At 39.1% G+C, this 144,179-nt stretch overlaps 2 protein-coding genes across 9 annotated transcripts; both read right to left on the reverse strand.

The window, feature by feature from the left end:
- Positions 1-4,269: 4,269 nt before the first annotated feature.
- On the reverse strand, positions 4,270-12,885 carry c5ar1.L (complement C5a receptor 1 L homeolog). Of its 2 annotated transcripts, XM_018230205.2 has the most exons (3): positions 12,788-12,885; positions 7,050-7,116; positions 4,270-6,231 (listed from the first exon to the last, which is right to left on the reverse strand). In XM_018230205.2, exon 3 carries the CDS (start codon positions 6,200-6,202, stop codon positions 5,153-5,155), a length of 1,050 nt encoding a protein of 349 aa, XP_018085694.1. In that variant the 5' UTR covers positions 6,203-6,231; positions 7,050-7,116; positions 12,788-12,885; the 3' UTR covers positions 4,270-5,152. The 2 variants fall into 2 exon arrangements, with proteins under 2 accessions (XP_018085694.1, XP_041428857.1); XM_041572923.1 differs by lacking the exon at positions 7,050-7,116 and having other exon boundaries at positions 12,788-12,878.
- An 11,562-nt stretch (positions 12,886-24,447) lies between these two features.
- Positions 24,448-75,900, reverse strand: ccdc9.L (coiled-coil domain containing 9 L homeolog). Of its 7 annotated transcripts, none has more exons than XR_005963159.1 (15): positions 75,742-75,900; positions 73,920-73,965; positions 73,265-73,369; positions 69,006-69,149; positions 67,611-67,985; positions 67,445-67,528; positions 65,503-65,673; positions 63,106-63,287; positions 60,629-60,681; positions 59,422-59,542; positions 57,069-57,156; positions 55,384-55,828; positions 35,945-36,058; positions 33,856-33,944; positions 24,448-25,196 (listed from the first exon to the last, which is right to left on the reverse strand). XR_005963159.1 is itself a non-coding variant. In NM_001094719.1 (13 exon segments), coding segments are annotated over 12 exon segments (1,809 nt in total). In that variant the 5' UTR covers positions 73,923-73,965; positions 75,742-75,864; the 3' UTR covers positions 53,822-54,874.
- Positions 75,901-144,179: the final 68,279 nt, after the last annotated feature.

A 144,179-nucleotide genomic window follows, 5' to 3' on the forward strand; every position in this document is an offset into this window, starting at 1 on the left:
GCTAACGCTAGCGTCAATTTGCTAGCGTTACCACCTGCAGGGACATTACCACTTTACAGGCGTTACTTCACTAGCGAAAGAGACAGAAGCCAGTGGTCAATTGCACTCTATCACCAGATGAATTTTGGCTCTGGCGAATGGACGTTACTCTGCAAATTCACTAAAATGCGCATTTTACTGAACGTTACTTCTTTGGCCAGACTTGCCTTGGCCAGCTCAGACCAGCTAAAGGGCAATGGGGCGCATAGATCTTACTAAATCTTCAGTTACTTACATCATATTTTCTGAGTGGAAAAACTTCTAAGTTCAAAAAACGCTGGCGTCTTTTCCTTTTTTCAGGGTGATAGGCTGCAAAAGTCCTATAAATTTATTTTTGTGCAACCGGTTTCCCCCTTTTTCTAACATATGGAACATTATTTTACAGTGGGCTCATGTGTAGGGCAATATAACAACTCTTGACAAAATTGACATTAAATACATTACATTTACACTGATAAGTGCAAATGTAATGTATTTGATGCAACTTGTAACGTAAAGATGTCCATTCAACTTTAAATTTCCCGCCGTATGCAAATTAGCCTGAGCACAAGACCTTTAACGAATTTGCAATAGGCAGAATTGAATGCTAATGCATCTTCGCTTTGATTTGCCTTTCATTACTGACGCTAGCAAAAATTCACCAGTGTCTGTCTGCCAGGACAAAAATGTGCTTGCATAGAATCGAATATTTGATATGGTCATGGAGTATGATGTTATTAATATATATGTTTTTATGGAGTTTTTTATTGAATTACATGGATATACATATATATATATTATATATATATATCTATTATCTTTGATCACGATAGGTTATTTGATACATAACTTCATTTTTTTAACAAATATAGTGACACTCTTATCACCTTCTAAAGAACTTTTTTGAAATTACACTCACACAAATTGATAAATAGTATGTATATTATTTAATTTATACAAATTTACTTATATGATTATATGGCATAATCATGCATACTTATAAATACACGCATAATAATTCTTTACACACGATAAAAATTATCTTTATTATATGAATTTTAAATTACACTGAGGTATCACTTTGCCTTTATATCATTTTAATCACATGCACACACGTGGCTATTTAATCCTCTACACAAGTGCACACAATCACTCTGATGAAGTGCCCAGCTATGGGGTATGAAACGCGTTAGAATTGTACACCCTCCACTGTAACCCTATTTATGTGCGAATAAAAGCCGAAGTTTGATGATAATTGTGCCGGATTCCTGATGTTCTTGGTCAACGCCTGACAGCGATCTGTGGTTTTTGGTTTGGATGTAATAGCCGGTGGGGAGTGACCGGCTTATCGCGAGAGCTGCGATCAAGCAGGAAGGCATGTTGGTCCGGGTGAGCTCCGCCATTGACGCTCCGTGAGTAAAACTTTAGGACAAAATTTCGCCTGGCAAAGTGTTGTGATGGGTGTGAAGCGGCCCTCGAGTAAATCTGCCCCTAAGCATATTATGGGGGCCCGGCCACACCTATACTTTTGAACCATATAGCATCCATAAGGCGAAATGCTGCCAGCTATATGACGATGACAAAAGCCACATTTTTGGTGCATTCATTTGCTGCAATGCGTTGTGTCATACTTTTTCTCCTTTAGAAAACTGTTGGTGACAGAGCTGTTTCCAGTTGCTCACTGGCTTCTTTCAGTTTTACACATAGGGGCATTTACATAGTAGAGACCTAGAGAAAAAATCAGCTTGGATCCCTCTCCAATAAAAAATTGCAGGAGAATTAACTTAAATATTTATTACATCGCTTTTCTAGGTTGCATATTTAAAACCACATTTTGCTTATAAGGATGTCTGCACACCACAAACAGATTCTGACTGTGACTGGCCTTCCTATATATTTATCTTTTTTCCCTAATATTAACATTGGGATCTGCCATCATTTTTACCGGCCAGGTGGCAACCCTAGCTGTGACTGTTGCATTTTGTGTTATATACATAATGTATAATAAAATATGTATTCCATGTAGGGCAGCCTGATAGCTATAGTATTCTGTACAGGACTACTTATTCACTAGAGGAGTATGTTGATAGCATACTGTGAGTGTTGCTGAAGCAGTATTCTAAGCAAGTTTCTGCTTTTGTAATATTCTCTCAGGTCACCAAAGCTCTCAGAATGAAAGAAATGAAAGCCAGAGTAGCCAAGCTGTAATGCAGGGATGTTTTCTAGCTTTCTTCCTGTTGTTTCCAGTAGGGGACTCTGCACTCACAGAGAATTATAGGCCAACCCTTTATTTACTGGATATTGGATGGTGATCAGATAAACAGACACAGAGAAGGCAACTCAGAATACCAAAGTAACACGCGTCTTAATATGTATCCGGGGAGGGGGCGCAAAGAGGGCAGGGTTGTGACATTGCGGGGGCAAGTCGTGATGGGCAGGGCTGTGGCATCAATCATGGGGAATTCTGCCAGGTTTTCCTCATTTGGAAAACCAGGCAGGCGTTTTGACCCGGGCAGCCCTTCAAAAAAACCGGGCTGTCCAGGCCAAAACCGGACAGGTGGCAACCCTAGTCCCCAATGCAGCTGAACCCATTGCAATGTGGCTGTGTGACACACCGCACCTAAAATTTTGCTCTCCCACCAGTAATTCCCTTTTACCATTGTACTCCTTCATAACAAATTCCATGTACAAGTCTATAAAACCCCTGTGGTTTCTTTGTTCAGTGTGCTGGTTATGTCAAATAAACTTTGTCCACCAAGAGGTCTCTGGTAACCTAAATTCTCTGACACGGGGAATCCAAGATTTGGTTTGGGTTTCAGACTCATTTTTCTGCAGAATTTGGATTCGGCCAAGCCAAATCCGAACCCTAAGAAAAGTGGAAATTTGCAGTGTGCACTAGAGTTGCGCAACTATTTTGATGTGTGATCATGATTAATTGCACTTACGTCTATTTTCAGTTTGCTATGATTAACACAAGCCATACGTTAGTCTCTAACTGTGACATAATAAGTCATATGGGTGCATTTGTTAACACTGAGGATTTCAATACCTCACCATATAATTAAAAACATCTGTTTGGTAGCTTTATTTTATTTTTTGGAGGGGAGGCAATAAAATGGAATCTTATAGTAAAAAGGCAACATAACAATTTATTTTATTTTGCATGAAATGTATATAAACATTTAGTTAATTTCACAGAAGTGACATTATCCCACCCCATACAATCATTACATTTATTATTTTACAATGGAATTAGCTGATTCATGATGAAGAACCATTGGCCAGTCAGTGATAGAAGGACAATGCTTTACAGACCCTTTTGATCCCATGTTTAAAGGGGCTGTTCACCTTCCAGACACTTTTTTCAGTTCAGTTGTTTTCAGATTTTTCACAGCAAATAGGGATGCACCAAATCCACTATTTGGGATTTGGCAGAATCCTTCGTGAAAGATTTGGTTGAATACCAAACCAAATCAGAATCCTAATTTGCATATGCAAAAAAAGTGGGAAAAATGTTTTTACGTCCTTGTTTTGTCATGTGATTTCCCTTTTCGTCCCTAATTTACATATGCAAATTAGAATTCGGTTCAGCCAGGCACAAGGAAAAACGCTGGATTTGGTGCATCCCTTACAGCAAATAAATACTTTTTTCAATTGGTTTTAGTTGCCGGTGTTTTACTCTGCGGACTGTGGAGATCTCTAACTTCATCCTTTGATAAATATACCCCTATGTGTTTAGACGTCAGAAGCCGGAAGTACCCGAATATTTGGTGCAGGAGTTGGCCCAGACCTGCGGGTAAACCCGAGGTTCCCCCGGGTTTCGAGCCAGCCTGCACATCACTAGTTGATACATAACAAATGTATCAATCTAAAACTAGCTGCTAAGTTAGAAAGGCTTTGGAAGGTGAAAAATGAAACTTTACACTTCAATATTATAAAAAGTTACTATTATAAATTATTACAAATAGAAAGTAATTGAAAAAAAATATTTATTTCTGGTAATCAATATTAACCCAACTGAACTGAAAAAAAGTGTTTGAAGGTGAACAACCCCTTTAATGAGCCACTACCCAATGGGAACGCTGCTGGTAACTTTGTGCCCAGAATCAAAATTTCATGTGTGCCATTTCCCCATGAATGGTAGATGCTTTTTTTTGTGGATTTTGTCACCCCCATTATTCATTTATAAAAAAAAAAAAAAATCTAAGAACGTAAGAGTAAAAATAATAGTCACAAAAAATACAATTATCGGATTGTCACATTCATATTTATATATAATGGCTGAAATTACATTCATATACAACTTGTCGTGATTTAGGATAATATTTGGGATGAATACTTATTCTGCTACGTTCTTGAGATTTGTTGTTATCGAGGGAGATCGATGGGATCCAGGCCAAATTTTGGACCTCGAACTGAAAAGCCTGCAAGCCTCTGGCTTACAGGGTCTGAACCCCATTCACTGTCTAATATTTATTGTTGCGCAGAACATTAAGTAAATTACAGTACAGTTCAAGCCCACCTCAGCAAAATCCGTACATTACTCAGTCACATTGATATAGACTTTGTTTTCTCCTACATTTGAATAGTACAAGGTCTGTTCTCCCCTTACAACATATTAGATCAAGTTTGGGGCGTGTTTTATTGGGAATCATGAATATACAATAAGCAGTCTGCAGATCTAAGTGTACAATCAGTGATCCTCCCACTGTTATATAATTGAGCCTTATCTAGTCCACACTGGACAATGCCAAATATTATCTTGTGGGCTTCATCCAACCCTTGCTGTACAATATGGGTACTGAACTTCCTACACTGTGAGTATGTTCTCACCAACTCTGTACAATACATGGTTTGATTTCCCCAGTAATGTACAACACAGGGCCTGATTTCCTTCACATTGTCCAATAGTGTACCTGATCTCTTATAAATTGTTTGATATTGGGTCTGATCTTCACCATACTGTACAATGCAGAGTCTGGTCTCTTGGGCTATTCCCACAATAAATGGACTGCCTTTCTCACACTGTACAATACAAAGAATAATCCACCCATGGCACTGGTCTGATTTCCCAAACAATTAACAACAACAAAAATTGATCTCAAGGTGTGATTCATGAACTTGATTAATTACACTACACACATGCATCAGTGTTTTTTGTCTCTGAACTTGATTTCATCCTATTGGAATCAAATGACTGGCTTTCTTCCCCTGCCAGTACATTCTTCATTATTGATTTGATGGATTTCCTAAACTTGGATTTCAAGTCTTGCCCTGCTAATACATAAATGATAGGATTGATGCAACTGTTAATAATTGCAAAGCTAACCAAAATGGGGTCTACTTCCAATGTGTTTTCATAAATGTCTGTCTTACTTGCATGAGTGACTAGTATAAGACCAGCTATATGATATGGGAACCAACAGACAAAGAAGCCTGCAATCACTACAGTAACTACTTTCATTGTCTTAACAGATTTGTTATAGCGCGTGCTGACTTTTCTCACTAATACACCATAGCATACAGTGATAACAACAAAGGGAATAATGAAGCCCATTAAAAATCGGAAAATGGCAATAAATTGCTTGACCTTTACTGTATGCTCTTGAGAAAAATTGAAATGCATTACACAAGTTGTTCTAACATTATTAATGTCTGTATGTAAGCTCCTAAAGACAAAGGATGGGCTGGTTAAAATAAGAGCCAACAGCCACACAACTGCGCATGCCATATATGCCTTCATCAATGTTCTTCTGTTCTGACACCAAACTGGTTTTGCAACCAGTGCCCAACGGTCTATACTTATCACAGTCAGTAAAAGGACACTGGCGTACATATTTATCAATAGAATAGAAGGTATCAGTTTGCAGGTAGCGAGTCCCAATGGCCACTGACCCAGGACAATCTCCATTATTGTAAAGGGTACAGAGAGGCAGCACAGTAAATCAGCAATGGCCAGATTGAGAAACCATATTGTGTTGACAGACCTTTTCATGTCACATGTTGTTATCCACACCACCAAGGAATTGCCCGGCACGCCAAGAACCAACACTACACTTAGGATAAACAAAGCTGCACTTTGAAATGATGTTAAGGAAACAGATTTTCCGTTGTGGTGGTCTTCATTGTCCCATATATTATAATCATCTGGATATTCATAGGAGACATTTGAAGAATTAGCCATTATTAATTTTGTTGTGGTGTCTTTTGACCCTAAAATAAATGACAGTATATTTTTGTTAGCATAATTAAACAATTTAATGTCTTCCTTCCCTGTACCAAGTTGCATCAAAGTCTAAAAATGACTAAATTGCATTGCCATACCACAACCATACATCACAATGCATGGCAAATGATAAATTATTTAGAATGTATGCTACAGTATAGATCTGCATCAAGTACATATTAGTCATAATGCGGCGAAATTTGATGTGTCTTGTTTTAAAAGTGATAACAACTACAACCTCCAAGGTGGTTTTCTTATACTATCAATAATCCTGACAGGGCTTCATTGTAACTGTCCTGTAAGATGCCACCCTTTATCCTCTACTTAGGTGGTGTCCCTTCAGTTTGGGAAGCTCTACTCTAGACAACTTACCTATTCTTACCTGTTAAATATACCTATAAATATAATATTGCAGTTCATTCTTTGTCCTGGGACAGTAGTTAACACAAAAGCTGCTAAATGTGTCTGCTTGGTGACTAAATTGCATTGTAAAATATCAATAAGTAAATATGTATTAAAACCCTTATTTCTGTCTTTTGTGCCTCTAGACAGAAATAGCTATAGGTCTCTGTGCAATACTATGAAAAAGGTGTGCAACATTAAGAATGCGATATTTTACTGCAACCTTCAAGGTAAATTTAAACAGATTGTTATTGAAATTGCTGTCCCCCTTTGCTAAAACTAAGCGTATCGGAAAAGTTTCAGATTCCAGAGGCACAAACAGGTAAATATTAATTTTAAAAAAAGTTATGAAAATAGTCACCAAAAATGCAATAGGTTACTGGAGTAAACAGGATTAACTTACTTGTAGAGCTGGTGCTTGTCTGGAAATGCTGGTGATTCTGTCTAGGAACACATAGTCAATAAGAGACCTATGCAATAAAGCAGTGATCCCCAACCAGTAGCTCGTGAGCAACATGTTGCTCTCCAACTCCTTGGATGTTGCTCTCAGTGGCCTCAAAAGAGGTGCTTATTTTTGAATTCCTGGCTTGGAGGCAAGTTTTCGCTGCATAAAAACCAGGTGCACTGCCAAACAGAGCCTCAATGTAGTTTGAGAATCCACATAGGGGCTACTAAATGGACAATCACAGCCCTTATTTGGCACCCAAGGAACATTTTGCATGCTAGTGTTGCTCCCCAACTTCTTTTACTTCTAAATGTTGCTCACGGGTTCAAAAGGTTGGGGATCCCTGCAATAAAGGAAGTGAAGAATTTCCGCTTATTCTGCAATCTGTCCCTTAATGTTGTCCAACAAAAACTTGCATCATTTCAAGACACTACCTTCAAAATTAAACTGTTATTTTTATGCAAAAACATTAGGGGGCAGATTTATCAAGGGTCGAATTTCGAAGTAGAAAAAGCTTCGAAATTCGACCATCGAATTGGAATACTTCGACTTCGATATTCAAAGTTTTTTTTACATCGAATTCGGGTATCCTGTGGTCGAAGTAAAATCGTTTGATCGAAGGATTTCGCGATTGATTGAACGAGTTTACTCCGACTTCCAAAAACTTAGAAAAATGCTCTAGAAGGTCCCCATAGGCTAACATAGCACTTCGGCAGGTTTAATTTGGCGAAGTATTGAAATCGAAGGTTTTTTTTAAAGAGACAGTACTTCGATTATCGAATGGTCGAATATTTGAACTATTTTACTTCGAATCGAAGCATCCTATTCGATGGTCGAAGTATCCAAAAAATGACTTCGAATTTCAAATTTTTTAACTTCGAAAATTCCCTCAAATTCACTTAGACCCTTGATAAATCTGCCCCCAGGTGATGCTGAATAAAGTGGTAGTGTGATAAAAACAAGAAACTATAATACAGGAGTGGGACCCGTTATCCACAATGCTTGGGACTTGGGGTTTTCTGGATAAGGGATCTTTATATAATTTGGATCTCCATACCTGGTACTTAAAAATTATTTCAACATTAATTAAACCCAAAGGATGGTTTTGCCCCCTACAAGGATTCATTATATCTTAGTTTGGTTAAGTACAAGGTACTGTTTTATTATTACAAAGAGAAAGGGAATCATTTTTTTAAAATGTAAATCATTTGCTTAAAATAGTGTCTATGAGAGATGGCCTTCTAGTAATTCAGAGCTTACTGAATAACAGGTTTCTGGATAACAGATCCAATACCTATATTGGAAAACTATAGGCATTTTCTTGTAATAGGGAGCTGATCCAGGTACTATTGTGCTTGAATATATTTTTCTTCAATCAAAAAACAAAAGAGTCATAGATTGGCTGACAAATTAAGTAGCACTCCTTTGTATGACTTATGAGTTCAGATTTTACTAAAGTAAAGAACAATATTACTGTCACAGCATGAAATGCACAGGCAAATTCTGGATGTTAAAAAGTGTCCAACCATGGAGCAGAGTCCTGTTTAAGAATACATACAGTATGCTGAAATGGTAGTCAGACAGGCAAAGTAAAAGAACAAGTTTTGCCAAGGAATTAGAGCAGAGTAAGAGTTTAAGTAGCCAGAGTGGAGCCAAAATGGCAATAGCCTTGCCTGCTCAGCATCAAGATGCAAACGTGCAGTTCTAAGGCAGCTCTCACTTTGCAAACTGAGCACATAGCCAAACATTGAAAAGCAAAATAAGGCTTTAAATAGTTAGGGGCAGATTTGCTAAAGGGCGAATTGTCGCCAGCGACAGGCAACTCTGGCGAAACGGTCAGTAAAATCTGCACCCTTGTGAATTTGCAACCATTTCGCTAGTGAATTGGTGCCTGTGTCCCTTAGTAAATCGGTGATGTCCCAGTGGGCGATAACGCTAGCGAATTGTCACTTCGCCTTTTAGCAAGTCTGAGAGTAGAGACAAATGCCAAGTCACTTACTAAGCATAAGGACGATAAGAAGCAGTTATGTTTTGACATTAACCAATGTAGTGATGGTGTATGGGCACTGAAACTAGAGTGCATGTGCCAGTGGATGTAGACACACCAGTCCCCTTTACAGTTACACACAGTGTCACACAACAATTACAGCTCCACTATCATGCATCCCATTATGAATGTTGCAAACTTCACAGCTGATCTAAGTACCTCGCCCTGCTGTTTGCTGTATTTATGTATTTCTTTTCATTGCAGTTTTCTAACACAATGCCACTTCCCTTTTTTCCATCAAATTGCACAGCAAAGCATAAAAATTGCAAGGGTTACAAAATACAAAACTCTCTTTTGTTTTGTATAAAAACACCATTTATTTATTCATTTGTAAAAAAAAAAAAAAAAAAAAAAACCACCCTCGTATATGAGTAGTCTCATAAGTTTTAAGTTTACAAATAGACGTGTACTTTAGCAGCTGGATTCAGAGCTTATACCTCTAGAAACTGGTACAATACTGACAAACTCCAAGAAATGAGGGTTTTGCTGGCATCTCATTAGTACCTTTAAATAGCCCTAGGGGCAAATTTACTAAAGGGCGAACTGGCTAACGCTGGCGAAAGTTCGCCAGCGTGACGTAATTTCGCACTACGCCGATTTACTAATGGGCATTGGCTTAATTACGCTAGCGAAGGAGATAGACTCTGGCGCTATTTCGCACCCAGTGGCGATCCTAGAGGGGGGCGGGCCCTGGTGCATGACGCGCAGCTGGGCCCCGCCCCCCTCCGTACGGCCGCATTTGGCCACATTTGTATGTGGCTCACGGACTGTCGGGGGGCCCTGAGGGGGTGCAGGCCCTGGCCCGCTCGCACCCCTGGTAGTACCGCCACTGTTCGCACGCTAACGCCAGGAGACTTTTCGCTCTGGCGAATGAGCGTTACTACGCAAATTCACCAAGTTTTTGATTTTACTGACCGTTACCTCTATCGCCAGACTTGCCTTCGCTACCTCACACCTGGTGAAGTGCAATGGAGTAGATAGGAGTTTGTGAAAAAAAAAGTTTTTCCTAATCTCTTCCTAAATCCCAAAAAAACGCTGGCGTCTTTTCCTTTTTACAGGGTGATAGGCTGAAAAAGATCGAAATGTTTTTTGGGGTACCCTCCTTCCCTCTTACATTTGATAACATATGGCATCTAAACTATACTGTGGACACATGTGTAGGGCATTATAACAACTCTATATAATTTTATTAAGGTTCCCTGGGCTTGTGTAGTGTAATGTATTTGCTGCAGCATACACGTCCATTGTACTTTAACTGCACGCCTTATACAAATTAGCCAACGCTTGCGTAACTTTGAACTGCTGACCGTATTTTCGCTAGTGAAACTTCGCAAGCGTTCGGTACCCTGTGCACAACAATCAATATACTATTTTAGAATGTGGCTTTTTTCTATCAGAATTTTTTTTCTGAAATCAAATTTGTTCAATAAATAAAAAGCTTTACATTTAAAACCTGGGAAAATAACACAATCACAGAAACCACCTAAATTGTGTGTGTGTGTGTGTGTGTGTGGGAAACTGACAATATTTTGCTTTCATGCTATTTCCATGGACTTGGGAAACACCTGATACCTCTGGTACTGGCAGTATAGAGAACTGAGAACCCTTCTACTAACAGATAGTTTCCCTGGCACTGCTGGATAAGAGATTCACATACAATTTAAAGAAGACCTGTTTGTAGAATACCACTTTTTTAAATCTGGCTTTGCAATACACAAAATTAAATTTCCTCTTCCCAAAGAGACATAATATATTGAATATAACTTCTTTATTTCCCACATTTATCATTATTATATATGCTGGGGCGAAGAGTTAACTAAAACCTAAATCCCTCCCCCATACACCAATCTCATAGCCACACAGTTTCTGCTGCCACCGATACAAAGTTTCTAATTTAATTGGCTTTTGGCAGAGAGCCCAGAATAGATACTTAGATACAGTACTTTTGTAACAATATAAGATAAGCAGGTCTCTTGGGACTCACAGCTTAAAGGGCAATTCACCTTCACTAGCAAAACTGTAATAAGATACAAAAACCACAGAAATGTGTTCAAACTTTCATAACCTGCCAAATTTTGTAAAATGAATATGGGGGAATTAGGGGGTGTGGCCACAAAAATGGTAGTGGTCAAAATAATGTTGCCACACTCCGCGTGGCTAATCTTTTTGTTCCTTATACTATTTCCAAAATGTTGTGAGGTATGCCACCCTAATATAGCACATCATGGCAAGGGTAATATCTCTGAATTGAATTCACTAGAAGTCCTAGCTTTCAGCTTTTTAGCTAGTTTTCTGAAATCATTATTGAGGACTTCCCCCCCCCCACGCTTTTTATAACTCTGTCATTGGTACCGATGTGAACCACTGGGTCTTCACCAGTCCCTCACAATACTCTGTCCACTCACTTCACCATATTCCCAACCCTTGCACTTTGGCACATTGCACTTGAGCACCAAGCTATAATCGCTAAGGACTGCTGTGGGTGTGCGATCGCTCTATCTTGTTTCAGTACTACATTGCACTTGTGGTCATAAATGACCCCTTATATGTTTAAAACTACATGTATGTGGTATTGGCATACTCAGGAGATGCAGGCCTTCCTAATCAGTTGTGGTTCACCTTTAAGTTATCTTTTAGTATGTTATAGAATGGCTAATTCTAAGCAACCTTTTAATTGGCCTTCATTTTTTCTTTTTTATATTTTTTGAATTATTTGCCTATTTTTGTAATTATTTGCTGGTTTTGCTTCCAGTAAGCATTAATTATATCTTACTTAGAATCAAGTACAAGCTACAGTTTTATTATTACAAAGAAAAAATAAAATTGGATTATTTGGATAAAATTGAGTCTATGGGAGACAGCCTTTCCATAATTTGGATCTTTCTGGATAACTGGTTTCTGCAAACAGATCCCATACCTGTATATATACTTTAATTATTTATCTACAGGACAGGCTCACCTATATCACCTTATCATCCTGATCTTTTATATTGATCTCAGCAACCAATAAACTTCAATGGACATGCAGTTAATTATCCACTCCCATAGAAATCTTAGTATACTCCACTCTATATTCTGTTCAAAATCCTCCTTGAAATTGTTGAAATGTATCAGCATTTTTTTTTTGACAAACTGGATTTTTCTGACATAGGTGAAAGCAAATATTTTCCATCTCTCTTGTGTGCCCTTTGACAGCTACTATTTATATCATTAGTACTTTAAACACATGATTATTAGAATCAGCAAAGAAGCAGTAATGTTTTCTGTGCATCAGATGCAAACTATCCGTATGCCCTTTAGTAAAGTATTAGAAACTTATAGGCTTACAGTACATACTGTATCTAACCTCATAGTATTGCTATTAGTATCTCCTGTAAGCAATTCAAAATGCTAAAAAATGTCTAAAACATCATTAATTGCTGAAAAATGTCTGAATCTTCATTAACTGCAGTTAAAGGTATCATTAGTATTGCTATAGTCTATAAAGAGCTCTAGATTTACTTGAGTACAATCAGAGATAATCTATACATCTAATATAACCAATAGTAGCACGGTAGACAAGTTTACAGTCCCAAGTTATTGGCACAGTAGAGATTGGGATCTCCAAAGACATAGAATCCATCCAACCAAACTAGGAAAACAGACATACCTTTTCATCTCCAACTTGCATTACATAGTAATAAGCAAAATGTTATCATTGTGACTTTCCTGTATTTGATTCCATCTCTATAATCTATAACAGCTTTGTCTTTTTTAAAGGAGGAGCTAAAGTCAGATGATCCCTGCCATAAACGATTTAAAGATATACTGTAACTAGAATATGCCTTGGTCACTGCAGATGTTGTCACACTCTAAACTACTATTCCCTTTCAGATAAGGAGATAATAGGGCATCATTTATTATAAGGATAAGCATAGTACACTTAAGCTAAACTTGCTTTAGTTGTAAAACTTCACTGCTTTGAAAGAAAATAAATGTCATCCCCATGAAATAAAGTTTTCAGTATGGCATGGGCAAGATTAATTAAAGGGAGTCTACATTCACAAAACCTAATGTTTTTCAAATAATATAATAGGGCTTATTTATAATACAAGGCACGTGCCCTTATGGGTGCAAATCTGCACATGGGGCTTGCACCTTGTGTTTGTGTAGAGCAGCTGCAGCTAGACATATACTCTGCCAGACAGGTATTGCTTTCTATAGCAAATATATACAAACAAATATTGGATAGTTGCTTAAAATTATATTTTTTTATTATTCAAGAAATTTTTTTATTATAGCACTAAAAACAACTTTTCAAAATATTAATGTACACAAAAAATTACCTATGGGTTACGTTTATCGTTTTTCACTAATATGTCTGCTTTTGTAAGTATTTGTTACTTGAAGTTCCTAAACCTGACTTTTTTGCCAACCTGACTGTCCCTTCTCAGCCTGTCAGTTAGAGTTTCTAAAGCTAACGGACTACTGATGCACAAATATGGCAGCTCCCTCATACAGGAACATGGGGTATCAGATGTAGTGTAATGTAAAACCATCAGTAAATAATTTTATGGCAAAATTATAAATAGCATTCAAAGACAATGTTATGATAGATGTAAAAAAAAGGTTTTATTTCTTTAAGAATCTATTTCCACTGATCTAATAATTAATGTACTTTATGTTCCGTTTTACTTGAGTCACAAACCACATCCTTCTCCATAGGTTGTGTAAATTCTGAGTCAACTTTCTCTTGCATAACTTTTACTGTATATTATTCTGGTAGATAGATTTGTTTTGAAAGTCGCAGGACTGCTCTGCAAATATTACAGCTTCTTTACTTTAAATGGTTAAAAAAAACCTCTGTTTGAAACAGAAGCAGGCCATTTGTTTTGCATAGGGCCTATGATGCTCCCCCACAAAACATCTGATGTCTGCTATATTTCAGCCATAAGGTGCACTAAGAACCTCACCTCATATTGCACTGCAGGCATAAAAAATAGTAACCCACAACCAATGTTACCACAAACTGAATGTCACTTCTGTTTTTAAGGGCTGTGGCACACAAGGGGTTCAGACAGACAAGGTGTTCGCAGAATAAACTCCTCAGATTGAAATTCATGGGAGATGGTTTGCCAAGGGAAAGTGAGTGGAGGTAGGGAATGTCTAGGCTTGCATGAAGCAAATGATCTTCTATTGAAGGTTTTTTTTACTCCAATAGCTCTATACGGAATCCTGTCTTGCAATAAAACTTGAAAAATAAAAAAGCTTTCTCTCTCTAAGTATGGTGTTTTTATATCTCCAATTCTATAACATACTTAACTTAAAGGTAAACTACCTCTACAGTATCTAGCAGAATTAAGTCAATCGGCAGCCAACACCTTACTGAAGTTCAAATGGAACGAGTGGCTTTTTCATTTTAACTGAATTGGCATTTAAACCCTTAGGGTAGCAAGGGTTTAAATGCCAATTCAGTTGAAATGAAGAAGCCTCTCGGATGAGTGCTGAAAGGTTCAAGATGTAAAGTCACACATATGCAATCACAATGGTTCCATTGAACTTCAGTAAGGTGTTGGCTGCTGATTGACTTAATTCTGCTAGATACTGTAGAGGTAGTTTACCTTTATGTTAAATATGTTATAGAACTGGAGATCTAAAAAAAATCAATGTCCAGTTGCCTTTGATTTAATTCTACTAGATACTGTTTATCATGACCTGGATAAATGAGAATATTCTTGACATAAACTAACTACTACTTTTAAGATAGACATATGCAGAATGATCTGTCTGGCCAGGTTGCTAAACAATTAGGGTTGCCGTCCCAGCCCTTTAATACCATGCATATTGAATCCACATCCTACAAAGCTAATTAGCAATCAAATGAGATGCATGTTGCATTGGTTGTAGATAAATCAGTTCATCCTGCAGCATGCTTCCAAATGAATTGCTAATTCGCCATGCAGCATGTGAATTCAATATGTGGTTTGGACACTCATGGAAAAAGTCTATGAAATCCATGAATTAATGCAGAAAGGATTTCTCATCCTGCTGTTATTGTTATCTAAAAGAGTCCTAACGAGAGTGCTAGCCACACAGCACTGGGCAAGGATTGATGTAAATTAAGAAAAATCTCTCTAAAGACTGCGTTAATTTATTAATTTAGAGGGTTCATTTTTCAAGACTGCACAGATTTAGCTTCTTTCGTTGTTCTGAACTAAGCTAATTACTGATTAAAAAAGCTAATTACTGATTGATTGCAATGTGTTACTGTCCAGGTACAGATTTAGCCACTGTTGATAAATTGAGCCCCTGTGGATTATGTCAGTATAATATAAAGGCAAATATATATTTTTTTAAAAAAAAAAAAAAAAAAAGCAAATCTGTCATTATACAATTAATCAACAATCAGCGAAGTAATTGTTTATGGCTTGTCAGTCATTAGTATTGACCTGGATACAATGCTAATCCTCTCCTGACCTGATTTTCTATTACTGACCAAGGTTAGTAGGGAAGGATTAGAGATCTCATTGAATAGATCAAAATAGAGCAATAGAGCAAATACATGTAAAGGGGGTATTTGTGGTCTGTATATGTATAAGAAACAATAAAAATGGGTCAATGTGTGAAATTACAGCCGACCACAGTAAATTCCACCACTCTATTCAATTCAATTTGATTTCTAGAGGTGTGTTTATTAATAGGTGAAAGCTATAAATCCCTGTTTGATAAATTTGCTTCTAAAATCCCATAAATGATAGAGACAGAGAGTGGTGAAATTGTACTGTGATGAGCTCTAATTTCACACTTATAAATCTGCTCCTTAGAGTAAAGGAAGTTGGAGGCTTTTGGCTTGTCAACTAAGCCCATGTCTATAAGAGATAGTAATCCACTGGGGACAGATTTAAGACTTATTTCATGTTACCATTTAGAGTGAACAGGAATTTAAAAATTGTGGACTGGATCAGTATCCCCCAAATGGCATGGGGTCACGAGTATAGGTCCCCATACACTGAGAGATCCGCTCGTTTGGCAATGTCGACAAACGAGCGGATCTCCCTCCGATATGCCCACCTTGAGATGGTCAATATCGGGCTGATCCGATCGTGGGCCCTAGGGCCCAACGATCGGATCCTAACGATGCCTTAACGGGCGGTCGGATCGCGGGACCGCATCAACGAATAGATGCAGCCGCGATCCGACGGGATTTTCTGTCCCATTCGATTGAGATCTGCCCGACTTTCGGCCAGATCTCGATCGGTGAAGCCCGTCGGGGGGCCCCATACACGGGCCAATAAGCTGCCGACACGGTCTGTCGGCAGCTTTTATCGGCCTGTGTATGGCCACCTTATCTTGACTAGCTAAACCTTAAGCATGGTTTTCCAGCTTTACCCCTTTATATAAAAGAGACTTTAGACGTTGACTATAAGGCATGAGAGACACAGACTGAAGTTCTAAAGGTTCATGTTTATGGGTGCAAACAAAAAAACAATTCTCTGATTTTTTTTTGAGAATTTTAATTCCTTCAGTTCAATTGTGGTATTTATTGTATTGGCAGCCCATCTGCCATAATCAGAATTGTTCGGATGTTGTTCAGTTAAGGAGGAAAATCCTATCCTCTCTACTCTCCTTCCTCCCAGTGATCACTAGCTCACTCAAAGCTCAGCACAGATAACCGTGCCCACCACATGGGTGGATGAATAGAGCAAAAAAACATCATTTGTTGACCCCAGTGATATTTATAGGCAGCTTTATTTGCTCCAAGTCCCATTATGTGGGCCATTTGTTGAGCTTGTCCCCTTGTTCTGTAAATAAAGAATCCTTTTTATAATAAATTAAATACTATTCCATTGTAATTTATCTTTAATATTATACCAAAAGTAAATACAATACTAATGTTTGGTTTTACATGGGATTTTAAAGGGATGCAAAGTTTTAAAAGGATGCAATGGCAGCAATAACTGTTTTTGGTACAGCAATTAAAAAAAACAAATAAAATAAGTTAAAGAACACACAAATAAGTGGCAGACTGGAAGAAGATAATGTATTCTTATTCTATGTATAAATAAATATTATTGATATAAGTGAGGGATGTACAGACTGGCTAATATAAGGTACATATTCTCATATGAAATCACATTTTTCCCCTCTATTAACCTGCCTATCCAGTAAAGAAATATGTTATACTCTAGTAACCTGGTAAGCAAAGAGCATGATGCTGAGGGTGTATGAATTAGAGGAAAATATGGAGCACAGTTTAAATGAATACATTGCCCTTTTGATCTCTGCTACATCTGCCACCTCTGATATAAGCACAAACTGTGTTTTTCCAGAGCCACCAGTAAATAGATGCAGTGAATGGATGGATAAAAGTCATCAGTGTTATCCTCTACTCACATTTGTCAGAAGCAGAATGACTAATACAGAAAAACCTTTACACCATTTGACATTTGGCTCCAAAATGAAGCCAAGGTGCCCCTGCTTTCTAATCAGAATAGTATTAATACTATAGGCACATCTCGAGCCTCAAAAGAATTAATGTGCCCTAATATTTAGAGAGAACAAAAAGTTTGCATTCGTTTATTACAAGTAACCCAGGGTATTTATTAAGTCTAAGAAAGCTTTGCTATATGCACTAGACCATGTTTGCTGTCTTTAGATATAGTCATGACTGGTAAGATGTTATAGCTCCATCAATAATCACATTCAGGTATGAAGCCACTCCCCTCTTCTGATATCTCTCCAGGTTTATTTGTGTCCTCTGTGCCTTTCAGAAAGGTACATTTTTGGATTGGACCTTTGTCTTTCTTCTTCTCCCTAACTCTTATCTTTAAGTCCATATACTCTTGGGGGGCTGGCAGAACTTTCCCTCCAAGATGTGTTCTGTGAATGTCTTGAAGATGTTTTCCTTGTTGATGAACAAATAAAGTCTTGAATCCACGTTTGGATCTGCCACTGAGGTCCTTGCCTTCCATTTCTTCGTTGGAGACAGGTTTCTTGACTTGTATTTCTGTAGAGTTTTTGTTGCTTCCAGAGGGGAACGGACTGGGCACAACACCAATATAATCTCCAGTTCTATTCTTGGAAGAAGGGACCCATATTAGACCATAATACACAGCCAGAATGACAGCAGCCAGAGATACGCACAGAAAATATGCCACGACAGTTGCTAATCTCACCCACTGCTTGTTGTTCACCCCTGAAGCCTTTCCTTTCCTGTCCTCGGAACAATTGAGGTCCTGGGTCCGCATCCCAATGCCATCCATATCTCTTCGTGTCATGTTCAGCAAGCTGGGGATATGCTTCTTTTAATATTAGAAATGATCTAGATGCACACCACGGTCTGCTTCACAAATGGGCAGCATTATCCTTTTTTTGGCTGTTACAGCACTGCTTTGTATCATGATGGTAAATGGCAGAATATCACAGAGCCCACAAGACAGCAGATTGTTAAAGAATGACTGATGGTGTGGTACATTATGCTCATCCCACATGGCTCAATATTCCCAGGGAGAAGCTCATTTCTCTGCAGCATTATCCTCACAGACACAATACATTAGTGCTATAAGACACCCCCATTTACTGCTGTATTTGGTCTAGTCTGCATGCCCCCTAGAGCAGGATTTTATATACGTCAGGAGAGATGAGCTGTTTTCCACATCATATTGCTGTTAGCAGCAGATGTGCTGATTGAAAGACCAGAATTAATTTGGGAGCAAGTGCAGAGCACAGGATTTAATTTGATCATTTCTTTAAACACAGTACACATTTTGTTTATGTGTATACAGTGTAGATACAATAAAGAATATACAAACAAATATATTTGGCACTGATGCAAAATTGGATTTGCAGTCTATTTAAAGACAATTCAGTCACTTTGTAGACATGATCAATAATGTGACATTTCCACTAGGTCACATTGCTCATCAAAGGATGCAAACTTTAACCCATTATACACATCATTGTTACTGGGTCACTTTCTTCCTACATGATTTGAAATCTTTATCCCATTAAACACATCCAGTGCTCTTAACTGTATGTATATAACTATTGGTTAGGATAGGATTTCTTGTTGTTTGTTCATCGGGATTTGTGTTACTTGTATGTAAATACATTTTATAATATTAATCACTTAAACCCCATATTTGGAGTGTTAGTGTTAGTGACATACAATTTTGCAGAAACTACATAGCTAAATATTATTTAAGGCTAAAAATGTACAGGTTTACCCTCACTGGCGAGAATGTACCACAATTTGCTCGGTAAAATGAATTTATTGGCAGTCATTGTGCTTGTTGATCTCACATTTCTGCCTGACAAAAGCTCAAAATATATTAAAAATTAAGATGTGAGGCAAGCTTATTATCATTAATGGAGTTATGATTCCAACACAAAAAGTAATTTATATGCAATATCTGAACTGGTTTAAGGCCAATTCACTTAATTCTTGTAGTGGGAAAAGAATAATATCATTCAACTCCTCGGTTGTTTGGAGATATTCATTTTGCAGGGATGTGCTCTACTGGAGGTCCAAAACCATTTTTACCCATGAGCCACATTCAAATGAAAAACGAGTTGGGGAGCAACACAAGCATGAAAACAATACCCAGGGGTGCCAAATAAGGGCTGTAATTGGCTATTTGGTAGCCCCTATGTGGACTGGCAGCCTACAAGAGGTTTGGCAGTATACCTGGTTTTTATGCAACCAAAACTTGCCTCCAGACAAAGTTAAGCGATGTGGCAATGGCGGAGCTCGTCCCATACACGCCAGCTCCTGTTCGACCGCAGCTCTTGCGATGTGTCGGTCCCTTCCAACCGGCTGCTACAACAATCACTCTTTACCGCTACAGAGCACTGGTCAAAACGTTCTGGAGTCCGGTATGATAATACACAGGAGGTAATCTTTAAGCGCATGAATAAAGCCAAAAATTTATATTAATCATATCGGACTCCAAAACTTGCCTCCAAGACAGGAATTTGAGGCCACTGAGAGCAACATCCAAGGGGTTGGGGAGTACCATGTTGCTTGTGAGCCACTGGTCGGGGATAACTTTGCTCTACCATTGCCTCTGACAGACAGATGATTTGCGGATTATTATTTAGGGCATCTGTTTATATTTTATAACTCTAATTTACCTCTGTGTACAAAGCTTTGTAATATTAACATGTTGCAGCTGGTTGCCATATGTATAGTACAAGCTAGACAGCATCCCCTGCACTCAGGAATGGGAAAGTTGCTACCTCTTGCAAGGTAAAGTTCTGGATGAGGTACTATATCTCGCTGAACTCTTGTTTTAATCAGGTAAAGTGAAATTTAGTGAGTCTTCATGTGGGCTATCCAGAGTCCTGCTTGACCAGTACCTTCTCTGCACTGCCACTTCCTTAGCCAAGGAGAGATTGTGTAGCTGCATGCCAAAGTATGCTCACGCTGAGAGGAACTGCAAACTCAGAAGAGTGCCGAGATAACACTTCTATAGTTGAAAAACATCTGCAGTTTGGACTTTTACATATAAGAGAATATGAAGTGTTGAACAGATGCAGGTTTGTGTCTCATAAAAATAAAAAAAAAACTTTAAGTTCCTTCTATGGGTCATCTAAATTTCCCCTTGTTATGAAAGCTTAGAATTACTCATATAAAATAATAGTGTGCAGTTTGTAATGAATAATAAAAAGGGAATGTTGACAGTAAGGATGGAATTCACCTTAATATACATTATGTTAAAAAATAAATAAAGATTGGTCTGTTCCACTGCGTATGAAAGAACAGTTATACTGTATGAACGTTATGGTTGTTTATCATTTTAAGGTAATCATTCATATGGGCCACTTATTAGTAATAGGTAGTGTTGTGTTATTTTGATCTGTAATGGAGGGAGGGCGCAATAAAAAGAATAGGAACAGGGGCCATTTTATTTGGCAGAGGGAGAGTTAGGATCAGCTATTATTTAGAAAAAGGAATAGAAGCGGATATCAAGCTCTGTGGACAGTGGAGACAGAGACTACATTATCCTAATCCAAGAGACTGCCCACCAACATGTTGCCCCTATACTCCAGGGATTTGTTCTGTAAAAAGTTGTAAAATATTACATATACAAGTTGGGGGGAGGATGGTAAATACAGTGCTATACACAGGTGCACAATGCCTTGAAAAGAGCAGAATTGATTTTACTGACTCCCTCACAGCTTTAATCATGTTAAAGAAGTGTTCTCTAACAAATTGGTTGCATGGTTTCAAATGAAACAGAGGGGGTCATCTTTCAGTTTATATAACATTGGTAAACGTTAGTGAGGAAGTGAGGTTGTAGAATGCACTGCGGGGTGATATTCTGATGACTGATTCTGTTAATGCCTTTAAGCAGGGTCGGACTGGGGGGCTTGGGGCCCACCGGGGCTACTGGCCACGGCCCCCCTCTGGCCCCCCCTGCCGCTCCAGCGCCAGGCATGTCTGTATGTGCGTCAGTGCACACATCGCCACGTTGGTGCGCATGCGTGCAGCGATCCACTATAATCTGATTTTCTGGGTTGATCATCAAAATCTGCTATTTTGTGCTATTTTTGTGCCATGATGTGTTAATTTAACTTTTTTGGGAGTTAGCCCTCTGCCATATTATTATGGGCGAAACAAGAGTCGTTATTTTAGATTCGATGGGATGTGTGCACACACCCAACTCCTGTAAATCAGAGATCCTCAAAGATCCTGTAATTTATCTATATTAGTGCTAGGGATGATGCCTAGTTTGGATGAGAATTATAGAAGTTATATTTATCTTTTTGCTCCTTGTGCATTATCTCTGTTATAAAAATGCCCATGCTATAATTAATTTAAAGTGAAGTAATGATTTGCATTGTTGAAATACAAAAACTACAACAAACTGGCTGACTTACTATGACAGTTGGGGAAGCCTAACAGTGAGTGTACAGAGGGGCAGAAAGAAGTGTGTTGCTCCATGTCCTTTCCACCTACCAAGTAACATGACAAATGAAAATTTACAATAAGAGTATTAAAACATAGCAGCAATGAATTTAATAGCCGATATTTCTTAAAGCAAAACACATCACAATGCCAATGTAACGTTTTTGTATACAACTGAAAATTTATATAGTAAAAACATATTATAATCCAGCAAAATACTACAATTAAAAAGTGCAATATCACAATATACACTGTCCTCCTGCTTCTGGAGTACATTATACACATTTGTCTTGATCAGCTGAGCAGAGTTTTATTCTTTCTACGTTTTTTCCAATGAATAGGCAATGTTTTTCACCCTAACAGTCCTTTAAATGGTATATTTATATTCAAAGAGGCACTTTTATGAAAACAAAAACTGTTTTTGCTCGAAATCCATATCAGAGCATTGCTGCCCAACTGTTTCTAAATAACGGACATGCTATGGACAAATGATTCCCATAAACCACACACTTGTGGGTTAAACTATAATAAAATGAGAGTGTCATAGCTCCATCTGAACCAGCCTAGCTTTCATTGATAGTAACAATGAAATACTATTGAAAGATTGTTATTTTGGTTCAGCTATTTATATGCTGGTATATATGGGCCTGTCAATTTTTTCCAGTCTCATCTGAAAAACATGTAAATGAGTGAAATCTCTTTGCTATGTGACAACGCAGCAGCTTCATTTGTTTACACCGAGATAAGAAAATAGAATCTGAAAAATAAAACGTCCTTGGAACTTTTGAAATACATAGTTTTTCTGAAATCTGGTTTACTTCACAACCATAAATCTACATAAACATATTCAATACTGTATTTCTTATAAAACAAGATGGATAAAAAAAACAATGATTATTAATTAAAATCAACACTGATCACACCTGTCTTAAAGGGGACCTTTCACCCAGACATAAAAAACTGTATAATAAAAGTCCTTTTCAAATTTAAAATGAAATCCAAATTCTTTTTTATTAAAACATTGTTGTAAACACATTTAAATATCTCAGCTATCAAATATTGCATGACTAGATGTCACTGCACATTCCCCTGCTCTCTTCACTATATAATTGTGTAACCAGGGCATGGGGATGGACATTAGGTCCCCCATTCTGGTGCACAAACAAGATTTTGAGATGAGGCAAGACTTGCCTTAAAGGGATTCTGTCACTGCAAACTATTCACTCTACCATAAAATGTAATTCCTGAACCAGCAAGTGTACTTTTTTTTAGTTGTAATATTGGTGTATAAGAGCCATTTCAGGTCATTTTGCCTGGCCATGTGCTTTCAGAAAGAGCCAGAACTTTAGGATGGAACTGCTTTCTGGCAGGCTGTTGTTTCTCCTACTCAATGTAACTGAATGTGTCGCAGTGGGACTTGGCTTTTACTATTGAGTGCTGTTCTTAGATCTACCAGGCAGCTGTTATATTGTGTTAGGGAGCTGTTATCTGGTTACCTTCCCATTTTTCTGTTGTTAGGCTGCTGGGGGGGGGGGAAAGGGAGGGGTGATATCACTCCCAACTTGCAGTAGAGCAGTAAAGAGTGACTGAAGTTTATCAGAGCATACTTCACATGACTTGGGACAGCAGGGAAACTGACAATATGTATAGCCCCATGTTAAATGTTAAAATGAAGTTAAAAATAAATTTTTGAGAAATGGATTTCAGTGCAGAATTCTGCTGGAGCAGTAATATGCATTTTGAAAAAAACATTTTCCCATGACAGTATCCCTTTAATAACAGTGTCCACAAAATGGCTCCTGCCTGCTTGCTATAATTATGAATTCCCAGACCGAAGAAAACTAGATTCAAATAATTGATATATTTCCATTTTGCTTGACTAACGTGATAAAATAGGATTTGGAATCATTTTTTTGGGTGACAAGTCCCCTTAAATACAAATAGTTAGAATGCCAGGAAGGAAGCAGAATTAAATATATTCTCTTATGAAACTAAAAAAGTGGCCATATCCTATAAAAAAAAATACATGGTAACATTTTCAACCTTAATTAACGTGCTACACAGAGTTTTCAGTAATAAATAAAATATTTGGTTGAAAAGAACTCCTCATATCAGCACAGGTTTATTTCCTCACTTATCAAAATGTTTGTATAAAAAAATTCAAGTCCTATGTATGTAAAATATGAGGATAATCTGTATAGTATCCCTGGGATCTGTTTTCTCTTTGACAGTTACCATCGGCCTGGGTAAGGACCTAGTCTGATTGAATTCAATGTCTGTTTCTTAAAGCTGACCAAACAATGCAGTTGCCATTGCAATACTGTACTTATCCAAATTACATTTCTAGGAAAGACTAAATTACCAGCCATGCTTTAGGCTCCCATTTAGTGTCAGAAAATACCTATGATGTAGTGCAAAACTGTCTTATCTTAAATTATTCTGTATGAGGGTGGTCTGACTAAAAAAAAAACAAAAAAAACAGAAAATGGCTGTTTGCCAATGCATATACAGAAATGTGTTTTTTTTTTACTTTTGTGGACAAAAAACCTATGGATTATAGGCAAGTACAGCTTCAGAGCTATGTTCATGTGAGTTTCCAAATATAGCCACTGATCCCACAGCATTTGAACTTTTTGAATAACCTCACCTGAATATGAGATATAAATTATAGATTTAAATTATAGATATAAGATGATCTTGCTAATAGCATGATACACTTTCTCAGCACTGGGGCTTCATTTTTCCCACTGTGTACACAAAACTAGATGTGGAGACCTACTGTACCTCTCTACAGTTCCAGAATACATGCTGTAGCCCACAGAAACAGGTGAAAGCAAGGAGATTTCCCAGAGTGTTTATTAAGCCTTTTCCAAATAAACACTTGAGGAGATCGCTTTGTTTTTATCTATTCCAGCATGCCTCCTCCCCTATTTCAGGATCTACAAAGATCCAAAGCTCTGCTGTATTTAAGTGCAATACAAGTTACTAAACGTCAAAGTGACACCAGGAAGTTATGGGAAGTAGAAAGTGCAATAGCTGTATAGTCACTTGAATCCCAGTGCTGACTAGTAACAAGATAGCTTCAGTTGCATTCAATGTTCTGCAGCTTGACTTGTAGAACACATGATGATTATGTTGATCAAGATGAAGTTGGGGCTGCAATGTCCTGCTGGAAATGGAAGCACAGAGGAATTAAGTCACACACAAAACAAAGAGAAAATATTTTTTACACTTTTCAATTATATATAATTTTAGCAAATGATTATTGCGACTCAAACATTTAGATGACAGCCAGGAGAACAAATCCATGAGTTGGAGGAGAGCTGCACTATAGGAGGTAACCATCTCCCTCTGATCCTCTGAAAACCCACAAGCCTAAGCAATATTCAGCAATGTCAACCTTGAAACTGTCAGTGGCAGGCCAAAATGAGTGTGTGAATTACAAGAAAAATATCTTAATTGACTACAAATGACAACCAAGAGTGTTTTTCTGTATACTTATGTATTATGCAAACTGTTTCAATTACACACAAATGCTTTGCAAAGCTTTTAAGACGCCGGTTCAGAAAACTGTAAATGATGATTCGTTGGAAGAGAGACAGACATCTTTCAAAACCAGGAGAATCATAATCGTTTTAAAAGGAAAATCAAATTAGAAATGAGCTAGGCATACAGTATATGGGGGAAAAAGTGGAAAAAAGCTTTCCATTGTTCACTGGGAAAGGCAAAGACCCTCATAAATATGTACCTTAGTTAAACCTTAATTCTGTGTTTTCCATTTGTGTTAATTCAAAGGAAATACATACTACCTTCTATGTGGGTTACACTTATTTCTGTAGCCTTAAAGTGATACTGACACAAAAAAAATATTTTCAAAATATTACTCTACATTAAAAGTTACCTATAGGTCATGTTGATCGTTTTTCGCTGCTTTTGTAAGTAATTGTCACTTGAAGTTCCTAAACCTGACTGTTTTGCCAACCTGACTGTCCCATCTCAACCCGTCAGTTAGAGTTTCTAATGCTAACAGATTACTGCTGCACAAATGTGACAGCCCCCTCATAGAGGAACAGGGTAATACAAAAGGTAATGTAAAAGCATCAGGCAAATACTGTTATGGCAAAATTATAAATAGCATTCAAATACAATGTTATGATAAATAATAAAAAAAGATTATTTTCTGATGTCCGTATCTCTTTAATATCTTACTAGCTGGCTAACCACATCCTTCTGTATGGCCTCCTGTAGCAGTTAGTTTAGTGGATTAATCCTCTTTCACAAGAGCAGCGGACTGGGTAACCAAGTAAATAATGAGGATGCAATGTGCCTAAAACACAGTAATGGAATATTTCCACATTCTATAAACCACAAGCTCCCCAGGAAGCCTAAAAAGCCATCTTTTGTGGCAACCATATTGAGAAATACAGTATTTAAAAAATAAGTGTGTTTCTTCAAAAAGACTCTCAATATATAGCAAAGGACTGTCTTCAGAATGCTGGATGAATTATGGCTCTCAAGACACAATATATATATATATATATATATATATATATATATATATATATATATATATATATGTATATACACATATATATACATATATACATATACATATATACATATATATATATATATATATATATATATATATATACATATATACATATATATACATATATATACATATATATATATATATATATATATATATATATATATATATATATATATATATATATATATATATATATATATATATATATATATATATATACACATACATACATAAATACATATAGGAAATATACTCTATTTGGAAATAAATATTTGATAATTAACACTGTCAGATATTTAACTAGATATATCTGTGTAAGGAAAATTAGTGATTCACAGAGCAGAAGATAGAGAGAATAGAACAACACCTTAAAGATGGCGTCTAGAGCTTTTGGCAATTCAAGAAATGTGACACTGGTTAATGCTTGATTTTCACCATATATAGTATGCTAAGTGTAGTTTTTACCATATATAGTATGCTAGCTGCTAAAATGTATAAATCTTCTTATATCCTGTGTGGGGGAAACATATATAAAGCTTCATTTGGGGGGAGGCTCTTTGACTTCTGCCTGGACTTCAGAGTGCCTGGTTATGTTGGAATTGCTGCTGAGCCATTTTATGGAGGGGTCCCTCAGCTAAGTATCAATAAATCTCTTATGTTTGTTTTACTTGTGTGTGTCAGTTTAATCACTCTACAGACTGAACAAGAGCCCTTCTCAATACAATCTGTTTCATTGCACTTTATTTGTACTGTTTCACATCTGGCCTAACATGCTCGAGAAAATACTGTCCTACATTATACACCAAGCTCTTTTTGTGGTGAAAACACTTATTGCACAACTGTGGAAAGTAGTCACAAGTCTTCAGAAAAATAGGTATTAATAGCCTCAAAGAAGAAGCCTTCTATACCTAGAAAGCCAAAATCTGCTGCCGCTACAGAGCAGTTTTCACGTACAATTAAGGTTTGGAAAATGACATGTAACATCTAAGCAATGTTCACCGTGTACACCTTTGCACAACTTTGGAAATTGTGTAGAAAAGAGAAGAAACATCAGGCAGGTAAATAAAAGAGATCACAAAATGCAAAGATATCTAAATAGTTCCAGCTTACTATATGTGCAATTCTTATGGTCTATATAACTATGACATATTTTTGATATGATTTAATCTTTTGAGGGCAGCAAACCAGCAGAACTTTTCTCAATAAGCCTAGATTGAGATCAGATCTCTATGATGGGGACACAAGGAGAGAGAATGGCATCAATGAGCCAATGCAGTCCTCATCATAATGAGATTTACATACCTACCCAAATGTCATCTGGCCAATGTTCAGTCACATATTGGTCGGGTAGACCCATCACAGGGTACCAGCTGCCGGCTTGGTCCTTCTGCTTGGCCATCTTAAGCATGCTTCTCCTTCGGCTTGGCCATCTTAAGTGCTTTGCTACCATGACTATTTCAAACATAATCTGTATAGATTCCTTTTGCCTGACTCTCCATACTTCCAAGTTTTACTGCCCAGTTCAGTAGTGGAACAACAGACTCAATTTCCCTCTAGCTGGATAGTGAAGCTGAGCTTGTTCCCACTATACCTGCTACATATTCAGAAACGATAAACTGTTTTTAATTGTTTAGAAAGTTTCTTATGTCCACAAGCTTGAGTTTCACAATAGTTATTCTAAAAGCCAAAGCCCTCCAACTGTTGCTGATTTAGAACACAGTACTCACTATGCTAATCCGGTAATAATGCAATTACCTATGCCAAACGACAGATAAAATCCAACTTCTAGCCCCTAGTTTGAGTATATTTATTATCAATGTTGGGAACCAGCACTCACCTCACCTCTATAGCAATGGCCGGGTGCAAACCAACAGGGCCGGATTTAGATAGAGGGCACTCCTGGGCCCACTGCTGTTGGTCGCCCGTGCCCCCCCTTTATTCATGCAAATTTTCATAATCGGGACTGGAGCAATGTGGATTGGGCATGGGAAATCTTCACATAGACCCACACTCCAAATGTTCAGTAAATCAAATTATTTTTATTTACATACAATTATGTGTCCAATGTTTAGGCCCACTTTAGAGCCTTTATCAAGGAACCTTGATAAAGGCCCTAAAGTAGGCCGAAACGTTGGACACATAATTGTATGTAAATAAAAATAATTTGATATACTGAACATTTGGAGTGTGGGTCTATGTGAAGATTTATATACGGAGATTTGACCCAGCACCCGCAAGACATTCAAATCCGGATCAGAGTACGGCTGCTGAAAGACTGCCTAACTGCTAGTTGATCCAGAAACCTGTACCTATACCTGTGAAGAAAATCCATCTGCTACTTGAATGTGTTGCTGCTGCAGCTGTAATGCAGAAACATTTTAGTTACACTTTTGTAGCTGAAGAATATGGAAGGTTTGTGTCCCCTTATTAAGAGGGGCTCAGGTTTTTGGTGTAAACAAAGTAGGAAGAAACTAGGCCAATGTATCTTTCAATTGCACAAATTCCAAGACTGGAAACCTTAGCCTGTTCTCTTCAGATAAAGGAGGTATCTTATTACATAGTGAATGGCAAATTGCTAAAAGTAACACATATTTCCGAAGAATAAATTATGGTAAATTTATATGATCTAAATAAATTTATTAATATTTAGAGGTGAAAACATTGCTGCTATGTACAATTAATCTTAAGACCTATACAAACAATGCATATAAATACAAGCTGGCAAAAAGGTGAACAAGGCTCAAGTCACAGGGGACTGTAATTTGTAACTCATAAGCATTTCTATTTAGGGTTTAATGAGAACTAGGTTCCTGCATTTAAGCATTTCAAGCTTTCCGTAGAATTACAAATTGCTATTTATAAACCTGCACAAAGGGGCAGATGTGCATAAGTTCAGACTAAAAGTTTCCATTTTCCTCACAGTTGTTTAGCTATTTAACACATTTGTCAAATGTAATCAGTCTGTCAAATTCTTATAGCTAAAGTCTTTATTACAGAACAGCTTATCAAAGCAGAGAGTACCCAAAGACATCTATGCTGTGGTATTGATAAGACTTGTATAATAGTAATACATATTAAAGGTATGGGACCGGTTATCCAGAATGCTCGGGACCTGGGGTTTTCCGGATAACAGATCTTTCCATAATTTGGATCTTCATGCTTTAAGTCTACTAGAAGATCATGTAAACATTATATAATCCCAATTGGCTGGTTTTGCTTCCAATAAGGATTAATTATATCTTAGTTGGAATCAAGTACAAGCAACTTTATTATTATTACACGAAAAAAGGGAAAACATTTAATTATTTGGATAAAATGTAGTCTATGGGAGACAGCCATTCTGTAATTTGGAGCTTTCTGGATAACGGGTTTCCGGATAACGGATCCCATCCCTGTAGTAGTATTTAATAAAAGTAGTAAAATGCTTCTAATTTACAGGCATGGAATCTATTATCCTGAATTCATGGGACCAGTGTGTTTCTAAATAAGGGGTCTTTCTATAATGTTAAAGGAAAACTATACCCCCAAAATGAATAAGCAACAAATAGTTTATATCATATTAAGTGGTATATTAAAGAATCGGACCAAACTGGAATATATATGTAAATAAAAACTGCTCTTTTACATCTCTTGCCTTGAACCACCATTAAGTGTTTAGAATTTAGAAATACTACAACTCTAACTGTAACAGGAAGAAGTGTTGAACCCTGTCTGTTAATTGGCCCATGTGACCTAAGAAATATAGTTTGTTTGTTATGTTTGTGTGCACAGTGAATCGTACGATCCCAGGGGGAGGCCCTTATTTTTTAAAATGGCAATTTTCTATTTATGATTACCCAATGGCACATAGTACTAGAAAAGTATATTATTATGAAAATGGTTTATTTACACAAAGCAGGGTTTTACATATGAGCTGTTTCATGTAATATGTTTTTATAGAGACCTACATTGTTTTGGGGGTATAGTTTTCCTTTAAGTAGCGAGTCAAAACCTAAAACACCCAATAGGCTTGTTTTGCCTTAAAAACAAATCATTGCTAACTTAGTTACCACCAAGCACACACTTTTGTCCTATAAGAAAGAAATAGCAAAATATGAGAAGAAAATAAAACATTGTTAGAAATAAGACATCATGTGAATGGCATTGATATATCATGGAGCTTTCTGGATAATGGGTTACCAGATCATAAATCCTACACTAAAAAATATAAATTAATTTAACATTTCAACAGACTAGAGTTTTTATTATACTGATGTTTCAGCACCATTCATATCTGTTCCCTGTGTATCAGTTATAAAACTGAATATCATTTCAAACTGAGTGTTCCTTACATAAAAATAGTATATCTAATATATAGGCACAATAAATATAAAATACATCATTGTTTTCTTTTTAAACAAACATGCAGTGTGACTGTTGCTGTAACTACACTGCTAATTTACTGCTTTGAGTAGAGACTGGAATGGGCTAAAATTGACAGCTAAAACCATGCTGTTTAACATCAATACATTTTAAATAATGATATCTTTTATATTCATTAAGCTTGGAGCAGCGGCACATGGAGTGAACAAGGGTGTTTTGTTGTCCAAGCAATTTCCCATCTGAGCAGGCAGGTGAGAAATTTATCAGAATTGGCCAACATTAATTTCAATGGCAATCAGGCAATGTTTGTGTGCCATTGCCCTTAAGGACCAGGTCACACAGAGTGTTTTTACGTTGTGTTTTTAAAAACGTGCGGTCGAGGGTAAAATTAAACCACACGTGCATGATAATATCCGTTTTTCAGCCTGTAGTTTTCTTTTCCCAACATGCTTATCTGTTTTTTCTCGTTCCCCACAATTCCACTTGGATGAATTTTGGTAAACTTTTTTGAAAAGAAGCCAAGTGTAAAAGCAAATTACATGGATGTAGCCAGACTGATCGTCAATACTCAACATAATTACGTCACCAGCATACAAAGCCACAAATACATATTTGCGCAATCCATCTCGTTGGAGATTGGCCTCCATATTGAAAATACGCAGGAAATTTCAAAACCTGCATATCCCCTAGAGTTAAATAATATGGGGTTTCTGGATCCATTATACGGAAACCCGAATTATATTAAGAACATCTCCCATAGACTCAATTTTACCCAAATAATCCCATTTTAAAAATGATTTCCTTTTTCTCTGTAATAATAAAACAGTACCTTGTACTTGATCCAAACTAAGATATAATTAGTCCTTATGTCAGGCAAAACCAGCCTATTGGGTCTATTTAATGGTTACATGATTTTCTAGTAGACTTAAGGTATGGAGAGATCCATTATCCGGAATACCCCAGGTCCTGAGCATTCTGGATAACAGGTCCCATAGTTATACTGGCATCACCTGGCGGATGTTGGCTCACAAGTTCCCCGTGGGAATTCCTATAGCGCCTATTCCAATATTTTCAGTAGTGCTTAATTTTGCACCTATTTAAGCTTGAATAGGTGGTTTTAAAAATGCAACGTAAAAAGGCCCTAAATGTAAGGAATGCTGTCAGTTGCTTGATATGCTGCTAGCAGGTGTAGTATCACAGACTGATTCTCACTGGCCAAAGGAAGGAACAAACAAATCGACTTTTTGTAGATGAATATAAACATTTTAGCAGTGTTTAAAATTAAAAAATAATAACAGGTGACATTTTGACAAAGAAAGCCGTCATTTTTAAGAAGGGGTGAGAGCCTGCAGTAACTCCTTACAGTTCTGATTTTCTCAATTAGGACTTACTGATTTTACATAAACAGAACACTGCTAAGTCAGAGCAGAGACAGAATGCATAGCAAAGAAGATGTTAGTGAATACTGGTCTTAATATAACTCCATCAGGTTTTTAGCTAGAAAGTCCTACCTAGTGGCACAATAGGCTTTTATGCTCATTATGAATACTTACATATGTAATAATATTTGGATATGTACCGTATACGAGGTCCAAAGATGCAGAAGATGGGACCCATGAGCTCTGCTGCGCTACTCTGAATGGATACATGAGCATGATATTCAGGGACACTTTTTGAAATGATGTGCTCTGTGAGGAGGAAGCAGGGAGGGGGGACTATGTAAGTTAGTGGATGGGGCTATTCTTATTGGGGGGGTTTAGTTCTCCTTTAAGTTAAGTTTTAGTATGTTACAAAATAGCTAATTCTAAGGAACTTTTCAATTGGCCATCATTTTTTCTTTTTTTATAGTTTTTGAATTATTTGTGTTCTTCCTTTGACTCTTTCCAGCTTTCAAATGGAGGTCACTGACTGCATCTAAAAACAAATGCTCCGTAAGGCTATAAATGTATTGTTATTGCTACTTTTTATTAATCATCATTCTATTCAAAACCTCTCCTATTCATATTCCAGCCTCTTATTCAAATCAATGCCCTAGTTGCTAGGGTAATTTGGACCCTAGCAACCAGATATATAAAAAGTGAAAACCAATTGCAAATTGTCTTAGAATATCACTTTCTGCCAAACAACCTCTTTAAGTATCAACACCCTGATCTTGTGTATAAAAAAACTGTACTTATAAGAACCCTTGAGAGATGAGAGCTCATGAGAGATAAGGGAGAGCTGGGTAAAATAAAGGGGGGGGGGCTATAAATGATAGAAATCATGGGTATAGGAACTGTATTATCTCAACAGACGCTTGAAACAATAAACTCCAATGTCGTCTGCCAGGCATGCTGTAAAGTACTTGAGACTCATTGGATGAAAAAAATCTTTCAGAAATTATCAGACTGGATTGGGTTGGCAATGTTGGGTTAATTGTATTTTTATCTGTTCAAATCCCTCTCCCCCAAAAGCGAGAGTAAGAGTCCCATTTGCAGCAATTATACATGCAGATAAAAGTCTATGAAAGCAAACTCATGCAGTCATTACAACATTAAATCAAAGTAGATGCAAACACCAGTTAAGCACCACGAAGAGAAGGTCAGACAGCTGGCAGCATGCACTATGGGTAAAGGACAACCATGTCTAGGCAGTCACAGATAACAATTCAGCAATGCACACAGCATAAATCCAGGGAGGCTGGCAGCAAGCAATGAAGATGAATGGTTACCATGTCAGGGCAGAAGCAACTGAAGACGACAGAAAATCTGAGAGACTGACAGTAAGTGGGTGAATGGTTACCATGCCACAGTAGCTGAGAGAGACAGATGCTAATACAAAATCAGGTTAAGAAGCTTTAGAAAGACTCCTTTCTGAAACAAACTGTCTCAAAGTCAGTGATGTAAACAGACTTCACATGTGGCTTGGGTACCTCCATCTCTGGGTTGATTTCTTCATCAGCTTGGTTAGGTTCCTTAGGAGAAGGCCCGGGCATGTCTGACAACACTTCTGCTCCTCCACCTTTGGAAAGAGAAACAAAGCCAACTAATCACTACTAGGGACTCTGTGCACTATAAAACACACATAAAAAACAGAATGAAAGACGTGCCATGCCTATTAGTACTCTTTTAGCACCCTTTTATGCAATTTAGAAACGTATTAAATCTATAAAAATGCATTGTTATTTATGTAACTTAGTGATGCCACCTATGTGACATGACTCACTGCAACTTGAGTATTACTAGCAACAACCAGAGTTCCCCTGCCTTTATGTGCTTATGGAAAAAAAATTCAGTCATCCAAATTATTTACAGTTGTAATGTTTCTCTTTAGAGTTTCCAATGTTCATCTTTCAGACTGTTATTCAAACCTCTGCTTGGTTGTTGGGATAAGTGGAACCCTAACAACCAGGTAACAGATTACAAACAGGAGAGCTACAGAACAAACACTATTATTATTTTAAAACCACGTAAAAAAAAAATAGAAAATTGCATATCATCCCATATTTACACCATAGTTATATTAGTTAGTGCCCCATTCAATTGTGCAATGAAGTTAATAACTTCATATAACCTCCACAGTTCTCAGTTCTAACTCTTCTTTATTTTATATCTTCCAAGTAATTAATTATTTCTGCTTTCCTTGTTACAATATTTGACAAAGACCCTTGTATTCTTTCTCCGTCCAGGGGAGGAAGAAATGGTATTACTATGAAAGTACCTATATTGTAAAGTTTGTAAATCAGGCTAAAATGAGGAATCTGCCATTTCTAGGAGATGTGGTTGAAATACACTGCTGTTCTTTCAGTACCTCTTATCTGCTGCTATAGAGAAAAGCTACGTACAAGACATTCATTTTTAAAACAAAAAATCCCCAAAACATGTGAACAGAGTCCTTGTAATCTGCAGAGAGAACCCAGAATATATCTCTTCCCATTGGGAGCCAACTGACTTTGTGTTAGCACTCTATGGGGCAAATTCACTAAGCGCCGAACTCTAGCGTTAATTCGCTAGCGTTTGGCATTTTCGTTACTGCGCAAATTCACTAACGAACGCTGGCGTAGTTTCGCTAGTGTTACTTCGCACCCTTACGCCTGGCGAATTTTCGCTAGCGACGTAACTACGCAAATTCACTAACTTGCGCAGTGTACTGAACGCTACCTTTTACGCTAGACTTCCTTCGCCACCTCAGACCTGGCGAAGCGCAATAGAGTAGATAGGGATTGTTTGAAAAAAAGTCAAAACTGTTTCTAAGTCCCAAAAAACGCTGGCGTGTTTTCTACATTATGGGTGATAGGCTGAAAAAGATCGAAAAAATTTTTGGGGCTCCCCTCCTTCCCCCCTACATTTCCTGACTCATGGCAACTTACCTAGACAGTGGGCACATGTGTAGGGCAAAATAAAATTTTTATTTGCTGATTTGAAGGTTTTCTAGGCATTTGTAGTGCTGATACGTATTCCTCCATTGAAATTTGAATTTAGCGCCGTATGCAAATTAGCCTTCGCTAGCGTAACTTCGCTTTACATAGCGAATCAACGCTAGCGCAACTTTGCAACCTTACGCTACCCCTGGGCGCAACTTCGGATTTTAGTGAATTTGCGGAGCGCTGGCGAAACTACGCCTGGCGAAGTGCGGCGAAGTTGCGCCTGGGGCAACTTCGAATCTTATTGAATTTGCCCCTATGTGTTTAACCGTCCTAAACAATAGTAGTGAGTACATAGTGAGCACAAACAAGCTGCCCACAGTGCAGGAGCAACTCAGAGATATACACAGGCTGTTTCATTGATGGTCACATACAATGTTAACTTCTTCGTTGCAACCTTTTTGAGAGGTTGTCACATTATTTTAAGGAACTTCCACATGAAAGGACGTTCATCCCACTTAAATAGCAACAATGACATTGACAGGTTTTTACCATCAGCAAATGATTTTTCCCCATCTTCCACAGGAGAATGAGCTGAGACATTCTTTGTTGCAACACCATTAATATCATTTTCAAGGGTCTGCTTCTTCCCATTAACCTGATCTGTGTTGGCTTGATGGGATCCATGTGAAGTACATTCCACATCCTCTGTCACATTCTGGGTCAGTCCTTCAGCTTTTTTTCGGAAAAACTTCAAATTCTGGCCCAGGATCTGTCAATGCAAGTGCACAGACTGAATTAACTAAATATCAGATCTCAGATATAATGCATAGATTAAGTAGGTATTGAATATTGCTCTAAGTAACTAACTAACTAATTAGTAACAAAATAATAAACTCTCCTTATAAAGTTATCTACAAATTATATTTGTCTTTTAGATTGCAAGCTTTTTTGGACAGGGCCCTCTTTGCTTCGTGGATTGTTTATTAGTTGTTTTTGTATGTATTCTTGCATGTTTAATGTATACGACCATTTATTGTACAATGCTGCAGAATATGTTGGCACTTTATAAATATGTGTTAATAATAAAAATACCAGGTATAATTACAGGTATGGTACCCGTTATCCAGAATGCTTGGGACTTGGGGTTTTCCAGATGAGGGACCTTTCTGTAATTTGGATCTCCATACCTTAAATTTACTTAAAAATAATTAAAATATTTACCCAAAAGGATTGTTTTGCCTCCAGTAAAGATGAATTGTATTTTAGTTTGGATCAAGTACAAGCTACTGTTTTATTATTACAGAGAAAAAGGAAATAATTTGTAAAATCTGAGCTATTTGATTATAATGGAGTCCACGGCAGATAGCCATCCCATAATTCTGAGCTGTAGTAGAATTTATTAGACTTATGAGTAGATATTCAGAAAGGAAATGAAATGCTAAATACTTGCATTTTATTATTACATGTACCTACAAGTAAAGATGGGTTGTGATCTTAATCTGAAAGATACAGGTATGGCACTTGTATGGTCTGGACTGTGATTCAAAATATGCCCTGGTGTTTCGGATACACAGAGGACAAACAACACACCACCAGCCCAATAAATAGTGACTGAATATGGCATCCTACAGAACAGAACCTACAGATTGCCAGTCTTGGTCTGATTGGCTCCATTATTTCAATCAGGTGCCTATTACTCAGAAACACTATTTTTAGTGGCATTTCCAAGAGTTTTTATGGGCATCCCTACAGAGATGGAAATTGCACAGATGGCAAACTGTGAACCACCCTGCGAGACATTTCCCCTCAGCTGGGCACATGTGTATTTATAAAATCATTTTGTATGATGTTTGGTATGTGCATGTTGAATGGTTGGATGGCAGGTTCCATGGATGAAGACAAAACCGAAAAATATTTCTTCGTTTGAGATAGATTTTATAAGCAATTTCAGGGTACTGAGAGCTACATGCCCTAACCCTAAAGAGCATTAGGTTGTAACAAGGTAATTGCTCGGGTCATTCAATTCAGAATAGCCAGTGAGATTTGTTTTTATTTTGTTCACACTGCACATATATACTATATAGGTTAGGGGTTGCTAGACCTTGCTAAATTTCACACCTCTTACTACATAATCCCTACAAACGCCTAATATGTGCAATGCTTGTAATTGATAGTTTGCCTCCTACAATCAGCATAACCCTGAGAATTGTTAAATTCGGGGTCTGAGATTTATTCTTTGAGGTGATCATCGGATAAATCAACCAATAGAGGTGGAAAGACATAAAATTGACACCAAATGGCAAGCTTTTAACACTTTGCTGTGGGGGGGGAGTTTCACCTAGAGGTACTACCTTACTGTGTAGCTTGCACAATCCTTTACCCAATGCACACGTGCTCTATAAAAAGGCCCTAAAAGGCATGATATTGTGCCTCTTATTGCTCAAGAACTCGTGTCCATGATAATTGTAAATGATCCCTTTAGACTTGTAATAATTAAAAAAGTCCAATCACTTAAATAAACCGTGTTCGCAGCTCCAGTTGAGGTTTAACTACAGGTACTTTGGAAATACGTACCAGACTAAGCAGTGCTTTGGAAAGAATTCGGATGCGGCAGGCTGGCATGTCACCCTAAGTTCGGGTATTTGTGACCTTCCCCCAAATCCAAGACTGCTTCTGCAAACTCTCCACTGTCATACCGTACTGCACTGTTCAAAGTATTTTATTTGTGGCAATAAGTCTATAAAGGTTTTAATACCAGAGCAGTTTCACAAAACTTCAAACCTCCATTCATGCAACTCTCACAAGTAAGACCTGCCTCTTTGAGTTGCATGGCACCTTGATAATTCTATTACAGCATTCACAGCCTCTGTGAGTTTTAGTTGTCATCTCACTGCACAATTGTGATTGGATTATTGGAAGAGTTTTTATGCCATGGATTTTCTGTACCAGTCAGTTGAACTGAAGAAGCTGCTCGGATGAGTAGTGAAATGTCTTCAATGATTAGTCCAGTTGCTCTAGATTTACTATTAGATATTTATTTGTGTCCTTGTACAATATTCACAAGGGATTGGCAATGATTGCTGAATATATTTATCTATCCTGATTCAGCAGTTGTGCAAAGTTCTTGGCTTCCTCTTTCCTAGAATTGTTTATTTATAAGTGTAATTATGGAAAACATAATGATCGGATGCACTAAATTCCAGATTCAGCTAAATTCCAGCAATTGATACAAAATTCATTCTGCCAAATTCTCATGTATAGCTAAAAATGTGAATTTTTTATATTATGCCACTTGTGATGTACAAGTAATGACAAATTCTGTACTTCAGCTGCAGTTGAATTTTGTACTTCAACTGCTATAAAGGTACATTAGCCTTGTGGGATTTGACCAAAAAGCTTTCTTTTGGTCGACCAAAACATTACCAATCTTATAAAGTTATGTTTATTTATTGTACTATACAATGTTTTCAAGGAATGAATTAGGCTACTAACAGAATGCTGGCTTTCTTTGTCATAATCTAACACACAACCTTGTGGCCAAGCGCTCTGCTTAAAGAAGAAGGAAAGGTTAAAACTAAGTAAGCTTTATCAGAAAGGTCTACTGTATATAATTACACGAGTAAACCCTCAAAGTAATGCTGCCCTCTGTCAAAAGAAACACAGCATTTCTTTATTTCTATTGTGTACACATGGGCTTCTGTATCAGACTTCCTGTTTTCAGCTTAAAGGACATGCCATGGAAAAAAAATAAAATCCATCTCCAATATTATCTCCTTTAATTAAAAAATGTGTACCGTTTTTATAAGAAACCTAACTGTATGCAGTGAAATTCTCCCTTCATTTACTGCTGTGGATAGGAATTATCAGATGGTCCCTAACTGCTCTGCAGGGAAACAATCATACATATGAACAGCAGGGGGAGCCCCCGCCTTACTTCCCAGCTATGCAGAAATCAAGCAGATTTGTTTGTTTCCCTGTAAAGCAGTCGGTGGTTGGTAGAGATTTGTATTGGATTTTATTTTTGCCTTTACATCCCTTTACTGTTTCCAACTCCAGCTGCTGTTGGAGAAAGTTTGTATTAACAATACAAAAACTATAAAATCCATAATAGATTACATGACAACACAGGACCCAGTGCAGTCTGTATATTCTGATTATTAATCAGTCTTGCAGTACCGGCTTCTGGCAGATATGACGTGTGCTGTTTTAATAATTCATGAGGATCCACACTACGCATGTGTACAGTCTTGGATGTTTAACATAGTTACAAGATTGTGACACCCTGTGGCCGACTTTAAAAGCATAAGTCATTTGTTTGATTAGGATTGTGGTGCAGTAAGTTCATGTGTATACAAAATACAGCATTTCTAGCATTATTCTATTTTAGACTTTACTTCGCCTTTAAACTTCCAGGGTTTCTCAGTACCTAGTGGATTTAGAGACACAGGTTTTACTGCTACACAAGCCCCTTGTTCAAATAGGAAAAGTCACAAGGAAAACAAAACTAGTATGTTCTATGAATTAAAGACATAGTGCCTCAACTATAATATGCAGGTAAATTGTAACATTGTAAAAGAGAGCACTGAACGATTTACTTAAAACTTTCAATAACAACAAGTTGTATTACCTGTTTCGTAAGTCATGTACCTATACATACAGAGGTTGGTGGGAGGACAGTATAGGCCTCACCTATTATTCCTCAGCAAGTGCAAATACAAGTTGATACAAAAAATATGTATGTGTTTGCGGGTGCCCCAAAACAAACAATCCACAAGCAATGTGTCATCCATCCAGAAAAAAAATTGATCACATTACATTTATTTTATATATACGGGTACGATTATGGTTATATATGCCTTCACTCGAGAGGACTCTAAGGGGCATATTTATTAAAGGAGAAGGAAAACTACGGAGGCATTTTATTGCCAGTAGATTAGCTGCAATAGTGCAAGCTGGAATGCTACATTTATTCTATACAAAGTTTTACCATAGCTGAGTAAAAAGCTCTAGAAGCTCTCTGTTAGTTTAGGATAGCAGCTGCAGTATTAGCTTGGTGTGACCACTTCCTGCATGAGTCTCTCCCTGCTCACCTGCAATGAGGTTTAAGCTGAAGGCAGGAAGTCTGATACAGAAGCCCATGTGTACACAATATAAGGAAAGAAATGCTGTGTTTCTTTTGACAGAGGACTCAGAACAGCATTGCATTAAGGGTTTACTGGTATATTTAGGTGGACCTTTCTGATAAGGCTTACTTAGTTTTAACCTTTCCTTCTCCTTTAAGGGTCGAATAGTAAATTCGAATTTTCTAAAAAATTTTGATGTTAGAATTGACACATTCAAATTTTAATCCCCCAATTCGAATGTAAATTTGAATGTGAGATTTATCATACCTCAACCATGGAAACAATTCTAATTCGAATATTCACCACCTAAATCCTGCCAAGTTCATTTACAAGTCAATGGCAGAGGTCAGTAGAACCCTTTTAATATGTTAATTGGAGAGGAAAACTAGATTTTTGGATCGGGACAATTCAATCGAATATTAGACGTTTACATTTTTTCTTAAATAGCCTCCAATTCGAGGAGGCTAAGCACATGAGGAAACTTCGGGCGACTTCGAAAAACGAATCGCTGCATGTGCTTAGCGCCGGCATTTTTCATTCTAGCCAGCGCAAGAGGTGGGGAAGGCGTTCGGGGAGATTGGTCGCCGCAAAGACGAGGCGATTAGTAGCCAGGCGATCTCCCCGAAACGCTCAGTGTGACCTTACCCTAAGACTACTCGTTTTTGATATTGGCCAATAAGTATAAGGTTATGGGCACACTATGAGCATGCTCCGCTTCACTCCACCTGCACTGAAAAAAAGATGTGCTCCAATATGCTTCCATGTTTAGCTGCACTAACAGGCACATCATTGAAGAGGAGTGAAGAAGCGCAGGCTTTCACATTTTTCAGCCAGCCTCTAACCTGTGTAGCTGAACTCAGGCAAAGCACATATCTCCCAATTGTCCCGATTTTGACAGTTAAGCCCTCAGTTCCGGATTGTTACTGAGATGTTTCCACTTTCTCTTGATCTCCTGCACTGAACAGCCAGAAAGTTTCTAAAACGTAATTGGCCAGAATACATGGCAGGTGCACTAAGATACATTTGTAACAATTTAAGATAAGCAGGGATGGGCGAATTTGACCCGTTTCGTTTCGCCAAAAATTCGCCGCCGGCGAAATGTCGCAGACGCCCATTAAAGTCTATGGGCGTCAAAAAAAAATTGTCGCGCGGCGAAATTATTTTGTCGCGCGTCTTTTTTTTGACGCACGTCTCCATACAAGTCTATGGGCGTCATTTTTTCAGCGAAACGAGGAGAAAAAATTCGCCCATCCCTAAAGATAAGCAAAGATATAATTGTAATTGATATAATTTAAGATAAGCAGGTTTCCTGGGGAAACAGTGACTACCGTATATACTCGCGTATAAGCCGAGTTTTTCAGCACCCAAAATGTGCTGAAAAACTCAACCTCGGCTTATACGCGGGTCATACCGTAGATACGCTCCTTCCGCGGCCCCAGCAGGACTGCCGGCGCCGCTACCCACGTGGCGGCCATGGGCGCCGCCATTTTGGGAGCGAACGCCGGCAGGGAAGGACGCGCCGCCCGGAGCTCCTGGACCTGCTCCGAGCGGCGATCGTGACAGTCAGTCACAGACAGTCCTGCTGGGGCCGCGGAAGGAGCGTATAGCCGAGAAGGAATAAGAGGGAACATTAGGTGGGCCCCCAGGGCCTCGTCAGCCCAGATCCACTCCTGCGGCTGGCAGAGCTGCTTCTTGCCTTCACTCCTTCCTGACCTCCCCCACTCAATAGCAGCTGTAATACACATGAAGAAGGTAAGCACTGGGGGAGAAGGGGGGACAGAGGGGAATTTGTGGCTGGGGGCCCCGTGCGGGTGGTGGGGAGGTAGTGTGCAGCCTCTGATTCCATAGTTTTCTGTTCCATAGTTTTTGTTACTCCTTTTTCTCAAAATTGTCTACAAACTTCTCAATATGATTTTATCTGTTAAATCATTTCTTTTAAATGTAAAAATGAGCTGACTTTTATGTCTCGATATTCACATTTTGAAATCTGACATGGGGCCCCTAGGCTTATACACGAGTCAATACATTTTTCCAGTTTTCTTAGGTAAATTAGGTACCTCGGCTTATACACGGGTCGGCTTATACACGAGTATATACGGTACCAGCTTAAAGGGCAATTTGCCATCATTAGCAGACTGTAATAACATAAAACCTGACCCTAAAACCCCTAGAAATGTTTTTAAACTTTCCATAACCCGCCAAATTTTGTAAAATGGACATTGCAATTAAGGGGTATGGCCATGAAATGGACATGGTCAAAAATTATCGCCGCTCTGAGCATTTTTTTGTCTCTCTTTCTATTTTCAAGATGTTGCCAGGTATGAAAGCATACAACTAGGGTGGCCATGCCCGTAGTGTAAAAACCACAGCTGGATAATTCATTTTTACAAAAATCCAGATTCTGTGTGGTGACTTCAGTGGTGCTCTATCTGGGAACTCTGTTGCTCAGGGGATCCAATTACAGCCAGAACAAGAAGGGAATAAGATGGCATTCACGAATGCAAAATGTGCTGAATATGTTTAGTTTATGGAGATCTCCACACTACGTTTCAGAGGATCTACCCCCTTTCTCAAAATGTTCTCAGATGGATAATCACACCATACATTTGAGTAACTATAGGAAGATTTTACTTATGGAAAAATCCTTTTCTAGATCTGAACTGTCAGTGCAGACACTATGGGTTAAGTTCCACCTCCGGAGCCAGGACAGAAGAAAAAGCTGTTTTGGCTCCTCCCTCATATAATGCCAGGCTCCTCCATTTTCTCCCAGTTTGTCTTTCCAGCTTAGTTAGTAAGAAAATTAGAGGAGATGCATGCAATATACAGTAATATCACGTATCTTGACTGAACTTGTAACAACTCATATCTGTATATCCTATAACTGTACATGTCACCTATCCTTAATATAGTATAGCTGACCTGAATTAACTATCTGTAGGGTGGGGCTTACTGCACTGACAGTTCGGGCCACCTAGAAAAGGTTTTCTCTAGACTGGCCCTCCTGTCAGTGTAGACGCTATGGGGACGTTCTAAACCTGTCCCAAGACTAGGAAGGGTATGTTACTGCTGCCGTATGGCGGCCTGCAAGACCTTTCTCCCAAACGCTGCCGGAGAAGAGTGAAAGACGTGAAGTCTGTAAAATTTAGCAAAGATGGATAATGAGGCACAAGTGGCCACTTTACAAATCTGCTCAGGGGTAGCTGAATTATGTAGAGCCCAGGATGTGCTCATGGCTCGTGGAATGCGCTTTCATCTTAAAGGGCTTGGTTTTCTTGTTTAGGTCATATGCACAATTTATATGTCCACCAACCATCTCGCTATCGTGCGTTTTGATGCAGGCGATCCCTTGTTAGCACCGTAAGTGACTAGAAAAGCATCTGCCTTCCTATATGTTTTGGATCTGTCCAAGTAATATCTGATTGCCCTAACTACTTCTAACTTGTGTAGGGACCACTCCTTGTCATTGGAGGGTCTCGGGCATAGAGACGGTAAATTAATCTCTTTGTTGATATGAAAAGCCGAGACTACTTTAGGTGTAAATGATGGAATTGTCCTTAACACTGCCGTATCTTGATGTAGTATGAGCCATGGTTCTTTATGAGACAATTCTGCCATGTCGAAAGTAATGCGGAAGTAATTGCAAGTAGGAACGTCATCTTCCAGGTAAGAAACTTTAGAGGGCAAGATGCCAAGGGCTCAAAAGGGGGGCCTTGCAGAGCTGTGAGAACCGTAGTAAGATCCCAAGGAGGGGTGGGGTCCCTATATGGTGGCCTAGCCTTACCCACTCCTTGTAAAAACTGAACTATATCTGGTTCTCTGCACCACTGATGTTGGGAGTAGAAGCGAGAGTGCTGAGAGCTGGCCTTTCAAAGTTGCTAGTGAGAGTCCCAAATGGAACCCCTGTGGAAGGAATTCAACTATAGTTTGTATGGAGGTCTGCCGCCATAGCACTCCTTTGGAGTCACACCACTTCAAAAAGGTTTTCCATGTTTTGTAGTAGACCTTTGTGGTGTCTGGTTTTCTGGCCTTCATTAAAATGTCAGTGGCTTGTCTCAAGAAACCTTTGGAGAGCCAAATCTCGGCTTCAATAGCCACGCCGTCAAATGCAAAATTTGTAGTTTATCGTGCCTGATTGGGCCCTGTGTTAATAAGTCTGTGCGTAGAGGTAGTCTCCACGGTAGCGCTACTGACATTTATCAGATCTGAGTACCATGCCCTCCTCGGCCAATCGGGGACGATGAGAATAGTCAGTGTCCCCTCTTGTTTGATCTTGCGAATTATTCTTGGCAAGAGAGCTAGTGGGGGAAAGGCATAGACTTTGTTGAAATTCCACAGAATGACTAAGGCATCTACATATACTGCCCCTGGTTCCTTTGACATGGCACAGTACGTATGTACGTTGTAGTTGTGCTTTGTTGCCAACAGGTCTATGTCTGGAGTTCCCCATCTGGACACTATCTCCTCGAAGACTTCTGTGTGTAGTGCCCATTCTCCCTGGTCTAGTTGTTGACAGCTGAGGTAGTCCGCCCCCATTATGAATACTGCGGAGATGGCCGGAACATTGGACTCTGCCCACTTGAGTATCTGTGCAACTGTTCATTCTGGTAATTCTGCTATAGCCATACACTGCCATATCCATATACTGCAACTGTTTATTCTGGTAATTCTGCTATATCCATACACTGCCATATCCATATACTGCAACTGTTTATTCTGGTAATTCTGCTATATCCATACACTGCCATATCCATATACTGCAACTGTTTATTCTGGTAATTCTGCTATATCCCTACTTGTATTTGTTAACCCCAATAACTTTTGTCTGTCAGGCCTATTCTACTTTAGTTCTTTGATAAATATCTAAAGCACACATCTGTGTCCCCTCCTCCGTGAACAAGAGATATTTTTATAGCCCCAAACCTGGTTCTGGTGTCTGTAAAACTCTGCCCTTTGCTAGCTATTTAATTGATTAATTGATTAATTAGGCTCTGGTTTTCCCAATCAGCTACATATAAATTCAGACCCAGTATTGGGGATGGCACGAGTGCTAACCTTTCCTAAGTGCTAAAGTTTCACAAGTGCTTAGAAATGACAGTTAAACAAGACAGTTACACAAGGCATTGACAAGGCAAAAGGAACCGGATTCCCCTGCAATCAACAGCGAACCATCTGGGATAAGAAGAAAACAGATTTGCTTGTACCTGCTAGTTTGTTACTTCTTACTCCAAACATGCTTTATCCTGCATTTCTCCTCCTTTCACTCTCATGCTTCATAAAACATTTTTCACTACCTCCTCCATCAAATCCCAGTTCTATACAGATCTCAGCCTCTCTACTCTCCTCTCCTTCCCTCTCCACACATGAAGTTTATAAAGTACTCTGTTTAGCTATTCCACAAAACTCCTCCTTTTCATACAAACCAAGGACTTATAAATCCCACTGTCACTTAGTCTATCTTTCCTTTCTATTGCTGGCAGCTGGGGACATTTCCCCAAACCCTGGCCCTTACCCCATCCCAGTTATATCACGACCACGAACTCCTTCTCTCCGGAGCAAATTCAATCAGTACAGAACACTTACTCCTATACCCAAAAACCCAGTTAATCTTTCATGTGCTCTCTGGAATGCCAGATCTGTTTGCAACAAACTCACCGCTATACACGACCATTTCATTGCAAATTCCTTTAACCTACTTGCGCTTACTGAAACCTGGCTCTCTCCTACTGACACTGCCTCACCTGCTGCCCTGTCCTATGGGGGCCTACACCTTACTCATACTCCTAGACCTGGTAACAGACCTGGAGGTGGGGTAGGTTTGCTTCTCTCTCCCCGCTGTACTTTTAAAGTTCTTCCACCTGTTCCCTCTTTATCATTCTCCTCATTTGAGGCTCACTGCATTAGGCTCTTTTCTCCTGTTTCACTCTGCATTGCTGTTATATATCGACCACCAGGACCAACTGCACAATTTCTGGACAACTTTGCAGCCTGGCTTCCTTACTTTCTTTCATCTAACATCCCATCCATCATATTAGGTGACTTTAATATACCCGTTAACAACATCAACAACTCTTCTGTCTCTAAACTTCTTTCACTAACCTCCTCCCTAGGCTTATCTTTGTGCTCAGACTCCCCCTCTCACTCCAATGGTAATGCTCTGGATCTCATATTTACCAGACTCTGTTCAACCTCCAATTTTACTAACTCCCCATTTCCCCTCTCTGATCACAATATGCTCACATTTCAACTCTCACTAACTCCCTCCTCACCCCCTGCTATTCCCCAAACACGTACTTACCGTGACTTGCAAGCTGTAGACGTGTCACATCTCTCTTCTTCCTTTGACTCTCTTCACTCTAATATCTCAGCCATCTCATGTCCTAATGTGGCTACCTCTGTCTACTATAGTACTCTCACCACTGCCCTAAATGAGCTTGCTCCTATAAAAACTAAACGTTCTCGACCAAAACCACTTCAACCTTGGCATACTGCTCATACAAAAGCGCTCCAAAGACACTCACGTGCACTTGAGCGTCGCTGGCGCAAATCCCGTTCAGAATCAGACTTTTGGAGCTACAAATCCGCCCTGCGCTCCTTTAACACCAGCCTCTTCCAAGCCAAACAAACATACTTTACTTCACTCATTAACTCCCTTTCTAAAAAACCAGCACAACTTTTCTCCACCTTTAACACTCTCCTTTCCCCTTCTCCACCCCCTCCATGCACATCTGTCTCTGCTCAAGATATTGCTGAGCACTTCAAAAACAAAATTGACACTATCAGAAGGGACATTACACTACTCAACCCCCCTAGACTTCCACCACCCTCCCTCCACACTGCCCAGTCTCTCCTGTGCTCCTTCACCCCTGTCACTGATGAGGAAGTCTCAAAGCTTCTGGCCTCTTCTCACCTTACCACCTGCCCGCTTGATCCAATTCCCTCGAAACTTCTCCGCAATACCAATCCTTGTCTAATCAAAGCCTTAACTCACCTATTTAATCTTTCGCTCTCAACTGGACTGTTTCCTTCTCAACTAAAACATGCTCTTGTCACCCCCATTCTGAAAAAACCCTCTCTTGATCCCTCCAATCTTGACAACCTCCGACCTATCTCTCTGCTACCTTTCATCTCTAAACTACTTGAGCGCCTAGTCTACAACCGACTTACCTCATTCCTCTCTGACAATAACCTGCTGGACCCCCTACAATCTGGTTTTAAGCCACAACACTCCACGGAAACTGCCCTGACTCGACTAACTAATGACCTTTTAACCGCTAAAGCCAACAATCATTTCTCACTACTAATACTGCTTGACCTCTCAGCCGCATTTGACACTGTAGATCACCCTCTCCTCCTCCAGTCCCTCCAGTCGCTTGGCCTTCGTGACACAGCCCTGTCCTGGTTCTCTTCTTACATCACCAATCGTTCCTTCAGTGTCTCCTACAATGGAGTATCATCTTCTCCCCTACCTCTTTCTGTTGGAGTTCCTCAAGGCTCTGTCCTGGGACCATTACTATTCTCCCTCTATACTTCCTCCCTTGGCAAATTAATAAATTCGTATGGTTTCCACTACCACCTCTATGCTGACGATACTCAAATCTATCTCTCATCTCCTGATCTCAACCCAGAACTCCTAACTCGCGTCTCCTCCTGCCTGTCCGCTATCTCTACCTGGATGTCGCAACGCTACCTTAAATTAAACCTCTCTAAAACTGAAATGGTTCTCTTTCCTCCAAGAAACACCAGTAGCATCCCCGAAGTATCCATCATAGTTAACAATTCCACTATCACCCCCTCTCCCCAGGCCCTGTGCCTTGGGGTTATCCTAGATTCTGCCCTGTCATTCACTCCTCATATCCAGTCACTTATTAAATCATGTCACTTCCACCTAAGGAACATATCCAAAATACGATCATTTATCACCCAAGACGCTGCCAAAATTCTTATTCACTCTCTCATCATATTGCGTCTAGACTACTGTAACTCTCTTTTAATTGGCCTCCCCCTCCAGAGACTGTCACCTCTCCAGTCCATAATGAACACTGCTGCGAGGCTCATACACCTCAGCAACCGCTCATCCTCTGCCTCGCCATTCTGTCAATGCCTGCACTGGCTTCCGTTACCTTTCAGAATCAAATTCAAATTAATGACACTGACTTTCAAAGCACTTCACAACTCTGCTCCACCCTACATCTCTGAACTCATCTCTATATACTCACCCACTCGCTTACTTCGCTCCTCTACTGACCTGCTACTCAACGCTTCTCTCATTATCTCCTCACATGCTCGCATTCAAGACTTTGGAAGGGCTGCACCCCTCCTCTGGAACGCTCTCCCACGATCTGTCCGACTTTCTCCCAACCTTTCTGCTTTCAAAAAATCTCTGAAAACGCACTTCTTTCGAGAAGCCTACCCTCACTCTGCTTAACTACCAAACGCAACACCACATACAACACCACATTTCTCACCCACTTACTTCGATCTTGCCCACTCCCACACCTTGTGTCTTACTCCCTTCCCTTTAGACTGTATGCCTATGCATAGGGCCTTCCTCACCTCTTTGTACCTGTATTTATTGTGATGTTTGTTACTCCATATGTTCTATGTATGTAATTCATGTGATGTAGTTGTATAATCACAGTTACTTTACAGTGCTACGCAATATGTTGGCGCTATATAAATACATGTTAATAATAATAATAACCTCCTGCATTGCCTTGTTGCTGCGTGTGCCTCCTTGTTTATTAAGATAGGCCACTGCTGTCGCATTGTCTGACTGAATTCTGAGGGGTCGCCCCCTGAGTTCCTTTGACCAATGGAGGATGGCATTTCTTATTGCCCTGATCTCAAGGACATTGATGGGAAGTGTGGATTCCTGTGCTGACCAGGTCCCGACACGTGTGGGGAGGGAATGTAGCTCCACAGCCTTACTAATACCCATTGGAGAGATCCACATTTTCCCCGGGGTCAAGTTCTGAACTAGTGTGAGAGTCCACCAGTGCAAGGACTGTCTGACAGGCCCGGTCACAGGAATAGGATGTGTGAGATCGAAGTGATCTTTGTTTCAGTGTCGTAGAAAATGATTTTGAAGGTTTCCCATATGGAACATGCAGAATGATAAGGCTTCTAGCGCAGCCACCATGTAGCCCAGCATTTGGAGGCACAGGACCGCTGATATTGTCGGCTGCAGACAGATTTGCTGTGCACCTGATCATCTGAATCTTTTCGAATGTCAGTGATATTGTCTGCAGAGAAGAGTCTATCCACATTCCGAGGAATTGAATTTGTTGCATGGGATTGAGCTGGCTCATTTTGTGGTTTATGAGCCACCCGTGTTGGTTGAGTGTTCTGACACAAGTTTGGGTATCCTGTAGACACTGTTTGGAAGATGCTGACCTGATTAGCAGGTCGTCTAGGTAAGGAGTGAGTTCGACACCCTCGCGCCTGAGATGTGCAATTAGTGGACTGAGTACCTTGGTGAATACTCGTGGTGCCGTGCAGAGGCTGAAGAGTAAGGCTTTGAACTGGTAATGATGAGTTTGGATTGTAAATCGGAGGTATTTGAGATTCCTCCCTGATTGGGACGTGCAAATAAGCATCTTGATCTATTTTTGTAATGAAGCAGTTCTCTTGACATTGACATGACCATCAATTGATTCCATGTGGAATTTTCGTTTGGATATGAATGGATTTAATTCTTTCAAATTTAGAACTGGTCTGAACTTGCCTTCTTTCTTTTTTCTGACTAGAAATAGGTTTGAGTAAAACCCCTTGAACTGTTCTTGTGGGGGGACTTTCTTGATGATTCTGTTTAAGAGCATGTCTGTGACTATTGCCAAAAGGGCTTTTAGTTGGCGGGATTTTTTGGAACAGATGATCTTCTGAACGTGAGGGGAGGTAGCTTGTCGAATGGAATTTTGTACCTGTCCTTGATGATGGAGAATCTTGAGTGTGGGTTTGCCAGATTGGGAAAAAAGTTTGAAGATGACTGCCACCCCCCCCTTGCTGTGCCCTGTGTGAGTCAGGCTGAGGATGACTTAGGAGGGCCTGGTTTCCTGGTTTGTCTTGGTTGAGCCAACCAGGAGGGTCTCCCTTTCTTTTGCTCCCCACTGGACTGTGATGAACGAAAGAAAGCGTTTCTGAAGGATTGACATGGTCAACTTTGCGAGTGCCATTGTCCATTGTAGGTTCTATTTTGAGGTTCTGACCTAGGTTTCTTGCCAGATGGTAAAAATGTTCTTTTGCCGCCTGTAACCTCTGTTATAATCTGTTTTAGGTCAGAGTCCCCAGTGAACCGAAGGTTAATTTGGTTTTGGAGGCAGTGTCTCCCAACCACTGACGTAGCCATAAGGCCCTTCTGGTCACTACCATATCGACTTTGGCTGCCAGTCGTACAGTGTCCATGGCTGCATCAGAGAGAAATGCCAAGGCTGAAGAGATCCGTTGTAGTTCTTCCTGCAATTCATCTGGTGACTTAGGGGTTTTTTTTTTTTTTTTTTTTTAACTATTCCTGGCACCAGGATGCCACCTCCGGTGGGAGGATTGCCATGGAGTGAGTGTACCCTTTTCTTATGGAAACCTCCATCTTCTTATCCATGGATTCCTTAAATGCCGCCTCTTCTGTTGGAAGTGTTGTATTGCGGGATAGACAAGCTACTGATGAATCTACTTTGGGGGCCTTGTCCCAGGCTTTCTTTTGCTCTTCTGGTATAGGGAAAATATTAAGGAATCTCTGGGTCAGTCAGGATCTATGATCTGGTTTGGACCACTCGTTCTCAATTATCTGAGATACTGACTTAAAAATGGGAAAGGACCTGGACTCGGGGCCGGAACTAGGGTTAGGCAGAGTAGGCACGTGCCTAGGGCACAAAGCTGAAGCGGCGCCAGGCACCTTCTCGGCCTCTCCTATCCCCTAGTCCAGTCCCTGCTCTGGCCGATGAGTGCGATCTCTCTAGCGCGTATCTTTTTTGCTCATGCGCACTCATGTTTTGTGCACTTTGCCTGGCCAGGCTACCTAGGGCGTCTGCCCACGTTGGCCCAGCACTGCCTGGATTTCCAGGGTTGAACTCCCAAAACTCTATCGGCCTTTGAAGCAGTTGTTGTTCCGTCTTTAATTTCTAGAGTGGTTAACATCTCACGCAGCAGTAGTTTGGCAGTGTCGGGCCCCGTGAGCGAGCGGTATTGATGTTCGGTGTCTGAATCCTCAGGAGATTTGCTCACTGACAAGTCACCCGGCTCTAAATCACTATCCTGATCGCTGACATCATTAGACTCAGAGGAACTGGTCTCTAAGCTTAACCGAGCCTTTCATTTCTTACTGCGAACGGGGGGGGGGGGTTGACCTATGGAGGATTGAATAGTGGATTTAATCAAGTCAAACAACTACTCAAGCTGCGGTGGTTTAGCTGATGTGGAGGGATTTTGATCCTGTGTATCGTGAATCTGGGGACTATCCTGTGAACACTGTGTGATTGGGTGAGAGGATAGTGTTGGAGCAGCATCTGGTGGTTCAGAACATTGCATGCATGTCTTGTTCCCCTCTATGTAATGTGTGCTTTTATACTTTACATTTCCTATGTTGAGTATGCCGTCTCTTGGTTGTTGTAGTGTCAGTAGCCATATCGTTTCTAATATTCTCTAGGGCTAGATCTGTTTCCAGGATCTGTGGATAAAAAATTTGCCTTAGTACCCTAGGGTAGTACATATATACTGGTGCCTTGATACAGGCCCCTGATCTAGTGACAAAATCCCCTTCAGCATTTAATTATGACCCTGGGGATTAATTATGTGAGAGGGCTTCGGTATGTAAGCCTGCAGGCTGTATACCGTTATAATAGAAACCTTAAAGGGATACGGTCATTTTTATTCAAAATGTATCAGTTAATAGTGCTGCTCCAGCAGATTTCTGCACTGAAATCCATTTCTCAGAAGAGCAAACAGATTTTTTTATATTCAATTTTGAAATCTGACATGGGGCTAGACATATTGTCAATTTCCCAGCTGCCCCAAGTCATGTGACTTGTGCTCTGATAAACTTCAATCACTCTTTACTGCAAGTTAGAGTGATATCACCCCCCTCCCTTTTTCCCCCCAGCAGCCAAACAAAAGAACAATGGGAAGGTAACCAGATAGCAGCTCCCTAACACAAGATAACAGCTGCCTGGTAGATCTAAGAACAGCACTCAATAGTAAAAACCCATGTCTCACTGAGACACATTCAGTTACATTGAGAAGGGAAAAACAGCAGCCTGCCAGAAAGCATTTCTCTCCTAAAGTGCAGGCACAAGTCACATGACTGGGGACAGCTGGGAAATTGACAAAATGTCTAGCCCCATGTCAAATTTCAAAATTGAATATAAAAAAATCTGTTTACTCTTTTGAGAAATGGATTTCAGTGCAGAATTCTGCTGGAGCTATTAACTGATGTGTTTTGAAAAAAAAAAACATGTTTTCCCATGACAGTATCCCTTTAATAAAGGACCGGCCCCCGCCCTAACAGGCTCTTGAGAGCATCTGACCTGATGTGTTGGTCTGCGTCTACTCCACTCCGATGTTACAGGGAAACTGCGTGCCAATGCACACAAAATGGTGCCCGCGGCAGAGCTGCGTGGAACAGTGTATTGGCCCCAATGCCCAACCCGGAAGTAAGGCCCTATTTTAGCCGACTGGTGTCTGAGGGAGAGTCGCGATCGTGGGGAATGTGCATCCTTGTAGGAAGTGCGGATCTGTCACGATCAGCAGTGCTAGTCTCTGAAAGACTTGACTGCTACTTTCTGCCAATGTCTCCCCATGCCTACCAGTCCTGTGGAATGGTCTATGGCAATGCAAAACAGCTCTCCTGAGAAGTAATTAGATGAATCTTGTTTGTTCCAGGTGTTCCTGAGTAAACTCAATTTTGTAAGAAGAGAAAAAAAAAAAAAAAAAAAAATTACTGTCCTAACCTCCAGCAGGACAGAAGAAAAAACTAGGAGAAAATGGAGGAGCCTGGCATTATATGAGGAGGGTGGAGCCAAAGCAGCTTTATTTCTTATGTCCTGCCTCCGGAGGTGAACTTAACCCTATAGCGTCTGCACTGACAGGAGGGCCAGTCTAGAGAAATAGCAGTTTTGGAACTGAAAACTAAGTAGATTTCTAAATGCTTAAAATTAAATTCCTAGAATATCCTAGAGCAAGCAGTTTCGCTCAATAATGCAGTGTGAGGGGTTGAAAACTGTGCAGTGCACAATAAAACAAATAACAGTGCTGAAACACTGCTTCTGCACACCAATATACTCACACCAAATCAAAAGATCAGTGTACCTTACCTATTACTTTTTTTTTTGGCCAGGTTATCCAAATGACACACATTCTGGTGTCAGTAATCTCAATTTATTAAGTAGTGCCTTTAGAGAGCAATGCCCAACAAATCAAAATTGATGAAAATTTTTTAATGCATCCAAATAAAAAAAACTTCACATACAGACTTTTGGAATGTAAAAGTGAAACAAATATGAAAGATAAAAAATTAAATTTCAATTGAAAATAGGTTTTGGTTAAATGAAATTCATACAAAATAAAGAAGTTGAATACACACCTATAAAAAAAAAAAAAATATATTTATTATGCAAGTGCATGTGTCTACCACACTGCAATAATAGCTTTGCAACACTTTCCTGAGATATAAGCCCTGTCCTCCACCTAGGATTCAATTTTTTGCTGGACTGGGAATCTATTTGTGCAACCATCAGTCTGTAATGATGGAAAAAAAATCTATGTATCATGATACCCAAAAAAGAAATCTGGCAGATCAACTGAAAGCCTGATAAAGGTTAATGCGTTCTAAAAATACATGGACTTAATCAAAATTCAGCTTGTGCCAACATTCTAGAATAGGTCTATGAAGGCTTTCATTCATCCAGTTCATTATATTAGGTTTATTATTATACGATGATTTATAAACTAGTGTGTGCAGTGACACAACCAGGCATTTTAATCAACTTCATCACTCAAAAGAGCCAGAAGGACAACATGCTTCCCATTATACTACATGTGAACAAAGACACAAAGGATTATAAGTCCTACACAACCAAAATGGCAGTTTTTTTAATTGCAGTGGATATTAAAGGGTCTATGAGTAAAGGTCTTGGTATTTCATTTAAGTAATATTTGTCCTATAATAATAATAAAAAAAAAAAAAAAAAAAAAAAAAGGTTCACGTAAAAAAATACTTAATTCACAGCACATTGCTGCAATGACACTATATAAAACTTTGTTCCTTGCTTTATGGCAGCTGCCAACTACCACATGATTTTGACATCATGTGATATATGAATCACAGTGTAATGTCAATTCCTCGATCAGTCTCTCATGCAGATCAAGCGTGCCAGGTCATTCATTTTCCATACAAAAGGTGCGATGCAAGACAGCTGACTTAAGGCACCCCAAATCCTCCACGGAAATTTCTCTTTAGCGTGATGCGTGCAGGGTTAGTAGCTTACTTTGTGATGCCTTCTGTTCCTTTTATGCCCTGTGAGGTTTTGGGAAAATTAACAACTTGAGTCCTTAGGGGTGGAAAAAGCTAAAATAAAGACTTGGAGCCTCATTCACAAATAAATATAATGAATCTTTGTTAAAGAATACACACAATTGCCAGATACAAATTTCTACAGCTGTAAAAAATGCAATCGCCAAGAGTACAAATTAGGGTGTGTGAAAAACAAAGGTTGCTACTTTGACTCTACAAACTCAGAGCTAATTAAGGGCATTGTTTGTTCATTGCTACAATCAAGTTTTGAGGACACATTTTGAGGACATTGCATGCTATATATATATAAAAAAAAAAATACGCACTTACAGGACAAAACTAAGCTAAATATACCGGATATCAAGTTTGAAAGGTTCTTAAGCTTTACAAATTTCCTAGGACTGGAGCAAATCTTTGGTAGTGGTATGCCATCTCTCTAAACCTGTGAAAGGTATTGTTTTATTTACTGACCTGTATGCGTGAAGTGGTCTTGAGATCCTCTGTCTATGCAGACATCCTTGGAGGTAGCTGGTCTGGGAGGGCTGTCTTCACTGCTGCTTACAAAGGGAGATACCATCTCCATCTCCTCTCCCCAGTCAGATGTTAGCCTGTTTGTTTCAGGTAGAAATGGGCTTGTGGGTTGCACTTCTGCAGATTTATCTTCACTTTGAGTTGGAGTCAAGTTCAGCTTAGGAGTTTCATTTTGAGTAGGTGGTATCTGTTCTTTGGTGGGCTTTTCTTCTGGTGGGCCTTTCTCCGTTAATGAGGTATCTGAGCATTCTGGGTCCTCCTCTTCATCTCCATCAACATCTTCCCATCCATCATCATCTTCTACATCATCATCAGCATCTTCTACTTCTATCTCCTCTGAGACTTCTGTTTTGCATTGTTTCTCAGCCTCAACATTTATATCCTGCTAGATAAGGGGAAAAAAAAAAAACTCAGCTAAGAACACTTAATTGTTTTATTAAGGAAAAAAATATTTCCGGACTCAGGAAATTATAGAGCTGAAAAGCAGGAAGTAGTGTTGTGGTTATTATGTTAGACATCCAGTCACTCCAGCCTTTATATATTACATTTTTGGTTAACCAACTCTATTAAAGACATGTTTTATTTTGCACAGCCTATTTACCCATTTTTTTTTCTTTTCACACTGAACTGTTCCTTTAAAGGTTTACCTTTCCTTGTACTTTATTTTCATACTCAGATTCAGTTATCCCATTATGACAACACTGTACAAAATAATGGATGCGAATATCAGCTGGGAAGGTGTGCCAAATAGTTCACCTTTTAGGGTAGGGGCCTGGGCAATTTCGGAAATCGAAGCGCCGTGAGTTCATAACGCCAGCGTTTTCTCATTCAAGCAGGCGGAAGGCAGTTCGGGGAGATTGTCGCCCCGCAGAAGAGGCGATTAGTCGCCAGGCTACTAAATCTCCCCGAATCTGCCAGTCTGCCCCTACCCTTAAGGATCCTGTCACACTTTTGTGTAATTTTTAATACTATATTACACATTGGAATAAAATTTGAATCCATAAAATTATATGCAAACTACAGTGAACCTTCAATTTTACATCCACCGATTTTAGGTTTTCCCTAATTTTACACTGTTTTTTTGTGGTCCCACCAATCTACAATGCATAATAATGCCACAATTTTACGTTTCCATCATATTTTACACCATTTTCGGGTCCCGCTGAAAAACACAAAATGGGTTTTTTTTTCTTTTATTAATAAATGTGTTTGGACAGCCATCTCATTAAGCATGAACAGCACCATGCTACTACCTCAGCTAATCAATTCTTATTTCCAGGTCATATTTAATGTTTTTACCCTCTGCCTCTGTCTGTATAATATGGGGTTTCAAAATGTGGGGTAGGTGTATGGGATAATGGTTTTGAAATACACAGTATCAGCATTACAAGTGTGTCTGACTAGACATGCATCTGTTTGCAAGATACCAGCTGCTGACGGCAAAGGGTAGTTTAATATTAATTCAACTTTCTCTGCAGCAGTAAAGGAAGACAAAATTTAGAGCCAAATTCAAGGCTATGAAGATTTAGAAATGCAATACTTGCTGAGAGAGGTCAGCAAGTAAAGTTAGTAAGATTACAGTGTGTTCTAAATCAATTACCCTTGTGGTGTATACATATACTTACTGCTTTCTCCACACAAGTCTCTTTCTCGGCTACCTCTGTCACCTTTTCATTCTCATCTTCTGGCTCCTCCCAGCGGCTATCATGCATGCTAGACATTGAGAAATAATCAACTGCTAGAAATACAGAGCAGAGTGAAATCTGCCAGAACACATTATTAGCTCGTTTATAAATCCTGTCCACAGACAAAGATCATTCTAGACACCATAAGACTCATTTACAGGCCGATTTACAGAAACAGTGAAAACAGTAAATTTCATAAATGGACATTTCTCTTATTATAAACAATGTAGCATTTTTCCCCATACTTCTAGAGGAATAGTGGACTACTGAAATGTAGAATGCACACTTTGATAGAGCTGCTTTGCCAAGGTACAAGTATAAAAGGACATGTCAACCAAAAAAAAAAAAAAAATTTCTGTGATCAAGTTATTTGTATTGCTATTGAAAGCAGTGTATCTGTCCTATTCTATTCTCTGTCCTGGTTGTTCTGGCTTTTCAAAAAATGTAATATAAACCAACGGATTGACAGACCCGTCTTGCTGGAGGAGACTGGCTTTTGCAACATTGTTGAAAAAGTAAACCAGGAGTTGAGCAAACGCAGCTTTCAGTAGCAATTAAAGTTACAAATACAGTAGAACCCCCATTTTAAATTTTTCAGGGGACCAGAAAAAAATGGTGTAAAATCCAAGAAAATTTTAAATCAGGGAAATGTATTATGCATAATATATAAATGCACAAAACAATGTAAAATGAGGGAAAACTTAAAAATAGGGGATGCAAATGGGGGTTCTACTGTAATGTTTAAAGCACTAACAATTTTTAATAAATTCATATTGGAAAGTTGCTTATAACAGTTCTTTTATTAGGCAAAACATATTTTTTCGGTTGAAATGTCCTCTAATTATAGGGCCGTTGTGCACTGTAGTTTGGACTTTGAGTGCCATTGTACACAACAAATCAACTGATTCAAAGTGTGTGTTTAGGCACCACTAACTTTATGAACAGTGTTGAAGCGCTTAGAACAGTTTTATGCTATGCACTTGCTCGTCCATTCCTATTGTGGTATTATGGTATTATGTCAAATGGATGTAACAATGTTTTTGGTACATGTGGGAGTGATCCCATGGAAATGCAGGTGGAGATAACCAAAGCAATCCATCAGTCATCAACCTGCAGCATAAGCTGTGCTGTGGATTGATGGGTGCTGGATTGTTTTGGCTAGGTGGTCATGGCTCGAAATGTTACTCTGAGCAGAGGAATCATCAAAATTCAGAAAGACTCCAGGGCCAGAACAATATTTTTTTCCAATGGAAACATCAGAATAAAAAAATCTGAAAGGAAAAGCTGTGGGAGGCCTTTTAAAGTTTTTACTCTCTGCCTCTTACTGTATAATGTATTTAGAATGTGGGGTAGGGGATATCTTTTTTTAAATGTTATTATGTTGTCATCATGTTAAGGCAAAGTCCAAAGTTGCTGTAGCACACAAATCCCTTTTGGTAATGCAAAAGTCAAATGACCAGGAGCAGCTGGGAAATTGACAAAATGTCTAGCCCCATGTCAGATTTCAAAATTGAATATAAAAAAAATCTGTTTGCTCTTTTGAGAAATGGATTTCAGTGCAGAATTCTGCTGGAGTAGCACTATTAACTAAAGCGTTTTGAAAAAAAAACGTTTTCCGATGACAGTATCCCTTTAAGGGGCTCTAAAACCAATTAGAGGCTACAGGGCCCCTTCACAGTGAACCTCCTCAACCAACCAACCAACCAGACTTCTAAGAAGCTTCCCATACCGGCTTTCTTTTGGTAGAGCTGAAAAGTGGGATTGGCTGCCACCATATTAGCCACTTCAATTCTGCTCCTTGGCGCAGATCACTTAATAAAAGTAGGGATGCACCGAATCCAATATTCGGTTCGGGATTCGGGCCTTTTTCAGCAGGATTTGGGCGAATCCTTGTGCCTGGCCGAACCCAAATCCTAATTTGCATATGTAAATTAGGGGTGGGTACGGAAATCACATGACTGTCATAAAAGAAGAATTTTTTCCTCTTTTTCCTTTCCTGCCCATAATTTGCATATGCAAATTAGGATTCTGGTTGTTATTTACCGAATCTTTCACCAAGGATTCGGGGATTCAGCCGAATCCCAAATAGTGATTCGGTGCATCCCTAAATAAAAGCATGTGTACTGAAAGACGATCTAGTCCTGTATGTAAAAGTGTATCTTCAAAAATATATTTTATTATGCAGCTTAATGTAATGTACATAAACACACTAGTCTTTGATAAAATCAGCTGCCATTCATTCTAAAAATGTAAATACTGTCTGTAGATATATTTACTTATATCACAATCTTACCTGTACGGTTTGTTTCGTCCCTGACCACGTTGCCGGTCTCTCTTTTGACTGGATTCCATAATGTTCCCAGGGAAGAATTCACCCATGGTTGGAGGCTTTGGAGCACCTCCTTTTCCCTTTTCTGTGGAACAAAAATAAAGATAATTTATCTATCTATTTTATACTATACAAATGCTTTACTTTGTGTAGGGAAAACACACATGCATTTAAGTATAAATATCCAAATTTATATTGTATAAGCAAGTCACATGAGTGGAGGCACCTTGGAAACAAACAACATGTCTAGCCCTATGTCAGATTTCAAAATTTAAAAAAAAAAACAAAAAAAAAAACCAGTTTACTCTTTTGAAAAATGGATTCCAAACAGGATTCTGTTGAAGGAGCACTATTAACCAATGCATTTCGTAAAATACAGAATCTGTTTATTAAATTTTTCAATTTGTTTAAATTTTTACTACACTTTGTAGTGCTTTCTAGAAGTAACTCAATAAGCCAGGTTACTGTTGCAACTGGATACTAACTAACTTAGGGTCAGTCCACACGAACAGATTTAGTCGCCTGGCGACTAATCACCTCTTCTTCTGGGCGACAATCTCCCCGAACTGCCTTTGCGTGTCTTCCCGTCCTTTATAATGAAAAGTCGACTGCGCTAAAGCACAGGCGGTGCTTTGTTTTCCGAAGTTGCCTCACAAGGAAACTTCGGAAAACGAAGCGCCGCGTGTGCTTTAGCGCAGGCGACTTTTTATTATAACGGACGGGAAGACACGCAAAGGCAGTTTGGGGAGATTGTCGCCCAGAAGAATAGGCGATTAGTGGCCAGGCGACAATCTCCCCGAATCTGCTTGTGTGGACTGATCCTTAGCAAGAAACTAAACTAATCTGCTAAGCAACTGTTACAATTTGATACAAAGTAGCTGGCATGTCAAAGTAGCTGCTCAGCAACAAAGTATGATATACTATTGGGAAACATAAGAGGCAAAACACAAACAAACCCCCAAAATGTAAGAAACTGCAAAAAGTAATTACAGTAGCTAGGAGCGCAGCTCCTCTAAACCCCCCCCCCCCCCGCAACACACACTAAAATACTATTCTTATGGACAATACCTTGAAATAATCTGCTGTGTTGTCACCTAGAAATACCAGGCAATGCAGAGGCAAAATGGGCATAAGCAGGCACAGGGCGGAAGCAACTGGCACACAAACTCACCTCTCCTGCTGACTGGCTCATCTTCCACATGTGGAGAGGCACCGTCCTTAAACCTGTCATAAAAAAAATACAATATAACCTGGAATTTATAAGTAAGACTAGCTAAAACATGTTTATAGTAGCTGTAACCGATCAAAGATACAAAGAATATATGGAGCAACAAAAGTATTACTGTGTAGGTAAATTTTTCAGGAGGATATTTAGATGTTATGGAAACAAGCCTACGTGGAATAGCAGGAAAACTGACAGCTGGTACGTGAAAGCATGAACTGGGCGATATTATAATGGCTGAGTAGCTTTTCAAGGAGACACTTTTTTCTAGCTTTGGCTAATTTAAAGGATGAATGGAGAAAATGGGTGCAGAAGGAGGGGAGTTAAATGGGAAGTTTTAGTTTGTGATTAGAGTGATATGCTGAGACAATTTGCAATTGGCCTTTTTGTTCAGCAGCTCTCCAGTTTGGAATTTCAGCAGCTATATGGTTGCTAGGGCCCAAATTACACAAGCAGTGGTAAGAGTGAAAGATTGGAATATGAATAGAAGAGGTCTAGAAACACAAGAAAGTAATGTAGCAGTAACAAAATGATCACAGAGAAATAGATTTTAAACTTCTGGGATCAGTGACCCGCATTTGAAAGCTGTAAATAGTCAAAACACAAATGCAAACAATTAAAAAAAAAAGACCAATTGAAAAGTTGCTTGGAATAGCTCTTTCCATATCATACTAGAAAGTGAACGAAAATGTACCCCTTTAACAATTAGCTAATAAAAAACAGGCTCCTATTGCACACAGTTTTTAAAACTCCAGGATAAAATGATTGGATCTTTTATGCCTAAACAAATTCACCTATCATTAGTTCAACGTGGAGAATCTGTTTATTAAATTTTTCAATTGGTTTAAATTTTTACTACACTTTGTAGTGCTTTCTAGAAGTAACTCAATAAGCCAGGTTACTGTTGCAACTGGATACTAACTAACTTAGGGTCAGTCCACACGAACAGATTTAGTCGCCTGGCGAATATTGGATTCGGTGCATCCCTACTTTTATTAAGTGATCTGCGCCAAGGAGCAGAATTGAAGTGGCTAATGTGGTGGCAGCCAATCCCACTTTTCAGCTCTACCAAAAGAAAGCCGGTATGGGAAGCTTCTTAGAAGTCTGGTTGGTTGGTTGAGGAGGTTCACTGTGAAGGGGCCCTGTAGCCTCTAATTGGTTTTAGAGCCCCTTAAAGGGATACTGTCATCGGAAAACGTTTTTTTTTCAAAACGCTTTAGTTAATAGTGCTACTCCAGCAGAATTCTGCACTGAAATCCATTTCTCAAAAGAGCAAACAGATTTTTTTTATATTCAATTTTGAAATCTGACTATTGCACACAGTTTTTAAAACTCCAGGATAAAATGATTGGATCTTTTATGCCTAAACAAATTCACCTATCATTAGTTCAACGTGGAGTTGAATCCTGGGCTCAGATCAATTTACAGCCATGTGTGATAAGAGATTTTCTAATACTTTTCCCTATGAAGTTGGCATGTATTTATGTTTTTATGAATACAAACGGAGTTTGAATACAACAGTTAATCAGACCACTATTATAATTACATTGCTTTGGCTTAGCATCAGCTGGGCTGTAACAATAGCCCATTTTTAGCATAAAATATTCTATCATATCAATGTATATAGCTTTGCACATATTTAAAATAGCGTTACGTACCAAAGGAGCCCGTTATCCTATTTTACTAAAGGATTAATAAATTAGGCATTCTTGAGCCATTTCTGTTTACACATGCATGAGGTTAGACGGATGGAAGACAAATTATGAGGGGTGTTTGGTGTTTTCTTCTCTAGAAAAGAGGCACTTGCGAGGGCACATGATTACACTTTACAGGTATAGACAAATAGCAACCTTTTTACCCATAAAGAGAATGACCGCACCAGAGGCCACCCCTTCAGACTAGAGGAAAAGAACTTTCATTTGAAGCAACGCAGGTGGTTCTTCACAGAGAGGACAGTGAGGTTGGGGAATGCACTGCCGGGTGAGGTTGTTATGGCTGATTCGGTTAATGCCTTTAAGAGTGGCTTGATTTCTTGAATAGACATAATATTAAAGGCTATTGTGATACTAAATTCTATAGTTAGTATATATGTATATATAAAATATTTATGATATTTGAAAAACAGTGTGCTGGTCCCCCTGCGAACTTGCTTATATATTATTTTGACCAAGCACCTGGAAAGTGGATTATGTGAGAGCAGAGAAATACGAGAGGTTACTGTGAGAAGCTACATAGGAGTACAGGAGGGACTAACAGGACGATTTATATATAAATGGTTATAAGAATTAGAATTGTGTGCTAACAAGAAAAATGGTGTTAAGTAACTGCTAAAAGTTAAAGGAAGCGGTTTTTAGAAACAATTCAAGTAGGTATAGGCATTCAAAGAACATTTGGAGGAATTTTTCATCATGTTTTTTTATATTTACATAGTATCTGTTTTCTCTGCATCCCACTCCCGCCTCCACTGCCCAGTGGGTTTGCGATGACGAGCCATTCTCTCCTCGTCTATCTGTTCCCGCTCCTTCTTCCAGCGCATGTACTCTGCTCTTTCCCTACCAGTCATTGACATAGTCACATCCATCTGGTTCTTCATTGCAGGTCTTCTTCCCTTAGCACACATACAAATATATCAAAGTCAAGTCAAGGTCAACTGCATACAATGTTAAATAAAAGTAGCAACCTAGTAATAGTTTAGCACCAATATACAGGACATGCATATATTTATATACACTGGGAAGCTTATGTATGCACCTTGCAAGGACCAGACATGGAATAGGGTCTAATTTACCATAGCAACCAAGCAGTGAATGAGAGACTGAAATATGTGAGGGCCTGAACAGAAAGTAGTAAAAAAACAAGGGCACAGCCTCACAGAATTATATTTTTTTGGCTGCCAAGGTCAGTGTCCCATTTGAAAGCTGGAACGAGGCATAAAAGGGAACTACTAAGTGTACTTAAAAGGTGAACTACCCCTGTAAATACACAGGCTTCCCTCTAGATCAGGGATCCCCAACCTTTTGAACCTGTGAGCAACATTCAGAAGTAAAAAGAGTTGGGGAGCAACATTAGCATTAAAAATGTTCTTGGGATGCCAAATAAGTGCTGTGCCCATTTGGTAGCCCCTATGTGGACTGTCAACCTAGATTGACGCTCTTTTTTGCAGTGCACCTGGTTTTTATACAACCAAATCTTGCCTCCAAGCCTGGAATTCAAAAATAAGCCCCTGCTTTGAGGCCACTGGGAGCAACATCCAAGGGGTTGAGGAGCAACATGTTGCTCACGGGCTACTGGTTGGGGATCACTGCGTCTAGATTAATCTAAGCAGGGATGGCTTTAATACCCGAGCTATCACACCTGCAAACTTGAGTGAAACTACCCAATATCAGTACTCTATCCTTTACTTAGTTGCCCCTTACTATGGCTTTATAGAAGATAAATAGACATGGAATATTTCTATAATTAAATAAAATCATGACAAAGCTCTTGGACAGTAGTTGAACTAATGAAGGCTCAAGCAGCCAAGTGCTACATATCCGTTTAGAATGTTAGATCTTAAAAATGGTACAGCAATGGCATTAGCAAACTGTAATAGCTGTCCAACAACCATTCTCAAGTCAAAAGCCAACATTATTAGCTCTCAGACAATCAAGCCCACATGTGGGTAGGTGTTATAAATTTATTATAACTTGTGCCAATATTCAGTTCTTAAACCTTTTGTGCCCTTTGCCATTTAAAAGATTTTCAGTTTGTTTTTTTCTGCGGTTGTTATTGAAATGCAACAAAATCAGCACAATATATACTAAAATTGATGGCAAAAAGAGTGATATTTCATAGCAGCTTGGTGGTTGGCACGGATGCCTTGTTGGACCACGAATGTAATTTTGACCTGGGAATATATGCAAGTTATTTCTCTCAATGTCTGTGTGGGTTTATTCCAGGTATTCTGGTTTCATACCACATTTCATAAGATACAGATGGTTAAAGCAGTGGTTCACCATTAAGTTAACTTTTAGTATGTTATAGAATGGATAATTAATTGTAAGCAACTTTTCAATTGGCCTTATTTTTTATCATTTAATTATTTGCTTTCTTTTTCCGATTCTTTCCAACTTTCAAATAGGGGACACTGAACCCATATAAAAAACAAAAAAAAAAAAGCAAATGCTCTGTAAAGCTACACATCCGTACCTGTATTGCTACTTTCCATTTAGATTGCTGAATAAAAAGCAAAATAACTCAAAAGCTACAAATCAACAGGAAACCAAACGCAAATTGTCTCAGAATGTCAATGTTTACATCATGCTTAAAGTTAATTCAAAGGTGAAAATCCCTTTAAGGCGAATACGACACGGGACTGAAAATCGGTGTTCTGAAATAAGCAGAGCGATTTTCAGTGGCATTAACCTAAATGGATCCTGATACAACTGATCGTAGCATATATGTTCCTATACTATGTCACTGCCAGAGGAGGACCTGGAGTTAAATGGAGGGCCCTGAACAAAGGTGGGAACTTCATAGGGGCCTAGAACAGAAAAAGACAGACAAGCACTGCCCTAATGTGTGAATGTAATAGGGATCTTAGACTCCACTGGAGCAGGGACTGATGTAAATGGCACACTTTTGGGATACTTTACAGAGATTGTGTCAGTGTTGTTTAAATAAAGTATACTACTGAATACATATTTTTATTCTGTATGCTGTAACCCACAATAAATCTATTGTCCTGCTGCAAATCTTTGACCTGAATAGTCTGTTATCACCAGCATCATTGACGTTTTATAAAGTTGGTGACCAAGGCGTCCACACTGGTGCCAAATACTCACATGACTCTCCTTCTCCTTGTCCATGCCAGTTTTTACTTTCTCAAAATCAGCTCCACCCCAATTACGATTGTGCCTGCGACTATCATCCTTGCGATCTCTATCCGCGAATGGCCCCATGCGCCTGGGATCATCCAGAAAGTTGCGGATAGGATTTTTCTCTCGTACGCCACCCTAGACAACCAGCGTTTCAATTAGATATATTAGGCAAAAAAAGCGAGCATGCCCAAGTGCCTCTGCTTTCCACAGTGGGTGGTGCACAGATTCTTTGGGAAGCGGAGGGATTTGAAGTCCCAGAATGCATCACTTCACTAACGAAGAAGGTGAAGGTGGGGTTGCAGGATAGTAGTTAGGATATGGTTATTACATTTAAAAGACTGTCATGGTTTTATGTCAATTTATGGAACTATGTATGCCAACATCAGAGGTCGGGCAACCCAGCCAGCCACTTGGCCTCCCCCTAAGTGTGTGTGTTAGGCCAAAGTCTGCATTGTTAGGGAAAAGGACGCAATTAACCCAAAAAATCAAGGCGTCATCTCCACAAGGAGCCATACTGCCAACTAGCTACATTGGCATGTGACTTTTCCTCACACAAACAGCAATTTTTTTTCTTTTTTTTTTCTTTTGCATGTTGTGTGATTCTTTTTAGCCCTTCCTTGCCCAAACTTGCTTATGCAAATTATATAGCAAATTACTGATTTATCTTACAAACAACATTTCCTCTAGCCACCACTTTGGCCCCTAGCAAGCAAGCTAACACACAACAAACACCCATGGGCCTGCTTCAAAGCAGTTTATTCATGCAAAATGTCTGTCCACAGAGATAATCTCTCCAAACAGAATCTAACTGCCCGATTGACTAATCTGAGAACACTTCCAGCATTAAAAAATTTAATTTTATATAAATACAGCCTGAGGCAACAGGAAGCATGTAAAGTGGCCAGTCTTTAATTTTAAAGACTTAAAGGAACAGTTCAGTGTGAAAATAAAAACTGGGTAAATAGATAGGCTGTGCAAAATAAAAAATGTTTCTAATATAGTTAGTTAGCCAAAAATTTAATATACAGTCTAAAGGCTGGAGCGAACAGATGTCTAACATAATAGCCAGAATCCAAATTCCTGCTTTTCAGCTCTCTAACTCTGAGCTAGTCAGCTACTTGAAGGGGGGCCACGTGGTACATTTCTGTTCAGTGAGTTTGTAATTGATCCTCAGCATTCAGCTCATATTCAAAAGCAACAGATATGACCCATGTGGCTCCCCCTCAAGTCTCTGGTTGGTTACTGCCTGGTTACCAGGGTAACCAGTCAGTGTAAACCAAGAGAGCTGAAAATCAGGAAGTAGTGTTCTGACTGACATGTTATACATCGGATCACTCCAGCCTTTATACATTACACTTTTGGCTAACTAACTATATTAGAAACATTTTTTATTTTGCACAGCTTATTTACCCAGTTTTTATTTTTACACTGAACAATTCCTTTAACATAATTTAAAGGAATGTTTCCTAATAAAATAATGACAAGTAGAAAAGTCTTCCTGTAATGTTTTTGGTGAAAAAATATTGGGAGATATTAATGAGATCAAACATTCCTAAATCAATTACATCCACCCAGAAGGAGCACACACAGGCAATTCACCGCAGTAACTCCAAAAGATAAGAGATTATCAACATCCATAACTACTACCTCCACATCCTATAGGCCTTCATGTTTCTTATCTCCGGAATGTAGAATATACAGCATTGACTTAACTTGTGTCTACATGTGTGATATTACTTCTGTGGTGTTACTATTCCTTTAATTAACATTGTGTTGTCCGAGATGGATTTTGGTATTCCTAAATCTGGAGGAACATAATTGAAGGGCTCAAGGAAGCCGCCTCTTCACTTGGCTATGAAGAGTGAGTGGAAAACCAATATGGGCAAAACTGTTTATATAAACTCACCCGTTGGCTTCGTTCATATTCTGCAATTTTCTCCATTTCCTCATTCATCTGTTCTATATTTTGTTTTCGTTTCTCCTGCCACTCCTTTAAGACAAAAAAAAAAAACTGTCACTGTACCAATATTAGCAGTAGCAAGAATACTTTGAAGAACATTCAAATAATATACCTGTGACTTTTTGTCTGATGGCAAAGAATGGTCACCACTTCCTCTGGGACTTCCACCTCTCCCTGGGGTTCCACCAACTCTTCCAGACCCTCTCTCACCATGAGATAAACCTCCTCTTTGAGATGAAATATCTCCATATAAACGCTGGTTTCTCCTTGGTCCATCTGCTCCCGAAATTCTTCCTTTTTCAGGCTGCAAAGAATCTCCATCATTCATAACTGGTTCAGCTAGATGTTCTGTGTGGGGTACCCTTCCACCCAAGAACCCACTTATCCTACCACTTTTTCGCTGAGTTGGGCTTCTTGATGTGCTATCCTTATTTGAAGAGGCCTGAGAAGTTTTGGCAGGGTTTGCATTATCAATAACCCGTTTTTCCTATAGAAATTAAATGCATTAAATATGTAAAATTAAATTAAAATTAAAAGTTATATTCAAAAGTCAAATCTGTAATGTAATGTAAAGCATTCCCAGGAGATCATAACTCCATCCTCCAGGGTGTTCCAAGGAAGAACATGGTGGTTAAAATGCTTTTGATCTCCTGTTACCACTTACCAAAAATGTTTTACCTCTAACAGTCACTGACATAGAAAGGTAGACACCACTTGGTAAAACTAGGTAATAACATCCTTACAGTGCCAACATTTGCCACAGGCAGAACAATTCCCTTGAATTTCAACAGGTAGCTAATGACAGAGGTTTGCTCACGGGAACTGCAATGGAAGAAACACAGCTATAGGCCTGGCATTACATTAAACATTAGCTTATAACTATCTCAAATGTGGTTACAATCCTACTGGAAAAAAACAGGGAAAACTCCCTAAGCTTTCTAGAGATAGTACCAAAAGATATAAGTCTATGCAAGCATATGTACCCCCTGCACTTAGTTCAATTCTGCTAGACATACAGTGGGTACAGTGGCCCTCAAACACCCACACTAAGAAGTTTCAATCTATTTTTGATACTATTTTGATATATTTTCAATATACTGACAAAAAGCCTGAGGTCAGAAAGAAATTCACCAATAAAATGATAAAGCCATAGTCGTAGCAGGAACAACACCTTACATATACACACTGCCTGTATAAAGAGACACCTTAAACTTTATCAACAGTATTACAGTACTATGCACAGCTGAGCAACAAAAATCTTTTTGGCCCTTATCTTAAATTAATAAGAGGACATATACCCACCTACAAAACTCTGTAAAATGTGTACTTTATTAGGGAGAAGCAAGCTCTAAAGGAAACACACATCAATGAGGTTCTGGCTTGGCATTAGTCAATTATTGTACCTTACAACCACATCTCTCTTGCTCAATCTCTGCGTTTTCTAAAACTGCACAATGGCTCCTATGTGTATTGACAGAATAAGGTTGAAAGTCAAAAATCATTTTACCCCAGCAGAGATATCTACAGTAACGGATACATTTTCTTTTTCTTTATGGCTTTTGTCTAGCTCTGCCTCCAGATGTTTCCCTTTTCTGGGTGTTGTGACTGCGATTCCCTCTTGTTCAGCTCTCCTGCGATCTTCCTCTATGAGCTGAAATAAAAATGCTCTTAGCAACTCATACAGATTAAAAACAAACTATACCCCCAAAATGAATACTTAAGCAACAGATTATATCAAGTTAGGTAGCATATTAGAGAAATTTACCGAACTGGTATATATATTAAAGGGGACCCGTCACCCAAAATAAATTATTCAAAATCCTATTTTATCACATTAGTCAAGCAAAATGAACTTTAATTACACTGTATAAATTATTTGAATCTTGTTTCCATCAGTCTGGGAATTCATAATTATAGCAAGCAGGAAGCAGCCATTTTGTGGACACTGTTATTAAGACAAGTCTTGCATCATCTCAGAATCTTGTTTGTGCACCAGAATGGGGTTCCCGATGTCCATTCCCATGCCCTGGCCACACAATTAAATGGTAAAGAGAAAGGGGGAATGTGTGGAGAGCAGTGACATCTAGGAAGTGCTGAATGGAAAGTGAAAGTCATTGTCTGCCCCACCTCTATGCCCATGGCATAGAGGAGGGGCAGACAATATTTGATTGACAGCTGAGATTTTTAAATGAGCTTACAACAGCTGAATGCTTTAATAAAAATAGAAATTGGATTTCATGTTTAATTTGAAAAGGACTTTTATTATACAGATTTTTGTGTCTGTGTGACAGGTCCACTTTAAAGTAAATATTGCCCTTTTACATCTCTTGCCTTGAACCACCATTTTGTGATGGTCTGTGTGCTGCCTCAGAGATCACCTGACCAGAAATACTACAGCTCTGTCACAAGAAAAAGTGTGGAAGCAAAAGACAGATCTCTGTGTTAATTGGCTCATGTGACCTAACATGTATGGTTCGTTTGTGTGCACCGTGGCTCCTAGGGTCCCAGGGGACGGCCCTTATTTTTTAAAACAGCAGTTTTCTATTTATGATTAACCAATGGCACATGCTACTAAAAATGTATATTATTATGAAAATGGTTTATTTTCATGAAGCAGGGTTTTGAATATGTGCGGTTTTATTCAATTTATATTTAGAGAGACCCACATTGTTTGGGGGGTATAGTTTTCCCTGGTCACATGGGGCTATTTCAAAAGATTTGCTTGACACATCTCACTAGCAATGAGGCATCAAAAAGATCTCCCTTGTCCCTTTTGGGGACTGTGAAAATGCTAACATTGGCTACTATTATGAAATTAACCTACTGTATGTTGGCAAGGAAGGCCATGGAAAGTGATGTCAGGCATTTTGACACCATGTTTATAGCCAGGAAAAAAAACCTGAAATTGCGAAATGTGCCATTGTCTTAAAGGGATACTGTCAAGGGAAAACATGTCAAAACGCATCAGTTAGTGCTGCTCCAGCAGACTTCTGCACCGAAATCCAATTCTCAAAAGTGCAAACAGATTTTTTTTATATTGAATTTTGAACTCTGACATGGGGCTAGACATATTGTCAGTTTCCCAACTGTCCCAGTCATGTGACTTGTGCCTGCACTTTAGGATGGAACTACTTTCTGGCAGGCTATTTCTCCTACTTAATGTAACCGAATCAGTCTCAGTGGGACTTGGCTTTTACTATCGAGTGCTGTTCTTAGATCTTCAAGGGAGCTGTTATCTTGTGTTAGGGAGCTGCTATCTGATTACCTTCCCATTGTTCTTTTGTTAGGCTGCTGGGGGGGGGGGAGGGGTGATATCACTCCAACTTGCAGTAAAGCGTGACTAAAGTTTATTAGAGCACAAGTCACGTGACTGGGGGCAGCTGGGAAACTGACAATATGTCAAGCCGAATGTCAGATTCAAAATTTAATTAAAAAAATAGAAAATAAAAAAAAAACTGTTCTTTTGAAAAACAGATTTCAGTGCAGAATTCTGCTGGAGCAGCGCTAATAAATGATGCATTTTGAAAAAAAACATGTTTTCCCATGTCAGTATCCCTTTTGAGCATGAAAATGGAGAAAAGGCACAGGCAGATAACATATAGAATCCCATTGTATTCTACATAACTTCTTAGTTATCTACTGTGTATCCTGTGCTTGAATGGCTGCTCCCATGGCTAAACAGCAGCTTGTTTATATAGTAAAGGTGGCCATACACGGGCAGATAAAGCTGCCGATACCGGTCGTTTGGACCGATTTGACAGCTTATCTGCCCGTGTATGGGGGCTTCCGAAGGGTCTTCCCGATCGATATCTGGCCACGATATCGATCGGGAAGGTTGGATTTTTAACCGGCCATACGGCCGAACGTTCAAATTACCCCCGATATAGCCATGCTGTTTAGTGGCATATCGGGGAAAAATCCACTCGTTTGGCGATGTCGCCAAACGAGTGGATCTTTGAGACTATGGCCACCTTTAGTCTTTCTTTAGCAAACAGACCGGTTTTACAATTGGAGGGCAACAGTACCTTATCTTTCCATTACTTTAAATCATTTACTTTGAAATTAAAAATATGAAATTGCAAAAGTTTGTTTTTTTTTAAGGTTTACATATAGTAAGTTTAATAAAAAAAATTCTAAATAGGGGCTCTACAGTGTTATTTTTTTTTCTCAAGAAAGTTTTATTTAGAAAGTTTTATTAGAAAAAAAATATAGCACAGGGAAATTTACAGGAAACTAAACAAAGGAAAAAGGCATAGTATTACCATCAGGCATACATTTGACCATGCATCATAAATAAAACCACGTTGTGATAATTGTGACTGCATCTTAAGCGTTACTGTTATTGCTACGATTAACGTTGCAGTTGATGCGGCCGCCCTGCGCACATCCTAGGCTTAGCAACCGGAGAAGTACAGACACCGCTGGTACTAAATTGCATCAGAGTGAAAGGAAAATTAACAGTCCAAACTGCCTGTCCAAAGTCGCCATATTTGTATATATTTGAGAAGTGGAGAGCAGTCCTTCCAGTAAAGGGTATTTAGCCTTCAGGCCTGGAATAGTGCTTTAGTGATAAAAATCAAGGTATATTTGTCCAGGGATACATCCAGATCCATGGTTAAAAGACAAGCTATAACAACTCCATCGCTCCACCCCGGAATGGCAGTTGACAACCATGCACATATGTCATGCCAATACTACTGTATAGCCGTACATTCCCACACAGTATGCAACAGGGTGGCCACCACATTTTTACATCTAAGGCACATTGGTGATTGGACTGCCTTCATGACATGTAACCTCTGCATAGTGTAATAAGCCTGGTGTATGAAATACAGTTGCAGCAGTCTGTGTCTTTGGGACACAAAGAAAAGCAAAGGTGACCCAAGTATCCTCTCCCATTGGTCATCTGTAATTGCTCCTATCTCCCCCTCCAATAACGCCCTAGCAGGGAGCTCCGGGTCTTTATACAAAGGTTTATGGAGCTGCTTGTAAATAGTCGAGATCTTACCCTTTTGGCTGCTGTTCATGAGTGTATCTATTATGGGGGAATCCTCCAGGATGACTGGGTGCCTGGTAGCCTGTTTTCTAAGGGCCGTCTTTAGCCTATGGTGCGTAAACCAGTGTGCTTTGGGCAAAAGCCATTTTTTTGTGTAGAGATCACATCGGTACTACCTGACCATTTTCCCCACACATCCCTCAGGGCGGTTAGCTTAAGCGTGTCCCAAATTTGTGGGGGGTTAATTGTAAGTAGGCTCTACAGTATTAGTTATAATAATTTGTTAAAAACAGATCAGCTATTCTTTTTGAGTATTTTTTTTTTTTTTGCACAGAAATGTGGCATGATACAAAATGTACACCAAGTGTATCAAAACTGACTGTCCCCTTTTTCTTTGCGACTACTACCAGCTTTTGGAATTTTAGACAGCACCTATGAATTATTTGGGTGGCTAAAAATACACAAATGTTATGCTTTTTACACTTGTAGAGTTGCTGAATATGCAGAAGCACTTGGTTATCTTCTGATATCCCTACAAATATTTATTTATTTATTTAAGGGTGAGTGCACTGTACAACGTTTCAGTTATTGCTACTTTTAGGTCAAATTCTGCTTCATCAGGAATCAATTTTGTGATTAGGTGGTGTAGTATAGTGCTAGTTACAGAGAGTGCTTTAGACACAACCAAAGGCACTGTGACATCATTGGGCTAAACACCCACTCATAGTAAGTGATTATTAATTTAGTGGTTTTTGTATTAGTCAACATACCTGGTGTCTCTTGACTAGAGCCTCATTTTTTTTACGTAAAGCTTCAATCTTTCGGTCCAACTCTGCATCTTTTTCCTCCTTTGACTTTAAATCTACCACAGATGCCTACAAAAAAAGCCATACTCTTTGAATGGGGTGGGTCTTACACAATACTGTTGTTAGAACACTTTGAATACAGCAAGTGGCCATACATATTTCCCTATAGACACGATTGTTACAATTACAAAAAAGTTTAATATGCATGTTACAGCTATCATACAAGAAATAGCACAGAAGCACATCACTACAATTAGTATGCATATGTTCTACGACAGAATTAAAACTTAGAAGAGAATGGCTCAAAAACATGGCAGTGCTCTCTAAAGCATTTGTGACCAGCATTAGTCCTTTATTGGAACAATCTTGGCTCACAAGCCAACCAGAAGCAAGGGACAGCAGCACTTCTGCCAATATCCATATAAGCGGCCTGAAAGCAACAGACCAACTTGTGCCACTTTATGATCCACACATTAACAGATAGATGGCAAAAGATTGGTTGGTTTTGGTACAACTTCAAAGCAATACAATAAATTTAATATAGACCTTATTTAACCTGGGAGACAAACTTAAGAGAGGTATATTAAGAGAGGCTGGAGAAATGTAGTAAAAACTTTACCATATTTCCTGTAAACGACTTAACCCGATGTACAGGGCTTTTCTTTCTACAATATAAAAATAAAAAAAGTTTGTTAAATTTATTACATTTCTGGAATGTATCCTTACTGTCCAGAATACTTATCAATATATCATTTTACCACAAACACTGCTTTGACTACTGGTTACTCCTGTAACATGTTACCAAAAAATGTAGATGGCTTATGCTACAGGCACTCTAGTCAACTGGACCTGTATAAGAGCAGACAACTGAAATAGCTGGTTTGTGAGTTAAAGGAACAGTAACACTAAAAAATCAAAGTGTCAAACGGTTAGAATATCAGGCTCTGTTACCCTGCACTAGTAAAACTTGTATGCTTTAGAAACACTACTATAGAGCCAGTGGCTTTCGAGAAACACGTTGCTCACCAAGCCCTCTGATGTTGCTCCCAGTGACATTAAAGCAAGTGCTCTTTTTGCAAGTTTTAGAGGCATAAAGACTGTGTACTGCCAAACAGACCAACCTGTAGTCTGACAGTCCACATAGGGGCTACCAAATAACCAATTGCAGCCCTTTTTGGACACCCTCTATGAACTTTTTCCATGCTTGTTTTGCTCAACTTTTATTATATTTAAATGTGGCTCAGAGGTAAAAAAAAAAAAAAGGATAAGGACCCTTGGTTTATACAAATAAGCTGTTGTGTATCCAAGGTGGCAGCCAATTCAAAAGAGAAAAGGCCCAGGTAACATAGCACATGGGCTCTGTAGAATACCATTATATTCTACAGAGCCTGTTATCCGCTATTAACCCTATTTAATTTGCCACCATTACTACACAGCAGCTTGTTTACATATATAATAGAGTTTCACATCAGTTTTAGCAGTGCAGGGCAACAGTAAATTATATTTGTGTGTGTGCTACATGGAAGGGGTGCATCTAACTAATTTATCTGTTATATGAGCAGCTTTACAGGTGGTTGGCAGATCTCCCATTCATAATGCAATGCTTATCAAATATGTATGCATGGAAGTCAGTTGACTGTGTTTAGTAATAGTAGGTGTATGTCTGATGGTATCCAAAGTTGTTATGTCTTAAAGAGGTTTGTTCACCTTTCAAAACGTTTTTCAGTTCAGTTTCAGATAGATCACCAGAAATAAAGACTTTTTCCAAAGACTTTCTATTTTCTATATGTGACTGTTTTCTAATATTGAAGTGTAACGTTTTATATTTCATTTTTCTAAAGCAGACCTAGGAGGGGGGGTCGCTGACCCTGTAAACTAATAAATTGATACATTTGATACATTTCTTATCTTTGTCCCTGCTGAGCAGAATCTCTGGGTTTCATTACAGGCAGTTGTTAGAATTGATACAATAGTTGCTAATACTCCTGAGAAATGTATCAGCTTAATGTTGCAAAATTGTAACAGTTCTACCCAATTGTAACAGAATCTGCACCCAATGAGCTTTATTTTCAATCCAGTAAATTCTACCAATTGATTGGGTGCTGTGAGTTACAAGCCAGTTTGCGGACTCAAATGAGAGGAGGGAAACTAAACCATTACGTTCTTTTAAAAACAGACTCAGCAAGAAAATAAAAAGCCCATTAAAATGGCGCGCTATTTCAAAATAAAAAGAGAAATTGCCCCTATATTATTATTGCCACTATAAAATCACTATATAATCCTCATTGTGCCCCAGAGCGATTCCGCCTCTGTGACATTCAGGTATTGTCCCTATAGTCACACACATAGAACTCGTGCACTCACGTTGCCAGTGGCTCAAACAGGAAAACCAGAATGAAAGTGGTACAGACCGTCTCTCTCCCCACAATCTCGAGGCTTACCAGCTAGGTGCAGTCCGTACAGCACGAGGTTAAGCAGCTAATAAATTCCCTTGTTATAAGTGCTTGTGTGACCTGCCATTTGTTCGCTTAGCCTCGGAGTCCTACTGGCGGCTGCTTTCAATCCTTCACAACCATCTGCGTAACAGCGTGCGTCTGACGGAATTTAGGAGGAGGCGGGGACCCGGGCTTGCGTAGGCGGAGTCAGCCTAGAGAGGACAGTGACGCAGAATGCTTCCTAAACGGACGACACGCGAACTATTCAATTCGCTGCCTGCAAACACCGAATTTTCTCCCTTGTTCTGCAGAAAATTCTCATCAGTTTTCTCACTGTGCCCAAACCTAATTGTACAAACGAAAAGTGTCTGTTATGTATCACAGCATTTGCATAAGCTGTGTTGCGTTTAATAAAATTAATTACCACAGACTAATGAGAGAGTTTGGACTTACTTTTCTTTGGGAAAAATACCTACCATGCAGGGCTTTTAAAAAAAAAAATCACTTTTGAGCAGGTTTAACCCTTTCACTTTCAGAAAAAGTTAGAATTTAATTTAAAGGTACTGCCAGACAATGTTTGACTTACCTGCCATTTTCCAAGGAGTTACCTGATTTTGGGCTCCCTCACCAGGGGGCAAATTCACTAACCTCTGGAAATTCGCCAGCGACGGCTTCACTCACATCGCCACACTTCGCCAGGTGAAAATTCGCCAGGACAACGCTAATTCACTAAAATATGAAGTTGCATCCAGAACGATGGTGAAGTTTTGCTAGCGTTAATTCGGCAAGCAAAGTGAAGTTGCGCTAGTGTTGGCTAATTTGCATACGGCAGGAAGTTAAAGTACAATGGACGTATATGTTGCAGCCAATACATTACACTACACAAGCCCAGGGAAGCTTAATAAAGGAAAAAAAAATTGTTATAATGTCCTACACATGAGCCCAGTGTATAGTTTATGTGCCATATGTAAGGAAATGTAGGAGAGAAGCCGGGTACCCTAAAAAAAAAAATTACTATCTTTTGCAGCCTGTCACCCTAAAAACTGAAAAGTCGCCAGAGTTTTTTTGGGTCTTTTCAATTTTTTTTGAGGAAGTCCGATCTACTGTATTGCACTTTGCCTGGTCTAAGGTGGCGAAGGCAAGTCTGGCACAAGAGGTAACGTTCATTGAAATCCGCATCTTAGTGAATTTGTGTAGTTACGTCCATTCGCCAGAGCGAAAATTCGCCTGGCGTTAGAGTGCGAAGTAGTGCTACAGTCTATCTCCTTCCCTAGCGAATTTAAGTCAGCGCCCGTTAGTAAATTGAAGTCCCAAAATGATGTCACGCTGTTGAATTCTCACCAGCGTTAGTCACTTTGCCCTTTAGTAAATTTGCCCCCAGGTCTCCCCTCACTATTCAGCATTCTCCTGATTTTCTGCCAGCAAAATCCAATGAGTGGAATCCATGACTTCAGTGTGTACTACATAGGCCCCCATATTTCTGCTTTTAAAAGTTGACAGCTCTGTTTTTTCAATTATTTTCTATTTGTGAATGATTTTCTAATATTGAAGTTCAAATTTTCTCCTTCCTATGTTTTTTTAAAGCAGCTCTTTAAACTGTAAACTGACTATAAACTGTTGTAAATTGATATATTAGTTGATACATTTCTTTTTGTTGCCCTGTTGAGCAGAATTCATGCGTTTCATAATTAAAGGCAGTTGTTAGAATTGATACAAGAGTTGCTCATATTTCAAAGATACTGCTGAGAAATGTATAAATATCTAATTGTATCAACTAAATGTAGCATATTGAAACAGTTCAGAACCTGCACCATGATCACTGAGCTGCCAGACTGAAACACCAGAGGCAGGAACATTAATCTTTAATTCTACAATAACAGTCAAAAATAAAACATGAAAAGCAGTTGAAAAAAAGTCTTTATTTCTGGTAAACAATCTGAAAACAACTGAACTGACAAAAATGTTTGCTAAACATCGCTTTGAATATCAATTGAATTTACACATTTAAAGGAATTGCTCAGTATAAAAATAAAAACAGGGTAAATGGTTAGCTTGTGCAAAATAAATAATGTTTTCAATATAGTTAGTTAGCCAAAAATGTAATGTATTAAGGTTGGAGTGACTGGATGTTTAACATAATAGCCAGAACACTACTTCCTGCTCTCTTGGTTTCCACTGTTTGTTTACCAGTCAGTAGCCTATCAGTGACTTGAGGGGGGCACATGGGTCATAACTGTTTGCTTTTACATGCTAAGGCTCAATTGCAAACTCACTGAACAGTTATGTCCCATGTGGCCCCCTTAAAACTGCAGGACTACATCAACGTGCCAATATGGTCCTCATTTTAAAACCTGCTGAATAGGTATCTGACGGATTTTAAAGGTGTAAAGGTGGCCATACACGGGCAGATAAAGCTGCCGATATCGGTCGTTTGGACCGATTTGACAGCTTATCTGCCCGTGTATGGGGGCTTCCGACGGGTCTTCCCGATCGATATCTGGCCACGATATAGATCGGGAAGTTTTGATTTTTAAGCGACCGACCAGTCGGAGCCCCTTGGTGCATCGTAATTCGATCGTTCGAATTACCCCCAATATAGCCATGTCGTTAGTGGCATATCGGGGAAAGATCCGCTCGTTTGGCGATGAGTATCTACTAGCATTGTTCTGAACGCTACCTTTTAAGCTAGACTTCCTTCGCCACCTCAGACCAGACGAAGCGCAATAGAGTAGATAGGGATATCTTGAAAAAAAGTTAACATTTTTTCTAAGTCCCAAAAAACTGGTGCTGGCGTTTTTTCTATACTATGGGTGATAGGCTGAAAAAGATCGAAAACATTTTTGGGGCTCCCCTCCTTCGCCCCTACATTTCCTAACTCATGGCAACTTAACTATACAGTGGGCACATGTGTAGGGCAAAATAACAATTTTATTTAAAGTTTTGAAGGTTTCCCAGGCATTTGTAGTGCTGTTACATATTCCTCCATTGAAATTTGAATTTGGCGCCGTATGCAAATTAACCATCGCTAGTGTAACTTCGCTTCGCTTAGCGAATTAACGCTAGCGCAACTTCGCAACCTTACGCTACCCCTGAGTGCAACTTCGGATTTTAGTGAATTTGCGGAGCGCTGGCGAAACTACGCCTGGCGAAGTTACGCCTGGCGCAACTACGAATCTTAGTGAATGTCCCACCAGGTGTTTAGAAGGTGTGTGTTTATTCAGGCCATGCCTCATTGTTGTCATATTTGATTAACTAGCAACTGTACCTTCATTCTGATCTAAAATACATAATCTAGTGGTTCCCAAACTATAGGGTTTCTCTCCTGGGCCAGCCTAGAGCAGAGGATTGGTGGCTTAGCTTGAAGCCCAGTTAGGGTGATATGTGGGGGTAATGCCTTTTTGCTGACATATATAGTACTGGAACCATGGCTGAATACCTGGTCCACCAATATTTATAATAATAACAACAACCATATTATAAAATAAGGAGTGCCCCGACCAAGGTTTGTCCTCCAAGGTGGCTTTAAACCAAAACTGTCCAGTAATTCCTGAGCTAATCACCAGGGATGAACCACCTGCCTAGGGGACAATAGTGGGGTTGTGCATATTTCTTATGCCTGCATTGTTTGAAGTTCGCATTACTAACCACACATCATCAGATCAGGAATTAAGTCATATTCTGTAAGGGAATTTATGGGAGTTTACAGTGTCCTGTCATGCAAGGATCTATATGATGTATATGATTCAGTATGTGTAATTCTGTTATAGGAGGCAATGTTTATGTCACCATCACAAGGGTAATAGGATTTGGGATCCATAAAAGAGGAGTAGGGACAATTATATAATCAAATGCCCATGGATATTAGTATATGTAGGCAAGACATGCTATTTGGGTTCCATATATAATTTAAGGTTACTGTGTTGTTCACTTTCCAACACTTTTTACAATTAAATGTAACAGTTCAAAATCTGCACCTGTATTACTGAGTTGAACAATCTGTGAAATAGTGAACAATCTGAAAATAACAGAACTGAAAAAAGTGTTTGGAAGATGAGCAACCTCTTTAAATGTTTTGCATACAATACAAAGTACCGATAGCTTTATCCTTTTTAACAGACACCCCTATTTTTGGAGATGCTTTCTATTCTTTTTTTCACACATGGTTTGCCCTAAGGAGCACATAAGACTTCAGTTGCCCGGATGTATTTGATGAATAAAAATACTTACTTGTAAAGTAAAATCTAAAATTTACTGTTAAACGTTGCTTTACATTCTGCTTTGAATCATCCTGAAGCACATCTGGAAAGTTATTTCAACCTTTGGCACAAGTTACCAAAAAAAGATTAATGTGCAGGGCTTACTTTTGTACTGAGTTATTTTCACCATATTATTGTAACCCTTTAATTGCTTGCCATGATTTCTGCAGTGTATTTCACATATGTACCACATGAGGTCACTGTCATCATGACAATGTGTTAAGACTGTAAGGAGGAACACACATTCATAGCGCTATTTTGAAATATGTATATTATATATTATTATGTATATATGTAAATATGTGTATTATAAAGTGTTTTGTACTTAATGAGTGGTTCAAAAATACAGATAATTAAAGGAGGTAATGGAAATGAGATGAAGCTTTCAAGAACAATGTGTTTTTTTGGGAACCTACCAACTGTGCGTAGAAAGCTTTACAAAGCTATTCATTGTAGTTCAGCAACAATCTGTTGCATGGCCATGGCTAAGCTATACCAAGGTCTAGGAGATATGAATTGGGGCCAAGGGAATGTGGCTTTTAACTATGAAGACCCATCATGTTTCCCTTCAGTAACATAACAATGACAATAAACTTGTTCCTCTTACAATTCCTCTAAGTTGAATATGCATACAACAACCCTGATTTAATGGTTGGTGGTCATTCTCACGGTCCACCCTTAGGACTGCGGCTTCAAATTTAGCTGTAAACAATATGTTGTGGTTAACCGGAGACACCCTGCCGCCTTTTTTTTACCAACTAAAAGATGTTCTGATGCAAAACACAAAAATATGTTGCGGGATAATGCTGGGCTTCCTCATTTCCAGTGATGGGAACCTTTGTTGTAAATGGTCATGTGCTGGGTGGAACACCAAATGAATATAGGAAAGAAGATCAAACCGCAGGACTTCACTGACTCAAAAATGACCTTGGTTAGAGCCAGTTTCACATGATGTTTGTGTATTAAAGAGACAACTTCCTTGTACTACGCATCAGTCACATCAGCACCACAAAAACATGTATAAATATTTTACACTGTACAATGTGTGCTCCCGACCCACTATGTGTAGCATAAGGCATGATCTCTCCTATACTCTACAGCACAACGTCTGATCTTCCATAACAGTATAGAGCCTGATCAGGTCCGGACTGAAAATTAAAATAGGCCGTGGCATTTCAGGTACACAGAGGCTCAATCAGCCTACATAGAGGCCCAAACAGCCCCCACCAGCCCACTAAATAGTGACTTTCTATGGAACCTTACAGCAGCCCCTCTGGCATTTGCCAGAACCCACAGATTGCCAGTCCGGGCCTGAGCCTGATCTTTTCCACACTGTATAATACAGAGCTTGATCTTCCCTGACACTGACAGTACAGAGACTGATCCCCCCCCACATTGTACAAGGGTCTAATATGTCCCACACTACGCAATATAGGGGTTGGTCATCACACACAATATAAGATAGGGGCTAATGTTATCTACACTGTACAATACAGTAGCTAAACTCTTCTACAAATACAGTCCAATCTCTCCCATACTGTAAAACACAAGGTTCAGTCTTCTCTGATATTATACAATATAGGACAGTGAGATTTAACCAGAACATGGTATACAGCAATAGAAGCTGGGCCATGATCAGAAATCTCAAGGCCCTCTATAATAGTGATGTGCGGGTCCACAAAAAGTCACCTGCCACCTTTTTTTCTCAGCGAAAGTGGACATGGGGTGGGCCAGTGACGTAGGGGGGCGGACCAGTGATGGGTGGGTGATGGGGGTGGGTTTACCAGCCAGGTAGCAACCCTAATAGAGGCGGGAGCAGGGCACTGTAAGGTCACGGGTGGGGTGCTATTGCTGTTTTTAAGTAAAGGTGTATGTGTACATATCAATGTTTTTATAATACCATTCAGCGCTGTTCTACAATTTAGTCTATAATAACTTTATAAAGTTATGCACATCATTTTTGTACTTTCTTAATTGTCAGGATATTGAGTTTTTGTTTTAAATATGCATACCATTATTTATCAGATTCCCTGCAAAGCAAGGAAGTTGGAACATATTTTCTGTACATTAGTTTATATTGCAATGATCACTTTTTTTGCCATTGGCTTTCCACTATTGTTTTTGAGACTTCATGGATGTCAGAAGCTTATGTATTCAAATGTGCCCTGGAATATTATTTCTCCTTTTTTGTGTTATCAGCAATAGCCATAATCTAGGTCTTCAGTAATTATAATGTACAACTCTCAGCACCACCGAACAGACAAATAGCTGTTGATGGAGTCTAGGAATATTTTAATAGCCTGAGGGTTATAACTTGAGCAGGATTGCTTTCCAGCAGCTGTTCAAGTACAGTTCCCAGCATCCTTAGCCAGACAATTATAGCTTATTAGTACATGGAATGCTTAAGATTTGACATCTTCTGGTCTAGAATACATTAGATTCACATTTTTAAGGAATATTAGCAGGTTAATTCTGAGGATATACTGAGCACTTATTTGAATCCTTTGAATCATTTTTAACTCTTTTATATGGTACTTTAAGGGGTAGTTTACCTTGAAATTTACTTTTATTATAATGTAAAAAGTGATATTCTGAGACAATATGCAGTTAGTAGAGATGCACAGAATCCAGGATTTGGTTTGGTATTTTGTCAGGATTCAGCAGGAATCGTCCGAATCACTGTGCCTGGCTGAACCGAATCCTTAAAATCATGTGAATTTTTGTCACAAAACAAGGAATTAAATTTTTTTTTTGCAGTGCTAATTAGGGTTCGAATTCAGTTCGGTATTTGGAAGAATCTTTCACAAAGGATTCGGGGGTTTTTAGGGGGATTTAGGTTACATATATTGAGTGCTGTGTGAGAGGTGTTCTAGTGATGTAACTGAAAACATTTCCATGACCTGGTGTCATTGAGATGACCCCTGTAACAATCATATATGAAGGCATTAGCAGAGTGCCTGAAGTCTCCAAAAATTTTTTATTAAGGCCTATTACTGTAACCCCCACTCACTCATCTAATGAGTGGCAAATAAAAACAGGAAAACGTGTACAGGTTTGATTCCACTGGAATCTTAACCCAGTTTTCAGATTTTATCATGGAATAATTGTTTCAATATAATAATTTAGAAAGCAATCCACAGCAACCAATAAGAAATTGCTTCAAAACATGTCACCAGAAAGTGCCTAGTACTGATTGTATGAATGGGTTTCTAAACCAGGTGCAAATTATTACATTACATGCATTCTTTTCTTCTAGATTGAGCTGATGGAAAAAGGCTAGGTAAAGCAGTGAAAGTGAGTGTTACATGTATATGGGTGATACGTGAATCAAAATAATGTGGATTAGATACATAATAATGAAGTAGAGGGGAAGAGTAGTTGAAGTCAACACATATCCTTGACCTGGTGATGATCAGCTACGTAAATGAGACTCTAAATCTATGATTAAATAGGTAGTACTATACTGGAGAGAGACACTAAAGTTGGGCATGTACAGATAATGTCATTTTGTTTATCCAAAATAACAATAATATCTGTTTGAGTGAAGTCCATATGACAAAGGGCTAAACAATAATGGCAAAGAATAATATTCCTGTCTGATTCCATTTTCCCATTTGGCATCTTTACATGAATGGCCAGTCTGCTGACTGATGTTACCTACGAACAGTAACATTTCCAAGATAACTGTCTTTGTGTTAATGATTCATTCTGTGATTAAACCTGATCCACAAGAAGGGAACTTCCTTGTCTTCTTGGAACATGAGAACAACATAATGTATCACTGGCAGCCAAAAAAGCAATATAACTTTTTTTTAAATTGGTGCCACTTATTTGAAACAAAAATTTCAAAAAGAGACTTACTGTAACGCCTGGATAGCTGTTAGTCTGTAATACGTACAATAAAGATCATTGTTGTTAAAAAGCATTATTTATTTTACCAACATCAATAAAAGCCTAACCCACAAAAACCAAGACCGTGCTTTTTTTAAATTTACAACATTAGGGATGAGGTGGAATCTGACATTTAATGCATCATGCTTTTTGCTGTATCCATATCTAACCTTGCTATTCAGAGGGCCATAAGAGCCGCTGGGCCAGGCCGACCCTGTTGAAATTTATCAATTTAAATTGCCCTTGTTTTATTATTTACCTTTTATTATATATGTGTTTTTAATAACAAAAGGTAAATAGCTGTCTTGTTTCATATTCACCTTTTTTCTTGTTCTGTCCTTTTCTTTTCCTTCTCCTTCCTCCCACCCTTCCTTTGCTTGCCACCCACTTTCCCAACTATTCTGTCTCCTTTTCTGTAAGCTACTTGTGTTTTTTCTACATTTAAATCCCCATTACTATTTCCTCCTGTTTTTCCACTCATCTACCCCTCCCTTTCTCTTAAGGTATGTCCCATTTACAGTTCTCACCTTTCTTCCCTTCTTATCATTTTTCTTTCCCTTTTTTTGGTTCTCTCATCCTGTCACATCCATTTCTTTCTCTTTCTCCTATATGCTTTTTCCACATTTTGTATCTCTTTTAATATCTCTTGCATTGCCTTTCCACTCTTAATACATATCTTTTCCATTTCATTTTACTACCTTCTTTCTTGTCTGTCTGTTCTACTTTTGTCAGTTTCCTTGTCCTGTTTTTTTTGCCAGCCTGTGTTCTCCTGTCTTCTCCACCCTTTCTCCCTCCCCGCTTGCTACTAAATGTTTCTCCTGCAGCTTATCGTATGAGTTGGCCTCCTGCCCTGCCTGTACAGTTGCACACTCCTCTTGCCTCAGGAGCACAGTGCTGTTTGATGGTCCATGAAGGGGAAATGTTCCGCTGTAAAACTTCTGCTTTGCTTGGTGTCAAAAGAACATACACATTATCTTTATGTTAAGCGAAAAAGACTGCAGTGCAATATGTGTAGACTAAAGCATCATGGACAGCAAAACTCACTGGAAGTTGATTGAATTATTGAGAAAGCCACTTAGAGGAAATTAAATATTCCTAAATGTTCACACATGCTACTGTTTTTAAACGTTTATTCACGGTTGTGTTATACTACATTATTTTTCATTATAAGGTAAATAAAGACTATTTATTATTGCAGATAAACATAATACACCCAGTCGATTTACCACCATGCGTGCTGTTGCAGTGGTTAGCATTTCTGTTTTGGAGCGCAGGGGTTACTCTACCAGCCATTTGTATTTTATCTCTCTGTGTGGGTTCTCTTTGGGTTCTCAAGTTTCCTCCCACACTCCAAATGCATACAGGCAGGTGTATATGTGTGTGTGTTTGTATGAATGTGATAAGAATCCAAGATTGTTAGATCCTAGGGAAGGATGTGAATAATGTATAATTTCTGTAAAGCAGTGCAGAATAAATAAAGTATAATGATAATGTACTTTAATAAAAGGCAATATGACCTAATGCCAGTGATATGTTTACAAAGGTGGGGCCCATGTAGGAGATAAATGTCCAGATGACATGTTTAACAGGTTAAAAGGTCAGTCCCATGAAGGGCCAGAGTGACCTAATGACACTAGTATGTTCCTTGATTTAAAGGGTAAGTTCTATGTAGGAACTGAGTGACCTATTGACAGCAACATATTTTATGGACTAAATAAACTATGCAGTCAGAGTAAGTGCTTGAACAGAAACCAGCAGTCACCCTGAGAATTAATACAGAATGTATTCCATGTACTGATAATTGACGTACTTAAAAAATAGTAACATGTTACATGGGCTGAAAGGTCAGTCCCATGAAGGAACAAAGTGCCATGATGAAAGTGATAGGCTGAATTGGTCAAAAGTTCAGTTTCACAGAGGATCAATATGGACATAAACCAGTTGTGTGTTTAATTTGTGTAAGAAACAATCCTGTTTACATAGAATTCGACCTTATTACCAAGTTGATTAACATGTATCTTTTTTTGCTAGCAAGAAATACTGCACCTAAGGGAACCTCCCAGCTATCTGAGATCATGCTTACAAATATAGTTCTCATGGAGAAACAGGCTGGGGGTTCTATGGCCCAATGACAGTAACATCTAAAACAGCCCCAACAAAGTAACCTAATGACATTCACATGTTTAATGGTTTATATGTTCAGTCCCACATAGAAATGTAACGTAAGGAAAATGTTATATTTCATGGGTTAAAGCATTAATCCCATGTAGACAAAAATGGTCTAAAAACAGTGTAAAATGGTTTAAATGTTCCATGCCAAAGTGACACAATGATATTTACACATTCCATTGTGTCAGTATCACTTTAAACATCTTTATGACAATAATCTACCATTAACTAACCACTGCCTCGTTCGAGCCTCTCAGTTACTTATCTGTTTTGGACTCTACAGCATGACTGCTGCGCTAGAAACATTAGGCTTGGGGACAGTGCAAAGACCTGATAGGCTGGAGACATTCTCTACATCAGTGCTCCAACCTATTGCTTCTTTTATTAACCCCCCGCCCCCCACTCCAGCCCATGTCTGCAGAGTTGTTGAATAGTTTTCGTTTTTAATGTTACATTAATGCCAGGAAGCTTTTTAAAGTTAGAATGACACACTCCTGTAAAAATCTGGAATAGCACAACGCTGGCCATGTTAATGGGTTAAGTTATCAGTCCCAGTGTCTAACAGCAAGGACATGTTCCATGGGTTAAATTGTCAGTCTTGTAAGATAAAAAGTGATATTATTAATTAATTAAAAGGCCTTTATCATAGAAGAACAACATTGGGTCTGATGGGTTAAATAAACAAATCAGTGTACTTTAAATATGTATGTATATTTTTATTTATAAAGCGCTACTTGTGTATGCAGTACTGTACAGTATAACAATTCATTAATAAATCAAACAGGACAACACAATAATAAAAGATAAAGACAAAATATAATTACATTTAAATATAATTTATAATCACAATGATGAATATGCATTGTTTCTGATGTAATGGTAAAGCAGGGGTTATATACATCATGCCTAAGGGAACCATCACAAAACAACACATGGCACTCAGTTATTGAGTAAAGATACAACATAAAATGAGCATTTGGGGATGTTTAACAAATGCTCAAAAACCAAAATTATTAGACAAACCAAGTTGTGCAGCATTATAATTAGTTTTTTACTGACATACATGTTTTTTTCCAGTTTGACTCATTGCTAGAAATGCAGAGGAACATATAAAGAAACATTATATAAAAAATTCCAATAGTGAGAGACCTAGACTGTAACACATGCATACACTGCGCAGCAACCCCAATACCTAACTGCAGGCAGGGCTAGGCATTTTGCAGAATTGTCTAGGAAGGTGAATGGATGTTGTGGTCTGTGGCAATGCTGAGTCGCAATAATGGGATTATCCTAATTAGCTCTGATTCCTGAGCAGGCTAATCTGCTGTGGTGACACAGACTCTGGTTGCGAGGCAGGGAAAGGAGATGATTGGCTAGTGGGTTGAGAACCCAAGCCAATCAGTGATAGGTTAGCATTTGCACGTACACCTGGAGGGCTGTTCGCAGGCCAATTACAATAGGTCTATGGAGAGAGAGAAGATTTGATTGGATGCAGAATTCTTGTAGTGATAGAGATAACTCTTCAGTGGGAGAAATGGCAACAAACACACATGCATCTCTCTCTCTCTGTATAAGTGTGTGTGTGTGAGTGTGTGTGTGTGTGTGTGTGTGTGTGTGTGTGTGTGTGAGAGAGAGAGAGAGAGAGAGAGAGAGAGAGAGAGAGGGGGGGGGGGGCATAGACAACAAACTCAAATGCAATGAATTATTATTAACAAATAGCTAATATTTGAATGTCAAAAATGTCAACTATTTTTTTCATACACTGCATTAACCCATTTAATGTGCCATAATCTCAGCTGCATTTCTCCTGCATTGAACTGAAATTTAACCCACTAAATAATTCACTGTCATTCATGCACTCACCTTGCTTCTCTATATTACTGATCTTTTAACCCTTTCAGCGTGTCACTTTCATAAGGTCACCATGCTCCTGCAGTACTTGTGACTGGTTCATTAACCCATTCATCATGCCACTTTCCTCTAGTAAGTTTGGTGGAGTCGAATATGAACCCCATTTAAGATGTTACAAAGGTTGATTTGTCCCAACACCTTACTCAGCATTTAACCCACTATAAATACTGCATGGCATGGAAACGAACACTTAGCACATTAAACATGTCACTGCCATGAGGTCACCTTTCTTCTTTGTGGCATAGATCCTTTAATCTTTTAAACGTCTCTCTGCTATTAAGTTACTTGCGCCAACATGAGATGGAACATTTAATGCTTTATATCTGTCACATTCTTAAGGTCACAATGTTCCTACATAGGATAGCCCTATTAACCTTGTAAACATTAGGCCATTGAACCAGGGGAGTAACTACAGAGTTTGCAGACCATGCGGCTAAGGTGGGGCCCAGGGGGCCCTAATTAATGAGCAATTGCAACATATATTAGTAAAATAGGTCAACCTCTGCATATTTTGGGGGCTATAACCTAAAATTAATTTCCTATGGAGCCCAGTACCAAATAGTTAGACCACTGCATTGAACCCATTAAGCATTTAAGTTCACTTCACATCCACATGAGGCTGACACATTGTCCCCATAGGTGAGCCTGATCTATGCAATAACCTACACAGGCCAGGCATATTTTGCTGAATCAGCTCACAGGTGACCTCCTGTCCTTAGGGATGTGGTGTGCAGCTTGTTTTATATATCAGGACAAGAAAAGAATAAACCAAGTTTGCTTACCAAAATATATTTGAGTCCATATGGCTATGGAGGAGGGTGCTGTACATTAAAAATTCAACCACAAAATCCATGACAGGGATGAGGGAACATTAAATATTCCCCATCTATGGCCTCATTAAGTCACTTCAATGGAGCACAAGAGCACTAACCCACATATGTTATAAACAGGTGACTAGGAAATGTTATCTGCTGAATGGTTGCTATAGGTTACTACACCTAGGCAAACTTAGTCCTTCGCTACATCACCCTAAGAGGGACACTATTACATCAATTAGGGTCCATGCACCGAGCACTGTAAATGGTGCAGGCTCTGTACCTTGGATTGAGGAGATCACAGTACTGATCTCAGTGACCCCAGAATTTATTACAACTAGGCAGTAACTACAGGGCTTCCCGGCACCCTGCATACCCTGGCTCCCCCTAGCTTTTGGGTCTAAATGACAGGCAAGGTGGGTGCCCTAGTGCCATTTTGTGAGAGTTGCATATATAAGCACAAGCTTATAGTGGCAAAGTGCAAAAATGCATTCCATTTCTTGTAATTTGTTCATTGTTCTGCCACAAGTAATTAAGCCACTTGGTGCAGGAACTGAGAGTGGCATCAATACTGTATCTGGAACTTCTGCAAAAATATTTTACTCAGGTAAACTTATACTTCCATTCATTTTCTTTGCTAAGCTCAGTGATGCAGGGACTTCCCTGACACCACTTGGCAATTCCCAGTTTAAACTATGTCCTGTTCCCTATGTATCCCCTATGCTGCAGTAATATGCAATGCTAGCTGCACAGTCTGCCTGTTGCACAATGCCAACTAAAACAATCATTTTCACCCTACACCCTAGCCTCCAATTCAACATGAGCTGCCTAATACACATGCAGAAATGTCATTAGATTCTTTAGATTCCTGGATCAGCTGGCAGCTGCTTGTTCAGTTGTCTCTATTGTTATGGACATGCTTTTTAGTGTTGTTTTCCAGATGTTGCTGTTGTAGAAATTTCTTGCACTTGTACTTTAGGGGTTAACAGGAGTCATAGTCCAACATCTAGAAGGTTGGCAATTGCCCAATTTCTGTAACATAAATCAGTAGACTTGTTCTTATGGACATTGGTCTTGTTTTATAAAAGAGGTTTTACTATTGATCTCCAGAAACACTCCCAATCAATCTGTATGGGGAAGGAGCAAAGTGTTTAAGAGCAGTAAAACAGTTTTGATATTTATGAGGTTTTTTTTTTTAGCAAAAAAGGCGGTTTAAGAATCAACATTAAAGCAATCATAAACTAGAAAGCTGAACACACACACAGATTTAGGCAAACTCCAACTACAATGCAAGAGAAAAATTACAGCATTGTATAGACTAGGCTTTATAATTATGGAGGCACAACTTATAGACAATGAAACAGTAGCATTCAGTTTTAAATCATAAACTGCAAGCTCTTTCTATATATCCCTATATGCCTTAGCAAATAATATTAACCATAGTGTTTTAGCCGGAACAGACTTTATTTGGAGAATACTCCACTGGCCCTTCAGTGAAGAATTCGGAGCATGAGGCATGGACAAGCCATCTCAGTGGCTGAGTGACAGACAGTAAAACAAGTGTTATGGAATGAGAGAGGGAAGAGTAGGGACTGCTTGCATTCACTTTCAGGGATGTGTGAGGATATGAGCAGGAGGGGGCAGAGCAGCTGTGCGCTCCAGACATACCACCAATCCATACTAAAGGAGTGGCTGCATAGACCTCTGGGTCAGGAATACAGCAGATAAACTAATGTGTGGGCAGTGGATGAGTTACTGGCATGTTCAGGGGTGGGCGTTTGATTTACACCAAGAATGTATCCACGATACCTATACCATCTGTATTTTCTTCAGGTGAAGTCAGTAACTGGGAGTTTGTATAAAATTGGGGGAGGACCAAAGTATATCTGCATTTAAGTATATTTCTGCTAAAGTCTCCCTCACATATGCACTACTTATTAGGATGGTTATTCACACTGACATATGTGGTGTTGCCAGTTCTAGGACCAAATTTCTGTTCCAGAGTGAGCCTGACCAATCATCCTTATCTAACAGCTGGACCTGCGTTATAGGGAAGCCAGTCTAACAAACTGTCTGAAAATGGCCCAATATGCTCCGAACATAATCCGTAGACATTGAAACTCCCTGTAAGCCAGGAAAGGTGGGGGCACTGCTGTTGAGCCAGGGCACAGAGCCAACACATCATCCAGCAAGTTTTCATCTTAGACCTGTGTCTAAACAATATTAGAGAAACCGTACTCTACTTCAGACATATCTGAGTAGTGCTGATTTACCCTAGTATTTTGAATCTATTCCCTGCTAGTTAATAAATATATTTAACACCAAATATCCTCTTCCTGCTTTATAAACAGCCACATTATTGTCCAGATGTAATAAAGGGTGATAATCTCTCATTTTAAAGTATTAAAATAACATTTCTTAAATTTGAGGAAATGACAGCCTCAGAATTTGTACTATAAGATCAGTCAGTTATGCATTAATAAACCTGGAAATCTGGCATTATTTTTTGCACCGAATACCCTTTGACTGCTTGTTTTCCTTATAGGAAAAATTATATATTTATATATCTATACGGTTAGTAAAACCTTGCTTAGATTTGTCAGCACAGTACTGATAAAATCATTGCCTGCTGCTCCTTCTTTCTTTCGTACTAAGTCTTTCAAATCAAGTCAGCATCTTAATGGGCAGTGTATGGGACCCTCCGAGTAGGCTTTCCTGATCAATATATGGCCGAGAATCGTTCAGATGTCAATCCACCAGGTTTAAAAATCACATTGGATGGAGGACCACATCAACAAACTGATGTGGTCCTCCACCCAACGGGATTTTTAGACCTTGCAGATCTACAGCTGGATGATTTTCGGCCAGATATAAATCAGGATTGCCAAACAAGCAGATCTCTGAGTATATGGCCACCTTTAGAGGCATATTTACTAAAGGGGTTTGTATGTCAGTCAATAGATTTAACATCAGCAAAGTCCCTTTCTTATGCTTATGTGAGGAAGTGTAATTGCCAACCTACCTGCACAAATGTCAGTACAATCTTGAATACATCATCAATGTTAACTATATATGTTAATAACAGAATACCAAGAGAGCAGATTTAGTCACAAAGTTAAGGTGTAAAATGATGAGGGAGGTGTAAAGCTGGATGATAATATTGAAATCAAAAACTGTTGATTCAGTTGTCAAAGTGAGAAATGTAAACTGAGAAACTCATTGCGCCAGCGCAAACCCTTAGGTTACAACAACTGAAACATAATTTGCAGGATGAGACACAAAGATACTGAAGCTCTAATGTCAATTTTTTTTTAAACCTGTCCCATTTTCTTCCCAAGGTCTGGGACTTCCAAACACCTTACAAAAGAGGTTTTGCTGAAGGGCCCAGTACCTTCTTTTTATGTCACTGTGTAGGCACCTTAAACCAAAAGCACCTCAATGTTAGCATAAGAAAATGGTGATTAACTGTCCCAAGAGAAGTAGAAAAGTCCAATGAATTTAGTAAAGTTTAATAACCTTTGGGCTGTTCAACAAGAAAATAAATACAAGCTTTTATCAGAGTAGCTTCTATCCAGTGTGGCCGGTGAAATCCAACAAAAGTGAATGTGGCAGGTCGATGAGGATAAAATATTTAATATTAAATTTGTTCACATTTCAGATAAGCCAAGATCCTCCTAAGGGCCTTTTCTACCATTGTCTCAGCTTCAGTGCCCTGTATTTTTCCATTGGCTAAAATTGTGCCATATCTCAGACAGCTTTGTTTATAATACTGTGATTATATTATGAGGGCTCTTCTCACAGCTTTTGCCTATATGTGTTTAAGGGATAGAGATGTTTTAAACCTATTTCGAAAAAAGAAATGATATTAGGCACAATATCTAGTTTATTGTGTGATTCATTCAAATATTGATCTAAGGTATTATTAACGTCCTGGATAGCAGTCTTTAATAGGATTGGAATATCATATCAAAATACTTGTAGTTAATCAGCCCACCACAGTTTAATCCTCATGTTACATGAGTTATCTCATTATACTTCTCAGACCCAGCACTGCCTTGGTTCACCTGTCAGATTTCATATAGTCCTATAACTTGCCTATCTTCAAGAGTTGTCTCTAACCATCCATTCATTATGGACTGACCTTCTTGAACCCACCTGAAACATCTCCTGAAGCACTGGTACCTACTGAATCTCCTTATTCTCCATTTTCCTTGCCAAAATGGCTGCTTTAAAATTGCAACCATTACCAGTCCTTCAGATTGCTGTGTTCGTTTCTACTTCTGTGGAACCTTTTATAGATATTGGGAGTTAAGTCCAGGAGGAAAACAGGTTGCTACAAGAGTTCACTCAGTTTCACTGAACTTTTTGCCCCAATATGTTAATCAGTTTTAATATCATTGTATGGCTGCTTCTGCCCTGTCACTCCTTTTTACTTTTCTGGCCTACTATGCTGTTCTGTTGCCCTCATTTCTGTTGATTCTCTGACTGAGAACCCCCCTTTTCTACTTCTGCAGTTCCCCTTCAGCAGGATTATGCAGATCATGCCTTGCAACGAGCCATTTTTGTTGCATATGGAACTGTCTTTTATACTTCTGAGCAGTTGTGAAAGTGTTAAAAAGCAGAGGGTATAAAATACACTAACATGTGTAACATTAAAACCTGATAAAGATTTTCTCTTCTTCTGTCTGGTCAGATTTTACTAATTATCCTATGGATCCCTTAGGTACTGCTCATTATTCAGAAGCTGTTCATTATGCCGCCATTATATTATCTGACACACATTATAAACTGTGGTTTGTGAATCTGACATTACAGCCTCTCAAGTGCAGCTAATAGTTCTCTCTTTCTGCAGTGCTTCGACAAATTAATTTGTGCCTACCAACCTTTTAAGTGCATTGTTCAAATAACTTGTCTATATATCAGCCACAGGGGAGGTGTGTGAACTCTTATTAGAAGACTAAAAAGCTGTTTAACAGCATTAGAACTTCATGGACTGTAGAAAAGCAATTAAACCCATTATTAGCACTAGGACAACTTCTTTGCTGCTTATAGCAAACCCTTTAACTTATTAGGCATGCACCTACAATTAGAGCAATTAGTCACTTGTTTACTCCATATATCTCTCTATAACCCTTCCCATAACTCACCCTTTTGCCATATGTAACTAACCCCTTCCCTGTATATATAACCACCAGTATAACTCCTCCTATTTCTTCACAAATCTACCCCTACAATTGTCCTAAATAATTGTAATTGATTGTTAAAGCCTTCCCTATAATGGCTGTTAATGTTATTGTGTCATTATCACGTACTGAGGTTCTGATGCTTCCAGTTAGATGCTCTCAAGCAACACCTTCGGATTTCACAATGCATATCCCTGGAGATGAACAGGGAAAAGATTGTGTAAATAGGCAGGAGTGCCGGTAATGGATGGAAGTAGATCCAAGAACCAGAAGAAGGTCAGGGCTCAGGCAGAGACAGAATCGAGGTTGGTATCCAGGCCAAAGTCAGTTGGGGAAGCAAGGAATCGTAAATGAGAAGCAGGATGAGGTTGGGTCAGGCAGCAGAGGGTCAGGAATCCAAAAACAAGCCGAAGTTGAAAACCAGAGAATCAATCAGGATACACAGGAGTATCTTAGAATGTGCAGGAGCAAAAGATCACTTAGCAACTTGTCTACAGTTGCTGGCATCTTTAAATAGGCAAGGAGCCCTCGCAAGGTCTTGGAAATCTCCACAAATAAACTTTAACCTACTTAAACCCAAAAAAACTGGATAATGGTAAACGAAAAGTACACCAGTATTGCTTTGGACAAAGTTCCCATGTTTTTGAAAATATGTCAACCCTGGATAGATTACAGATATGGGGGAACCCTCCCTCCTCACTTGCTGACACTCTAACCACCCAGATATAACATTGAGTATTTCTGTTATAAAAATAAACGGGAACGATAAGATGGCGCAGTAAACCACCTTCTCGCTATGGTTATTTTCTTTTACAATCTTCCTTTTTTTTACTTAACAGTAATTTCAGTTTGATCTACTTGTTGTACATACTGGTCAACTGTTATATACAACATGTTTCATCATGGTACATGACTCATCTGTTGAAAATGGAAAGTATACTATTATAAGACTCAAAATGAAAACTGCTTACTTTCCCTTTGCGTAATACTATATGCTATATGTTGTATTTGACTACAATGTTATAATGCTTATATGTATGTAACAAATGACAACGCATTTTCTTTTTCTTTTGGAAAAATAATAAAAATTTATTGAAACAAAAAAAATAGGCAAGGAGCATGCGCAGAATTTTCGCAGGCAACATATCAGACTCACGCCTGAATCGGTATCAGCGCCGAATTGACGCAGGCGACAAACACCTGTGACCCCTTACACCCATACGACCCCTTACGCCCATCATGGACGTGCGCTTCGGAAACCGCTCAGGACAGAGGATCGTCGCGGCCGAAGCAGCACGAATCGGTGAGTATCTTTATAGTCACATATATCTCACTATACACTCTTTTATTTATTTTTATAACATCTGCTTTTATTTAAATAAAATTCAAATATTTCAGAATATTATATAGGTTTAGATTTTGTTTGGTGCTCTGACAAACTTTTGTGCAGAATTAAATTTGGATAAAACAAAAGATTATGGATTCAGTACATACAACTTATATTGGCAGAATGCTGCACAATGATAATTGCAGGTCTTATCCAGGGAAATGTATGTCCCATCCACCATAACCAAAAATCAATATAACTGAATGCATAATAATATGGCAACAGTGTAAATAAAACTCAGCAAAGCCTTTAGCAGGCAACAGTTTTTTATTGACTAGGCTATTACTGGCTAGGGCTATTCTGTTCTAGTGCATGATTAATACAAACGAAGTAAGAAAAAACATAATTAACTGCACTATGATGAAACAATAGTCTAAACTGTCTTTTATTGTTTGTGAATAATCACCCGCTTCTGAAATGTACTCCTGGTTTAAATGAATGCCTCTGTGGTTAAGTGAACGTTATTGTAAAAAAATGTTTTGATTGGTAAGAAATAGTGGCGAGAACTTGCAACCACACTCTCTCTAATGTGGCAGATGCTGCACCGTTTGATAACTCAACGGTCGTTGACTACTTGATGTTCTTTAAAACTGTAATAGGCCCTGTCAAGTTAGTGATCCTTTAAATATCAAGACATAAAGTTGGACTTGATCTACATATGTCATAGTGCAATGCAGTTATACAATGAATAACTTAGAACAGGGCCGCTCAACTGTAGGCCTGCAAGCTGTATGCAGTCCTTCAAGGCATTAATATGACCTTCAGTTTGGTCAGGGACTTGACTTTGTATGACAACATAATTTAAAAATAATCTGGTGGTCTACAAGATGATTAGATGCCTTAGAGCATCCTCACATCTATTACTGTGTTTTAAAGGAAAACTATACCCCCCAAGCAATGTAGGTCTCTATTAAAAGATACTGAATAAAACAGCTCATAGTGCTTCATTTAAATAAACCATTATCATAATAATATACTTTTTTAGTAGTATGTGCCATTGGGTAATCATAAATAGAAAATTGCCATTTTAAAAAATAAGGGCCACCCCCTGAGATCGTAAGATTCACTGTGCACACATACAAACCACATGTGAGGTCACATGAGCCAATTAACAGACAGAGTTCTGCCTTTTGCTTCCTCACTTCTTCCTGTTACAGTTAGGGGCTGATTCACTAAGGGTCGAATATCGAGGGTTAATTAACCCTCGATATTCAACTGGGAATTGAAATCCTTCGACTTCGAATATCGAAGTCGAAGGATTTAGCGCAGATAGTTCGATCGTACGATCAAAGGATTATTCCTTCGATCAAACGATTAAATCCTTCGAATCAAACGATTCGAAGGATTTAAATCCAATGATCGAAGGAATATCCTTCGATCAAAAAAAGTTAGCCAAGCCTATGGGGACCTTCCCCATAGGCTAACATTGACTTCGGTAGCTTTTAGATGGCGAACTAGGGGGTCGAAGTTTTTTTAAAGAGACAGTACTTCGACTATCGAATGGTCGAATAGTCGTATGATTTTTACTTCGAATCCTTCGGTTCGAAGTCGTAGTGGAAGGTCGAAGTAGCCCATTCGATGGTCGAAGTAGCCCAAAAAAAACTTCGAAATTCGAAGTTTTTTTACTTCGAATCCTTCACTCGAAGTTAGTGAATCGGCCCCTTAGTGTTGTAGTATTTCTGGTCAGGTGATCTCTGAGGCAGCACAGATAGAGTCACGAAATGGTGGTTCAAGGCAAGAGATGTAAAAGGGCAATATTTATCTAAATATATATTCCAGTTTGGTAAGATTCTTTAATATGTCATTCAATTTGATATAAACTATCTGTTGCTTAAGTATTTATTTTGGGGGTATAGTTTTCCTTTAAGTAAATGTTAGTAGAAGGGAGAACAGAAGAGTAAGAAGAGTAAGAGAGTTATTTACTAAAATTCAAATTTATCTCATATTTTTATTAAACCAAGCTTAAAAAACACGATAAAATCGAGAGAAAAGGTTGAATAGTAGAAAATAGAAATAGAAAAAATTTCGTATTTGATGCCTGATTTGCTAATTTTTTTCTGGTTATTGCCGAACCTCCCTGGAATTATCTTCAAAATGTAAAGGGGACATCTCCCATTGAGACTTACATGACTTTGGCAGGTTTGAGATTTTCAGATTCTGACTTTTTGCAGCTACGGAATCTAAAAAATCTAAAAAAAACTATTTTTCATGAAAGTTTCCTGTTTTTGCCCAAAGAAAAACAGATCAGAAAAAAATCATGGTTTAGTCTATAACCCTTTAATGACACTTTCTCTATATGGTCAAAATATGTCAAATAGATATAGTAAGCAGTGAATGTGTAATTATTTCCTATAACTTTGTTTTCTACAGCTAAAAGTCCTACTCATTGACTGAGTGAATGCTTGCAATTTTAGCCTTAAAAAGTACTCCATTATTCTCTTACTGTCTGCCCGCAACTTTTAATAACTCAACCATTGTCTTGCAGTGTTGAAAAAACCACCACCAAATGTACAAGGACCCATTTTCTCCTAGAATTTTGCCAAGTCTAACAATAAGGGGGTTATTTATCAAAGGTTTAATTTCAAATTTATATGAATTTTTTTTTTTACTCTAGTCAAGATTTTTCAGTCGGCTACAGGCTCTTTGCTAGGGATGGGCTGCACCTCAATGATGATGGGGCAGCTGTTTTGGGAGAGAAGATGGCTAGAGGGTTGGAGGAGATTTTAAACTAGGTGTGGGGGGGGAGGGTTCAGTAAAAGATTCAGTGGAAGACAGGTTAGATGACATAGTGGGCAAAGAAAGGGAAAATGGGGGAGGAGATTTGGCTGGGGATACTGTTAAGGATAGGGAGGACCACATGTCATATGTTCAATATGGTACCAGTATTAAATGTATGTTTACAAATGCAAGAAGTCTGACTGGTAAAATGGGAGAGCTGGAGCTGCTGGTGTTGGAAGGAAAATATGATGTGATTGGTGTGGCCGAAACATGGCTGAATGAGTCGCATGACTGGGCAGTAAATATCAGTGGCTATACTTTGTTTCGGAGGGATAGAGGCAATAGAAAAGGAGGAGGGGTATGTCTGTATGTTAGGCAGGATTTAAAAGCTCATATAAAGGAGGAGGTTATGTTAGAAAATGAGGGGGCAGAAGTCGTATGGGTGGAGTTCTTCAACAATTGTAAAGAATCCAGCAAATTAATTGTAGGCATATGCTATAGACCCCCTAAGTGAGGAGGAAGAGACAAAGCTCCTAATGCAAATAGAAAAGGCTGCTAGTTTAGGTAAAGTAATGATAATGGGGGATTTTAATTACCCAGATATTGACTGGAGCAACGGTACTGCTAGATCAGTTAATGGAAACAAGTTTATAAACTTATTGCACGACAATTTTTTAGCACAGGTTGTTGAGGAGCCTACCAGAAAAAATGCTATTCTTGATTTAGTGATCTCAAATGACCCAGAACTTATAGCAAATGTGCAAGTCATTGAACCCCTGGGTAATAGTGACCATAATGTTATATCTTTTAATGTCTGGTGCAAAAAACAAAAATATACTGGGGCAACAAAAACCATGAATTTTGGAAAAGCTAAATTTAGTGCCTTGAGGGCTGCCCTACAGAGCATTGATTGGGCCATTAGGTTTTCAGCTAAAAACACAGAACAGAAATGGTTGTCCTTTAAAATGATATTAAATCATTACTGTTCTCGATTTATTCCCTTAAGGACTAAACGTAGAAGCTCTAAGAATCATCCTGTGTGGCTTAATACAGAAGTAAAGAAGTTAATGGGAAAGAAGAGAAAGGCATTTAAAAACTACAAATCTGTAGGGACAGAAGCTGCATTTAATGAATATAAACACTGTAATAAATGTTGTAAATCAGCAACCCGGAAGGCTAAGAAAATAAATGAAGAGTTAATTGTGGTGGAGGTGAAAACTAACCCTAAAAAGTTTTTAAATATATTAATAGTAAAAAGATGCAGGTTGAGAGTGTTGCTCCCTTAAATAATGGTACCAGTTTGGTTGTAACAGATACAGATAAGGCAAATGTGTAAAATCAGTTATTTTCTTCAGTGTATACAATAGAGGAGTCTGGGTTCCCAGGCTCACTTAATAACTGCACGAATGGTTCAGCTCAATCTAGTCAGTGGCTGACTCAGGATATGATTCAAAAAGCTTTAATACAAATTAATGTAAACAAGGCTCCAGGGCCTGATGGCATACACCCCCGGGTTCTAAGAGAGCTTAGTTTAGTTTTAGATCAGCCCTTATTTCTGATTTTCTCAGATTCACTGTCATCTGGTATGGTGCCTATGGATTGGAGAAAAGCTGATGTTATTCCAATATTTAAAAAGGGATTACGATCTCAGACTGGCAATTATAGGCCAGTAAGCTTGACATCTGTGGTGGGCAAATTATTTGAAGGCTTGTTAAGGGATCACATTCAAAATTTTGTCCTAATGAATGGCATTATGAGCAACAATCAGCATGGCTTTATGAAGGATAGGTCATGTCAGACGAATTTGATTGCATTTTATGATGTGGTAAGTAAGATTCTGGACAGTGGGGGGGCAGTAGATGTGATCTATTTGGATTTTGCCAAAGCGTTTGATACTGTGCCCCACAAACGACTGCTTTATGAAACTAAGGTCTATTGGGCTTAATGAAGTCGTTTGCACGTGGATAGGAAACTGGCTACAGGATCGGGTACAGAGGGTGGTTGTTAATGGGACATTCTCTACTTGGAGTAAGGTTCTTAGTGGGGTCCCCCAGGGCTCAGTTTTGGGTCCACTTTTATTTAACTTGTTCATTAATGACTTAGGGGAGGATGTTGTAAGCAATGTATCAGTGTTTGCAGATGACACAAAATTATCCAGCCCAATTAATTCCATCCAGGATGTGGCATCCTTGCAACACGATCTTGACAAACTGGCAATCTGGGCAGCTAAGTGGCAAATGAGATTCAATGTTGATAAATGTAAAGTCATGCACCTGGGATGTAAAAATATCCAAGCCACTTATACCCTTAATGGGACTGCACTAGGCAAATCCATTATGGAAAAGGACCTTGGAGTCCTTGTAGATGATAAACTTGGCTGTAGCAAGCAATGCCAGTCGGCAGCATCAAGGGCAAATAAGGTCTTGAGCTGTATTAAAAGGGGCATAGAGTCAAGGGAGGAGGGGGTCATTCTTCCACTGTATAGAGCACTTGTAAGGCCCCATCTAGAATATGCCGTACAGTTTTGGTCTCCATCACTCAAACAGGACACTATTGAATTAGAGAGGGTACAGAGAAGAACTAAGCTGGTAAAAGGTATTGAAAATCTTAGCTATGAGGAAAGACTGGCCAAATTGGGAATGTTCACGCTGGAGAAGAGGCGCTTAAAGGGTGATATGATGATATGATGATATGATGACTATGTATAAATATATAAGGGGATCATATAATAATCTCTCTAATGCTTTATTTACCAGTAGGTCTTTCCAGCTGACACAAGGTCACCCATTCCGATTAGAAGAAAAGAGGTTCCGCCTAAATATTCGGAAGGGGTTTTTTACAGTGAGAGCTGTGAAGATGTGGAATTCTCTCCCTGAATCAGTTGTACAGGCTGATACATAAGATAGCTTTAAGAAGGGGTTGGATAGCTTTTTAGCAAGTGAGGGAATACAGAGTTATGGGAAATAGCTCATTGTCCAAGTTGATCCAGGGACTAGTCCGATTGCCATTTTGGAGTCAGGAAGGAATTTTTCCCCCTCTGAGGCAAATTGGAGAGGCTTCAGATGGGTTTTTTGCCTTCCTCTGGATAAACTGGCAGATAGGTAGTTAAAAAAAAAAAGGTTGAACTTGATGGACATGTGTCTTTTTTCAACCTTACTTACTATGTTACTATGTTACTATATAATAAATTTGAACGTACTCACGACTCAAATGGGAGGTTATTTATGAAAAAACTTGAACGTTTAATATCTGATCAAATAGTCCTGACCCGAAAAATCTAATTGAAGTCAAATGTGAGTTTTGACACAGAAAAAATCGAAAATTCAAATTTACCATTTGAACCTTAATAAATCTGCCCCATTGTGGTCTACAGTCCCCAAATATGGCAGTCCCTCATAAAGAACTTGGAGGATCTGATAGGTAATATATAAGCATCAGGAATTACTTGGCAAAATTATAAAATGCATGCAAAGACACTGTTGTGATATACTTAAAGGAATTGTTAAGTAGAAAAATAAAAACTGGCTGTGCAAAATAAAAAAACTGCAGCCACCCCCTTTTAGACTTACAGAAGGTATACAGTATGTTGGCTGGACTTCTTATATGTTCTCATTATGTTATTTTATATAACGTTTTTCCTCTGTTTACAAACTTAAAACGTAATACTTATAGACATGATAAACGCTGTGTTTGCATTACATTTCTATATCTTATGTTTAGTTGTGACGTACATCTCATGTAAATGAAAAAAACAATAAAATACTAATTTGATTAAAAAAAGATATTGGAATTCACAATAGAGTTTCTAGCTTTTCTTTTTTTTTTTTTTTTTACAAAACAAATACCATCCTAACTACTTTATCTTCTGACTTGTTCATTCCAATGACATCAACTATCATTTAACCAGTAAAGCTGCATTTTTATATATCATACAAAAAAGGGGTAGAAAAAGCTTAGCTACACGTCTTGTAGTCCAATGAATTCTAGAAAGCCATAATGTTTTGCCACTGATACAAACAGTATGAATTTATATAACCTGCGCATTCCTGCCCAATCTGCTTCAACAACACAAATACACCTCTGTGTTCTGATTGGCTATACAGCTCTCACACCACCCTAGCTGCAGATTAAAAAAAGTGCAAAAACAACTGGTTCCTATCTCATGCAGCAACAGAACTATAGCAGCTCAGTACTATATGCAAAATAACATAGCTGCACAAAATCACTAGACTTTCAACCACTGCAAAATACAACTGCAAAATAACACCTGTACATAATTAATATATTAAATTAAATACTGTACACCCAACCATGAAATATAAGAATAACAGTAGATACCTCTGAGTTCTGTAACCTGCATTAAATCCCTGGGCCAGCAGTATCATCGCTATATAGATATGGTCACAGAACTCGTCTGTGATTTTTAATATTCTTATAATATACAAAAGCAATTAATATATTTGACACATTAATGATTGTTATATTCATTCTGCATAACAATGTTTTACAAAGGTTCCCGGAGGTTTGGGGGGGGGGGATAATCTAACAGCCAAAGAGCTACAAGCTAGGATTTCTGCCCTGTCTGTTTTGTATAGTCTGTATCAGTAATGAGACGACTGACTACTGACAAATAATAGTTACTGACTTTTGCAGAGGATTTTATTAATACATGTATATAGCAAGGCTTCAAAGTTCTTTGCAGGAACAGTAGGAGCATCATCCACAAGCAAGTTGTTAAATAGATGAATCAACTCAGAATAAACAGCTGCAATTCTGCAACAGGAAAGCAGTGTCATGTCTCTTTCTGAAGGTTGGAAACTCATAAAAAAAGTGTAAATGTGGGATTTTCCCTTCTGTGCAATGTTTTGTTTCTGAAGAACATGTTTTATTTCATGTCCCAGACCTATTGTAATTAAAGGTGGCCATACACGGGCCGATAAAAGCTGCCGACAGACCGAGTCTGGATCGCGGCCGCATCTGTTCGTTGATGCGGTCCTGCGATCCGACCACCCGTTCGCATTCGCTAGGATCCGATCGTTGGGCCCTAGGGCCCACGATTGGGTCAGCCCGATATTGCCCACCTCAAGGTGGGCATATCGGAGGGAGATCCGCTCATTTGGCGACATCGCCAAACGAGCGGATCTCTCCATGTATGGCCACCTTTAATTAGTCTTGTTGTAGATGGTTAATGGATATCGGCATTCTTGACACAGTCTCACTATATTGCACGGACACTTTCTAGAAGAGGGACACGGGCATATGTTCATTGTTACCATGTTACCCTGACACTAAATATATAAGGCTGATGTCTAACCTATCAGTGACTTTATGATGATTATTGTATAATTAACTAGATGAATTTTGTTACTGATGTAAGAAGCACTGAATTTTAGCACTGTCACTTTATAATTAAATTTATGCACAGTTGCACTTTCGTAGTAACATATGTCACCCTAAGGACACAGGACTCTAGAGCATAAAGTCTATTATGTGATTGATCCTTTTGTACTGTATGAATTTATATGAATGCACTTCTTTGTATAAATGCCTAGAATTGCTTAGAGATGCTTTTCATTGTTGGCAAAGCCAGGTGATTTAATCTCCATACTGTGTTAAAAAGCGCTGCTCCCGGTAGCGAAGATATGATATATTCCAGCACATTTTTGGGCAGAGATTTAATGACTAAATCTTTCCATTCCTATTTGTGCAGAAATTTGATGACTAAAACCCTTCTTTTCTCTATATAATGCGCCGCTTGTGGTTGCTATGATATGATGTACGTTGATACTGTTAATTTATTTGCACAATTCTAAAGGTTTACACATGTATATATCCAATTTCTGCCTATATATTGCACATTTCATGTTTACATTTTTATTGTGTATTTTTAAGTGCCTTTTTGTGATATGTTCTAGCTGGAGCCACGTCATCTCGTCTCACTGTATATTCGTATACTGCTGAGATGACAATAAAGTTTACTTTGACTTTCAGTATACTGTCATCAGTATTTATGTAGGTAGGGAGCTGCGTAATAATGCTTGGCGTTTACCCAGCGTAATAACGCCAGCGTAATAATGCACGTGATGTCATAAATGCGGAAATGTGGGAAGCGCGCGAAAACTGAGATTTTCGAGTCTAATTGAATGGGGTATTTATACCTTAGATGGCTTGGTGACACATCAGAATTCCCCTTGACAAAGGCTATAGTGTCGAAACGTTGGGGTGTTCTCATCATTGGCAAGTGTATCTGCTCCCTGTGGTTTGTCCCTTTTTTGCTTTGATCATGTAACTTGGTGGTATGTATATATTTGTACTAATACTGTTGTACATAATATACCAATTTGTCTGATGTATATTTGTTTACTATACACTATATAAAAGAGAATTTTAAAATACCAACTTTGTCTATTAAGTTTTATTTTCTTTATTGAGTATGCATCCCCTCTCTATTCTTATTTATTCTTGTTGTGGAACCATCTCTGTGTCTGCTGCTGAACAGTTGAGCAGACCATGAAAATGCTACTCTGCTATATACTGCTGGGGTATATGTTTAGAAGGCTTAAATTTGCATAAACTTAGACTGCAAGCTCTATGAAACAGGGAGCCCCTTCCTACTATCTCTCCTAGCACATGGCACAAAAGCATGCTGGCACTGGCAAGTATGGCTACGAAACGCGTTAAGCGGTTGGTTCTATGATTTACTGTATGAATCAGCGTTTTGTACTGCTTTTAAATAGAAGAATAAAAGGATGAATTTTAAATGTTTAACTTTTTCTGAAAGTCTCTCTTCATGGTGCTCCATGATATACTGTAAATTTACAGAATTTGGTTTGGATGCCATCCTGGGCAGCTCTTCAAGTTTAGCACACAAAGTTTGTATCCAGAGTGCTCTCATATACCTTTTTCTATTTTGTACTACCAACCATTGGATTAAGTCTGATATCACCCACTTTGGGCATAATATATAGTGTGTAGCCAGATTAAATATAAATATTTTTTCTATCTTTTTATATCAACCCATTAGGCATAATTTACAGAAAACATTGGTATTGCAGCAGCACCAAGTAATGCACTCTTCTAAATTTGGTAGTAATATTAAAGCTATAAGAAAGAATAGGTGATCAGGTAATACTCAAGGCTGAGGCCACAAGCCAATTAGTACATTCATTGTGGCCCGGATTTAATGAACTGGCTCCAGTTGGAAAATGCTGCCTGCTGTACTCTCTTAATTGTGACACTGGATCATCTGGCTGAAGCTTAGCCCAGGGCATGTTGTAGGGAAGTTTAAGAGATTTTAATGTGGTACTCAGGCACCACATGCAAATATCTCATTTAACCCCAATCTCAGAGAGCCATGACAGGCTAAAGCCCTGTTCATTGGTGGACTCCAAAAATATCCCCTCCCACAGCAGACTGAAATAGTAACTAAATCAAACCAGGTATTACTTGTAGGGGATTTCAGCTGCTTAGAAATAGATTGAAGTTGAGGCTGAAGCAATGAGGTAGGGTATGAAGTTTCAAGTCACTAGAAGTTCAGAACAGTTAAGAACAGACTGAAACACATCTCTGTTGGTGTTGCTATAGCATATTAAACCTCTGCTGTCTTGAATATTCAGATGTGAAATAGTTATCACAATTCACAATATTGTATCTTTAAAATGTAACTTTATAAAATAACTCATCTCATATAAATTACATTACCAGAAGGGAAATTCAGTTCACAATGGGACATCATTACAACCTCACTTGGGATGTAGACTTCATGGGAGAAAGAGAAATGTACTATCCTTAATATGATGCTAAATTCACTTACCAAAGTGTATGTCCATAGAAGCAAAGAAATAAATCAAATCCAGTGTAGATTCACTTAGAAGTGACGATGGTGCCATTTAACTACTTGTGAGATTGTAAAAGGAAAAAAAAAGATATATTATCCATATTATTTGTCTTTAGTATACATAAACAACTGTCAGACAACACTACAACTCTACTAACCTGTAAGTGAAGATACACCTGTACACTTCTATATGAGCGTTGTATGTCTGTATTGTGACTACATTGATGCATGCAGAGATAAGCACAGCATACCCTGACACAAGAAAGTCTTGCACCTAACGACCAACTTGACCAAGCAGTAAATACAGGGCTCCTATATTCTTTTCACATGCTGCCCCACATGTCAAGTCTACTTGTACAAATCCTATGTATACAACATCCATTGGACCATGGACTCACAGGACAGAAATTTAGATGCTTACTGGGATGTACTTATTTATCCAATAAAGTTCTGGTGACTACTCAAATAGGTACTCTAAGCAATAACCAGGTGAGCCTCCACTACGGGTCAGCATTTTGTTGTCTTGAAATTAGTTTACAGACAGTCTTTTTAAAAGTTAGACACTGTCTATAGCAGACTTTTCCCCTGGCAAGCAGTCACAGTTTTGAATGCTGCAGTGGAGAGCACATTTCCCTTTCTCGTGAATGAGAAACAATTATCAGTGTCCAAGAGCTGTTTTGATACCCTGTGTTGCACTGAACTGAAGAAGTTGAAAACATCCAGTTGATTCACCAGTACTAGACATTGCCCCTGACAAGTTAGCCAACTAGAAGAGACTTACAGTTGTGGGTATAAATATATATTAACTCTAGAAATGGATGGCCTATAATAGTGGCACTGCCTCTAGCACATGTTGGTTCTGATTACATCTGATATATTCCTGTATTTAGAATTTTTAAACTGCTGCATTCAGTGGACCACACTGATACTCACTGGGGGGGAGGCATCTATACATGGCTGATATCTTACTGTTACCAGGTGTTTGAAATGTGAACCACAATAAGAGGGGATTTTTGTTCTGGCAAGAACACACAGTGTCACATGGAAAATAAAGAGTATGATGGCATCACTTAAATTTCTCACCCAAAACCTCAGCAATGAGTCAGTTTCCTGCCAATCGCATGATGTAATGGCCTCTGGACTTGCTTCCTGCATTCAACTTGTAACAGGCCGTGAAAAAAAATGAAATGAAATCTGAGCAGGCCTGCTAGTGATGTAGTCTTACTCTACCCCGAATTTTTTATAGGTATGTCTGTGAACTGATTTAGATTTAGACCCCAGAATATAGTTCCATAATGTATTATCCAACCATTCACTGAAGAGCATGCATATACACATGTATTATCCAACCATTCACTGAAGAGCATGCATATACACATGGATATACAATGCTTTAGCATGCACTGATAGAAGCGCTAAATGGCACAGGCGATCTTAGTACACTGAATAATGCGCATAGAATAGAGTATATAAAAAATAGTGTCATACTTTATTTGAAGATATTTTTAAAATTTTGCCTAAAAGTCAGAAATTCAGAGATATCCAAAGTATAAATAATGGGTTTGATTGTCATGCTGAATAAGGCATTTCAGCCATGTAATTTTATCTTTGTGCTGAAAGACCCCCAGACTGTATTTTTTCCCCTGCATCCTGGCCTGGACAATTTAATGGCATGGTAAGTTGTTGCAAAAGAACATCATACCAGATGCATTTTATTATTAGTGATACTCTCTTATATAGTCAATTATCTTTGTGCAGTAATTTTTGTTATTTTAGCAAAAATACAAGACTACAAGTTGGAAATCCCCCATATAAGCTGGGGCCCCATGATTCATTCTATACCATGGGCCCTGTCTTCTCTAGCCCCAGCCTTGTCACTAACTGCAACAGGCATCAGCTAATTTTAAGTACATATCTAGTCACCTGCCTCTTTCCATTTAGGTTTTTTGCATATAATTTTTCTATAGCTTACCTTACATCTCTTCAAAGCAATCTCTTTAATCAGACACTTTGGTTTCAGTGTCGTCACAAAACCACTTGTAATAGTTGAGGAACAGAACCACAACATTTCATGGCAGATGGAGATTAGTTACCCCCGTAACCTGAATCATTTTTTCCTAATAACATATATATTTGTAAGGTAGTGTTATGATTCTCCCAAGCAATCTTAAAATATTTGAAGATATGTGTTGATTTTATGCTTGTATTATATATAACAATGCAGCAAGGCACTAATGCAATGTATGTTAATCAGGAAATTTTAACCCTTGGCTCTCTATGGATCTACAGAAACTCAACTAAATTTTAGTTAGTTACAGACTTATTCCATTAGTCTTAGTGAATGTCATAAAGTTATATTTTATATGAAAAAATCTGAACATTTTCAGAAACGTGTACAATTGGTTTAGCGATAGCCAGAATATGACTAAAAATGTTGTCATAAAAATAGTTCCCCTTTAAAAGAAAGGACAGAGATGTAAGGTATGGATCTGTTTCAATGTGTGATACTTTTCAAAAGAACGAGAGCTGGATAGCTACACAGTTTTCTTAGGCTTGGCTGAGCATGACACCTAGTCCCATGGGCTGATGAAATATTTTTACACAGCAGATAATAGGAAGACTAGTCATATACCCAACCATGAATGAAATCTACCCTTATGGGCTTTGTGCCTTGTGATTGTGCACAGACAATTAGCTTTGCCTTCATACTCTTCTACTCATGCATGGAAATGTGGCCTGGCAGATTCTGCATTTTCATTCATTTGCCAGCTATATGATATCACTACTGTGTATTTCCTTAATGATCTGAGGGATTGGTAGTAGTTGGTAGTATTTGTTTCAATGAAAAAAATATTAATTCAGGAACAGAAAGTGCTGATATAAGGACCACAATTATCATTGTTGTTTCGGGCCATATGTACATATATATATATATATATATATATATATATATATATATATATATATATATATATATATATATATATATATATATATACCAAACCGAGCAGGAACGCACAACCATAAATGCTGTAAGGGCCGGGTGCCAGTCTGTCAACACATACAGAATCCCTCCAATGACGGCACTCCGAAATCAATCACGCTTGGGTCAGTAGATGTCGATAATAAAGGTTTATTAAGGTGGACCAACGTTTCGATACCACACAGGTATCTTCGTCAGGAACAAAAAAGGTCAGTATCTTTTTAACTTAAATTTCTATTGCTATATTGACAGCTATTTCACTTTAGTATGATTACTAACATCCAATGTCTGCTTTAATGAAAAACAGCAAAAAATATTAAGACAAGAAATAAACTAAAGTTCTGTTTGGATTCTATGTTGTAAAACCATATGGCAAACAACTATGATTTAAATTGATGAATTTGGTCTAGTTTTAAACCACCAGAAAAATATTATAAGAAAGGAAATAATGTAGGACTAAGATGCAGTAAGCAATAAGAGAAATACATGATTATATAGATAATTCTATTGTCACTTGGGAGATACTGTAGGAAATGCCTTTTATAGGGAATAATGTACATCCTACAGTAAAATCGAAAGTTTACCCAGGAATTTTAAACGGTGAGGTATAGGATCACAACATGTTTCAGATCAGCATGGATCCTTTTTCAATCTTGAAAAAGTATCCATGCTGATCCGAAACATGTTGTGATCAATAAAAAAACTATTTGCAACAGAGTCTACGGATCATGTGCTCCATCCTATACCTCACCGTTTAAAGAATATATTTGGTCCGACTGGTGTGACCTAATAAGGAAAGGGAGCAGCTACACAGATGGAGATCGTTTGAACAAAACCTCTCCTACAGTTTTACCCAGGAATTGCCTGACCATATAAATCTGCAAGCTGCAGCCTTGTCCTGGTACTCTTTTAAGATAACTTCAAATATCCTTAGATTTTACATCATTGAGTAAATCATTTTTAATACATAGCTCTTGTGATACAGGTACTAAGTGTAACATTGTGCACCAATCTCAACTAATTACATCACTAAGCAACTTTATGTAGTATAGTAGTATAGTGAGTGGTAGGAGCTGTTTTGTCTTAAATATAGGATTATGATATCAATAAGCACATAGACAGATAAGGTGTACACAAGCAAAATTCATACAGTGTAGTCAAATTGAGTACTATATCTTCCCACAAGGAAAATGCTGTACACTGCTACATAGAGTTGAACCAAACCCTAAATCCCCAAATAAACTTATGATGTAGCCAAAACATCTTTATATGTTGGGGTTCATAATTGCTCATTTAACCTTGTCTTACTTAGAATTAGTATGCCTTTTAAAGGAACAGTAACGTAAAAAAATAAAAGTGAATTAAAGTAATGAAAATATAATGCAGTGTTGCCCTGCATTGGTAAAACTGCTGTGTTTGCTTAAGAAACACTACTATTGTTTATATAAATAAGCTGCTGTGTAGCAATGGGGGCAGCCATTCAAAGGAGAAAAAGCACAGGTTACACAGCAGATAGCAGATAAGCTCTGTCTGTCTAATGGCATTATCTGTTTTCCACTATTTAACCTGTGCCATATAGCCGTTTTTCAATTTCCGCCATTGCTCCACAGCAGCTTGTTTATATGAACTATAGTAGTGTTTCTGAAGCAAACAGATCAGTTTTACCAGTGCAGGGCAACAGTACATGTATTTTCATTACTTTAAAACATTTAAAACACCAACATTTTTTTGGTGTTACAGTTCCTTTAATCAGAGCCACCATCAGTAGTCATGGGGCCTTGTACTACGAAGTGAGGAGGGTCTTTCCTCATAATGGCCTCATCTGCACAGCAACACCCCTGATCCACCCAGCCACTCCCAAATTATGCCAAAAACTTTACCGCAACCCACCCAAACCATGCACAAACTACCATAAGCTGTACCCTTTCATCAACTGTGATGCATTATTTTTTTAATTCAGCATGAGGTCCTTCACTTCAGTAAACATTATGGACACCCTTCTTTTAACTACACAAAACTGACTATACTCAAGCTGAAGTAACGTTTATCAAACAACAAGTCTTTGTCTTCCGTTGGATTGGTCCGATCTAGTTTCTCATGATTTCTTTAATCTGCATGTCACCAGGCTTTAGGTGAGAGATGTTATTTATCATTTACTCTTGAGAAAATAAATTGATTGTGATTTTTTTGCCAAAATGTATGCAAATCCTACATAAATAATAAATCGGCTGCTTATATCAGGCCAATCATCTTATGGAAAGAACAGTTCATGTTTAACCTTATATGTATCATTGCTTAGCCTTATATGCCATGCAGTTACCCAGTCCCCGTTTCATCTAAATCTCTTCTATCAAAGCCCTCTTCAAGGTCATTCATATACAAGAATTTCCAAGGACAGAAATATAAGGTGCTCCACTTCTGATACAAGAAGAAAATGTTCCATTAATCACAGCCTTCTCTGCCCTTCAGCTGATTTCTATTCATATACAAATATATCTGTATTATTTAAAAGGCAACTAAAAAGCCCACTTTCTTGCTATGTGTATAGCTTTAAAAGACATGAGAAACATGGGATATATGATAGAAGGGCTCATTTACAAATGCAAATGCCAGTGTGCCTGAGCAGAGGGACACAAGGTTGTTTGTGTATTGAGGTATTGAGGTACTTGTGTCCAAATCTGCTTCCTACAGTGACACTGACTGCCAGGCCCAGATTTTCTCCTCCAGGCACCCCAAGACCACATAGTCCTTGCTCCTGCTCTGGCAAACGCAATCCCCCCACACACACAAATCCCGGAGCACTGGTTATTAATCGTACAGGAATGAACCAAGTGGTCCCTAGAATATGGCTGGGTGGCTTGCCTCCCCTAAAATCTTGTCAATTTATTCATTGCATCATATTATGTGCAGATTGTCTCAATAGATGCAACAGACTTGCACTTACAAAATCACCTGCTATTGCCATTTTAATGCCAAATATCTGAAGTGACACATTCATTACTATGAAAATTTTAGTTGTGGCTAAAATTAATGCTTATGCAATTGCGTTTGTTTTGATGTATAAGACACCATTTTGGTGAACATAATGTTGTGCTTGACAGCAAAACCCCTATATATTATGGAAAAAAGCTATGGAGAAACAGTATTCTTCATGGATGTTGTGGTGATTTGGCTATTACGCCATTGCTGCCATTATTTAGAAGTGGACGCGGCATGTTTTACTCTAAGTCTCCTTCCAAGCCTGCATTATAAATTAAATAGTCTGATTTCCGCATTAAAGTACCAAAGAAACACATTCATAGCTGTGTTTTTTGGATAGGTTATAACAACCTATTTTTTAGTCGGCATGTGTACAGTCTACAGTCATGCAAGCTTACGCTACCACACCTTGTAGTGAATATGAGAATATGTTGAGTGTGGCAACAGCAAGATTTCTGTAAGTACATCAGCCTGCCCTGCACAAAGGAGCCTTGTACTTACAACTTGATTAAAATCTCAAGCCTGTCAATACCAACCTCCATCTCAACAAGAATCGGTGCCCAAGACGCTTCATGAGACACATTATGAGACAGCATATTGATATTGTGATCTACAGTAGCATCTAAGTCACTTTCACCAAGGGGTTATTTATTAAGGATCAAGTTGAGTTTTCCGCGCAAATTTGAGTTTTCAGTTTTGAGTATTTTTTTGGTCAAAATTCACACTTTCGCATTTAAAAAAAACTCAAATTTTTCAAGATTTATTATACCCCAACCCTGGAAATAGCTTGAATCCAAAAATATACTATCTAAAACCTGTCAAGGTCATGTAGGAGTCAATGGCCGAGGTCCCTTGAACCATTTGAAGATGTTAATAGCTTTCATGATGTTGGAGTTTTTTTCTGAGGCTTTTGCCCAAAAACTGGATCAATTTGATCGATTCGAGTTTTTTCCTGCTGATCGATTCAAGTTTTCGGGTTGTTAACCCTGAACTTGCTGATTCAAATTTTTTCCATTGAAGTTTTTTTTTTTAATAGAAACCATTCAAGTTCATTTGAGGTATACAAAACTCTAAAATTCGACCTTTGATAAATAACTTCCCCTAATGTCAAAGTAGCACAATTTTAAAAACAATGATTCTGAACAACAAGCGGGAGCATTTGTCACTTTGCCAAAACGTACAGTGATCATTTTTTACTATTTACTAGACTTCATTTTGTTAAGGCCAATATCCTGGAAATGTAAATGTAAAAATAAACTGCTATTAGTTTGTACAAATATGGAATGCTTTCCTAATACATCTGCTGATCAAAATCTAAAAAGGTTTGGAGGAAACAAATACGTTGACCCTTTAGGGCCCTATTGCATAATAACCAGATAAGGGCCAGAGCAGCTATCCTCTGATTATAAACTCTTGAGAAATTTTAATTCCCAGTTATTTATTAATATCAGGTAGCCAGGACTTAATCATTAAGCAGCTACCTAGGAATGGAGGGGCACGCCACAGATGTAAAATCTAAAGTACGGCTCTGGGAATGAGAATCTCTTGTAATGGAAGGTTTGTATTTCATTCATCAAATTATGAAACAGGCATTTCCTGTAATATTCAGAACATTTTAAGAAAGATATGTTTATTTTCCCAAGCCTGTGTTGAGATGGAGGTCTCACTGACATTACTGCTAAGAAGTTTCAGAAAAGCCACTTAATGTGGGAAGAAGTTTTAAGTCTCAAAGGGGGCAGCTGTCCAGATCCTACAACAAACCGTGGGCATGAAGAAGCCTGCTTTGGCACCAGTGGCAGCAATGAAAGCTGTTGCTAGACAAATCACAGACACTCTATACATGGCTTATGATCCACACCTCACTAACCCCACCCTCACCCTTCTGGCTAGGTGCAGAAGAACTAAAAGGAATTCAGGTCATAGAGACCTCTGTAAAATCAACCTTTGCAGAGATGTAGTTTGTAGGTAATGTGAATTATGCCATGTTATACATGACAAGCTGTATAACCTCTCTTCTGTAGCTTTGTATGTCATATTCTGTCATAAACAGTGCCTTGTGCATGCATTGCTTCTCCCCTGATCTAGACTGTCCAGCCATGCCCTATAACAACCTAATACCACTAATGATCTGTTAAACATAAGCCCTATGTACTTTGCAACAACTCTAACCTCAGTGGTGTACCCCCTGATATCAGCCTTGGTCACAGTCATAAAGTACTGGACAGCCTCTCTTATATAAATGTATATGTGTGATATGCCTCTGCCTCCTATACATGTTAATTTTCAAAGAGCATAAAAGGCTAAGTCTAAAAGCTTGCTTTCCTATAGCAGTCAAAATGACTGAAAGTACTGTGATCCCTTTCCTGTAGTATTGTCACTGATTCTAAGAGGTATGCGGCCTCTTTGCTTTATAAATGGAAATGTCGATGAGAACTGTGCAGCTTATTTCTTGTAGTAGGGCATGTGTTACAGATACAGAGAGCTAAACTGTCTCCGTTGTAGCTGTCTGTGTATGTGTACATGACAAAGAGGTGTGCATAATCTCCTATAGGAGTGAATATGTTTCAGGTACTGAAAATGTTATGGCCTCTCTCCTTTAGCCATGTATGTACCACATTTATTTAGAGCTGTGTGGCCTCTCTCTTCTTTAGCAATGTATATGACATAAAGGTCTAGAGCTATGTGTGGCCTCTCTGATGTATAACAGTATGTATAGTATAACTGTATGTTTCAGTTACTGAGAACTGCTTGGCTTTTCTCCTGTAATCAAAAAACTGTAAAAACATGACAGTTGCTGAGAATGTGACAGTTAAGGTCACCATAGACGCAAAGGGGCAAATTTACTAAAGGGAAAAGTGACTAAAGCTGGCGTAAATTCGCTAGCGAAGGAGATAGACTGTATCGCTACTTCGCACTCTAACGCCAGGCGAATTTTCACTCTGGCGAATGGACGTAACTATGCAAATTAACTAAGATGCGGATTTTAAGGAACGTTACCTCTTGCGCCAGACTTTCCTTCACTACCTCAGACCAGGCGAAGTGCAATAGAGTAGATAGGAGTTCCTCAAAAATGTTTTACAATTTTTCTAAGTCCCCAAAAATGCTGGCGACTTTTCTGTTTTTCCGGGTGATAGGCTACAAAAGATCGTAAATCTTTTTAGGGTACCCGGCTTCCCCCCTACATTTCCTTACATGTGGCACATAAACTATACACTGGCCACATGTGTAGGGCATTATAACAACTTTATTTTATTTTATTAAGGTTCACTGGGCTTGTGTAGTTGCATTTTCTGCAACATATACGTCCATTGAAATTTAACTTCCCGGCATATCCAAATTAGCCAACGCTAGCGCAACTTTGCTTTGCTTGCGAATTAACGCTAGTGAAACTTCGCCATCATTCGCGCCCTGGACGCAACTTCTCATTTTAGTGAATTAGCATTGTCATGGTGAATTTTCGCCTGACAAAGTTTGGGATGTGAGCGAATTTCCCAGAGGTTAGTGAATTTGCCCCAAAGATCTTTCGTTGGTGAACGGTCGATTTCAGTGCAATCCGACCAATCCAACAAATTATCGTGAGGTTAGTGGGAATCGAACGATCGCGCATCTTACGATTTTTTCGTCCGACATCTGTCAGAAAATTGATGGGCTAGGTTAAATAAATGTTATCTGTCCCAGTGCAATCTATTTATGTTTGCAGGGCCAAGTAGGTGGCTACCCTCGGTTTTCCTGGAAATATCGCTTGAAATGGTCTTTTTAGTTGCTGGACAAATCGTACAATTAAACGATCATTTTGAGATAATTGTGACATCTATGACCAGCTTTAGAGCCAAGAACATTGCTACAGTTCTCCAGTAGCAGTGTATGTGATATAGTTAATGAAAACGGTGCTACTGCCCCTTGTACTGGTAAAAATGCTTGTTTGTTTGTAGCAGTGTATGTCAAACTATCACTTTACTTTCCAGATCGCCGTGTCACCTTTCTTCTTTATGACTACACAGCTGCAGCAGGGTTACTTTCTTTACAGTGCCTGGACGAAATGATAACAAATTGTGCTCGCTTGCAACTTTTTAGGCTTACAGGTGCATGTGCTTTGAATGTTGAAAAGGGAGCAGAGCCACATGCTGACCAGACTGAAGAAAGTTCTAACACCATAGCAGTCCAGTCATGCAGGAATTAATAAATCTTGTCTGCAACTGTCAATGCTTTAGACCTAAGTCAGTGTGATTCATTGCTAGGATGATTTGAAAATATTATAATTTTATTTATATAGCACTGACCATTCTGCAGCATTTTACAGAGATTATACATTGTCCATGCCCCAATGTCTGTCTATCTAATTCACACATACTGCAGCCAGTTTAGTTAGAAGCCAACTAACATGTCTACCCACTACTCTATGGATGTTTATGATAGGTTGAGCCAGGTTCTACAGGGGTGTCATGATTGTGCTAGGCTCTACAGAGGTGTCAAAGATATGCTAGGTTATACAGGGGTGTCAAGGTTATGCTAAATTATACAGGGGTATCAAGGTTATGCTAGGTTCTACAGGGGTGTCAAGGTTATGCTGGGTTCTACAGGGGTAAAGGAAAAAAACAGCAGCACACCGGATCCAATTGAAGTAATGTGCAAAATTCCAACTTTTATTAAGCCCATATGCAAAGGCAACGTTTCGAGCCCAACCGGCCCTTTATCAAGCCCACGTGTTACATCATAAAACCACCTTTTATAATAAAATTAGGGGGTGTGGCTATACATCCCACCTCCTAATTAGTGACATCATAGTAAGTGCTATTTTGCATATAAAGACATGTGTCTCATGCTGTGCTATCATGACATATTACCCATTCTCTTGTGAACATTAAGAAAATTACAAAAGTGAAAAAGAAAAAAGAAAAATAAAATGTTCAATTATTCATTTCCATCAAAACTTGTAAAAGGTCCATTAGTGCACTTTAGTATCAATAAAAACTCGATGTGTAAATCCGCTTGGTGTATCCATTATTTGTGTTCAATCTTGTATCAAAAGATCGTGTCCATCACATCCTTATTATAAAAATTAGTAACATTCTAAAACATTTTGGAACATTTGTTATATAAGTATATATGGTAATATTAACCATTCAATAACATTAATCTTTAGTATCATTTGAAAGGTAATGATCCAGCATACCTGAGTTGCCTCAAATGACTCACTCTGCACATCATACTCAGTACTTTTCTGAGACATCTGTGATATGCGAGGTGTTTGTTAGCACTCAAGGTATTCTAGCGGATCTTTAATGACCTAAGAGAAAAAAGGTATAATTTAATAAAATATAGTTTAAAAGGCATCAAAGCATGTAACATCTATGCATATATATATACACATCCAAGGACATCAAATAATTATCTAGAATATAAACTGTGATGGGGTATATTCCCTATTTAATCCGCGGGGCCAAATCGTGTCAAGTTTCTGTATCCACATCATTTCAAGCTTTTTAAGCATAAGGAGTCTATTACCGCCTCTCCTAGGGATTTCGACTGAGTCAATAACCTGGAATTTGAGTTGATTAATGGAGTGTCTAGCGGCATGAAAATGTGCCGGAATTGGTAACATTGTTAACTCTCTACGTATGGTGGATTTATGTTTAGAGATACGATCTCTTATTTTTTGCGTGGTCTCCCCTACGTAGAGTAAGCCACATGGGCATTTTATGAGATAGACCACAAACGATGACTCACATGTAAAATACTTTTTTATCTCAAATTTGTTACCACGGTGCGGATGGTAGAATACATTGCCCTTCGTGACCGAATTGCACTGAACGCAATGTAGACATGGGAAAGTCCCAAATTTAGGATTCTGCAAAAACAACTGTTTGGTGGAATCCTTACCCCCTATATCTGCCTTCACCATCCGATCCTTTAAATTTCTACCTCGATTGTAAGTCAGCATTGGCATCTGTTGGAAAGCTGGTATATTCTCATGACATGATTGTAATATATGCCAATGTCGGCGAATGATGTTACCCACATGCCTACTGGCTGTGGTATACTTACTCACAAACATCAGTCTGTCTCCCTCACATGACTTTCTTTTAGCTGGATTGAGTAAGACATCTCTATTTTTGTCTAGGGCCTTATGCTGGTTCTTATTAAGTATCTCCTGTGGGTAACCCCTCTCCCTAAATCGGGAAGTCATTTCATCATTCGCTTGTTGTAACAAGTTATCGTCACTGATTATACGCTTGAGTCTTGTATATTGGCTCAAGGGTAACGAGTCACGTAACGGTTTCGGATGAAAACTGGTATAATGTAGTAAACTGTTTTTGTCAGTTGGTTTTCTGAATAAATCAGTCTCCAATTTCGTACCGACCCTGGTTATTTGGACATCAAGAAAATTTATAGTGTCTTTGTCATATGCGCTAGTAAATTTGAGGGAATCTTCCATATCGTTCAAAAAACCATGAAATTCAGTCAAACTGTGCACTGTTCCATCCCACAACACCAGCAGATCATCTATATAGCGCACGTACATTATACAATGATCATTGTATAATGTACGTGCGCTATATAGATGATCTGCTGGTGTTGTGGGATGGAACAGTGCACAGTTTGACTGAATTTCATGGTTTTTTGAACGATATGGAAGATTCCCTCAAATTTACTAGCGCATATGACAAAGACACTATAAATTTTCTTGATGTCCAAATAACCAGGGTCGGTACGAAATTGGAGACTGATTTATTCAGAAAACCAACTGACAAAAACAGTTTACTACATTATACCAGTTTTCATCCGAAACCGTTACGTGACTCGTTACCCTTGAGCCAATATACAAGACTCAAGCGTATAATCAGTGACGATAACTTGTTACAACAAGCGAATGATGAAATGACTTCCCGATTTAGGGAGAGGGGTTACCCACAGGAGATACTTAATAAGAACCAGCATAAGGCCCTAGACAAAAATAGAGATGTCTTACTCAATCCAGCTAAAAGAAAGTCATGTGAGGGAGACAGACTGATGTTTGTGAGTAAGTATACCACAGCCAGTAGGCATGTGGGTAACATCATTCGCCGACATTGGCATATATTACAATCATGTCATGAGAATATACCAGCTTTCCAACAGATGCCAATGCTGACTTACAATCGAGGTAGAAATTTAAAGGATCGGATGGTGAAGGCAGATATAGGGGGTAAGGATTCCACCAAACAGTTGTTTTTGCAGAATCCTAAATTTGGGACTTTCCCATGTCTACATTGCGTTCAGTGCAATTCGGTCACGAAGGGCAATGTATTCTACCATCCGCACCGTGGTAACAAATTTGAGATAAAAAAGTATTTTACATGTGAGTCATCGTTTGTGGTCTATCTCATAAAATGCCCATGTGGCTTACTCTACGTAGGGGAGACCACGCAAAAAATAAGAGATCGTATCTCTAAACATAAATCCACCATACGTAGAGAGTTAACAATGTTACCAATTCCGGCACATTTTCATGCCGCTAGACACTCCATTAATCAACTCAAATTCCAGGTTATTGACTCAGTCGAAATCCCTAGGAGAGGCGGTAATAGACTCCTTATGCTTAAAAAGCTTGAAATGATGTGGATACAGAAACTTGACACGATTTGGCCCCGCGGATTAAATAGGGAATATACCCCATCACAGTTTATATTCTAGATAATTATTTGATGTCCTTGGATGTGTATATATATATGCATAGATGTTACATGCTTTGATGCCTTTTAAACTATATTTTATTAAATTATACCTTTTTTCTCTTAGGTCATTAAAGATCCGCTAGAATACCTTGAGTGCTAACAAACACCTCGCATATCACAGATGTCTCAGAAAAGTACTGAGTATGATGTGCAGAGTGAGTCATTTGAGGCAACTCAGGTATGCTGGATCATTACCTTTCAAATGATACTAAAGATTAATGTTATTGAATGGTTAATATTACCATATATACTTATATAACAAATGTTCCAAAATGTTTTAGAATGTTACTAATTTTTATAATAAGGATGTGATGGACACGATCTTTTGATACAAGATTGAACACAAATAATGGATACACCAAGCGGATTTACACATCGAGTTTTTATTGATACTAAAGTGCACTAATGGACCTTTTACAAGTTTTGATGGAAATGAATAATTGAACATTTTATTTTTCTTTTTTCTTTTTCACTTTTGTAATTTTCTTAATGTTCACAAGAGAATGGGTAATATGTCATGATAGCACAGCATGAGACACATGTCTTTATATGCAAAATAGCACTTACTATGATGTCACTAATTAGGAGGTGGGATGTATAGCCACACCCCCTAATTTTATTATAAAAGGTGGTTTTATGATGTAACACGTGGGCTTGATAAAGGGCCGGTTGGGCTCGAAACGTTGCCTTTGCATATGGGCTTAATAAAAGTTGGAATTTTGCACATTACTTCAATTGGATCCGGTGTGCTGCTGTTTTTTTCCTTGAATGATATTTTGGCCCAAGGACAGGAGTGGGTCTCACAGTTCAGCACCTGGCACTGCGAAAGCAGATACTGGAGGGGTGAGCACTCTAATTTCGTGATTGATTGTGGGTTCTACAGGGGTGTCGTGATTGTGCTAGGCTCTACAGGAGTGTCAAGGTTGTGCTAGGTTCTACAGAGGTATGGTGGTTGTTTGTGCAATGTTTATCAGGGACACTTTGGGGGGAATTCACAAAAGTGTCGGTAAAATAAGTAACCCAGAAGTGGCGGTCAACAAATTTGTAAAATGTTGTACGAACGGCAAATTCACAAAGGCAGATGTTACCATCTCTGAATGTCTCGTAAGTCTGTCAATTTTCTAAAAAAGTCGTATATCTTTTCATCGTACAAACAACATTTACCAAGACTTTTTAAAAGACAATTTGACTGAAATTTTCATTTTGGAGAGCCTAAAGTGTCTGAAAAATTGTCGGTAAAAAAAACGAGTTTACGAGTAATTCATAAAAATGTTGGGAAAAGTGGCGCTGAAAAAGCCACGCCCACTTTTAACGACACTAATTCAAAAGTGTCATACATGTCGGAAAATTGGCGGAGAAATGCTCTGTGAATTTGTCGGATGTTGCTACGACACTTTCTAAGACATTTTTTCGTTCCCGACACTTTTGTGAATTCCCTCCTTTGTGTCGGGCAATAATAAAGCAAGGGCATTGGAGGTTACTCGGGTGAAATTGTGAGTTTGACTGTATGCATACTGAGGGGCTTTAAGGTGTACAGGGCACTGCCCAGGGCAAATGCCAGCTCTGAGAGCAGTGAATGTGGGGAGCAGGCATTTGGGCATTTTGGCTGGCATTCTGGTGTTACTGTTCAGTTGCAGAGTTTAAAGAGATAAGTCATCTCGTTTACCAACACATTTCTGATATTGCCACTAATGGACACAAAAGTGCTCACATCAGGAAACAGTAGAGATTGCACTCTGTTCTCTTATTCTCATCTGGCTCAATGGGCAGAGAGCAGATAAAGGGATCCGGAACACCTTTTAAAACCTTTGCAATTTTTCTTTAAGATTCATGAATGATGCACAAGAATAGCAGTGTGTGAGGGGACACCATGTCCTGCCCATGTGTTGCCCCCCAACTCTGTGTACTCCATTTCGGTCAGAAGTAGGCATAAATCTACAGTGTTTGTGTCTGTCTTTTGTACTTCACCTCTTGTCTCCCCTCTACATATTAATAAGGTATTGTTATCAAAACACAGAGTAACTCTAGAATGGAAAGAAGTGGCATTTTTCTGTTGCAATAAGTTTCTAAATGAATGATGAATTTGTAAAATACGTAAGTAAAGATGGTAAAAACAAAGTACAGTAGGATTACCCTTATTCTATGTTTGCTAGCTGATGAAAGCAAGAGAAATGGAGAGTTAATGCTCATGTCACATGGGAATCTTTTCCATTGCCATTCTTTTCCATCTGAATATTGTTATACTAGTACTAAACAGCTCTCCTGTGGCACAAGGGGACAATGCTCCAGCTCAGTCACAAGTTCATGTATTTAGCTGGCTGCAACATTCCGTGGCTGATACATTAGTATAGTGCCAGATCTGCCAATTACAGGACAGAATTTGTCACTGATGTTCTGAGGTACAGCATCTGGATCTCACTGTTTTTTAACAGAATACGCGTTTGGTGTCAGCATAGCTCTGATACTGGGTGGTCACAAGCATATTAAGCAGAAACCCAGATAGGTCGGATTCTTATAATGGGCGCTCTGGAGATTTCTTCTAAGTTCAAATCCTAGTAAATTAAACAGAAAGTGGCACAGCGATATGTAGACGGGAGATCTCTCCGCATGAAACAGAATCCCAGCTCTGTCTGTGCCTGCTTAAAAGATTGCATTTAATTTATTCAAGTCAGACTCATGGCTGCCTGAGTCTGTTGCTGAAATGTGCATCAAGGTGCTTCTTGTTGCAGGTGCACATGCTGAATGGCTGAAGTGATAATAAACAAACCCAACCCATTGTAAAAAGGCACCTTTGGTTCAACTATGACTCATCCCTTCTAAGTGAGCAGATTACATCAGGGTCACTAAGCAGCATGGGGACTGGAGCAGCAGAAGGATGATGTCATCGCACTTGCTTGCACAGTGACTAAGCCTTTCTATGGCTGGAGGAGGGAGCACGGGCAGCATTCTCAGCCAGTAGCATGCGAGCAGCCACTGACAATGATGCCGGGGACCAATCACTGGCAAGGCTTGGGGTCTTTTTTAGCTGAAACCTTGACAACACACTGGTGGGACGGACTTGTTAGGGGTAGGCTAAGCCCCTTTCAAGCTGCCAAAGAGTTAAGTGAGACGCTGGCTCCCACGCTCCTCTATTCATGTTCTGCTGTGTAGATTAGAATGCCGTTTATAAACATCAAGGAACGAGCCTATTCAGGTTCAGATACATCTTCCTGTTGTGCTTCATGCCTTAGCAACAAACGTGTTAGAAATAACCCAAGCAGGTGCTTCTTACATCCCATGCACCTTTTCCAGTGGGTTAAGGAAACAAAGTCATGCATAAGCACAATAGTTTAGAACTGTCCCACTAATGGCATTTTCCCATGTGACCCTATAAAAACCATGCACCCACCTGAATATAAAATCACTTGCTTATTAACCCATTCCAGTGTATGGCACATATGTGATTTTAGAATGAAATCCTTGACAGCATCAGACCTGCAGTATCATACTGCAGCTGCTCCAAACTCCAGAATTCTCTGCCTACTCTGCATGACTGCACTACATTTTAATCTGGACTAAAACCATTTTACATTGCACTCCTTAATTTAATGACGTTTACTATTGTAAGATTTACTGAAACATTCAAAATATGGCTTATTTGTATAAAATGTACATGTCCAGCATCTCCAGATAAAACTGGAAAAATGTGGAAATATCCATAGAAAAAACCTTGGTTTACTGCAGGGGTCCTCCACCCACCCGTTTGGTTTTTTTGCCCCAATGAATGCAATTGTAAGCAACTTATAAATTTACATTTATTATTATTCTAAATGGGAGAGAGAAAGTGTGTGTGTGAGTGTGTGTGTGTGTGTTCGTGTTCTATACAATGGCAATACAGTTTGGTGAACTATATATCTACATCACATGCTGACTCTCATTATACACTTGTGGAAACACAAGGAGCAGTTAGTGCTCCACCAGTAGAATTGGTTGTCTGCAGAATCAAAAATGATTTATGTTCTGGGGCAAGACATCAGATTTCTGTTCACAATGAAAAACTGCTACAAATAACTCTAAGCTCCTTGATACAGAGTAGTCTTCTCATGTATCATGGTATTTTACTGAATGTACACTCTGTTGCCACTATTTATGAGAACTGCTTTGCAACTGTCACATTCTCTTACTTCCACTTATTAAAATACTCCACTTGTCTTATTGATTCATCAGTTGATACTGCTATAATAGCTTATTCCTAGAAGCAGAACCCAGCTATAAGGTAGACAATATTTCCTGCAGAAAAATAGTCTATGAGTTTTATCCAGTACAGGGCTTTGAGAAAAAAGAGAATAAAAGGAAAAAACAGAAAAAAAAGTCTCTTAAGTTAACAACAGAATTTAAACACCCCCTGCCTTTTCGTTGCCAGCCCATAATTCTGGAAAATACTGTGGCTCAGCATCCATCTCCCAGAATATATTGGGACATATTTAATTCATTCTTAGTAAAAAAAAAAAAAAAAAATAGAGCTCAGCACAGCTGACAGCTTCTAATGAAAAAAAAAGACTGTAGAAGATGAAAAGCTGAACTGAACTACATTTGCTATCTAGTGCAGTGGTATGATCAGTGCCAAGGCTAAAAATATGACCAAAGGCAGGGCTGTTCTTAGTAGTGGGGGTGGACGGGGATATCATTTGTGGGTCCTAATTTCTTACAATACAACACATACTCTCAACTATTAAACACAATCCCTCCGAGTTGAAGCTTTGATTAAACAATACTTGGAGGCTGTAGGCTGGATATAAATCTGTAGAGTCATTCTATTTATCTTGTGAATACAGTTTGTGCTCTGTAATGCCCCACAAACAATTTGACCTATTGCAGGCACCTTGAAATCCATCCCAAAGTGCTGTTCTGGTCAGGGATGTAATTCTTACCTTTTGCTTTACTATAACCCTGTACACAATAATGAGTGGCTCCCAACTGTACAGCACCGTCTTATTGATACAAAACTACTCCCAAATGCTGTTTTTAATAACATAAAACTTGTAACTGCAATAACTTTGCTTGCTGCCCCATTTAATAATTTGATGCCCTTACTATACTTAAACATAGTTAAATGAGAAGGAAAGCTACCAAAGCAGTTTATTTCCAATAGATTAGCCACAATAGTGCAAGGTAAAACACTTTATTTATTCTGCAAATATTTATTCTGCAAAATGCTTTACCATACCTGAGTAAACAGCTCTAGGCACACTCTCTGTTTGTTAAGAATAGCAGCTGCCATATTCAGGCCCGGATTTCGGGAAAGGCCACCAAGGCCCGGGCCTAGGGCAGCAGGATTTTAGGCATGATGCCCAACCACACCCACATTGGTTCAGAAACACTGGGGAATCGCTGGAGATACAATCATTTTTAAAATTACCGTGTGCCAATCCCCATTGCTCCAGTCCCGTTGATGACAATTTTAATGAATAAAGGGGAGGGGACAGGGCCGATGAACGGCAGTGGGCCTAGGGGCGCCCGCTATGTAAATCCGGCCCTGGCCATATAAGCTTGGTGTGACATCACTTCCTGCCTGAGTCTCCACCTGCTCACTCATAGCTCTGGGTTCAGATTACAGCAGGACAGGGAGGAGGGATGGGGGAACAGGGAGGGGGAGAGGAGCAAACTGAGCATGCTCGAGCCTTAGTCCTGGATGTTTATGCTGAAAACAGGAAGTCTGATACAGAAGCCCATGTGTCTTATGTCTTTTGAGAGAGGACTCAGAGCAGCATTACTGTGAGGGGTTACTGGTGTATTTATATAGACCTTTCTGATAAAGCTTACTTCATTTTAGCCTATCCTTCTCCTTTAAACATCCAGGTGACACTATTCTAGTCTAGCACAAGCAGGCAAAGCATACTGTTACAATAGAAGATGGTGCTCTCTAACCATCTATGCCAGGGATCCCCAACCTTTAGAACCCGTGAGCAACATTCAGAAGTAAAAGGAGTTGGGGAGCAACACTAAGATGTTCCTGGGGTGCCAAATAAGGGCTGTGATTGGCCATTTAGTAGTCCATATGTGGATTGTCAACGTACATTGAGGTTCTGTTTGGCAGTGCACCTGGTTTTTATACAACCAAAACTTGCCTCCAAGCCTGGAATTCAAAAATAAGCACCTATTTGAGGCCACTGGGAGCAACATCCAAGGGGTTTGGGAGCAACATGTTACTCACGAGCTACTGGTTGGGGATCACTGATCTATGCAATCCAAAACAAATCGCTTACCTGGTTCACACTAGCATTACCCTGAACTACACATCTTGCAAGATAAACATTAACATAGACAGCTGAAGCCATTAAAAAAACGACATACTTTGCTGTTGTCCCCATTAAAGCTGCTGCCCTAGGCCTGGCCCAGTTTATGGTAAATTGATGAAAGAATGTGGCCATGCTTTTGCATACCACAATGGTAAACTGGAAAACAACACCTCTAAGTCACATTAATGTGCTACATGCACAGGCTGCTTCTAAGGCAGAAATAGATGGGTGTGCAATCTACCTTGGTATGCAAGCTACCTTGGTATGCAAGCTCACTGAGATAACATGACCAGCCTGTCCATGTACCTTCCTTCCTTAGATGCTACAGGCATGTTTATTTCCTGTTTTAGTTTACATCATATGTAGCTCACAAATTATTTAATAGCTATGATATTTCTAAAAAGCTTTCTTCAAGTTTGAAGTAGCATGAAACGAGGGGTCCTTAAATCTTTACTTGTATTCCGGAGTGATTTTATTACATGTTCCACTACATGGGAATATGGAAGTTAATGTATCCAAGTCTCCCTTATGGTTCTATATCCACATAGAGATCAAAATCAACTACTGCAATGGAATGCAGGTAAAAACAGCCATGACATGAACCGTATGAATGGGGGATTTTAACTTGTTCTAACATTTGAGTTAGTAGCTATTGGGTAGATTGTACACTCTACAGTTCCTGTAGAGATTTTTTATTTATCATTTTTGCACATTAGGGGGCTGTCACTATCCACATGCTCACTACTATAATACAATGCTTCTGCGGGTCTCTCCAGAAACAAAATAAGACGAGAGAGAGAGAGAGAGAGAGAGAGAGAGAGAGAGAGGTATGCTATTCTGGGGGATGTTTGGAGTAATTTTGGAGCTTTATCCTTTAAGTGCTCATATGGAACAGTAATAGGAACAATAACAATTCAAAAAGCTTGCTCATGTGTTATCTTACAGTTCCTCAAATGTACATGAAGGGCGACACATGTTCTATCTTACAGGAACAGAACACAGTCAACTGGGACTTTCCATGTCGAAAAGGTCATGTAATGTCAGTGTTTTGAAATATAGAAATGTAAAGTTAATTGTGGGAAGTGCTTGACACTGAAATCAATCAAAGTGCTGAGCAAGGAGTAAATTTATCCAGATATATATATATAGTATATATAGTAGGACTGGCCAGATATGGGATGACTTTGACGTAGTTGGCCAGCTTAAATATATTGCAATATATGGACAAACAATCCCTGTGTTGTTTAAAGGGTAAGGCATTTTTTAGTAGCAGTATGCACAAAATGTCGCTGTCTTAAATATATTGATAATGGGTTGAGTGCAGAGGACCTCTTGTAGTTGACTATATATATATATATATATATATATATATATATATATATATATATATATATATATATATATATATATATATATATATATATAAATGTGCTCTGTAATGTCAGATGACAATGTCAATATATGTTTTTACACCTAAAGTGTTTTCCTCCTGTTAGTGGAGGATGTTAGTGTTTTGTAAATACACACTTTCTATGACCGGATAAAGCCTATATTTGTGTACACTTTTCAATTTTGCAGACCCACAAAGAATGGAAAAATCTGCCCTACAATTTGCAAGGAGACTCCTAGACATAAATGCCCGTGTTATTTATGGAACTAGAAGGTATCTGTCGATCTTATCGAAAGCTGTGATTTATTTATTTACTTGAGTCTGCTTAAGAAACTTATCTCAGAGGTAAGGTTAAATAAAATAAATTAAAAAAAGTTATAAGGCTGTAAAGAAACGAGTCAGAACAAACTTTGCAATACAATTATTTTGTGTTTGGACACAGGTAAACAAGACGATGATGCAATTAAAATAGCAAGCTATTGGCCAACTAGTCAGTGATGGCTGCTTATAAGAGGCTAAAACCACAACTGGCAGTATTAGTATATTTCTTAGAAATTATATCCTGCTCAGGTGGGAATTTTAACCAATTGTTTTTTAAGGATAAAAAAAATCTATTTGATATCTAAATATTAAATATATATATATATGATGCACCATGCACTAATAAAAGCCTTTTGATATATATTTGAGGAGTTAATGCCATGAGTGCTTTCATATATTATATAGCCATTTCTTAAATTACGGCAACTGTTCAAATTATAAGCACTTACAAATAGACGTGCTTTGCATTTCTTTTTTCAGTCTTCCAAAATGCTTTTGAACTATACAGCACAGAGTCCTGTAATGTTTTCAACTTTATTTTCTCTATGTTTTAATATGGGCAAGTAATAGGCATCATATATGGCTATAAACACCATGCATAAAGTGTATCCAGTCTGTCTGTACAAGCCTCCTTTCCCCTTGGCTGTCAAAAGCAAGTTGGTTCAAGGTGCCTAGGTCACCTGTCTGGCATCTGAAAAACTACTTCTGCCATAAATAAACAGAAGATTATCTCATCGGATGGAGATGTCAACAAAGAATAAGAATATTTTCTGTAGTCTCCCAGTGGAGGCAGTAGTCAGAAAACAATTATTAAACAAAAATAAACTAGAATGCCGCATCTGCTCTAAGTAATTAAATATAAAGAAGCAGGTATATAAAGAAAGAAGTATGTTTTAGGATATGTTTATTTATAGTTTATTCTGATATAGTTCCTCTAGGACTAGGCTTTACCATTTCTGTATGTGAAAAAGCAAATTCCTGTCCCATAAAACATCGATCTCCTAATCTCTCCAAGTCAGCTGATTTTATAATATTTGCTTCAAAGTTGGGACATAACATGGCATCAGAGCAATGATAGGGGGAGCACAGAACAGGCAAGAAACTTGTGAATAGTGCTTTTATTAAACAATTCACAACATGTTTCTGGCCCCTGAGTGCCTACTTAAATCACTTAATAAAAGTCCATTTACATACATAAATGTGCTCTACTATCATTACGCTGATAAAAGAAGGATTGCAGAGCCTGTTTCAGTGGTTGATGCATGGAGTCTGGTAGGGCTGTGCTCTGAATACCTATTAGTTCACATAACAACATGGCACTGAGATCAGTAATGATGACAAAAGTCTACTTGTTGTGGCCAAAAGTTGCAGCTGCAGTTTCCTGAAGTGGCACTAGCTGGGTGCAGTGTGAACAGCCTTTTAGAATTGAATTAATCTTAAATGCTGATTTTCCCCCCATATCAATATGGGGGGAGGGTATACATAAATAATATAGTCATTTAATGTACACCAGATTTTACACTATGTAAATATGCTAATTAATCATAAAAACCTCTGTATACATTTCAGCTAATAGTATAGAAATGTATGTTTTTTGGAAATGTATGGATCTGGCAACACTAGGGGGCAGATTTACAAACATTGGCACTGGGATAAAAGTCTCAACCTTTTTCACATTTCTACTCCAGGGGTTCAATGAATAGGGCTTGTGTTAAACATACTTTTTGGCTATTGCTTTAAGTAGGAAATAGATATGATTTCTGTTATTTCTCCCACTAAACAGGGCAAAATTTTAAAATGAAACAAAAGTCATATTTTACTTCCTGATCCCAAAGAGCAAAGTCAAACAAACTCCTGCTCCTGGCTACAGCCTGATATCTATTGGTAAAAAAAGAGGAATTCAAACAATTTTTTAGCAAATAAGGCATACATATATGTTATTACAACAAAAACAAATCAATGCACAGGAGAGAAAAAATAACTTTACAGATTTATTTCACATCAGTCCTGTCCCAATGGAGCTTTAAAATCTAAGCTTACACTTACAATAGGGCCAGTGTCATCAGGAGAAATAACTGTTTCTAAGGGTAAAGTCACACTGGGTGATTTGGGGAGATTTAGTCGCCTGGCGACTAATCGCCTCGTCTTTGCTGCGACTAATCTTCCCGAATGCCTTACTTCTGTCTTGCGCCGGCTTAAATTGAAAAGTCACCTGCGGCATGGCACACACGTCGATTGGTATTCTGGCAACTTCGGGCGACTTTGGAATATGAAGCGACGCGTGTGCCATGCCGCAGGCGATTTTTCATTTTAGCCGGCGCAAGACAAAGGTAAGGCATTCGGAAGATTAGTCGCTGCAAATAAAATCTCTAAAAAAATTTAGATTTTTTTCAAAGAACAATTTGAGTTTTTCCCATAAAAGCCTCAACCAGATAAATTTGAGGTTTAATAAATGGGCCCCTAAGACTACAATAAGAATATTAGGGTGACAGTTACCAAAACATGCTGGAAGATCTCTGCATTGCCAAGAAGGCTGAAAGTTGTTCCTACATGTCCAAATTTTATAGCCAGTTTCAGCCATACTGCCTAACCGTCTGGGCATGTTGGGGGGGCTCAGAAGCTCACTCACAATTCTAAACATGAGAAAAGTATGTAGAGCGCTGATCACATAGTTTGTAGATGCCATCCACAGTTGCATCTGGAAACAAATGTGTCACTTTTAGAATTGTTCAATTGGTAGAAAGTAAAATGTTTGTCTTACTACTTGGCAGTGTAAACTGCAGCTTTTCAGCTACTGTTGTATGAAAATCTGTTTATAAAGATAGCTGTTACTATAAGTCGTGTTTGCCAAACAAGTATAGCTTTACTTGATTCAGCCTCCCATGTAGGGATTTAAATCGGGCTTAACAAAATGTTCAGCCCAGTGGAATATAAAACCTGAATATCTAATATTTAGAATGGTTGTTTTTGTTGGGCACCTTGAAGTTCCACTTCATACATTCAATTCAAATATTCATTTGAATTCTGAAAAGAAAAGCGCAAGTGACATCGGTTTTATAATCATCCATCCCATTATTGATCACATGTGCCCTGTGACCACTTACAGTTAGGCCCATAAATCTTTAGACAGAGACAGCTTTTTTTCTAATTTTGGTTCTGTACATTACCACAATGACTTTTAAATAAAACAAAGGCTTTAGCTCCTCGCATTTTTATGCAATCTTTTTGTTCAACCCACTGAATTAAAGCTGAAAGTCTGCAGTACAACTGCATCTGAGTTTTTGATTTAAAATCACTGTGGTAATGAACAGAACCAAAATTAGAACAAATTTGTCTCTGTCCAAAGATTTATGGGCCTCACTATATTGGCCTTCCAGATTGAATAAAAGTTTCACTGCATGTTGAGGTGAATTTGTAGTTGACAAAGTGCTCAGAAATGACTGTTGTTGTACAGAACCTCCTCTAGTCAGATTTGAGAGCAGTGTAGTGAATGTGGACAGAGTTTAGTGATACAAAACAGGGACCAGGACTTGTGACTACTTAGTTCAAAGCCTGACTCCCATTTCTCTAAGGGTAAGGCCACACTAAGCGATAGCGCGGCGATTTGACTCGCCGCGACTATTCGCCGCGACTTTTAATCCTCAATCGCTAGCGAAACTTTGGCGCTGGCGTCTATGGGAAATCGCGCAAAATCGCCAGCGTAAAAACACACGCGGCGATCTTTTTTCTATTGTCGCTCGAAATCGCCTAGCGAGGCGATTTCGAGCGACAATAGAAAAAAGATCGCCGCGTGTGTTTTTACGCAGCGATTCCCCATAGACGCCAGCGCCAAAGCTTCGCCAGCGATTGAGGATTAAAAGTCGCGGCGAATAGTCGCGGCGAGTCAAATCGCCGCGCTATCGCTTAGTGTGGCCTTACCCTAAAGGTACTGCTGCTGCTTCAGACGTTTGAGAAATGTTGGTGCTTCATAATAAGTAATATCGGATTATACTAACAGAAGGGGGCGAATAAAAGTAATAGCTCAGCCTCGCCATAAACACAAGCACGGGCAATGAATCCGGCCAGTACAACAAGGCATGTTGCTTAGTGATACGGCGGCCAGATCCATTAGTTGCTATTTATAAATGTCTATTTCCGCCTCCTTTAGCTGTGATGCTAGTGAAGCAGACGTTGAATAACAATTTAGCCAGGCAGAAAAGAATCCTGCAACGCTAGCTCCTTCCGAAAAAAAACTTTCGAGCCCTCCCTTCATCCCTGTCCCCAGACCAAGCTCCCCCCACCCCATGCCTACGGCTCTCGCCCCGCCCATCACACCAGCACAGCCGCATAGGAAGGGGAATTTCCCGCGCAAGATCTGCCCTCAGTCTCCATGGCACCCGCACAAACAGCCCGAGCCTGCAGATTGGATGGAATGTTTTATAGGGCCGTGGGGAGAGGGAGGGAGGAGATATGGGCTGTGTGTCTCTGCTGTTCCAGCCTGACCTTACTGAAGTCATCCTGAGAGAGACAGAGAGATAGCCGGTGTGGGAGGGGTGGGGAGCCTGGAGGTGCCAGAGACAGGTGTAGGCTGCGGACTAGTAGCGCAACTTAAAGGAGCTGCGCAGGCATTTGGGGATGAATGGTCATGGCGAGCGCTGAGTTTAGTTAGTGTGGGAAGGTACAGGAAGTAGAGCTGTGATGTGTTGTTGTGCAGTATGTACTGTATGTAATGTAACACCGAAGTTGTCGTGTGTAATTGTGTATGTGCACCCCGCAGCGAAATTATTTCTTGTATTCGTTCAACAATTCCCCATGGTTAGGCTTTAGCCCCTGACTGACCGGTTCATTGTAGCCAACACTTTCTTATGTTGATATTGTCCCTATTTTTAAACACAAATCAACTGTGCAGAGGCACCTGCCTAGGGTGGAAGGAACCATTTTTGGAAAGGGCAGGGGGCAACATTCAATCTAATTTAGGGGTCCGCCCGGCTGTGGACATACCTGAACTGGGCTGCCTAGCCAAGTCTGCATTTGATGTGGACGCACCCAATTTGACGCGGCGCGTTCAGTTGACGCCATCCAGTCCTTGCAAAAAATTCTGGCTTTACACTGGTCCCGGGGGGAAAAAGGTTGGGGACTGTTGCTCCAATTCAGGGGTAGGCAACCTGCGGCTCCGGAGCCTCATGTGGCTCTTCATCCTGCTTGCTGCGGCTCGGTCTTGCGGCTTTGCCCGTCACGTCATCTATACAGCCCTCGCACCTGCTGGTGGCTTCTTGAGTGTGCGACCGCAGTAAGCTATCAGTTAGCTTAGCAGTCGCACACTCAAGAAGTCGCCAGCAGGTGCGAGGGCTGTATAGAAGTCCCAGGAGTGACAGGCAAGACTCATCATGGTCCTAACCGCAGTCACACACTCAAGACAAGAGAAGGAACATCAGCATGGAGCTTCAGAAACAGAAGTCACATTAAACAGATGAGAACACTAGCATTTAATAGGGCTATTCAGTGTTTAATTTATTTCAAAGTAAGCCTACACATACACACTGCACTTCTGTTTTTGTTTTTTGTTGTTGTAACAGTTAAAATTAAAAAAAAGGTTAAAACTTTTTAAAAAGTTTATAAGCTGTGTTATGTTTTGCGGCTCCAGACTATTTTTCTTTAGTGGAAGAGGGGGCAAAATGGCTCTTTTGATAGTAAAGGTTGCTGACCCCTGCTCTAATTCATTCTAGGTCATGTGCGGAAAAAATAATTTTGTGCGGTACGCACACTTCAAACACTTTTAACTTGGTGTGTACTTTTAAAAAGTGTGCGTGAGTTAGAATAAATGCAAATTTTGGTCTTTTTACACAAAATTCTTTGTGTGCACCCAGTGCCAACCCCGGGGCTGCTGCTGCCTTAAAGGGGAAGGAAACCCTTTTGGCGCAAAACCCCTCCCCCTTGGGCAAATGCCCCTAACTTGTTAGTCACCCCTCCATGCAGGTCCTCTCTTGCCGAGTTCACGGGCGCCATCTTCGTCCGATCGCTCTTCTTCCTGTATTTGGCGGCGCATGGGCAGTAGGAGGCATTTGCCGGTTGGATCTACTGCGCATGCACCGAAAGTCACAACGTTTCCGAAAAAGGAAATCAGAACCTTCGTGAAATTTGGAGGCATGCGCAGTAGATCCAACGGGCAAATGCCTCCTACTGCGCATGCGCCGCCAAACGCCTCCTACTGCGCATGCGCCGCCAAACGCCAATCAGTACAGGAAGAAGAGGGCTCGGACGAAGATGGCGCCGTGAACTCGGCAAGAGAGGACCTGCATGGAGGGGTGATTAACAAGTTAGGGGCCTTCTCCTTTAAGCAGCAACCCAGATGCCACCCTCCCGCTCCACACTTATAAAATCAGCATCAAATCAAAAGGGGGCAGCATCGCTAGTGCATTGAGCGCAATTGCGCTCTTTGCACTAACGGAGCTCAATTTCCGGGTTAAAATTCGGCTTTTAAAGTTACAAGAGGCAACATTTTGCCGCCCCTTGTAAATGGCCGCTCAATGCCGCCTGAGGCAAAGTACTCATCTTGCCTCATGGCAGGAGCGGCCCTGTGTGCACCACTATTTGTAGTGCATGCTGGCCTTAAAATTTATGTGCAAGCGCACAGCTTAGAGGGAACATTGGCAGGGGGGCAGTTCGAGAAAATGTTTATTTAGATTTATAATTGTTTTATTGTTCATAGCCAATTAACTATCAATAAACGTTGCACATGCCTCCATTAAGTGGCACTGCATTGTAAGGGCCTGTTACCTACTGTATAGGTTTGTGGGTCAGTTGTACAGACTGCTGTGGAATAAATTGCCAATAAATGTAAAAATAATAAAATTGCCTTTTTTTTGTTCCCCAGGGCATATGCCCTGTGATTAGGGACAAATTGCCAACTTTGATTTGGAAGCCAACAAACTTCTTATTAGGTGCAATGACTTTGATAAAATCCTTGTCTTATGGTATTTGTAGCACATTATGCAAAATTGTAGCTCATGTCTGCATATTTTAAAGGTGCAGGCTCACTAGAAACATCACATCTTGGTATTGAGGTTCACGTTAATCCTGTGTAGGTGTTTGTTGTCTGGGTTTTTGGATTATGATTTTTGGTGTTAGTTTTAGGAATGTTGTGTTCTGTGTATTGGTGCTTCTGGCAGTATGGGAGTAGAACCCAGCTGGTTAGCACAGTTACTTTGTGATTGCGCTGCCATTCATTCATACCATTTTTTTGAAATAATAATCAACTTCTGACTAGTAGTAATATAATGTGTAACCAGTTTCCACCCAGATTGTAGAGGTAAATGTAAAAAAAAGTCTGAAAGTGTACATAAGCTGCATATGAAAAAAAACATCTGCAAATGGTCCAAGGCACCTCTGCTTTTGACTTCTACATGACCTCTAGGTTTTTTTTTTAAACCCGAAAAATTCAAGTTTTTACTGAAAACCCTTGAAACTCAAATTTTTATGGAAAAACACAGCCTGACCATAAATAAATAGCCCTCTAACTGTATATTATGTATAAAGCACAAGGTAATCCAAGATTTCACACAATACATTTGTGAGTGTACTGTACACAAATCATATATAAATATAATTATAAACTAAATGAATATACCATGGTCCGTATACAAACTGCAAATATTATTGAGATAACAGACTGAAACTTTGCACACAAGAAGCTAGAATAGACAAACTGTTGCTAAGTATGCAGATAATTCAGTTAACCACTTATTTGTATAATTAATATTACCAGATCAGCTGCACATTCAGGATGATTTCTGCTGTTAGAAGGGCCACAGAGATTTGCAAACACTGCACATTTTAAGATCCCTAGCAACAGTCTGGGCTCATTGAAAAGTATGCCTAGCAAACTTGGCTAACAGAAAACTATGTGTAGGAAAAACAGGTTTCAGTTATGGCATTGTTTTTTTTATGTACTTCAGTTGGCATGTGGTGGTTTGTACTGGATCTATCATGCATGCAGTGTGTTGGGCTGTCAATCTGCACAGTTGTGTGAATATTTAAAGTAACCCTATGCCTGTGAACTCTTTGCAATATGATGTAGCTCCTATAAAGGTACAATCAGGGCCGGACTTGCAATATTTGGGTTCTGGCATATGCCAGAGGGGCTGCTGTAAGATGCCATAGAAAGTGACTATTAATTGGGCTGTTTGGGCCTTTGTGTATTAGGAATGGCAGGGCCTATTTTGAATTCCAATCCTGGGTATATTGATGGATTTTTTGTTTTGTCTTCATAAAGCACTTCAACTGTTGGCACCCCTTTTCTCCTGGTATCAGTCAGGCTGCTGCCAGAAGAAAGAATGGTTAAGTCTGTCCAGTAGCTAAATGCACCTTAATTGGAGGCAGGGTGATAAGAGCAATAAGAATGTTTATCTCTTCCTTAGCCAATCAGCATTAAAGCTGGCCATATATATGTAAAGATCTGCTCGTTTGGTGAGGTCGCCAAATAAGCAGATCTTTTACTGATATGCCTACTTTGCACAATCGGCATCTAGCCAATTTTTGGTGTGGGAGGCCCTTGGAGTGCCCCATGCATGGGCCAATAAGCTGCCAACATGGTCTGTCAGCATCTTTTAGGGTAGTGGCCAACTGGGAGATTTGTCGTCCACGATTATTCCTCCAGAGGCAACTTTGGGCAACTTAGAAATATGTTGGTTTTACCGCCATCAATTTCAGTTATTTCCAATGGAGAGCTTTTTTGGAGTTTTGTCTCCCGCAGTCGCTCATAAATAATCGCATGTGACAAATCTCCCCATTAGCCACTGACCTTATCGGCCCATGTATAGTCACTATAATTTAATTAGGGATTATATGTTTTTTTAGATCTTTCACATTGTATCAGGCCAGGGAGGTCTCAAATATTCAATGCTTTGCACCCAGAAACTGCCTGTCCTACAGACTCAGATACAGTACAGAGGAACTTGCACCTAAAAATAGAATACTGTATTCTTTTCTCATGGATAATATGCCTGTAGTGCTGCTGTGTGGGTACCTCAGGGTTATAACACTCACCTTAGATTCTATCAGATGCAATGCTTTATAAAAATACAAAGTTTGCTAGGAAATCTTGTGGAGCATTAATGTTCCTATTATTATTCAGTATATGAGTAACTAGGAGTGCCATTCACAGAGGAGGAAATTCTCTAATACCTCAAAGTTATATCAATTCATGGTTATATGGATGTGCAGGATGCCTGTCCCTATACAGAACGACTTTAAGGTATACAGTCAGAGTGGCATACTTCATGGGTGGGTAAGCTATGCATCAAGATACGCAGTGGCTAAATCTGCCAACTGTTCATCTCAGAAATCTTGTCTGTTAATCATAAGTATCAGAAAGGATATATACGGACACCTGTAAGACGCGCCGGGAGATTTTCCCCTGTCCTTACCTCCCGGCGCATCTCTGCTTGTTTGAAGGGGCGCTAACGGCCGGCGCTGACGTCACCTAGGAATAATGGACGCTAGCGACGTGCTGCTGGCGTCCATTATTCCTAGGTGACGTCACAACGCCCAAGTTCATGACGTTCGTTTTGGGCGCCAGATTCAAACCTTGGCGTCAAATCCTCTTTAAGAAGCCCAAACGCCATTTTTAAAGTGCCCAAGCTAGGCTCCAGTTTATCTGTTCCTCTGTTCCTGCTCAAGTGTTATTATATATATATATTGACTTCCTGGTTTTGACCTTTTGCCCGATGTTTCGACTACGACTTCTGCCACCTGCCTTGAACTCTTCGTCTGGCTCCCACTACATTTCCACTTGATCCCTACTGGTACCTCGATTTTGGCTACGCACTTTCTTGTTGGCTTCTGCAGCAGAAAACCCGGGGCCCCAAAAGGGAGTTGGTGAACACCAGAACCCACAGGGTTCACCTGTGCATCCAAAGGTACCGTTCACCTAACAAGGTTCCTATTAACGAGATTGTTACAGTTAGCTTGGGCCATGGAACCTTCCCAGGCTGCCTTCCTCATCCATGGAAGGGTACTTTGATGTGATGATGAAACGTCTGGACAGCCAAGAATCTCAGCAAGCGCATCTTGCCCAAGCTTTGCAGCATATTACTTCTCGTCTGGAGGCACTTCAAATTTCTGGGATCACTGTACACTCGCCTGCACCTGCAAAGGTTCCTAAGATTCCTGCTCCAGTCCATTTTGGGGATGATCTGGATGCTTGCCGAGGTTGCAAGATTCAATGCAAGATTCAATTTGATTTGGCACCCGACCAATTCTTGACGGAGAAGGCTAAAGTGTCTTACATCATTGCTCTCCTTCAGGGAAAGGCTTGCTTGGGCATCTCCACTTCTGGACAGAGATGATCCTCTGGTTCATGATTTTCGGCCTTTCTTTCTACTTTCCGTCAAGTATTTGGCCGGAAACTTAATGCTTCTGATCGGCTCATGAAGATCAAGGGTCCAACTCGGCCTCCGAATAAGCCATAAATTTCCAGACTCTGGCTGCACAGGTATCCTGGAACAATGAGGTGCTTATGGACAGGGCTTAATGAGGATCTTAACTGATCACTCGGGATCTCCCTACTTCTTTTGATGATTTCGTAATATTCATCATGAAGATCGATTTCCGAATGAGAGAGAAGTCTTCTCTAAAGTTTTGTGCTCGTAAACCTGTGGTTACGGCATTCGTCAGGACTGAAATTTCCCCTTCACTGGTTTCCACCCCTACGGTTCAGGATGAACCTATGCAGATAGGAGCTACTTGTTTAACTCCTCAGGAGAGAACCCATAGGAGAAATGCTGGTTTATACTGTGGCCTCGCTGGATATCTACTAAGATCCTGCCCAACCAGAACTCAGATGCAAGTCTCGTATGTTTCTCCTTGCTTCCCTTTCAACCTTGTCTGGTATGTTCTCCTGCCAAGCTTTTCTTGACTTCGGAGCAGCAGGCAATTTTATTGATAATTCCTTTGCCAAGTCCTGTGGTCTGAATTCCATTCCTCTCAAGATCCCTCTTTCTGCCCGGGCTGTGGAAGGTAGACAAATTTCTCCTGGTGTTCTCACATCTACTACTGATCCAGTCTTTATCCGTGTTGGCAGTCTTCATGAAGAGGAGATGTTGCTTTGCCTTCTTCCATGAACATTTCGAATTTGTCTCATGTTTCCTTCGTTAAACCTTTCGTCAAGAATATTTTTCCGGTTGACCAGCCTCCCCCATTCTTCTTGATGACCATCATGAATTCAAGGTGCAAGAAATTCTAGACTCCAGGAAATCGAGAGGCAAGATTCAGTATCTCGTCCATTGGAAAGGATTTGGACCTGAAGAGAGGTCTTGGGTTAATGCTTCTGTTAAACATGCTCCTCGTATATTCAAAATTTTCAATAGAAAGTTTCCTGACAAGTTTTGGGAGCTCCAGGAGGTTGCTCCTGAAGGGGGGAGATTTCCCCCTGTTCTTACCTCCCGGCGTGTCTCTGCTTGTTTGAAGGGCGCTGACATCACCTAGGAATAATGGACGCCCACGTTTTGATGCCAGGCTTTATGACGTCAGTTTTTTATGCACCAGATTCAAACCTTGGCACCAAATCATCTTTAAGAAGCCCAAACGCCATTTTTAAAGTGCCCAAGCTAGGCTTCAGTTTATCTGTTCCTGCTCAAGCGTTATTATATATATTGACTTCCTGGTTTTGACCTTTTGCCTGATATTTCGACTATGACTTCTGCCTCCTGCATTGAACTCTTCACCTGACTCCCACTACGTTTCCCCTTGATCACTACTGGTACCTCGCTTTTTTCCTTTGGCTACGTACTTCCTTGTTGGCTTCCGCAGCAGAAATCCCAGGCCTCAAAAGGGCATCGGTGAACACCGACATCCAAATGTGCCTTCACCTCACAAGGCTCCTATTAACAAGATCGTTACAACACCTTTTAGTTCAGCATTCTTTGCCAGTTGGCAAAACCTGCCTGTGTGGGCACATTATAATTTGATGGATTTCCATTTGGCATTACTCAAAGTTATTGCGAGTGTTGCTCTGATAATATACTGCTCGTGTTAATGTGCAGACCGGCACAGGCCCGGACTGGCAAACTGTGGATTCTGGCAAATGCCAGAGGGACTGCTGTTAGATGCCATAGACAGTCACTATTTAGTGGGCTGGTAAGGGGCTCTTTTGGGCTGGGAGCTCTATATGCTGGTCTTGCAGAGCATCTATGTTAGTGCCAATAACAGCTTGGAAATTCCCAGTTGGACCTAAAACTTTTTAGGAGATGAAAACACCAAGACCACATGGATTCTTCACATGTCTATTAATAGTGACATGAATGTGCTCATGGGGCAGAAATCAGCCTGAGAACACACCTGTGTTCTTTTGGGGCTCAAATCCACTCCATTTGCACAATGACAGGTAGATGCCATCCATTTCCCTGCCTGCAGACATTAACTGGTTTGATGTGGTATTGGCATTTTCTCTTGAGTTTTTACTCTGGTGACAGAGACATAGCCCAAAAAAGTTTTTTGTTGTGGTTCTCTAACACCATGTTGGTGTCTGTATCAGCAATTCCGTGGATGCTGGTTTTATAGCAAGTTAATGATAGTACTAGTAGGCAGGAAGCGTTGTCAAACAGCACCAAAACAGTTGTTTCTGTCAATGTTCCTCTGTGCCCCCAATGCATAGCATATTCTGCAATTATTAGCCCTATAAAATTATATGAAGAAGTATGATGTGCAAGGTATTGTGAAAAATACATTTTCTTTCTTTAGGAAAATATTATTTTGTGTTTACAATGCAGATCTACTGTGTCATTTTTTGCAAATTAGATATAAAAATATAAACAGATACATCATTTGAAAATGCCACTGGGATGCTAAAATCTTCTGTGTAAATAAAGCCACCTTGCTGATATACAATGCTGTGGGTAAGCTTCTCCCAATAATGCAAATTGTACCAGTTGGCACACCCTGCCTGTGTGGGTGCATTATTATGTATGCACACCACTTGCTCCTATAGATGCTAATCTTCCCTTGGGGAATGTCAGTGGGAGGCCATAGAATTAAGAAGTCATTCACTCACCATATGCAGACAGCATTCTGGCAGGTGCACACGGAGATTATGTCAGGGCATGTCCTTCATGGGGAATTCCCTGCACCCTAATGAAAACCACACTCATTATCCTCATGCATTATGGACTCAAAAATTTAACAGCTAGCAGAACACTTTTCACTGTGTTCTACTAAAACAACTGTCAGGCATAACAGAAAAATAAAGCTAGTTCTTCAAGGGAAGGGTTACAAGTTAGTGGGAGGCTAAAAGAAGAAGATAGCAGCCTTACTATTCTAGTATCTAAAGTACTCCATTCATTACATACAGTACAGCAGGACTGATCAATTTAGATTGCCATTGTCATGATCTCTTCTTACAGATATTTAACTCCATTTTGTAGTCTGGCCTTGCACACACAGGTATTTTCTATTTTTGTAAATGATGTTCCATTGGTTTGTGCAAAAATACATTCAGAGTCCTCTTGTCTGAGTTCTTTCAGGGGCCACATTGCATAGCACAAGTGTTTTTTTCTTTCTAGGAAATTGTGATAAATATAACATTTGCTAGAATTATTAATGATAGAAACCAGTGTCCTTTTAAAGCCTCCCTCTTGTGATTGATTTTTATATTTCTGTCTTTGGTAAAACAATGACAATGACAATGCATTTAAAAACTACAAATCTGTAGGGACAGAAGCTGCATATAATGAATATAAACACTGTAATAAATGTTGTAAATAAGCAATCCTGAAGGCTAAGGAAAGAAATGAAGAGTTAATTGCGGTGGAGGTGAAAACTAACCCTAAAAAGTTTTTTAAATATATTAATAGTAAAAAGATGCAGGTTGAGAGTGTTGCTCCATTAAATAATGGTACCAGTATGGTTGTAACAGATACAGATAAGGCAAATGTGTTAAATCAGTTCTTTTCTTCAGTGTATACAATAGAGGAGTCTGGGTTCACAGGCTCACTTAATAACTGCACGAATGGTTCAGCTCAATCTAGTCAGTGGCTGACTCAGGATATGATTCAAAAAGCTTTAATACAAATTAATGTAAACAAGGCTCCAGGGCCTGATGGCATACACCCCCGGGTTCTAAGAGAGTTTAGTTCAGTTTTAGACCAGCCCTTATTTCTGATTTTCTCAGATTCACTGTCATCTGGTATGGTGCCTATGGATTGGAGAAAAGCTGATGTTATTCCAATATTTAAAAAGGGATTACGATCTCAGCCTGGCAATTATAGGCCAGTAAGCTTGACATCTGTGGTGGGCAAATTATTTGAAGGCTTGTTAAGGGATCACATTCAAAATTTTGTCCTAATGAATGGCATTATGAGCAAAAATCAGCATGGCTTTATGAAGGATAGGTCATGTCAGACGAATTTGATTGCATTTAATGATGTGGTAAGTAAGATTCTGGATAGTGGGGGGGCAGTAGATGTGATCTATTTGGATTTTGCCAAAGCGTTTGATACTGTGCCCCACAAACGACTGCTTTCTAAACTAAGGTCTGTTGGGCTTAATGAAGTCGTTTGCACGTGGATAGGAAACTGGCTACAGGATCGGGTACAGAGGGTGGTTGTTAATGGGACATTCTCTACTTGGAGTAAGGTTCTTAGTGGGGTCCCCCAGGGCTCAGTATTGGGTCCACTTTTATTTAACTTGTTCATTAATGACTTAGGGGAGGGTGTTGTAAGTAATGTATTAGTGTTTGCAGATGACACAAAATTATCCAGCCCAATTAATTCCATCCAGGATGTGGCATTCTTGCAACATGATCTTGACAAACTGGCAATCTGGGCAGCTAAGTGGCAAATGAGATTCAATGTTGATAAATGTAAAGTCATGCACCTGGGATGTAAAAATATCCAAGCCACTTATACCCTTAATGGGACTGCACTAGGCAAATCCATTATGGAAAAGGACCTTGGAGTCCTTGTAGATGATAAACTTTGCTGTAGTAAGCAATGCCAGTCAGCAGCATCAAGGGCAAATAAGGTCTTGAGCTGTATTAAAAGGGGCATAGAGTCAAGGGAGGAGGGGGTCATTCTTCCACTGTATAGAGCACTGGTAAGGCCCAATCTAGAATATGCCGTACAGTTTTGGTCTCCATCACTCAAACAGGACATTATTGTATTAGAGAGGGTACAGAGAAGGGCAACTAAGCTGGTAAAAGGTATTGAAAATCTTAGCTATGAGGAAAGACTGGCCAAATTGGAGATGTTCATGCTGGAGAAGAGGCGCTTAAGGGGTGATATGATGACTATGTATAAATATATATAAGGGGATCATATAATAATCTCTCTAATGCTTTATTTTCCAGTAGGTCTTTCCAGCTGACACGAGGTCACCCATTCCGATTAGAAGAAAAGAGGTTCCGCCTAAATATTCGGAAGGGGTTTTTTACAGTGAGAGCTGTGAAGATGTGGAATTCTCTCCCTGAATCAGTTGTACAGGCTGATACATTAGATAGCTTTAAGAAGGGGTTGGATGGCTTTTTAGCAAGTAAGGGAATACAGGGTTATGGGAAATAGCTCATAGTCCAAGTTGATCCAGGGACTAGTCCGATTGCCATTTTGGAGTCAGGAAGGAATTTTTCCCCCTCTAAGGCAAATTGGAGAGGCTTCAGATTTTGCCTTCCTCTGGATCAACTGGCAGATAGGTAGTTAATAAAAAAAAAAAAGGTTGAACTCGATGGACATGTGTCCTTTTTCAACCTTACTTACTATGTTACTATGTAAATACAGTATATAGGGTTGCCACCTGTCCAGTTTTGACCCAAACAGCCCAGTTTTTTGAAGGGCTGTCTGGGTCAAAACTGCCTGCCGGTTTGCCAAATAAGGAAAACCGGGCAGGATTTTCTATGATTGACGTGGCGATCAGGCAATCGCCATTCCATAGCTCAGCCCCTGATGTCACGGACCCACCCCCATTACATGCCCGGAGTTCCACGGGACAGAAGGTGGCAACCCTTTAAATATATAGTAAATAAAATGTAGTACCATATGTTTCAAAAAACACAGCTGCATTATGACTATGAAGATTTTCATTCATCCAGGTCATGGTTTATCTAGTATAGGTCAGTCTAAAAACAACTGGACTTGCTGAGTAATCAATGAAGACGTTTCACTACTCATCCGAGCAGCTTCTTCAGTTCAACTGACTGGTGTGGGAAGTTCTTTTCATATAAACTCTTCTCTTAAACTAATCCAATCTCAATGGCACCATATTGTTAACAAAACACATCAACCAGAGGGTAACAACATGTAGAATATCTAAAAAAATATATATATATATTCATAGGTTCCTAAATTTCAAAATAATTAAAAAAACTAAAAAGACTGTGGTGACATATAATGATTAAGAAGCCTAATAGCCTGAGGATAAAAACTTTTTCTAAACCTCTCTGTTCTGATCTTAAGATTCCTAAAATGTTTTCCTGATTTTAATAGGTCAAACAGATAATTGCAAGGATGAGTTCTATCTTTAATAATTCTGAATACTCTAATGGTGGCCATACATGGGCAGATTAAAGCTGCCGATATCGGTCCTTTAGACCAATTCGCCATCTTATATGCCAGTTTATGGGGACTTTAGACAGTTCTTCCCGATCGA

The sequence above is a fragment of the Xenopus laevis genome, chromosome 8L (assembly GCF_017654675.1).
Source record: "Xenopus laevis strain J_2021 chromosome 8L, Xenopus_laevis_v10.1, whole genome shotgun sequence".
NCBI classification, from domain to species: domain Eukaryota; kingdom Metazoa; phylum Chordata; class Amphibia; order Anura; family Pipidae; genus Xenopus; species Xenopus laevis.

Excerpts from the sequence above, each read along its gene's own strand:
- ccdc9.L (XM_018229099.2), bottom strand. Across the intron at positions 67,986-69,005 it reads CTGTAGATATCTCTGCTGGG|GAAAAACGGGTTATTGATAA; the intron begins GTAAAATGATTT and ends TAATTTCTATAG. Across the intron at positions 65,674-67,444 it reads AATATGAACGAAGCCAACGG|GGTGGCGTACGAGAGAAAAA; the intron begins GTGAGTTTATAT and ends CTGGTTGTCTAG.
- c5ar1.L (XM_018230205.2), bottom strand. The coding sequence starts at position 6,202 with ATGGCTAATTCTTCAAATGTCTCCTATGAATATCCAGATGATTATAAT.